Source organism: Labeo rohita, chromosome 22 (genome assembly GCF_022985175.1).
Source record: "Labeo rohita strain BAU-BD-2019 chromosome 22, IGBB_LRoh.1.0, whole genome shotgun sequence".
In the NCBI taxonomy this organism is placed as follows: domain Eukaryota; kingdom Metazoa; phylum Chordata; class Actinopteri; order Cypriniformes; family Cyprinidae; genus Labeo; species Labeo rohita.
Genome location: NC_066890.1, coordinates 16772444 through 16912099, shown reverse-complemented (window position 1 = coordinate 16912099; position 139656 = coordinate 16772444). Strand labels below are relative to the sequence as shown.

The window sequence follows — 139656 nt, the reverse complement described above, 5'->3', positions numbered from 1 at the left end:
TCACATTCTGACTTTAGTCTATGAGGCTTTACTATGGAAGACAGTTTCTGCCACTGAATAAAAAATAAAAAGATTTTGCAACTTTTTATCTCACAATTCTAACTTTTTTTATCGGAATTGTGAAATATAAACTCGCAACTGCTAGAAAAAAGTCAGAATTGTGAGATTTACCTGTTTATTTTTTATGAAGTGGCAGAAACCGGCTTCCATCCCATACTGAACTGTCCAACACTTGAATAAATAAATAAATAAAAATGGCACATGCAATTCAGATACTAGGTTTCACAGAGTTCTGTTCGTTCTGTTCCTCAAATCAGCTAATAATCTTGAAAAATGCTGTTAATTTTACACTTCCATGATTCTGTGATGTTTTATCCATTACATAAAAAGACTACAAATAAAGCATGCGATAATGAAGTGTATAAAACATAATTTTGCATGCATCCTTTATCTTAAAAACAAAACAATTACCCTTGTTTGCAACTGCAAAGTGTCTATTATATATTTGTCCTGTGTGTTAATAGAAATGTTTATGTCAACTATTTGACTTTTCTCCTTTCTTCTGTTATGCTTAGTTTTTCATCCAAAATCATCCCAAAATCATCAGGCACAGCACAGAGTGAGCTGACTTGCATTGTCATTTCGTTTGATGAACAGGTTGGAGGTTGTGATTAAGTAACCACTGTTGTAAGCTCAATTTTGTTATTTTTGATTCCTTAAAATTTGGAGGCAGGACTATCTATTTGCCCTTCCAGTGGAAACAAGTTTTATGACGGCAATGGTTTAGAAATGACACACTTCACCTTTAACGGTGTACGAATTCAGAGCGCGCAGCAGCTTGTAAGCCGAGTTCGTCTCTGAATGCCACACTGACAATGAAGTTTGAGGAACTCCAAGGTCAGGCTTCAGCTGTAGACAAAAGAGCGATGTGTTTGTGTGTGTATGTGTGAGTGAGATAGAGAAGTACATGCCACTTCAGCCCGTGACGATTGCGCTCAAATTAAGAAGGCCTGACAACAAGCCATTCATCTTGAAACATGTAAAATTCACTCATTTAAAGTTCACTGTTTTCCTCTGTTTCTCACTAGACCATCAAAGCTGCAACAATTTATCACAATCTGGTTGATCCTCCACCAATTAGCTTGTTGCGAAAGGTTCTGTGCGAAAATGGAAATCAATTAGTCCCTTTATTTGCGCCTAATTCCAAACAGCTGGTTAGTGAGCCACGGGTGACAGTTCTCCCCTTTGCTGTAATATCCTGACTATTTGCTCGGCTAAGTGGAGCGAAGCTACCTCTGTTTATCTTGCTCTCTCAGGTCGTGTGCACTCGTTCCCTCCCTTCCCTCCCAATGACCTTCCTACAGGTAGAGACTCTGGGCTCCAGTCAAAGCAAACACAGCAGGCTCCAGCTGTACCTGAAGAAAGACAAGACTATTCATCCAGAAGTTTCAGCTTTGACAGGATCTGCTGTTGCAGATTAGGCTTTTTTATGCCTAGCAGATGAAACATTGATTAACACTGTCCTGTCCATAATCAAACGTAATCAGTTACATTACTTTAATAAAGTACTTGAAGTTAAACTACTTATTACATTTTAAATAGGGTAACTTGTAATCTAACCAATTATATGTCAAAAATAAATGATAGATTGATCTAAATTGTAGTCAGTAATGTAATCTGTTGGATTACACATATAAAGTAATGTACTGTGACAACTTTTGATTACTTTGAGATTACTTTTGATTAACGCCTAGGAAAATATATTACAGTAAGAGTAAAAAATAAAAGACCAAAAATGACAACATACAATTATGTGACACTGAAGACTGAAGTAATGATGTCGAAAATTCAGCTTTGCATCACAGAAATAATTTTATTTTGAAATATGCTAATGTAGAGGTTATTTTAAATTGTAAAAAGAAGAAGAAGATTATTTTTGTAGTATTTTTATCACATAAATGCTTGGTGTGCAGAACATAAATAAATCTGGATATTATTAATTTTATGTTTTTTTTTTTTTGTTTGTTTGTTTGTTTGTTTTGTTTTGTTTTTAATAAATGCTTGGTGAGAAGAATAGTAAGTAAGTAAGTAAATAAATAAGATTGCGTGTTAAAATATGTTAATGTGGAGGTTGTAAAAAAATCTGAATATTATTTTTTACTGTATTTTTTAATCAAATAAATGTTTGGAGAGCAGAATAAATATGAATGAATGAATGAATGAATGAATAAATAAATAAATAAATACATAAATAACATGATATTTTAGAGTTTATGTAGAGTTAGTAAAAAAAAAAAAAAAACGGAATAATATTATTATTATTTACTGTACTTTTTGTATCAAATATATGCTTGGTGAGCAGAAAAAAGTAGATAAATAAATAAATAAACAAGATTACATTTTAAAATATGCTAATGTAGAGGTTGTACAAAAATCTGAATATTATATTATTAGTAGTAGTAGTAGTATTATGATTATTAGTATTATTATTATTTACTGTAATTTTTGTATCAAATAAATGTTTAAAATAAATAAATAAATAAATAATTATTTTTAAGGTATGTTAACGTACAGGTTGTAAAAAAATCTGAATATTATTTTTTTATTTACTGTGTTTTATCAAATAAATGCTTGATGAGCATAAATAAATAAATAAATAAGATTACATTTTAAAGTAATTATTAAAATCTGAATATTATTATTTACTGTAATTTTTGTATCAAATAAATGCTTAGTGATAAACAAATAAATAAATACATAAAATGATTTTGTAAGGTATGTTAATGCACAGGTTTTTTTAATATATTTTATTTTGTTTTATATATTTTTTTTTTTTTTTTTAATTTTAATCAAATAAATGCTTGGTGAGCAATCCATAAGTATGTACCTAAGTAAGTAAGTAAGTAAGTAAATAGATAGATAAATAAATAAATAAATAAATAAGTAAATAGATAAATAAGTAAATAAATAAATAATCTTTTTTTTTTTTTATATATATATATAAAAAAATATATATATTAAACAAAAAATTAAAATAGAAAATCTACATGATATGCAAATTATTTTAATATATAACCATTAATTTCGTTAGCATTTGCTGAAAAAAAGCCCCCAGATGAAGGTATTTCCAAAACCTTTGTTTCAAACATTTATTTCATTATTATTAAACAACCAATTAGTTTCAACCCGAGGAACATTCAGCAGTCATTTACATAGAATGCTTTCTTCTATCCCACCTGTGATATATTTTAATTCTTTGTCTAGTACGCTCTAGTCATATAATTAGTATGCTAAACTCTATACTTCTGAACCTGAAAGTAAATTGATTAATATTTGTCAGGTAAATTGAAGCAGAGCGAAATTTGCTCTTCTTACTTTATTTCTTATCAATCCGTGCTTCTGATAATTGCACTGAATGTAGCCATCCTGATAGCGTGGAGTCGTGGGAGTCTCAGGGCGATATCATTGGTTAGCCGTATTAACACTATGCAATTGGCTCTTTGCATCTAGAGCCCCGGCGCCTAAATACTTGATAATCTTTCCCCTTTGGACTCCCGTGTCTCACGTTATCAGCTGTAATTTGCATGTGATGATGTATTTTCGGCCGCACAGAGACCTGTTTTCTCCTTCTAAATTTGTCTTTTGTGAGGCATAGTACAGATAGCTTCAGTTGACAGGAGCACTAACTAAGGATAAAACTGTTAGTGTTTGTGTGAGGAATATAAATAGACCTTGTTAGAGAGATGTGGAGCTACACACAGCTACGCTAATAGCATGCACTCCAGGCCAAGGCTCAGTTGGGTTTTTCCAAAGGAAAAATGCTACAATTGCACATTTAAAAATGACAATCCAACACACTGTAATAAAAATGACTGTGATTTCATATTTGTGATTGCTGAATTGCAAAAGCAAATGCCATTTAATGTTCGCTAACAAGGAAACCAGTGCAAAGACGGCTTACAATTCAGCAATTTGAGATGCAGTTGCAATGCTTGCAACATTTGATTGGTTATTATATATTGTTCCCAGTGCGGACAGTCCTTCATTCGACTGCTATGAATTGACCTACACCCTAGATCAATGGTTTTCAGCTGGTTTTGATTTATTATTAGCTTTTAGCATTACTTTTTGTTTCTCTTCTCCATCACCAAATCTGAACAGTTCTGTGTACCAATTTACAGTCGCAACTCATCAGTTGGGAACTTAAAAATACACGTATGTTGAGGGAAAGTAATGTGATATCCCAAAATATATGGATGGAAACACAGCTGCTGAGAATTTATGACAGTAGAGAGGTGACAGGAAAGTACTGGGTGGAGAGAGGGGAGCGGGATCGACAAAGGACCTCAAGACGGGAATCGAACTTGGGTTGCACCGACCACAAGGCTACCGGCGGCGACAGAATTTATGATGTTTTACGCATGTTCAGGTTTAACCGTTTTCATGTCTTTGTTTCTTCAGTCAAAAAGAAAATAAGTTTTTGAGGAAAACGTTCCAGTATTTTTCTCCTTATACTGGACTCCAATGGGTTGAAGGTCCAAATTGCAGTTTTAATGCAGCTTCAAAGGGCTCTACACGATCCCAGCTTATCTAGCGAAACATTCAGTCAATTTCTAAAAAAAATATATATATATATACACTTTTTAACCACAAATGCTTGTCTTGCACTAGCTGGACTTCACGCATTATGTAATCATATTAGAAAAGTTAGTTCTTCTTCTGTGTACTTTGGTTAAAAATGTAGGGTAAGGCGGAAAACTCCATCTCATTTTCTCCTCCAACTTCAAAATCGTCCGACATCATTGTCGAGCGTTTTACTTTATTTGCATGTTCACTTTGTAAACACTCGGTCGGTACCTCCGCCTACATTACGCATGACCTTTCCAACGTAATTACGTAATGTGTGATTAAGGTTTTGAGGAAAACATTCCAGGATTTTTCTCTATATAGTAGACTTCAATGGAAATCAGCGGGTTGAAGGTCCAAATTGTAGATTCAGTGCAGCTTCAAAAGGCTTTACACGATCCCACCCGAGGAATAAGAGTTTTATCTAGCGAAACAGTTGGTCATTTTCTTTAAAAAATAAAATAAAAATAAATGTATATACTTTTTAGCCATAAATGCTAAAAACTAGAGATGCATGATATTGGATTTTTGCCCATATACGATATACCAATATTTTTCAACTCATTTTGGCCGATAGTGAATGCCAATACTGATATATATCCTTTTGTTTGGAAACAACACTAAGTTTCTCCTGTGCAGAAATTAAAATTGTTTTTAATTTTGGTTAGTTTTAGAACAAACACTTATTTGTTAGAACTAAAAAAAAAAAACAAAAAACAAAAAAAAAACAATAATGTTCTTTTATAATGACAGTACGTTGAAGCTGAAGGGTCCTATTATGCTCTTGTACAAAGTCTTGGTTTTGTTTTGGGGTATACTAGAACATGCTCTCAAGCTAGGTGGATCAAAAAACACAATATTATGTAATAATTTACATTATTACAATACATTTCTCTGAGCCTGGCACAAATGACTCGATTAGTTCCAGGTTTAATGAAGGCCTGCCTTCCGAAAAACAAAGTGTGTTGTGATTGGTTAGCTATCCCCCTGCATTGTGATTGGCGAACAGCTTAGACGATGTTTCCATCCTGCTACGCCCCTTGTCAAAGCAGTTAGCGCAAGCTAGATTAAAGTGATTCTTACAAAAATGCATCGATTCGCTACAGGAGGCTGTGTGAGGGACTTTTTATTATGGATGGATGCACTTTATTGACTTGTTTTGGACTGATGAAGAGAAACACCCATCTATGCTGTTCTAAAGCTTGGGAGTGCCAAGATAATTTTTAATATAACTCCGATTGCATTTGTCTGAAAGTAGGAAGTCATATACACCTAGGATGCATGGAGGGTGAGTAAATAATACACTACAGTAGTGTTGGGTCCTATCCTCAGCCTGCAAGTTCGCCAATACATGATATTATTGTGCTAGTTTATTTAATTCTTTTACATACTTAGTTGTATTGCCCGAAACCAGCTCCAGCATAAGGCTAAACGCAGCCTAACATTAACATTATCAAAAAACATCATCACATAAATCATTATATATAAAATCATTTAATTTTCATAACAAATGAAATATCATAAAATAAAGTATCATATTTGTATTTTTATTTATGTAAGTTATAGCTTCTGACCTTTAAATCAAAACATACTCATGATTTCATGACATCAAGTACTGCTTTGTTTTAAGCAGAAACACAGTCCAAATGTTATTTTACTTTAATTTTATTAGAAGTAGGCCAACAGCGCCCCCTACGGAATTAAAACTCCTTACCGATGGGCATTAGGACCTGGGGGATGATGCCGCTGCTGTGACTGCAGGTGCTATTATTGTTTACTCTATCAGACACCGAATGCGTCATTCTGTACGTGCATTATCAGATTAAACGCAGTGATCCAAAACTGTGAATCTAATCATCATTCAGGCAAAACTTTGCTTCAAGAATGAGCCACACTGTTGACATGATCTAATCGCTAGCACACCCTGAGCGCGAGTTAACATATTCCTCTTATCGGCAAGACATACCAGCATAATTTTTCATGATTTGGCCAATGCTGATATTTATATTTAAAGCCATTATCGGCCCATTCCGATATCGGTCCAGTAATATTGTGCGTCTTTGACATTACAAAGTCACATTAGAAAAGTAACACGTGGTTAGTTTTACTTTGTAAACACTGGGTCGGTGCTTCTGCCTACGTCATGTGTGACCTTTCCTACATGATTACTTACTGCATGAAGTCCAGCTGGTGCAAGATGTGCATTTGTGCTTAAAAAGTATATGAAAAAATATTTTTTGTTTTGTTTTTTTTTCAGAAAATGATCAATCGTTTCACTAGATAAGACCCTTAATCCTCGGCTGGGATCATGTAGAGCCCTTTGAAGCTTCATTGAAACTGCATTTTGGACCTTCAACCCACTGGCTCCCATTGAAGTCCACTATATGGAGAAAAATCCAGAAATGTTTTCCTCAAAAACCTTCATTTATTTTCAGGTGAAGAAAGAAAGACATCAATATCTAGGATGACATGGGGGTGAGTAAATTATCAGGAAATTTACTGGAAGTGAACTAATGTATAATGTTACGAAACCTCTGAGAGAAATGCAGGAAATTGTACAACCTCAAAACTGTTTCTTGACTAATTGCACAGATTAACATCTGGGAGAATAAATAAATCCATGTTTTTCGGATTTTTAGATTAGAAAGACAGGAATAAGGGAGAAAGCTTTGGGACTCTTTCATGTTACAGCGCTTCTTATCAAGCAGTAGGCGGTTTATAGTTATTTCATGAAGATTGCTGTGGTGGGCTCAGCAGGGCTTAACCTGAAATCACCTGTGAGGTAAGCTGGATTTCAGCCATGCATTCCTGAAATGGCCCACCTATACCTCAGTATTATCAAAACATATTTTGATTTCTCGCTTCCAGAGAACTCATGTGACAGTTACATGTGCATGCTTGTTGAAGATAAAGATTTGGGGTTTTGTTTCATTTTGTTTCATTCGTTTCAATGGACAACTTCAGAGCTATTGTGGTATTTCTTTTTCCATAGAAATTTTATAACCTGGGTGAAAATCACTTGTGAGATCTTGAGTAAATCGACACAGAGCCCATTAAAGACCACCAGACATTGTGTTTATTTTGTTTTATTTTTTCCCATTGGCCACTCGCTGAAGCTAAAATCAATCGCCTTGTAGGGAATGCCAACCCAGAGATGCAAAGTTCAATAGTGTGCTCAAAGAAACTTCCCAACGTATTGACATCTTGGAGGAAGATGTAACCCCGTATGAAAAGACAAAAGCAAAAGTGTTTCTTGAAACAGAGATAAATGAAAGACCTGCCCTCTGAAACAAGATACAGGATTACTGGAAACAACAGATTCAGATTCTGGAAAAACAGATATTCAACTTGATGTCTGCATGGCTGTCAGCAAGCTTGAAAAACGGCATGGCATTGGCTTAACATTGTATTTCCTAGTGTTCATACCCATAAATGTCATACAAAACAGCTTGCAACTGTCCACAGTTTCTGTTTGCGAGGTGTCTGTGTAAGGAGATTCTCCTCAGCCATTGATTACAGTGTATTGAGTACACAGAGCTTTAAAATCTGCAATAATTAACTAAATATCTAATTAATTTAATTTGTTTTGGGTTTAAAATCGTACAAAAGTTTCTGCTGATCAAGTATACCCTATGTTATGGGGACAAAATGTCCCTACAAATTGTCAAAACTCTTCTCCTTGTGGGGACATTTTTTGGTCCACAAGATGAAAACAGCTTACAAATCATACAGAATCAAGTTGTTTTTGGGGAAATCTAAAAATGCAGAACATTTTGTGTGAGGGTAGGTTTAATTTGCGTTTAGTAATGCTAATTTGGACAAATTTGGGTTATTTTGGCAACCCACATTTAGTCAAATATAAACAAACACAGAGTTGGGTTGTTTTAACCCAGCTGATTGGATTAAATCTGTGAGTTGTTTTATTTAAATCAGCTATTGATTAAAAATTACCACATTTTTGTTTAAAAAGAAACCCAAAATGGGTTTGAAATAATAATAATAAATCACACAGAGAATTACTAGAGGCTGGGTTGTTTTCATTAACTCACTATTGATTGAAAATTACTCCTGCTGGCTTAAAAGGAACCAAAAATAGATTGGGAATTAAAAAGCAGACACTGAATTACTAGTGGCAACAGTAATAATCAAAAGGTTAACATTTTATGAATAAGTTAAAACACCCATGGTCAAAAATACAAGACAAATTGAAGTATACAGTGTAGTTTTCAATACTGCATATTTAAACTCTTTTAACAAGCACTTTAGTAATAAAAATATAACATTTAAAAGTAACATTTGTATTAAACCATCCTCTGTTATGCTTTTTAGCCAAAATAGTGTTGATTCTGGTACCAGTGAGTTGCTGAAATCTGAGCTGCTGTTCAACGGGGTACTGCGAGAACATGTTTTAACATCCAAATTAATTAGTATTAGTATCACAATGAATAAAAGGCCAGTTTTACTGAACAGTGCAAATCAGTGTGAGAGTGCAATTCAAAAACAGAGCTGCTGGGATTTCGGTGGGTGATTTACTAACAATGCGCAAATTAGAACACAGATGCAACATCTCATTTACATTTCAACCAGCGCAATATACCAAGAGGAGCACAAATTAGCATAGTCGCAATAAAAAGAATAAAAAAATAAATAAAGAAGCTACAGTATGTTGAAAAAAAACAATGGCCAAACAATGAAAGTTTGCTAGACGTTTTAATAGAGCTGGTTTTGCATGACTCCTACTGGAGGGTTCCAAGTCGACTTTTTAATTCCTGAAGCAAATTAAAAATAATATGGCTTTTCAAACAATATGCTTGAAAAATTTGTCCTTCTGGCATTCCACACGTGGAAAAAAATCCTCTGCCTTCTACCACTCACTCTCTGTCCTCTGCGGTGCCTCCTCCTAGCACCCAATTTCAAGCGCAAAATGTTTAAGACATGCTCTTTTTGTTTTGCTGTTAAATAATGGCGCAAATACCAGTAATTTGACGAGAGTAAACGTTAGTAAAATGTGTTGCGTGATTCATTTGAATACTCTCCTCCCATAAATTTTGCGTCTGAAAGGGACGCCTACAAATGCACATTCAAAAAGGTCAGGCGCAAAAATAACTGTCCACACACACTTTCATCGCTAATTCTTCACTGCGCGACTTTAGTAAAACCTGACGGTACATTTTTCACCCCAAAAGATGGTTTGCACTGGCGCAAGTTGTTAGTAAAACTGGCCGAAAATCAGTTATGCTAGGCAAGGCGTTTCCATCATGCGAAACGACCGTTGCTGACTCATTTTGCCAAATGACATCTTGTCCCTGTATTGCGTTGCGTTGCATAAAATAAAATCACTTATAGAACAGTAAAGACTTTATAGATGCAGATTTGTCTGTTTGATTACGTCATTAATTGATCTTTACCATACATCTCTGCCATATATACATCAACTTGACATAGTCAGCACTAGTAGTAAATAGGGTTGTCAAAAGGTACCGGGTTCAGTGCTTTTGGTACAGAAATTTTAAAAACATCCATTTCTCGCTGACATTTGAGCGCTGTTGAGACGATTTTTAAACATCGCTGATTTTAGCGCTCACACATAAGCACAACGGACATGCTATGGATGAAAACTGCTATTATTACTCTACTTTTGAAGGATAAATTTGATTTGATTTAAAACAATAGGTCTACACAATATTCACACATGCTGTTCATAGTGGACGTATTGTATTGCCTCTACAGTTACAGCATGAAATATTATTTAAACCTATTAACATTTTACATAGCATTTCACGAGTTCACCTGCCCATCCAGTCCTGATGGGCAGTGGTAAACAAACTTGGCTTGCTGTCCTTAATGGAGGCTCGAACCCGAGGCTTGGCTTGAGCACAGAGTTCGAGACTTCATTTATTTATTTATCTCACAATTCTGGCTTTTTTTCTCGCAAATGCATATTTATATCTGCTAATTCTGAATTTATAACTCAAAACTAGCAAATTCTGAGGAGGGAAAAAGCCAGAAGTGTGGGATATAAACTCCGAGCCGAGGGGAAAGAGAGAATGACGAGTTGTTTTTCCTTATAGAATTGTGAGATATAATCTCAGAATCCCTATTTCAGATCTGTCAGACTATCCCACTATTTAACGTCGATTTCGTTGAATAACAGCGCTTATCGCTGGGTGACAAGCTCTTGTAATATGCGGAGAACTTTTTGAAAATGACATCTAATCAATATAATCTATAATTGTTTCAAATGTAACTTTTTTTGTATCGTGTCCGTGTAGTTCTCTAACTGTAAAGGCGAGCTCTCGGGTTTTCTGCATGCATCCCGAATGTTTACAAACCTATAATTGGTTTATACAAACCTTAATTTCACTCTTTGGGGCAAATATGGACTAACCAAACTGTTGGGTTACATTTTTTAAATTAATTTTTTAACCCAAAAATCATTGATATTAGACCCAAGTTTGGGTTAAAACAACCCAGCATTTTTTTAGGGTGTTCACTGAAGAGGTCTACCAAATCATTGGCGCCAAGAACTCACTTTCTCTGGAATAGAAAGAAAAGCCCAACCTCTGAATGTAACTCAACAGCTGAGTTGAGCCCACGCTTGGTTGTTTTATCGGAGGGAGGGGAAGGTATATAATTTCAGCGGTCAGTGAAATTGACCCAGCCAGTAACCCAATGACTGAGTTACACAAAAACTACCCAGCACTGAAAAAAAATAACCCAACAGGCATGACCCAGCGACTGGATTAAACATAAACCCAGCATTTTTTTGAGCGTAGGGTAAGGGGTAGAAATAATAATTTCTACAGTATGTAAAAAAAAATAATAATAAAACATGGAAACCCAATGTAAGTGCGTGCATGTGCCAAGCATGACAAAAATGTGACACTGAGCTTGGTGAGAATAGTTACATTTTTATACTTTCTAGCATTTTACTTGCGTCTGATGTGACCAGGCTGTAAATAATGATAGTGTTATACATAAACAGTGAACAAACTCAACAGCACAGGTGAGAACAAATGAAAGGATCAGTAAGCATAGATGATTCATAAGAAAATAATATATTCCCCCGAGAACGTTTTGGTTATAGTGTTCACAGTCCTCCTTTCCGCAAGAAATTCTTTGCAAAGTTGAACAACTCTAGCCTGTAATAAGGCGGGAAAATGAGAGCAGATCACACAGTGAGATATACATCATCTCCACAACCTTGTCACCGAACACCCCCAAGGGTCAGTGCATCTGGCGCTACACGCTGAAGCCTCGATAATGAGACCGTGTCATCACTACTGAAGGGCTCGAATTTACTTAATGGTGGAAGTTCAAAGACTTATTTTACAGCAGAGATGACAATGGGACTCGGGAGATGACCTTAACAATGCTGCCGTGGGAGCAATAGCAGGGCTAGCTGCTGACAAATGTTTCCTTGTTTCCAGTACAGATGTTCTCAGAAGCGAGAATAATGGAACAAATAGCCGAGAATAGCACAAATCATTAGGTAGGGGGAGTTACATTGGTTTACTGTCGAGTCAGAGTTCTTTTTCATTCAGATTCATAAGAGCATCTGTCCTACTGACATTGAAAGTTGTCCCTGCACGCATCAGCGGCTCAGCACCTTCTTCTGTTAACACACTCGCGTCCGTTGAATGAGTTGTTTAAATCTAAACATTTGAGTATTTAACACGGACAGGAACGCGGAATCCAGTCATAAGAGTGCAATTTACTGTATAGAGGGCTACTATGATGCGCGGCCATATTGGTGATACTCGGATGTAAACAACAGCATGGATTGCATGGTTAATGTACTACTGAATATGTTGTTCTGCTAATTTATGCTGTCTAAACTATGGAAAAATTGTGTGGAAGTTGCTAAATGATATAGAGAAGGGCTTAGTAAGCAGAAAAGTGCGCAAAATTTTGACAAACTAAAGTTAACAGTTGGTAAAGATACGTACGAGCAGTCTAATTAAGATAATATTTCACCTACCTGACTGGAAATGATGAGAACAAACATGAATTCTGTCAAGATTCTTGCTCTGGAAATCCTGGTTCAGTTTGGCCAACCTCATACATTTTCTGCACTCTTCTCCTTGATTTGTTATAACATTTGGTAGTCTGTAGTACTTCAAGTGTTTTTCCCAATCCGACCGATTAATACAGCCCAAAACATGGCAGTAATTGACCATTTTCAGCAGCAATAATCAGCAAAAGTTTCGTTCATTCAGTGGCATTGTTTACAGTCAGTGCCGCCAATATGGCCAATTGATGACACGGCGTGAAAACACAGAATGTCACAGAATTTGCCAAATTTGGGGTGAATAAATCAAAGGTAGGGCAGTACACTTAAATCAAAATGCGATATGGACTAGTGTCTGTGAATATTAACCCATAAAATACTATTTAAATATGAATCCCACATGTTCTGCGGGTCTCTGTGTGAATGAATGGCGCAGACACGCAGTATCGTTGACTACACACATACTGAAACACGCATGACGCTAGCGGTGTAATCAGCCTCTGCCGCCTCAGTATATGATAGGGATGTCACAATACTCAATATAATATCGAACCGTTTGGTACGACATCCATGGTTCAATACGTGCTTGTGAATTACGGTTTTTCGGTTTTGCATTTAAATTTCCTTGTTTTATTTCTCTCAAAATTTGCTGTGTGTGCCCGTGATTTCACGTGCTGAGATGAGGAAACGCTTCCCCACTTGTATTTGAAAAAGCAAAACACGTAGAGCATCTTCAATTCTAATGAAATGCAATGATAAGCCTTTCTAAACCTGTTGTCCAACAAAAGAGAACATTATAACTTATTTTTACCTCACAGCATCAGTCGAGTGTTTGAAATAACTTCCTTTCGTGATCTGATGTGGCTTCTTATCATAGAATGAGGCAGACGATATATTCTACACTGTATGTTGATTATGGCTTACAAATATCATTATGAAAATACGTGAGATGGCTTGAAGAACACAAATAAACCATATATTATTGCAGACGAGTGTTTATTGTCCTTACATTTCATCATTCAAAACGTTTAACGTTATGCCTTTATCCATATTAGAGAAGCTGGAATGGAATGTAATCAGTGCTACTTCTTTGACTCATATGTGAATTTTCTGCTCGAGGGCGCCCCCTGGCGTCCAGTATGAATGAAACCCATCCTATTTTGCATAAAAATCGAAAAAATAATACCTCTCTCAAAAGAAAAATTAAGCAGACATTTAATAATCCACGCTTTTTCCAGTGTAAAGACATTTACAGAAGTATTTTGTTGTTAATTAGACGCAAAAAAACACTCTGATGTGGCAAGCTATCAAAACCGAACCGAAAACCGTGGTTAAAAACCGAGGTACGTATTGAACCGTGGACTAACTGTATTGTTGCATCCCTAGTACATGAACATATAAATAATCTCATGAGCATTTACCGTTTCTTGTGAGAAAAAAACGGTCTAATTGGATTCAATGATCTATGCTAAGTTATGCTAAAAGTCCTACTGCCAGACCGGAGACTGGCTGAATGGAATCGAAAACGGTAAAACTCAACTGTTTAACTCTAGGGGAGTTGGAAAATTAGCCTATTTTCAAAAAAAAGTGGAGTGTTCCTTTAATAATGTCATTTTTGTTAAATAATAAAATTTAGAATCGAATAAAAAAAACAGAGACTAGTAAAAAAATAAAAAACAGAACAACGGAATTTGAAAAAAAATAAAAATAAAACAGAATTCACAGGGCCCTAGTATTTAATACTCCAGATTTGGAACTGGGATCATTAGAATGTTCCGCAGTGAAAAAAAATCAGAGTATACCAAAGTGAAAATGCATAAAACCAAGGACCTTTCCCTCAAGGATTGCCAGGAATTTGATCCGAGTGGTGCTCGTGACAGATCAGACCCTTCAACAGGTGCTTACGCCACTTGTTTTATTAAATTCATATCGCATGATAGCATGTACCATATGCCTATCTAATCTAGTCAACCTCTCCAGGCACGCCACAGCTACAAGCAATCATTCCGTACAGATTGAGCGTTGATTTATCAGAGGTCCGGTCCACTTCCGCGCCATTTAGGACGCCAGGTGAGATGAGCAAATGTCTTCTTCAGCGGTAATTAATACGTGCCGCCGTCCCTGCTTTGGGCGCCAAGTCTCGGCCAAGCCAGAGAGTGGAGAAAAAGCACAAGGGGTGTCTTGACTAATGCCTCTCACTAGTAAAAAAGGTACTGCCGGTGTGGTTCCAGCTTCTCGGTGCGAATCCAGACTTTGCTTCCAAGTCAAATTTGGCATCGGACCTGCTTGCTCAATTTTAACCAGTGCCAATAAAGTATATTCAGTTAGCAAAGGAAATTAACGAAATTCTGAGGCAATTCTCTGCTGATATACTGAAGAACTGTTGTAGGCCTATTGTTCTGTACTTTGAGAATTAGAACCAGCATCCACAATTGTATAGGAGTCAGTGTACACAGGTTGTTTTCATGTTTTACACATTCCAAGATTTCCACGGACAGATTGCTGATTTGTGGGTATAACAGGAACGTAACACGCTCAGCCTGACAAACCCTACATTTATGATTGATGGGCAGGGATCCGTGTTTTCTCATTGTGAACTGTGGGAGAATCAAAACAGACAGCGAACTCTGGTTAAATTGTTCTTTCTCTTGCAGATGTTTTCAAAGCCCCATGCGAGTTGTTCTAGATCGAAATAATACCTCAGTGTTTAGCTTACATCACGAATTAGTGTATACGTTCACCAGATGGATCCAACCTTGGTCTTATTGGTCCCACTGGTTCTCCAAACAAAACCTGCCCAGCAACACCAGAATAGACTTGCCAGTCTCACGGAGTTTAGCACAAACTCCAATTCACGTGAAAATTTACTGTTGGTAGTTAAAAGAAGGCTGAGATTTGTGAGCCTCGGTTAGCCGAGAAAGGGTCGAAGGCATTGTTCTGAGAAAAAATTAACTGCTGCTCAGGCGCATCTGTTTGGTCACAGCAACACAATCGGGACTGTGGCATGAAAGGGCGGGGGAGTGCAAACCTGTCAGCACATCTAAATAACAATGACCACCCAATAACAGTCTGGAACAGAGGCGGCCTGGTGGCGAAGGGCCAATCTCTTCTCACTTTGCAATTACAAAGAGCAGAAGGTTTCGAGTAATCACCATTGATCTACTTCAGAAGGTCCAAATTTCATTGATCTGGTTCTGGGAGATTCTAAAACAACACTTCGTTTATTATTCTGCTTCTTTGTGTCTGATATGGAGGTCTGCAGTCTGTTCAAGGCCTCGCTCCCACACTTGTAGGAGTATGTGGAATTCGTTGGGTGGGATGGTAGGCGAGGTTTTAGCGGGGGTTGACCTTTCCTCCACGGTTCAATAAGTTTTAAGCAGCCGTGACTTAGTTACTTAGGCCTCGGCGGCGTGGAGGGGGTGAACAGGTGGTCAATGGATTACCACAAGCATGAGAATGCGCATGTGAAATCAATGAATTTTGATCTTGAGCAGAAAATTGCCCAAAAGCAAGTCATGCAAACGGATTAATTTCTGAGAAATAGGTTCCTGTCTTTGCTTTTAAACCCACATGGCTGATGGGAAGCAAGAAAGGAATTGCCTTCTTGAGTGCTTTTAGAGACAGTATACCGTATTTGTCTGTAATTCCCAATTACACAGGTGTTTATATTGCACTGGCTTCTTTCTTCACCGGCCATGTGTGAAATGGGAATTAAGTACAACAATATTAGCACGCTGAGTGTTTCTGAATGATTTGTTTTGTAGATGTGCAAATGCATTTTTTAATAACTTAAGGACTTCCACCTTAGCTGGCCCTTAAAATGTACTTTCAGTGTCATAATCCAGTGCAGTTATTAATTTATTTAGATTATTTTAAATTTGTTTGAATAAAATCAGTTAACTGTTTCAAACTGGAATCTTTCGATTTATTTTTTTTTCTCATTGTGAACAAGTAGTAAAATGTAAATTAATTTCAGTTAGTTGCCAAGTTTTAAGTTATGTTTTCACCTAATATTTATATTTATATTTTATTTATTTATTTATTTTATCATTGTGAACAAGTAGTAGTGTACGCATTTGTTTTTACCAGTTTTATTTCAGCATTATATATGAACTATTTATTAATATTTTGAATTTGATTGTATTTGCGTTTTCAGTTTTAATTTTAGTCATTTTGGTATGCACTATTGTAATTATTTTTATTTATTTTTTTAACTTTTACATGTATAGTTTTAATTGTGCAGTTTTGATTTTAGTAATCTAAGTACTTAGTTTTAAGTGGGTTTTTCCATCTAGTATTTATTTATTTATTTATTTTATCGCTGTGAACAAGTAGTAGTGCACACATTTGTGTGTGTGTATGTATATATGTATATATGTATATATATATATATATATATATATATATATATATATATTAGCATTATATAAGAACTATTTATTAATATTTTGAATTTGATTGTATGTGAATTTTCAGTTTTAATTTTAGTAATTTTGGTATGTGCTATTGTAATTTCATTTTTAAATTGATTATTTTTATTAATATTTATTATTATTTATTTATTTATTTATTTATTTTATCACTGTGAACAAGTAGTAGTGCACACATTTGTGTGTGTGTGTGTATATATATATATATATATATATTAGCATTATATATGAACTATTTATTAATATTTTGAATTTGATTGTATGTGAATTTTCAGTTTTAATTTTAGTAATTTTGGTATGCGCTATTGTAATTTTATTTTTATATTTATTATTTTTGTTTGTTTGTTTGTTTGTCTTCAAGTGTTAAGTATGTAATTTAAGTATGTAGTTTTAAGTAGGTTTTTCCATCTAGTATTTATTTATTTGGATTATTTATTTATTTATTTATTTATTTATTTATTTGACTGTTGTGAACAAGCAGTAGTGCACAGATTTGTTAGTAGCAGTTTTGCTACTATTTGATTGTATTTATGTTTCCAGTTTTAATTTTAGTTTAATAATTTTGGTATGTACTACTAGAATTTTATTTATTTATTTATTTATTTATTTTAAATTTAAATATGTAGTCTTAACTGTTCAATTTTAATTTTAGTCATTTAAGTACTACATCTAAAAAAATGTAATTAATTTCAGTTACTTGCAAAGTTTTAAGTAGGTTTTTCATTTAATATTTATATTTTATTTCAGCTTTTTTTATCATTGTGAACAAGCAGTAGTACTCGCATTTGTCAGTATCAGTTTTATTTTAGTATTATTTATATACGTTTTAATAATATTTTGAATTTGACTCTATTTACATTTTCAGCTTTCATTTTAGTTTTAGTAATTTTGGTATGTGTTATTGTAATTGTATTATTATTGGGCTTTTTTAGCATTTACATATATAGTTGTAACTCTTCAATTTTCATTTGAGTAATTTTAGTACTACAACTAAAAAATTTCAGTTAGTTGCAAAAACTGAGTTTTAGGTAAAAACAAAAATACTGAAAGCATTGTTTTTTTGGTAAAAAAAAAAAAAAAAGTTTTTTATTCATAAAAAAAAGAGCTGACAGCAGATTTAGTTTGACAATTTTGATGGTTGGTTATGCATTTCAGCCAATAAATAAAATGTTTTAAAGAAAGACCCTTGCCCGCTCTTCTCCATGCAACAGTATTATTGTACTGTCTCTGGCCGCTATCCTCCGTGACCCTCTTCATAAAACATGCACTTTTGCCCTCACGTGATTCCGCGTCCACATGCACCAATTAAACATATAATTAGAATGTGGAGCCATCATTTTGGGTAATGACATGCATGCGAGATAACAGAGCCAAATTATACGTTGCCTAGCAACATTCCATCGTTTTAACCTCTAATGTTCACTCTTGGTCCTTTCCTCACCCTAGAGCAGCGCCGCTATCCCACAAGATTTGCATTGCAAATTAATTCCGGATATATTCAATTGAATTAAACTCAATCGGATCCCTCAAGTACAGCACCAGTCTTGTATCCTACAAGGGGTGTGGTGGCAACATCCTAAAGCTCTTGAATAGGCATTTGGGAATCTTTAATAATAAGGTTAAAAACTGTTATACAAGTGTATGACAAGAAACACCCTGGATTTAATATCAGCAAAACCATCTCGTAATGCGATTCACCTCATTCATTTCAATTATCGCCATCTAATGTAATTACTGTACTACAAAATCATCACCATAGAAACAGAGACGTTACTCTCGGGCTTGTTTACGGACTGTAAGTCTTGACATTCCCAGACAGCCGGTTTCAGCACTTTGCGTCATCCGTAGCGCTCCGGTGCATCGAGAGCCCGGGCTTTATTGTGGTCTCAGGCAAGTAATAAGTCCCTTCCTATTGAGTGGAACCACGATTTGGGAATTGATCAGAAGCTTGATACGCACAAACAGCCGCGGGCTTCACAGAAATGTCATCGAGAGATGGGATCTAAAGCAACTGATTTTGGTCTGGAGCGCTTGCGCAAATGTTGGTTTAACAAAATGCAAATTACGGATCCGAGATGCACTTGTTTACTCTCCAATCGACGGATCGTTCGCTTGCATTCAAAGAACGGTATCTGCACCGCTCCTCTCGCAATCTGGTTGAAAAACGCATTTACGGCCGAGAATTCCCATGAAGGATTCAAAAAGAGCCAATTACTTACTATTTACTTTATGGCTCATTGAATACGCCTAACACCCAGAGAGTCCCCCGAGTGTCTTTTTTCTGCTTTACAAAGATAGTGACATCATGTAACGCAGAACAGAGTTAAGGACTCCGCTTTTGCAACCCACTCCAGCGCACAATGACAGTAATTTCCAGGCTGAATAATGAGATGCGTGGCTACGACAACTCTAACCCCTTTCAGATGTGACTCAGGGAGGCGACTGTATTTTGCAACACCGTCTGGGAGTTGAAATTACAGCGGAATGCCTCTGCGGCCCAGAGGCCTCAGGGTGCTGTTTTTGAGGGATCTCCTGGCGCTAAACAAGCATTCCCTTGGTCTCTACTAAACGCAGGGGAATGTTTGGGGATAAACAAGCTTCTTAATGAAAGGACGGCTGATAAGCAAGGTGAGACGCTTCTAGTTTGGGCGCCCTGCGGACGTACATGCTTCCCACAAAAGAACAGGCCTCAGGTGAGTACAAAAGGCTGGAATTCTTCAGATTGCCTGAATGTCAGGTTAGGGCTTTTGAAAGGAATCTCCGAGACAAAAGATCAATGGCTCGGCTCCACATGTCACCCCACTCCCCAGAAATTTTAGTGACCTGTCCTTACGCCCCAAGGGAACGAAAAGGAGAAGATTGAGGGGTGTTACTTGTAGGATCAAATCAGGTTCTTACCAACTTTCCCATTGCTGAAGGTACGCAATTAAGGGCGGATCCTGTTACCCCCAGGTAGTTATTTACAGGTACAGGTACAGATGCATTTCAATAGGAACTAACAGTGTTAAGAAGGACTGAACGAAATAGATCCCATTGGAAAGAAGGATCACGAATAAGATCTCTTTGATAGCTCATTTGTTTCTTCTACACCTCCGGATTCTCAGACCCTTCACTCTTACCAATTAAAGGATTAGTTCACTTCCAGAATAAAAAGTTTCTGATCATTTACTCACCCCCATGTCATCCAAGATGTTCATGTCTTTCTTTCTTCAACCGAAAAGAAATTAAGGTTTTGAAGAAAACATTCCAGGATTTTTCTCCATATAAACTTTTTTTTTTCTCCATATAGACTTTAGTGGTGTTTCAATGCAGCTTCAAAGGGCTCTACACGATCCCAGCCAAGGAATACGGGTCTTATCTAGCGAAACGATTGGCAATTCACATACTTTTTAACCACAAATGCTCATCTTGCACTAGCTGGACTTCACGCATTACGTAATCACATTGGAAAACTCACACACCGTTAGTTCATCATCTGTGTACTTCGGTTAAAAAACATTGCATATGGTGAAAAACTCATCTCATTTTCTCCTCCAACTTCAAAATTGTCCGACATCGTTGTTTTACCTTTTTAGTAAACACTGTTTGACTTTCTTTGCATGTTCGCTTTGTAAACACTGGGTCGCTACTTTCGCTTACATCATGCGTGACCTTTCCAGCGTGATTGCGTAGTGCGTGAAGTTGAGCTAGTGCAAAACGAGCATTTGTAGTTAAAAAGTACAGACATTTTAGGTTTTTTTTTTTTTTTTTTTTTTTTGGAAAAAGGACGATTTTTTCGCTCCCTTGTCATCCAAGATGTTCATGTCTTTCTTTCTTTAGTCAATAAGAAATTGTTTTTTGAGGCAAAAATTTCAGAATTTCTCTTCATAAAGTGGACTTCAATGGTGCCTGCGAGTTTGAACTTCCAAAATGCAGTTTAAATGCAGCTTCAAATGGCTCTAAATGATCCCAGCTGAAGACGAAGGGTCTTGTCTAGCGAAATGATCTGTCATTTTCTAAACAAATTGACAATTTCTATACTTTTTAACCTCAAATGCTCATCTTGTCTAGCTCTGTGTGAACTCACTACAAGACAGTTAGGGTATGTCAAAAAACTCCCATCTCATTTTCTCCTCCAACATCATAATCGTCCTACATTGCTGCAGAAGTACCGACCAGTGTTTACAAAGTGAACATGCAAAAAGCGATGTAGGACAATTTTGAAGTTGGGGAAGAAAATGAGATGGGAGTTTTTCGACATACCCTAACTGTATTGACCCGGAATACACAGAGTTCCCGCAGAGCTAGGCAGGATGAGCATTTAAGGTTAAAAAGTATATAAATTGTAATTTTTTTTTAGAAAATGACTGATCGTTTTGCTAGATAAGTCCCTTCTTCCTTGGCTGGGATTGTTAAGAGCCCTTTGAAGCTGCATTTAAACTACATTTTGGAAGTTCAAACTCGAGGGTCACCATTGAAGTCCACTATATGGAGAGAAATCCTCAAACAACATAATTTCTTTTCGACAGAAGAAAGAAAGACATGAACATCTTGGATGACAAGGAGGTGAGTAAATTATCTGTAAATTTTGAAACCCGAATTTCTCCTAAAGGATGAACATCTTGAAAAAAGTATTTAACTTTTTGGTCATTATTTACTCGCACATATTTTTGCATATACAAAGAAAAAGCCAACAGTGTCCAGAACACTGAACATTGGACACCACTGATTTTAATCGTATGGACAAAAAACACTAAAACATTTCAAATATATTTGCAAAAAAATATGTAGATTTGTGTGTGAGTTCCACAGAAGAAAGATTTGGAACAACATGACGTCCCATCAACTGAGTTTCCAGAGCAATAAAAATGTCCTGAAACCCACAAGTCTTTAATTTTCCAAGTAGACAGGTGCTGTCCCTTTAAAGCCTGCCTCCAAACCTCCATCTCTTTTACGAGTCAGCATACCCTCTCTCAGATGTTTATCTTGGCCCTGTGTCATATGATATCAGAGCCTTCCAGCTACCTGAGGGTGACCCTCCCATTCGATGTCGTCTTTTGTGCACTCAGGTTGCGTTGTGAAGAGAGACGTGAGGAACGTGGGTGTGAAAGTGGGTTTTTGTGCGCGAGCGTCTGCTTCACAGCCATAATCAGAGTGATTAGTTCTCATTGTTCCCTTGTTGTTTGCTCAGCTGCTCAAATGTATGTCTGCCGATGCAGTTTCTGAACCCAACTGCTGATGTCTACAACTTGCTGAATGATATTAACACCTTTTAAGAACAAGAAAACAGCTAATTAAGTCGAAGGCAAATTTGTCTGGAGATTGTAAAAGGAAGGCAATGTTTAAAAAGTTGTGTTAGTGTTTCTCTTTATAAATGAATAGTCTTTAATGACATTTCAAAGACAAAGTTTTATGAGCTAGGTTTAACTAAAATTGAAATTGAAGACCAATTGCTTTTCTAGTGCTAAATACTTACACAATGTTTAGTTCTGGTCCTCTAATCTGGACAAGTTGGACATTCTGACAATCTTGTCTAAAATGAAAATTACTCAATATTAACTTAAAATTGATTCATTTATTTCAGTGCAATTGTGCAGTTATTGCACATTTTATTTTATAATATATTTAGCTTGTGTACTTTCTGTATCTAGAAAAACACCCGACCTCATGTGTAAAACGGTTATGTTGTTTTGCTGTTTTGTTTTACTTAGATTTGTTTTTGCTGTTTTGATTTGTTTTTTGTCTTTTGTTTTGTTCTGATTTGCTGACTTTTGCTTTGATTATTATTATTTTTTTTTTTTTGCTTTTGATTTTTTCTGTTGTTTTGTTTTGCGTAGTTTTGGTTTTTGTTGTTTTTCTTAGATTTTTTTATCCCTTGGTTTTGCTGTGATGTAGTTTTGTTTTGCCTTTTAAAATCAGATTTGCTTTGATTTTGTTTTGTTTTTGTTTTTTTGTACTGTTTTGCTTGATTTTGCTTTGACTTTATTGTAATAACCAATTTAAAATTGGTTTTGCTATGATTTAGTTTTTTGTTTTGTTTGGTTTTTGTTTATTTGATTTTTTTTAAACTGGTTTTGTTTTTTTGTTTTTTTTTTTTTTTTTTTTTTCTTTGTTTTTTTATTTCTTTGTTTTTTTATTTATTTTTTATTATTATTTTTTGTACTGTTTTGCTGTTTTTTCTTTGACTTTGTTGTTTGTTTGTTTTTTTCCTTGGGCTTGATTTTTTTGTTTTGCTTTGTTTTGCTTGGTTTTGGTTTAATTTTATTTAGCTTGATTTTGCTTTGTTTTTGTTTCATTTTGCTTTGATTTTTCCCCCCTTGGGTTTGCAATGATGTAGTTTTGTTTAGCTTTTTAAAACCGGTTTTGCTTTAATTTTGTTTTATTTATTTATTTGTTTGTTTGTTTGTTTGTTTTTTAAAAATTGGTTTATTTTTTAAAAAATGGTTTTGCTTTTTTTCTTGGTTTTGTTTTCATTTCACTTCAATTATTTTGTATTGTTTTGTTTTTCTTGGTTTTAGTTTGATTTTGTTTGAATTGATTTTGCTTTGTTTTAGTTTTGTTTTGCTTCTATTGTTTTGTTTTGCTTAGATTATTTTTGTCGCTTGGTTTTGCTGTAATGTAGGTCTGTTTTGCTTTAAAAAAATTTGCTTTGATTTTGTTTTTTGTTTGGTTCTATTTGATATGTTAAATTGGTTTTATGTATTTATTGTGCTGTTTTGCTTGGTTTTTGTTTCCATTTTTTTATTGTTTTGATTTGCTTGGTTTTAGTTTGATTTTGTGTCATTTTGCTTTGATATTTTCCATTGGTTTTGCTGTGATGTTGCTTGGTTTTGCTTTTTTCTTGGTTTAGTGTTTTTTGTTTATTTATTTGTTTGCTTTTTGGTATTTGGTTTTGCTTTGCGTTGTTGTTTACTTTGCTTTGATTTAGTTTTATTTAGCCTTGATTTTGTATTTTGTTTCATTGTGTTTTGATGAAATATAACCTATATTTCACCTATATTTTTGAATCAAATTCATGTAATGGATTGTGATATTACATTGTGATTATTTTAATTCCTCAATGCTCCTCTTATGCATGTTTAGATAAATAATGGAGTTGCTAAAACTAATTCAACTCATTTTGGTTTAAAAATTGTGATCCTTTTATGATTTTGCTTGGTTTTGATAAGGCAAAAAGGTAAAACGTCACATTTGTGATATTTTTTATTTTATTTTTTATTTTTTATTCCTCAGGATTTCAGCTTGTTTGATCAGATCAAACCATTTCTGTGTTCATAAATGCTCTTCTGAGTCATACTTAATTCCCAGCATTAAATTTGATGAAACAGTTTTAGCAACACAACTTTTTATCTTTAACATAAATAAAAGGAATTAAAAAATAATAATAATAATAAAATAACATTATACTGGCTTTGAGAAAATTAGGACATAATCATGTAAAAGTTAAACAGGCCTGCTGTGATGGAGATTTTAGATGGAGAATAAAATGTCTTCTTTAAAAGACTGGTAATGAAAGTGTTTTAAGGAATATGTAAATTCTTATGATTATTAGTTTAATCAATTCAGCAATGGGGAATTGTATCTGCTCAGAAACAGAGTCATGTCTGGTACCGCAGCACAGCAGGTTAGCTGGACACTAGAGATGTTTAATTCCCAATTGATAACGTCCATAGAGGGGTGGGCGCTGTTCGACTCAGTGGGGGTATATTAGATTGGGTCGACCAATCTTAGGTGTCTAGGGCAGATACCATTTTTGAGAATGTGTGAGAACTATTAATGTTAAAGGTTGGACTTTTTTAACTTGCTTTTTATTTTATTATTTTGTTTTTCATTTTGCGATTTCTTGGAAATTAGGGCCAATTTGGCCAACCTTCCCCAGATTTTTCACCTCAAGTGAAGGGGTTTGACTTTTTTGAAATTTATTCCCATTTGTATTCATCAAGGTCACCCACTGTTATTATTTCACACAACACCACATTCTGACTCCTGTAAGCAGTAACAAGCACAGTCTTTTTAACTAGGTGAGTGATGGATTATGACAGCCTTTGTCTTTATATACGAGTTAATGATGCAGAATCTCTAACAGTAGGATGCGTGCGGTCTAATAGGATATATAACACGCTATAGATTACATATTTATGTGATTTCTCACCCTCTGACACGCCATTTAGATGCTAATGTGATTCAGTCTCTCATTTCTAACTGAATGTTTTTGCGTGCGTTAAAAGCACAAGAGCCAGGTCAGTTGCTCAAAATATCAAAGTAGGCATTCAGAATCATTTCAATGAGTTACAAATGTAATATAATAATATTTATTTATTTAATATGATTTTTCTTTTCTTTAATATAAATCATTACATAAATATGGAAACATACAAATAAATTCAATTATGCATAATTAAATGAATAAATTAATAAATAAACAGTGTTGATGTAACGCATTACAAGTAACGCGAGTTACATAATCATTACTTTTTCAAGTAACTAGTAATGCATTACTTTTACATTTACAATGAAATATTTGAGTTACTTTTCCAAAAATGCATTTATTTATTTATTTACCACAAGCTGTTGAAATAACATTTTTACAATACAGTGTTAATGTTTAAAAAGTATAGTCTGATATGAAATAAACAGTGTTGGTGTAATGCATTGCAAGTAACACAAATTATGTAATATTAGATTACTTTTTTCAAGTAACTAGTAAAGTAATGCATTACTTTTTAATTTACAATGAAATATCTGTGCTACTTTTTAAAAAAAAATTGGTTTGTTATTAAAAACAAATAAGCAAGCCCAGCTCAGGCAACAAAAAGTAACATGTAACACATGTAACGCATTACTTTCCATAAAAAGTAACTAAGTTACACAGTTAGTTACTTTTTCATTGAGTAACACAATATTGTAAAACATCACTTTAAAAGTAACTTTCCCCAGCACTTAAATATATGATCAGTGGTTTAAGAAATAACAATATTTGGTGTTAATCATTTCAATAAATAGCAATTATTGCTTATTTATTTATTTATTTATTTACTTATTGTTCATTTTTTTTTAAAGTATAGCTCAATATGAAATATGTTTTGGGAAACACATTACAAGTAACATGAGTTTTTTTTTTTTTTTTTTGTTTGTTTGTTTTTTTTTTTTTTTTTTTCAAATAACTAGTAAAATATGCATTACTTTTAAATTTACAATGACCAATAATTTAATTTTAAAATTTACCAATAAATTTACAAAAATATCTTGAGTTACTTTTTTAAATTTTTTTTTACTTTTTTCCAAATAATAATAATAAGAACAGCTTTTGGGGGTTTTGGTATTAAAATCAATTAAGCAAGCCCACTCCAGGTGACAAAAAGTAATGCAAAAGTAATGTAATCACTTTCCATAAAAAGTAACTAAGTAACACAATTAGTTACTTTTTCATTGAGTAACGCAATATTGTTATTTTTTCAAAAATATAACTTCCTTTCTAAAAATCTAACCTTTTTTTTTTTTGTTGTTGTTGTTTAAATCAAATAAGAATGTCCAGCCCTGGGGACGAATGTAACACACAAGTAACATAATGCATTTTTTTTTCCCATAAAAATTAAATAACACAGTGAGTTACTTTTAAATTGGGTAACACAATATGAATTACTTTTAAAAGCAACTTTCCCCTAACAATGGACATATGTGATCATTGGTTTAAGAAACAGTAATATTTGGTGTTAATCATTTCAATAAACATCTACTGCAAAAGTAATGTAACGCATCACTTTCCATAAAAAGTAACTAGGTAACACAATTAGTTACTTTTTCACTGAGTAACACAATATTGTTACTTTTTCAAAAATACAGTTTTCTTTCTGAAAATCTAACTTTTGGGTTTTTTGTTATTAAAATTAAATAAGAAAGCCCAGCCCAGGTGACAAATGTAACACACAAGTAACATAACGCATGTTTTTTTTTTTTTTTTTTTTTTTTTTCATAAAAAGTAACTATTTTTAATTGAGTAACATAAAAGCAACTTTCCCCAACAATGGACATATGTGATCATTGGTTTAAGAAACAGTAATATTTGGTGTTAATCATTTCAGTAAATATCAATTGTTTTTATTTATTTATTTATTTACCACAAGCTGATGAAAATATGATGTTATGTCATATATGGTGTTCATTTTTTATGTAGTTCAATATTAAATATATCATGTTTAGGATAACACATTAAGTTACACGTTATGTAATAATAATAATAATAATAATGTTTGGGGGTTTTGTTATTAAAATCAATTAAGCAATCCCAATCCAGGTGACAAAAAGTAGCGTAAAAGTAATGTAAAACATCACTTTCCATAAAAAGTAACTAAGTAATGTAATTAGTTACTTTTTAATTAAGTAATGCGATATTGTTACTTTTCCAAAAATATAACTTGCTTTCTAAAAATCTAACTTTTGGGTTTTTTATTACTAAAATCAAATAAGAAAGCCCAGCCCAGGTGACAAAAAGTTATGCAAAACTCATGTAACCTTACTTTTAGTAACATTCCCCACCACTGGACTGGATCACTGGGTTAATAAATGATATTTGATGCTAATCATTTCAATATAGGACAACTGTGACCTATTTACTTACCACGAGCTGCTGAACGAACGTTTTTCCAGTGCAGTTTTAGTGCCTACAAACAATAATTCAATATGAAACATATATGATTGCTGGGTTAAGACATAACATTCGCCACCACATTGTTTATATTCACATAACTGATCTTATCGAGTTCACAGGCTAATTGACGCCTAGCTATGCAGTTTCGCAACTGCATGTTGAAAATACTGCATGTCAGGACGAGCCACCCACAAAGATATGAGAATTTCATTTATGAATCTGGATGTGTTTTGTTTCTGTATGTGTGTCTGTGAAATATTCTAGGAGAGGCGAGCCGCAGAGATTGACGCTATGCATTATGGGCATGCCACATCGCATATGTCAGCGTTCATATTGCAGCTGTTTTTATTTTTCAGACACGGATGAACAAAGCCACGTCCTCGCATGCTCCGCTGAACTCGTTTAACCTAGTAATTGAGACGTTTTTGGCCACTTTACAAATAAATTGACCAACAGAGCCGCCTTTTTTAAAATAACAGATGCCTTCGTGATGACCGTAAAAGATGCGCAAATGTCCTAATTGGAACAGTTGCTACAGAGCAAAGATGCCAAGTTTTTGGGCGTTCAGCTGTCCTCTTTGTCTGTCTGCTTGCTCCCCTCATGCAGTCCATTTGTGGAGACAATAAATTATTAATCAGAAAGACACCGTGTTCACCGAGATGTCCTGGTGTGACTGGGTTAATCGCCTCTGGAGCGGAAAACAAAACGGCCCGGCGCAGGTAGGCATGCGCAAAATCGGCGCCGACTCCTTGCTCGTCTGCATCTCGGTGTTTGCTGGACTGTAGAGGCGAAACTAAAGCAGACACGCGCGTTATGAGCGAGCGGTCGTGCATCAAAGCATGTAGATGTCATTTTCTAGCCGACGCACTTTAACACAACCTGAGCAGTAAACATAACCTCTGTATTAAATATTCATGACGCTCTATAACCCGGGTAAGCAGATGCTTAATGCTGAGTGCTGGCACTTGCTCATTCAAGAACTGATGTGAACAAACTCGGTCCTTGCAAACGCTCACAATCCCAGAAGAACGAGTTTTATGTTACTAAGTCACAATATTTTGATTGCTTGTTATAAAAACATATGAGCTACAGTTGCAGTGTTTTTCTATTTAACATTAATGAAATTAAGCGGGTGAATCTCTTGGTCATATTTCAGACAATCAAAGCAAAATGATCAAAGAAATTATATATTTGTTTTTTGTTTTTGTTTTTTTTACACAAAACAGGAGATTTCAGGAGGATTTCTTGAAGATTATATAGAGATGTCACATAATTATTTTCATAAAACATAATTGTTTTGACAATTAAGCCCATTTTCTTCAACACTTCTTATTACTGTAGTGTTTCCGGATGATTTGCTTTTGAGTTTGCTTGTAATGTAATTATTTGCTTTGATGATTCTCATTGGGGTCTCATCACTGTAATACAATTAAAAATATTTTTTTGCAATATTACATTCAGCATAAAATTAAAGGCAGGCAAAACATACTGTGCTACCATACATACATACATACATACATACATACATACATACATATATATATATATATATATATATATATATATATATATAATTGTTGTTGTTTTCTTAAAATGTATTTTTAAAACCACGCCCAAATAAAACATTATTTTATATTATATTATATTATATTATATTATATTATGTTGTATTATATTATACTATATTATAATAATACCTATTTTGATTAAATAACAATATAAAATATTGTAAATAATTTAAATAATAATAAATAAATAATAATATACAAATGTAATGATCAAATCATATATATATATATATATATATATATATATATATATATATATATATATATATACGTAATTTAGCCAATATCATAAGTATTGTATTATATTATATTATATTATATTATATTATATTATATATTTTGATTATATTTAACTAATAATATAAAAATATGAATTAAAATCATATATAAAATATACATTTGTATGTAATTTATATTTTTAAGATATGCTTTGAGAATGTCAGTAATATTATATTACATTACATTATACATTTTAATTAAATAATAATACAAAAATACAATAATCAGATCATGTAAAATATAAATTTATATATACATGTAATTTAGGGTATATCATTGGTATCTCATTATATTATATTATATTATATTATATTATATTATGTTATATGATATGATATGATATTATATTATATTAAATTATATTTATTATATTATATTATATTATATATTTAAATATAAATGTATATATAAATGTAATTGATATTTTAAGATATGCTTTGAGAATGCCAGTTATGATTAAAATGATTATATTATATTATATTATTCAATTTTGATTATATAATTCTTCTTTATTGATTCTGTAAAATTAAAATAATAATAATAATAATAATAATTATTATTATTATTATTATTATTATTATTATTATTATTATTATTATTATTATTATTATTATTATTATTGTTGTTGTTGTTGTTGTTGTTGTTGTTGCTGCTGTTTTTCAAAGTATATTTTAAAACAAGGTCCTGATTAAAATATTAATTAAATATATATGTATGTGTGTGTGTGTGTGTGTGTGTGTGTGATTTATATCATAGGTATATTATATTATATTATATTAAAAATGAATTATAAGATCATACATAAAATATAAATTTATATAAATGTGATTTATATAATAGGTTTTAAGATATGCAATGTCAATTAATTATATTATATTATATTATATTATATTATATTATATTATATATTTTGATTATATAATTTTCCTTTATTGATTGTATAATATTACAATACAAAATCTGGTTTTGAGATTTGAGAATTGTGTAAACATGCTTAATACTAATTATGTAAAATAAATAATAAAGTAATAAAATGTCAAATGAGGCTTCAAGTGTCTTTATGCAACATCTATTTATTTAGTAGCGAAATACGAACTGGGCATGTTCTTGACAAGCTTTGGGGCGATTTGTTCTGGTACATAATGTCCTGACATAATTCTTCTGGTAGACTAAGGCAGGCTTTCATGATCTAGTATTTCATATTCGTTCCCTTGTGACTCTGTAAAATGTTCTGAGGAGGTTGCTGGGACATGCGTACAGTATAGCGGTACAGTATTAGTTATCATTACCTCAGAAAGCTGCATCTAAAAGAGCCAAGAACACTATTGTTTCTGGCTTGTCGTTCCTTTTTAATACCCTAAGTGAAAAAGCAAATAGGATTTGAAGCCCTGCAAACATGGCTGCTCTCAGGGACATTGCTTTGTCACTTTACATTAGACACACTCAAATGGATTTCCTCTGACTAACCTATAACAGTGTCCTGCTGGAGTTTGTGCACCACCATTCGACATTTGCAATATATGATTAGTTTTTTTGTGAAGATGTTAACAATATATAAGCATGAATTTTACAGCTGATTGTGGTATTAAATTATAATTGTTTTCTGAAATGCTTACCATTTCTTAAGAAGATTATCTTACATGAGAAAACTGAGAATCCCAAACCGACTTGGTGCATCTGAAATGATTTAAAGGGATAGTTCACCCAAAAAATGAAAATTCTGTCATTAATTACTCACCTTCATGTCATTCCAAACCTGTAAGACCTCTGTTCATCTTCATACTTTTTGATGAAGTCCAAGAGCTTTCAGACCCTGCATAGACAAAAGTTATTAAGGACATCATTAAAATGTGACATCTACACTGTAAAAAAACACAATTTGTTGAGTCAGCTTAAAATAATTTGTTACCCTGCTGCCTTAAAATTTTAAGTTCAGTTAAATAAAATAAGTTTAGTCAACTTGAAATATTAAGTTGTACTAACAACTTAGATATTTGTGTTTGCTAAACTTAAAACTTAAAACTAAATTTTTAAGTTGATTCAACTCAAATATCTAAGTTGTCACTTGGTATAATTTAACATTTCAAGTTGAACAAACTTTTTTAAAATTTCAAGGCAGCCAGGTTACAAATTATTTTAAGTTGATTCAACAAATAGTTTTTTACAGTGTATGTGACATCAGTGATTCGACCATAATGTTATGAAGCAACAAGAATACTTTTTGTGCACAAAGAACACAAAAATGACTTTATTCCCAAAAATGTAAATTTTGTTGTCATTTTATTCACCTTCATGCTGTTCCAAACTCATAATGGGTCATTCACACTTTGTTATGCAAGATGCTGCAGGTTTATGTAGAAAAACAAAATTTTTTGCAAGATTCAAGGCAGTAATTTAAAAAAAAACAAACAAAAAATGTCTGGAGCAGGATGTCTCAAACTTTTTGGGGCCAGGAGCCCCATTCAAGCTCAGGAAGTGACTCTTGGAGTATCTCTGGAGAAGTTTACGCATTCATGTCCTCATATAGTGAGGTGGCAGACACTGCAAACACTGTGAGCATCACCTGTGTTTGAGGTTGAGTGGTAAATAAAACATTCATTCACATAATATTTGGATATGGCAAAAATTTTAAATCTTGATTTTTTTTTTAAGAACGTTTGTCCAATTCTCGATTTTTTGCTATTTTTAACTAGAAAGTGAAAGTTGAAAGTGTATCTACAGCATGATTCAAGTAGCTTTTTCTTTATTAAATATGTTAACATGGCATAAATGTTTAACAAATCACTTTTTAAATATCTTTGCAGAAAAGATGCATGAACTACAACTACATACAAATTTGTCTCATACATATTATATTATGAAAAGAAACAAGGAAAATGCTTTTTAAAAAAAAAAAAAAAAAAAAAAAGGTCAATGTAATTCAAATTCAAAATGATTGAAGGTCAAACAGCAGTAGACTATTATTAATTATAAATGTTCTGTAAAAGCAATGAACAGCAGCTTTCAGTCTGTCACCATGATGCAAACATGAAATATCAGACATACAGCAGTTCTTCACAGGTTCTTTATTCGATTACGCTGCTTTTGCATTGTTTTTTCTATGTAAACATGGACTTTTGATTGGCATTTGATTGTTACACTCGCGTCTCATGAATGAAACGGCATTATAGAAACGCGCCGCTCAAGTTAAAAGAAGTACACTCCCATCTTCTTCCATGTTTTACCTGTTCCACTGCCCGCGTCGCATCTTTTTCAACACGAAAGCGCGTTCTGTGTGAATGGCACCTACATTGTAACATTTGTAACAACGTTTTGACTCAACAAAACAATTTGTTGAGTCAACTTAAAATAATTTTTTAATGTGGCTGCCCTAAAATTTTAAGTTCAGTCAACTCAAAAAAAGTTCATTCAACTTGAAATGTTAAATTACACTAAGTGACAACTTAGATATTTGAGTTGAATCAACTTAAAATTTTAAGGCAGCTGGGTTACTTACCTATCTGTTAACTTTAGCAAACACAAATATCTAAGTTGTTACTTAGTACAACTTAACATTTCAAGTTGTCTAAACTTATTTTAGTTTGACTGAACTTAAATTTTTAAGGCAGCAGGGTAACAAATTATTTTAAGCTGACTCAACAAATTGGGTTTTTTATTTTTTACAGTGTAGCGATATGAGCATGTCACACGTGAGCGGTTAATCACGTGCGCCAACATGCGATTGGATCGTTCTTTTCTCCTGTTTTCACTGAAGCTGGAGTTTTCCGCCAAAATAAAAGCTCGACTGCAGTTTCTGCCAAAATAAAAGTTCATAGGTTTATCTCTTGCAAGCACTATTATCACTGTTGTTCCATAAGCGCCACCTGCTGTCGAAAACTGAAACTCAGCCTGTCTGCTGTTTTTGTTTTATGCAGTTTATAGCATAATTTAACAAAGCTAAGGTCAGACCATTCTGATTTTGTTTTTAAAATGTTGAAATGATACAATCAAATCTAAAAAAAAAAAAAAAAAAAAAAAAAACCTGCTCATGCTACATGTGTGTAACATCTTTGTTTGTACTGTGATTAAAAGGCACTGGTTGGTTCTAATTTTGTATTTTTTTTTTTTGTTTGTTTGTTTTTTGTATTTTTTTGTTTTTTAATTAACTATGTTTAGTTGTTGTAGTAGCAGCAACTGCAAAAACAGTTTAATGGCCTGAAAAAAAAAATATATATATATATGGTTGGTTAATGTCCTCAAGTCACCAGATGTTAGTTTTAGGTCCTGCTTGCAAGTGTAGAAATTAGGATCAAAGTATTGTAATTTCCCTACTGTAGAATAAGATAAAATAATATACCTGTGAAATATTCATTTTCATTTATTTTACTGTGCAGTTGTTTTACAGTATATGGCTATTACTCTTATAGGAATAATAATATAAATGTATTATTACTTTTATATTCTAATATGTTCGGCTTCTAAATTCACCAGTGTGAGTGTAATTTAGACTATATCACAACTAAAAAGAGGTTTGAGTCCACTTTAAACCTCAAGCACAAGTCAATTCACCAGCCTTTTCTTTTAGTTTGCACATTTAACCTGTGTTGGAGCTCTTCATTTTACAAACCTAAAGTGCACCAGATAAATGAATTTAACTTTAAAATGTACAAAATTTTCTAGTCTCATAAAATCCTGTGGGAAACACTGAGACTGCAAGGTCTCAAGACCTTTTTTAAAGGGGAGCATTGGATACCTATTTTCCACAAGCTGGTATGATTCTTTAGGGCAGGGTTGCCCAGACTCGGTCCTGGAGGTCCTGTGTCCTGCAGAGTTTAGCTCCAACCCCAACACACCTGAACCAGCTAATCAAGCTCTTACTAGGCATAGTAAAAACTTCACGGCAGGTGTGTTGAGGCAAGCTGGATCTAAAATCTGCAGTACACCAGCCCTCCAAGACCAAGTTTGGGCACCTCTGCTTTAGGGTGAGTTCACACTTGTCATGTTTGGTTTGATTAAAACAAACTCTAGTGCGACTGTTCTGATAGTGCAGTTCATTTGAGCAACTGTGAACGCTACCATCCAAACCATGATGCGCATCAAACAAACCGACTGAGACCACTAAAAAGATTTAACATTTTAATGTCAAAATCGGAATGCAAATGATTTTTATATAATAGTGTCATCAGAGACCCCATTTGAAGCTAAACGCAGATGTTTAAATGTTTACATGTTGTTTGAACATTAATGTGTGTTGGCAGTGTATGTACACATCTACCCTATAATGATAAAAATCCATTTTTAATTAATCTGTAAAAATAATATCCCCTTTTTCAAATAAAGCCATTCTCAGATCCCGCTCCCACGATAGTTGATGGACATGAGCGTCTTACCTCAGATCAGCTGTAACAGTCCACCTCCATTGTTTTGATGCCAGAGCAGGGATGTAAGTTAGACAAGAATATCTCCGATTGAGCGATTGAGGTGTTGTGTTGCTGGATGTAACAATGAATATAGTGGTCGTCATTTACTCCCAACATCTGAGCCACTGAAGAGGGAATGCGCCTCCTGATCTACATAAATGTGTCTATGTTCATGCAAATCATTTGTGATCCAGCTTCACTTACAGCAGAAGTGAGTATAAAGCAAGTTTTGCGGCTAAAGTAACCAATCTCTCAGAGCAGCAGAGAGAAGAGAGGGGCGGGGCGAGCAGAGCTCATTTGCATTTAAAGGAACAACCCCTCAGAATGAGATGATTTTTGCAGAGCTCATTTTGACAAGGTAAAAAGGGTGTTGTTTTACATAACCATTGATAATTTTTAACCAAAGTATATTATAGACTTTTCATTAAGACCCTAAAAAATCATATCAACTTGTGGAAAATGAGCATCCGATGACCCCTATAAAACCCATTACTATTAACATTTTACATAACATTTATTTATTGTATCTCACAATTCTGACTTTTTTCCTTGCAAATGCAAGTATATATCTGCTAATTTGGACTTTATAACTCGACTGAACTCAAAAATAGTGAGTTAGTCAATTCTGAGGGGAAAAAAAGCCAGAAGTGTTGGATATAAACTCATATTCTGAGCCGAGGGGAATAGAGAGAATGACGAGTTGTTTTCCTTATTAGAATTGTGAGATATAATCTCAGGAATTGCAAGAATAAAGTCAGAATTTTAAAAATATAAAATCAAATTTACCATTTTATTTATTTTTTTTTATTCTATTATTCCATGTCTCTATAGACTACCACTTGAAAACTGTCATCAGGTAGGCTCCGCCCACAAAAACATCCCAATCTATAATCTTTTTAAAACGTAACTATTTTGTACCATATCTGTGTAATTCTCTAGCCGTAAAGGCTATTTGCCCGGGGTTTTCTGCAACCATGCACGCGCATCCCGAATGTTGACAAACCTATAATTGGTCTATTCGGTGGAGTGTTACAATCAGAAACAAAACTAATTCACTGGGTCTTCAGCAGCTCTGATGTTAGGAGAAAAAAGACTCTTATGTTCACTTTTAGATCCAAATACAAAACACATGCATTGCTTATGAGAGACTATTGCCGCTACAGCATCTCGCGGACGGTGTACAACTGGCTGAGACTGGGAATATGCTAATACAAGTGCGCCAATGGTCGTGGGTGGGGCCTCAGCAATATGACATCATACTGCTCAGAAAAATAAAACAGCTTGATAACTGAGACTGTTTAGGTGTTTTGGGGGACTAAAGGAGCATAATGCAAAAATGCATTGTTTTATGGACATAAAAGCAGATGATTAGCAGAATATAAAAGCTGCTCGTTTGTAGTACCACTAATGACCTGTTGCTGGAGCAATGTTAGTTAAAAAAAAATTTATTTAAAAAAAATGGTCTAAAAATGCAAAAATAAGGCATGACTTCTAAAATACTTGAATTGTGACAAATGTTGGTTTCTTTATACTTGTTTCTTATCTGCACTTCTTCTTTTTGTATAGTTTCTGGCACAAAATATCCAGGTATTATGAACTACACAATATGGTTTGCCCACCATCCAGCTTTATATTTCCAATCAAGCTTTCTGGAAGCTTCCAGGCATTACCCCATCAATCAAACGTCTGGACGTTTCTGGACTATTTCCTTTAAATGTGATCTCAGGTACTGCTGGGGACATTCGCCCTTATTAAAGATGGCCTTTATTGATCTGTGATAGCCACCCCAGGTTGTCTCTCAGATGGGCCCCCTTTATATCTAGAAATGGCTGGATATTGATTGCAGAATGAGAAACTGTGGAGATGTTGATAATCTTATCCTCTGCAGAAACACAGAGAAACACCAGGGACCAAAGGTCTCCTCGTTTCCCTTCAAATCTGGGTATTCAGCATCCAACTTAACCGTCGGCTGATACAGTATAAGTTGTGCTGCTGATGATATCTGAGCTGGTATTGAGACAAACATTTGTGCACAGCTGCATCTCTGTGTCTAAGGGGATTATGTGACCTGTTTGAGACATACAGGGGCCTGGAGACCTCATGAGGAATGAGAAACCTTATCTTACTCCGTCCTAGTAAGACATGTAGCGTCAAAGTCAGGGAAGACGTAAGGTTAAGCCTTAACATGGGTGGAGAGGTTAAGAATGTGTGGAAACAATATATAGAACCGCGATATCATACGTCATATGTCATTGGTGGTATAAGGCACGGTCGTAACCACCAAGTCCCCCTAATAATAAGAAATGGACAAACTGTCCCCACCAGCATTTGAATTCTTGCACTGATTTGCTGCACTCTATTACACAGCGCTCTTCTTAGAAAGACAAAACGCTTTAAAAGTAACATTTTCAGAATGGTCTGCCTCAGTGGTGCAACATGATTGGTCAATGTCAAAGTAATTGAGACGGCCAATCTAAACAAAGTAGGCTGGGTTTACTGTTCACAGAAACAGGTCACGAATTCCATCTATTATTCGATCTATTATTATTACTACTACTACTACTACTACTATTATTATTATTATTATTATTATTATTATTATAATTTTTAAAAATATGTTATATATTAATTATGTTATATGAAATATTTTAATAGCAATATTAAATAAGCATGTTAAATATATGTATATTGCAATATTGGTTAATGTGAATAATAATATTAATAGTCATTTGGTTTTTAAACATAATTATAGTTTAGATAATATAATTAATATGCATATTTTATATATTATAACATGTTTTACATGTAGTAATAATTTCTTTATTAATAATTTAAGTTTATTGTAGTATATAAAATGTAATATAATTATTATGTTACACAAGTATTTCAATAATAATAACAATAATAATAATAATAATAATAATAATAATAATATTCAAAAATGTTATATATTAATTATTTTATTTTAAATATTCCAATAATAATATTAAATAAGCATGTTAAATATTTGTATAATGTAATACTGGTTAATATGAATAAAAATGTAAGAGTAATTTGGTTTTTAAATAATTATAGTTTATATAATATAATTAATATACATATTTTGTATATTATAAAATGTTTTACACATAGACATAATTTAAATTTCAATTTTAAATTTATAATTTAAAATGTTATTGTATTATATCAAATGTAATATATTCATTGTTACACAAGTATTTCAATAATAATAAAAATAATAATAATAAATAATAATAATAACGTTAAGTATTTTTATGTAATATTTTAATGTTGTAATCAAATGTTTAAATAGCATTTATATATAATAAAAAATTTGTAAACATTTTATATAATATAAATAAACATATGCAATAAACATAATTGTTATAAATTTAAAAAGTATATTATATAAAACAGTATAAAGTGTGTTATTACATGAAATATTTATATTTGCTAATGTTGTCATTCAAACTTTTTAAATATAATTTCATATAAAACATCATTATATAATTGTTGCAGAAAATATTTGAGTAATAACAACAACAACTATTATTATTATAAGTTAATATTATATAATGTTTATTTTATATTACATATTTATTTATTGTTTTATTTATTTACGTATAATACTTCAGTAATATCAATAATAAATATGCCAAGCGTTTTTATCATGTTGGACTTTCAAATGTTATTAAGTAAAGTTTTAAGTTGTAATAGAGTTTAAAATAAAGAGTTGTATGTAACAAAAAAAAAAAAAAAAAAAAAAAAAAAAAAAAAAAAAAAAAAATGTTACATTTATATTCATAATAAACTGTAATAATCGTAATTTTATATTCTAAAACTTTTTAACATTACTGTATATTACATATACTGTTACAGAAAATATTTGAACTATCTATCTATCACTGTCTGTCTGTCGTGTGTTTTGTCACGTCAGGGCAGTTGTTGAGCAGTAGTGTGAGGACAGTAGCAGTGAGGTGGAGTCGTGTCGTGTAAGGGGAGGAGTGTGAAGGTACATGCCCGCTCCTCCTGCTCCTCCTGCTCCTCCCGCTCCTCCTCCATGTGAAGGGGCAGATATTCCTCAAAGCTCAGTCAGTGAGTTACACAGCAAGTGCAGAGCAGCTCACACTGCGATAAAACACGCCGGACAGACTCCGTTTCCTCAACAACCAGCTTCACCGAGGAGCGAGGCTGGAGAAACCCTCGACATGTGACCGCTGCTGACTGTCGACATGTAGTTTCATTTTATCTTTCTTTTTTAATTTGATTTTCTTCGTCATAAAGACTCAAAACAGGACTTGCAATCAAGCGCCGCGCAGTCGTCCTGTGGATTTGCCAGGAATATTTCATCCTCATTTTCCGAATCTTTCTTGTTCCTGCTAAGGACGACGAGCGACTGAATAAACGAGCGACTGAAAACATCGCACTGACCCCCAGCAATAACCAGCAACGACCGACGGCAAGACCTTTGGTTTTAACATCAGTGTTTTTTCGATTTTAGTTTTTTTGCCATTGGAGAAGCGTTGAAAGGAATTTAATCACTTTCGGAATCGAGTCGGTTCATCTTCACCAGTGTGATACGGTAAATATCTGCTTGTTTTGTTGCGGTGTGGGAAATTGATTCATGAATCATCTTGATTTTAACGGTCTCTGGGATCGAGTGGACAGACTCTGCTGGTCGAGTCTTGAAACTGGACAGTGAAAGTTTTTTAGCGGTACAAATCACGTCTCACAACTGTAATTTTACTATAGAAAAGACGCTGTAGCTGCAGTAAGAACTAATAATAACAACAACAACAACAACAACAACAATAATAATAATAATAATAATAATAATAATAATAATAATAATAGTAATCATAATAATAATTTAATTGTTAATTGTATTAAATTATGTAAAAATGAAAACGGTACAAGTCTAATAAATGGGAAGCAGACAATTAATGTTTATAGGCCTACATGAAAACAAAAATATAAATACATAAATACATAAATAAATACATATCGTAAAAGTTTTCTATTTTTGTTTTTATTCATTTTTATTCTAGATTTTATTTTATAAATACAATAAAATCATTTATCAATTATGGTAACAGTTCATCCGTTGGAGAAGTTGAAGCGAGCAGCTAAATAAATAAATAAATAAATAAATAAATATGTATAAAACCATATATAATGAAAGTTTGATATAAATATATAAATATGTATGTGTGTGTGTGTGTGTGTGTGTGTGTGTATATATATATATATATATATATATATATATATATATTATTCTTTATTTATATTCTATATATTTATTTTATTTTATTTTATTCAAGTATAGTAATGGTTTATCTGCTCAAGAAGTTGAAGCAGATAATAAATAAATAAATAAATAAATAAATAAATAAATAAATAAATAAATAAATACAGTATGCATAAAACTACTTAAAGTGAAAGTTTTCTGTTTTTTATTTTTATTCATATTTACTATATATTTATTTTATTTTATTCTAATATAGTAGCAGTTCATCGGTTCAATAAGTTGAAGCAAGCAGCAAAAATAAATAAATAGATAAATATGCATAAAACTATGTATAGTGAAAGTTTTCTGTTTTTTTATTCATTTTTATTAAATATTCATTTTATTTTATTCACATATAGTAACAGTTATTCGGTTTTAGAAGTTGAAGCAAGCAGCAAAAATAAATAAATATGCATAAAACTATGTATAGTGAAAGTTTTCTGTTTTTGTTTTTTTTTTTATTCATTTTTATTGAATATTCATTTTATTTTATTCACATATAGTAACAGTTATTCGGTTTTAGAAGTTGAAGCAAGCAAATAAATAAATAAATATAAATAAATAAATACATAAATAAAGCTGTACAGTTCAGAATAGGCTATGTGTAAATAAATAAATAAATAGGAAGAACAATGACAAAATATTAAGTTAATATATTTAAAATAAATAAGCACTATATGAAATTTTGGCAGTTACATACATTTGAAAAACTTTAAAATGGTTATCGTTTTTATAAGTTTATTGTGTTGTATTCTGATGTTGTTTTTTTTTTTTTTTTTTTTTTTTTTTTGCTTTTTAGATCAGTATTACGAGTAAGGTAAAACATTGTCTTGTGAATATAAAACCAAAATAGGGTTTTGATGTAATTTTATTTTTCAGAAAAAAACAAAACAAAAAAAACAAACAAACAAAAAAACATGGGTTTTGTAAATGAAGCAAAATAAAACAAGACTCTTTTTTTATTGATGTATTGATGTATTTATTCATTTATTGTAGACAGTAAAAACTGCAGATTGGTGTGTATGAATCTGGGCTCGGCTGATCGCGTCTCGTGGTTGCTCAGTGAATTGTTCAATCGATGTAGGCGACTCGAGACTCGGCTGATCGGGTCTCGAGGCTGGACAGTGAAAGTGTGTGTGTGCAGATTGATTCGTGTAGATGGAGAGAGAAGAGAGGTAGAAGGGCGAGATTTCTTCTCCTCCTTGCGCTCGGATGCGTTTATAAGCTTGACATCCAGACATTATAATAGCTGCGATGTGACGCCGATCCATTTCGACCGAGGTAAGACACCGCGTAGAGGGCACCGGAGACAGTCGGGCTGAATTCTAGCGATATTTTTAGGCTCGGCTGTGTTTGTGCTGCAGAGAGACTGACGCTTCTAATGCAAACCAAATGCAAACAGGTGTAAGACCCCCATGCACACTGTACGCCGACGCGACGCGACAAACCGCAACGCTTCATTTGTAATCGAATGAGCTTCGTACGCCGTTTAGGCTTTCGCGTCGCGTCAGACGCGTCACGTCGTGCAGTGGGCTTCTATAAAGCTGTAACGTTCTTGAATCACAGCATTCGAATGTTTAGATTAGATTCGAATCAACATCGCTTTTGTTCGCGAACCGTACAGCGAGCTCAGTTTCATTGTAACGTTAGTTGTCCATTGGTAACGACCCTCCGTTTATTTTTGGAGGTTTAAATGAAGGTCTCCGGCGACTGACTGATTAATGAATCTGTCAAGTTGGTTATCATTTAATATCAATGACCTGACTTTTTAATTTATGTGGTGGAAAAGCGATATAGGTGACTCGTTTCCGGTGTAACATTCTCGTTGTTGTCATTATCTGGTAATTTATTCCGCTTATGCTGTTTTAAACGACATTATTGGGTCGTTTTAGATGTTATCGATCACCAACATATAATCAATAACCTTAGTCCAAGCACAAAAAAGGTTTATTGTACATGTTGTGGTAAATACGCTGCAGGCGAATTTAATTTCCGCGTTGAATTTGTTTTCCGACGGTTCTTTCGTTTGAGTTCATAACCTTTTAGACTTTTGAAGATTGTGTTGTTTTGATACACTGTCTCATTCGTCGTGTTTAAACGTCAGGTTTGGCTTTGATCTGTCGTTGTGCGATGTAAATAATGTAGTATTGTTTTGTCTGACGTTTTAGCAACGAAATGTGGATGAAACGCGTTTATATTTGGGCTTAAATCAAACAGTGGGTCTCTCACGGGTTTTGTGAATTTGTTTTTGTCTCTTCAACCTTATATAGACATAACAAAGTAACCTCAGTGTGTAGCACTAATGAACCAGGAGGATTTTTTTTTTCTTACTTATTGGCTTGTTTGGCTTTTTAGCATGTTCATCACGTCTGCCTCTCCATGGAGACGTTTTTAAACCTTTCAGCTGTGTGAGGGGTTTTTTCCCTTCTTGTCAAGGGACATGAAGACCTCCATGAGCATGCCAGACATTGGGTTTCCACGCTATCCTTCAACATTTGACTTTTTCATCTTATGGTCTTCAAATGCAGTCGGTTTTAGCTAAACACAAGATTGACTCCAAAACAAGGCAGTGGTGAAATCGTGGACTGGTTTGAGAAGGAAAAACCTTATGCGGAGTTTATATTGTATAAATATTTAGTTTATAATGTCATTTATGTGTTTACAATGATTATTAATAGAGGAATCAGGAATGTGGAAACACTATTGAACTGATCTTGAAGATCGATTAATATTGTTTTGGATGCAGTTGCTTGCATGTACGCTACTTTTCAAAGGAGATTTTTAATTTTTTTAAGAAGTCTTTTCTGCTCACCAAGCCTGCATTTATTTGATACAAAATACAGCAAAAGCAGTAATATTGTGAAATAGTTTTACTATTTAAAATAACTGCTTTCTATTTCAATATATTTTAAAATGCAGTTTATTCCTGTGATCAAAGCTACATTTTCAGCATCATTACTTCAGTCTTCAGTGTCACATGATCCTTTAGAAATCATTCTAATATGCTGATTTTGCTGTTCAAGAAACTACTTCTTCTTCTTCTTCTTCTTCTTCTTCTTCTTCTTATTATCATTATCATTATTATCAATATTTAAAACAGCTGAACATGTTTTTTTTCAGGATTCATTGATGAATAGAAAAATCCAAAGCATTTATCTGAAATATAAATAGTTTGTAACATTATACATTATACCATTAAAAAAAATATAGAAATTAATTCTTTTATTTAGCAAGGATGCTGTAAAATGATCAGAAGTAATAGACATTTATAATGTTAAAAAAGATTTCTATTTCAGATAAATGCTGTTCTTCTGAACTTTCTATTCATCAAAGAAACCTGAAAAATCCTACTCAGCTGTTTTCAACTTAATACTTTTTTTTTTTTTTTTTTTTTTTTTTCGAATCAGCATATTACACTGATTTCTGAAGGGTCATGTGACTGGAGTAATGATGCAAAAAAATTCAGCCTTGAAATAGCAGAAATTGCATTTTGAAATATATTCAAATAGAAAACAGTTATTCTAAGTAGTAAAAATATTTCAAAATTTTACTGCTTTTGCTGTACTTTGAATCAAATAAATGCAAGGTTGGTGAGCAGAAAAGACTTGCTTAAAAAAAAAAAAAACGCATTAAAAATCTTACTGTTCATTTTTCACTGGTAGTCTTTAAACTTTTTTTTTTTCTGTTTTTTTTTTTTTTAACCAATAGCGTCTAAATAATCATACGTTTCCAACACTAAAAACATGACACGAATTATGAATGTCATGTAATTACGTTTAACATGTAAATAAGCTATTTAACCTTTCTGTGGTCAGTATCAGTAGACGTGATAATGAAACTGAACTTGATCTGCTGTACTCCAGCTTTTAGCCATGTTCAGTTCAGTTTTAGACAAACAAAACGACACCCACATTACTTTCTCGGTGTTGAGTCGGTTGGTCGTTTAGTCACCGAATGTCTCATCTAAACGAGGTTTGAAGTGAGTTGTTCTGGAATAAGGCCATATCTCTGTCTTGGCATGTAGTTGAGTCTATTTTCTGCAACCCCCTCATTCCTTCCCAAGGGAAAATCCAGTGAGTAAAGGGGGATAAAATTAGAGGACAGGTATAAGATTCCTTCCTGCCTTCCTTTTTTTCATGTGCAAGTTCTCCAACGTGTTGTGTTTCACGTTCTTTTGCGAGTTTCAGTTTCGTACTCATACTAGTTCGCACCAGGATGTCTGTCGAAAGTCTGTGGTGGGAGAACTAATTTAGTCCAATTTTTTCTCAGGTGCCCTTAATTTAATTGCGATTGCAGGTATTGCAATACCCTTTGGGCTGATCATCTTGCAGAAGATGTTCCGGCCTGTTGTACTGTTGCACTTGTCAAGTGTTATTGATTCACTTGCCCCTGAGAAGAACTCTCTTGGCTCTGTAATTGCATGTTCATTTATGCCTTAATTTGTTTGAGCTAACCAGTCCACAGAGAAATTTATTCCTGGTGCACCTTGTAAAGCGTCCTTTACGGTGCAGTCCTTCTGCGCTGAGAAAACGTTAGCAGAGGGTGACGGTATTGATTTATTTCGTGCACACGTGACTCCGTTGTTGTCGGGTTTTAAAAATAGACAAAGTATGAGGCCCCACCCCCCCCAGAAAGTTTATTGTGGATGATTGCACGGTCGAGTCCGTGAAGTGCCTATTTGGGCTTTGCACAAATCTCTCCGCACAAATAAAGACTTAAACTTGGATTACTGCACGCCGGTGCTGACCGTGAGGCGAGGCCGTGTGGAAAAGGCACACCCGGGAGAAAATTCCCAGCGTGCAGCTCGTGTGGAGACGTGCACCGGACCTCTCATAACTCGTGTGCTTTCATAGTCAGACACGTAATCTTGCAGGCTGATTGGATTTGAGATGACGCCGCAGCCCGAGTCGGTGGCTGGCACGTCTTTTTTTTTGTACACATGCAGATCTCTTGTTTATTTTCCAGTAAGCTGCTTCAGTCTTTGGAGGCACTGTCTGCTGCAGTGTGCAATAGTTCACACTTCAATTGCAGCCTAACCTAGATTTCTGTAGCACTGCTTGTAAATAACCCTGGGGCTCTGTTCTGAGGGAGGGGGCTTTAAAGGCAGCGGGAAACGGCTCTAATGCAAGGCTGCGTACTATCGCTACTGTGATAAGACTTGCATCATCAGCAGAGGTGTGGAGCCGAGAAGAAGAAAGCCGGAGAAATATCCGTGTTCCTGACTGGCACCGAGCAAATAGATTTTCCGTCGAAAATACTGTGCTCTTCTGTAATATGCAACAACATGTGGTCCCGCCGAGGAGACGTGCGTTTGCTTAATGAGTTAATGTTCTGCCACAACGCTTTACCCGTGTGGCCCGAGCTTAGTTTGCAATCTCCTAGTGTGCCATAATGCCAGAATTGACCAGTTGTTTCACTGAGGTTTAAAGTCGACAGGAAATCAAACGTGACCCTGTTTGCTTTCTTAATACATGCTCTCGGTCTTATTGTCAGCGATTTAGCGGCGCACGTTAATATCTTTCTGCTGACGTCAGTAAACTGTCATGTTTTTCATTTTTAATGTTTTTTTAAAATCAGTTTGCATTCAATTTAGCATTTTTTACATTTAGTATCTTGGTAGATCATCCAAAATTGACAAAACATCATCATTTGCTCACCCTCGTGTCATATTACGTAGGCTACTACTAAGTGCAAAAGAAGATATTTTGACCAAAAAAAAAAAAAAAAAACCCTACCAAAAAATACATTTATCAAGTAGGCAGGGGATATGACCAAAATTTTATCACAATATGTGGTGTTTTTCAAAATAACCATTTTTGAAGCATTAAGCAGTTTTGAAGTCTAAACAAGTACATTCATACCTTTAAAAAAAACCTACGTTCTGTGACACAAAAGCTGTATTATTTATAAAACAGTAGTAGATTTGGGTGTCTGCCATGACACTTGCTTTAAGAGATGCTGCAAGCGGAGTAATACAAACAGTGAAATGTTTGGAGTTTTGTTATTACTAGAATATTGCACTGCTGGGAAAGGCTCCCAGCCAATCAGATTTGAAGACCAGAGAGAACAAATGTGTACATTTATGTAATTGTTACTTTTAGTATCTTGGTAGTTTATCACATTATGTGTAATTATTTTTCAAAATATTTGCATATTTGAAGTCTAAACGACTCACACATTCTCGCCTAAAAAGCTCTTAAAATTGCATTCAGTAAAATGATTTTGTATATTTATATATGTTTTACTTTTAGTATCTTGGTAGTTTATTTATTTGCTCACCCTCATGTCATATTTCTTACTGATACAAATGGTGAAATGGTTGGAGTGCAGTTATCACTAGAATATCGCACCACTGATTGGCTGAAAGCCTTTTCCAGATTTGAGGACCAGAATGAACAATTGTGTGTGCGTGTGTGTGTATATGAAGTGCTAAAGAAGATATTTTGAAGAACAACAATGGACCCCATTGACTTATATGAATAAAAAATAAAAAATAAAACAAAGTATCTATTATCACTAGAATATCACACCACTAGAAAAGACTTTCAGCCAATCAGATTCGAGCACCAGAATTGTAATTTAGGTACATATTTTGTCTGTTGTCTTTTACCGTGCCAAAATTTTAGATGACTCTGAAATTTTACAGTTCATGGTGTGACCAACAGGACATACACTTTTGCGTTTGGTGTAAAATAGCTTGAAACTTTAAAGTGACAAAGTTTAAAAACGTATGAACTGGATAAACTGTCATAACTCTTACTTGACGATAATTTTGTTTGGCAAGTTTTTGCCAGTTTATTATGTCCATCTATATATCAGCCATCCCAATTCATCAGTGTGTTATCTTTCAATCACCCTCATGATACTGTGGACCTATTTCAATAACACACCAAACTAAAGATTAGAAGGCATTTGCATGCCAAGTAAACTTATTTTCTTTATCATTGCTTAGATGGTTTTTGGGTCAAGCTCTGTATGTTATCCTGCAGAACTTTATAATTGGCAAGGTTCAGCTGCATAATTCGTAATTGGCAAAACTAGTAGCAACAGCTTTATACTTCGTTTTTAGGAGATACTGGAGCGAAAACGCAAAAATTGTACAGTGCTATGAAGGGGAAAAAAACAACCCAACATGTTGTTTCATGTAGCTGTGATGCTGTTGAGCTGCTCAGGTCAGGACTTTCCGTGGTGTCGAGGCCTTTAGACCAAAGCTGCACTTTGACATTTTGGGCTTTGAGTACATCGTGCAACCTTTTCCTCCGTGCACCTCGAACACAAAGCGGCGACTAAAAAATAGCAGCTTTTCATCGGCGCTCGACATGCCGAGTTCTCGCAACGGTGTTTTTCAGGTGGATTTCTATGGGCTCAATGGAGACATCCTGGCCTGTGGTCTCAGCAGAGGGAAAACAGGAGGGAAGATCTGTCTTACAGGGAAGACGGCGTGATTCACTAGCTCGACGCGCTGTCGAAATGCGAGTTTAATGTAGCATAGGATGTTAACGCGATGGCCTGGAGACTGAGACATGTTGTCAGCTCTGGATGGGAGAAACTGGGCAGATAAAGGCCACCTCGCGCAGACACACTTAAATTACCTGCTTGCAAATGCAATAATATTGATTTCTAAAGATGTTGTTTACATATTACCATGCCTGATGTTGTGTCTGGCTGATCGATAACAGTTGGGGGTTGCGTTTAAGGATTTGAGAGGAAAATGAAACATTGGGCCTGTTTAATGTTTGCAAGCACCAATTTGTGTCCAGCAGCCTTTTGGATGAAGGGAGGCTCTCTGTTTACCCCTACTGAGCCGCTGCTTTGAGTTGATCTTTGACTCCCACACAAATTGCCTGCTGTTTACCGAAGTGCGACTCTGTCTGTCGTGATCTTGCGAGAATGCTTTAGGAGGGTAATTGTGGAGTTGTCTTGAGTGAGCTTAGAGCTGCTGCTACCTTCAGAACTACACCAAGAGGACGGGGGGGAAAACAGTCACCGTTTGTTAACAGATTAGCCCGGTAAACCGTAAAGAGCGAGTTAGAGTGCCAGTTGTACTCTGGCCACCTGCACGTTCACAAAAGTACGAGTCACGTGAGCGCCTTCGGCCCTTGAAAACATCTACTTGGAGTTAGTGATTTACAGTGTGCTGTTTAAACAATGATGTATTAACCTTTTATGATTTGGCGGGGACGTTTTCTTTCCATCTTCGGCTACTTATTGCAGTGGAAAGCATAAGCATAGGGTGAAACATAAATCTTGGCCTTGGTTAAAGCATGTTCTTGTTTCTGGTCTTCATGGTCATATGTATTATAGGTCTGTTTATTGTCCTGTAGAGTAGCGGTTGTCAACCTGAGGGTGTCAAGATGACTTGAAACAAGACTAAAAATCAAGATGTTTCTTGTTTTAATTCACATGCTTAATGACTGTTTTTTTATTTCTTTGAAGAACCAGGATTCACATGGTCTTGGAAACTAAAATCTACAAACTAAAATGTTTAACCAAATTATTAACATCTGAGAGTCACTTCACAAGCATGTCACTGTTTTGACTTGGATAAATTGTGACAGAAATATATTACTTAATGTAATGATAGCACTACTGTAAATAATAATTAAATTATTATTAAAACATTATTTTTAAGGAATATTTATCAGGAAAAAAATGATTTACCAGAATTTACCACAAAAATTTAAACACACAACACAGTATTTCTGAATAATAATAATAATAGTAATTAATTAACAATACATTTTTGATTATTATAATCAAATGAAACCGTTTAAAAAATAATGGAAAACCCATAATTTGGTAAAAAATAAACTGAATAAAAATAAACAATTTGGGATTTATGACAGTATTTATTAATGTTGAAAATACAGTTAAAATGTTGAAAATACAGTTGTTCATTGTTAGTTAATGTTAGTTCACAGTGCACTAACTAATGTTAACAAGCACTTTTTTTTATTTTAATAATACATTATAAAGTGCTGAAAAAAAATTAAAGATTAATAAATGCTATACAGGTATTGTTCATTTTTGGTTCATTTTACCTGAAGTAGTTAACTAATGTTAATTAACGAACCTTTTTGTAAAGTGTTACCAAAATTATTTACCGTAACTTAAAATTAAACAAAATAAATAAAATAATTATGAATATTTTTTTTAATATATTAAATCAATTCATTTAGAGTTACGTTTGATTATTAAGATTTAATGAAGCCATTAAAATGCAATCCAAAAAATTAATGGAGAACACATAATTTGTTAAAAATAAAACCGAATTTCATAGAAACACACAGGGCCTTAATGTGATTTTTGGTAATATTGTAATAAATTGCTGTTAAATTGTTAAATGGATAGATTTCAATTCATCAGACATGGTTTTTTATTAATATTCTTTAATTTGGCCATTAAAACAGTCTAGAAAAAGGGGAAAAAAAAAAAAAAAACAATAATGGAAAAATTTAATTCATTGTTGTTTTTTTCACTTTTTTATTTTTACTTTTGAAGTGGAAAAATGGAATCTGGTGGAGAGAAAAAAAAACTATTTGGTGGGAAAAACTGGTTTCACAGAAACTGTATTTCATGGGGCCTTAATGTAATTTTTGTTAAACTTTTAATAAATTACTGTTAAATTGTATCATTTTAATGATTTCTAATATATATATATATATATATATATATATATATATATATATATATATATATATATGTGTATATATGTATATATGTATGTATGTGTATGTGTGTGTATTTATTTATTTATTTATTATTATATATATTTTTTAACCGTTAAAACAGAGTCTAGAAAAAAATAAACTGACAAAATAGAATCCATTTTTCTGAATTCCTTTTCTGTTTTAAGTTTTATATACTTTCTATACAAAATAAAACAAAATACTGGGGGAAAAAAAAAATATCTGATTTCATAGGGCCTAAGAAATTGATTAAAAAAATGTTTCAATTCTCATCCAGTAAATGACAAACAACAAGAAAAGTCATGAAACATTAAAGTTTTTTGGTGGGCAATAGGCAGCCCCGGAGTCAAAGCGCAACCACTGCAATAGAGTGGAAACCCTTAACCCACCATTTTTTCAGGTGGGTTGTCTTTATGACGTGCAAAAATAGCACCCTTTACCGCCCTTGTGCAATCCCGACCCTCTTTCAACAGGGCCTGCTCTGGAATATTCCTTTTTTTAACGCTTATTATCGATCACTGTTTTAACATTCATACGTCCTTGGTCTAGGTCGTCCGCTCTTTCTTCTCACACTTAGAGATGTTTCCTTTATCTGTCCACTTATTATAAACCTCAGAAGAATGCGACACCATAAAATGGACATTTCTAAGAAAAATCCCTGAGTCCCTCTCTTCAGCTACGCCATTTCCACCGCCAATTGAAATCAGTGCGGGCAATAAGCAGGGGGTCTGATTAGAGTTTAAAATTCAGGGCATGTGCCAGGCCGCGCTCCGTCCACTCCTTGTGAATCTTAAATCCGTCAATTTAATTTTCTTTGAATGGCACTGGTGTAGAGGAAGAGGAGGGGGTGTCCTCGTGCTGCACCACTTGTCAATTTGTGGGATATCGCTTGAAGGGATCGTACCGAGTACCTAGTGGATTTTACAGTAATAATTGTGCAATCTTCTTCTTTTCTATGGCTCATTAAGGATGTTTGTTAGGATAAACATTGCTATTATTGCTTGTTATTATACCTAACCCAAAGTCTTACATTTTGAGCGCACAGGCTAGGCTGTATCATAATAATTAGCTAGGCCTCATCTAACCCAGCAGTCCTTAAATCATTAAACAACTTGGACAACATGCTTTTCACACTGGCTTTGGTGTCGAGATCTTAGCCTCTGATAGTGTGTGCTTTAAAGAGACACACGGAGGTGGGAAAAACAGGCCAGACCAGGTGTGTTTGACGCTGACAAACAGACTAACCTTCCAGCTGGTTCATAACTTGCAGTGCTGACCTAGTAAACACAGCAGAAGCGCTGAGGAACGGCTGTGGAACCTGTTATTTCTTACAAGTCAACGCCACTGTGTGTCTTCACACTTTCTGGTGTCTGTTGAGACATTTTCCACATGTGAGACCACCAGGTTGCACGTTTTCCCTCACATTGTGTAAACTAAAACAGAATGCAATCCCGGTAGCCTCCATTTTGTCACATGGAGAGCCTGCGGTGGGAAAGGGTGTAGCTGCATTGTTGAGATTTTCGAGTGTGTGGGAAGGCAGTTACCTTTTCAAGGTAAGGCTGCTTCAGGAATGCATGTCCACGAGGAGAAAGACGACTGTATTTCTTTGAGAGCATTATCTTGTTTATGAATGAAATGCAGGAAGTGAGTGGTTGGAGCGGCATTGAAATGTATGGTGGGAAAGGATGGGACTGAAATAATGATGTTCTGTAGTCATATATAACGAAGATAAAGAACTTTTCTCATATGCATCATTTTTTTTTTTTTTTTTAAGTCACGGATCTAGTTCAAGGTTTTAAGGTTTTTAAACATTAGTCATGTTGAGTTTTTCTACCAACGGACTACTTACATTGGCGTTTTTATTTATTCATTTATTTTATATTCTGTCCATTTATTTTTAGATAAAACACAATATTTATTTATTTACCAGTATTTTTGTACTTGCCCTGCTAACATCTTCAATGCCCACACAACAGATGATAATGTTATTTTATTTTATTTTAGTTTACTTTTTCATTTTTTTTTTCTAATTTATTCTGTCCATTTATTTGTAGATAAAACACATTGTTTGTTTGTTTTAATTTGATTTGATTGATTTATTTGTATTTGTATTTTATTTATTTTATTTTTAATCGTTTTTTTTTTTTTTTTTTTTTTTTTTCTATTCTGTTTTGTCCTTTTTATGTTTAGTTAAAACACTTTATTTATTTATTTATTTTACCAGTCAGGCCAGTAGTTCATTTTGTTTTTTGTTTTTATTCTGCTGTGCTCAGGCCAGGATGTTTTTTTTTTTTTTTTTTTTTTTTTTTTCTTTTTTTCATTTTATTTTATTTTATTTTATTTTATTTTATTTTATTTTATTTTATTTTATTTTATTTTATTTTTTTTTTTAATTTAATTTAATTTTATTGTTTTATTTTATTTCTGTCCATTTATTTTTAGATAAAACATTTATTTATTTATTTATTTATTTATTTATTTATTTATTTATTTATTTATAAAGCCAGTATTTTTTTTCTTGCCCTGCCAACATTTTTAATTTGCCACACAGCAACAGATAATAAAATTAGCACATTTAATTTTAGATTTGTCAGGGGAGAGAAGAGAATTAAAAAACCTTTTTGGTAAAACATTATTTGGAAAAACAAATAGTGTAGGCTGTCAGGTCCTGGTTATCAAATTTCTCACCATTTTAATCATCACTAGGTCATTTTAAACGGTTCTGCAGTGTGACAGATGAATTTTTATAACAAATAGGCTATTCAGTGTAGGCTCTCAATTAGTATTAGGCTATTAAAGCTGCATGAATAATAATTTTAAAAGAACCATTGCAAAAAAAAAAAGATGGTCTGCATTTTTTTTTTTTTTTTTTTTTTTTTTTTTTTTTTTTATATAACAGTGCATTATATTAAATATTGCACTGGATGTTTACTTGCTAGTTTCATATCAGTTAGTGCACCTTATTGTAAAGTGTTACCGACAAAAACTTGTTGAATCCTGAGAACTGGCAATTCTTTTTCAATGCTTAAATATTTTATCAGTGCAAGCCAACAGAACATTCTCAAATTTTAATGTTAAATTTATGTAATAAAATATAAAATTTATAAAATGAATACACCTAAGACTGAAAGTATTGACACAGTGAATGAATGAATGAGTCTGCAAGCGGATTGGACTGAATTCACAGGAGAAATTGTGGGAAAAGGCCTCACTGTGAAGAAAAAAGGTCTTTTGGTACAGTGTATTAGTTATTTTCAACACATTTCTAACCTCTTTCAGGTCGAAATTGCAGCTTTAAGCAAACCACAAAAAGAATAGGTTCACCTTAGGTTGTCATCCAAAAAGAGTCTCTGAATGTGATTATTTTTGGTTTGCGCTCACACTCAGCTTCTTCTTGTTTTTCTAATATCTCAGTGCGTTTGATTTATGTGACTTATATTTCAGGAAATGTTTTCTCGAACAAAAAAACCTATGAGCTCTTCGACTGGCGTAGGCTCCTGAAGTATCACCGATATCTCAGCACAGCGTTATCAGTGATTTGCACCGTTTTGTGTCCGCGGGGTACAGTTCGAGCTTTTCTGGTTTCATAACAAACAGAAGATATCCTTGAGAGATGGTGTTATTGTCTAACCCGAACCCACGTGTATCGCCGCATCAACGTTAAATACACAGTTGGGTTGTTGACGTCTACTGCGAGGTGTTTATTGACACGGGCCATTGATCTAGGACAGACTCAGCAGTTGTGTTTCTGTTAAACAAGTCAGTGGTTATGTCTCTCAGGCCATCTGTTGCCACCCCTGTTTTGGGTTAAGAGCTGTACCTACCGTTCGTGCCACATTGAGTGCGTTTACTGTTTGTAAAAATGTTGGCTTTGATCAAAGCTTTGTTTGTTCTGAACAAACGTTGATCTTCTTTGAAGCGCTCTGCTTTGGTCGTATCTTATTTGTAGGCACCGAATGCCATTACTGCCTTCGTTAGCAAACTCCAGCACCCTTCCTTGTGTCCGCCATCCCTCCTGCCCTCCCTGGCCATCCGTATCCGTGTGGCAAATGTGACAGTCTCAGCATCGCACTGCTTCAGCCCAGCACCTCGAGACCTTGCAGATCATTCACAGATATTGCGGATTCACTCCCTCCCTTCGCTGCCAAGCGGCATCAGGGCCGGCGTGTGTGAAGGAGGGCCATCTGGCCATCTTACGGCTTTGGACGTGATATTCTGAAACCTGAATGATATTTTCAACGCTGATAAATTCATAGGCCAGGATATGTGTGTGTTTTGGGTTTGCCTCTGCCAGAGCCGTATCATTTACTCTTCCTTATGTCCTTGAACGGGTTTTATTGCTGTATCTAATTTAATCTTTTCCTTTTTTTGGTCAGTTTAGCATAGCGCCGTTTTCTATTCATTAGGGCAGGTGATTTGGTTCTCCTACCTTGTGGTTCATCATTCACATAGCGGCTCTATCTGTTTTGTGTTGTCGTGCTGATAAGGTTTTTCTGGCACCTTGTGCTTTTTTTTTCAATTTTTTATTGTTTTGACCTTGTAGGAAGTATTTCTGTATGTGTGTTTGTTGTTTACAGATGCCTTGGTGATAAAAATGAAGATTTGTAGCACCACTTTTGTCTGGGTGGCCGAAGACTATGCTTTGTTTTTATCCACTGTATATCAATATTCCAAAACATTCCCAGAATGCATTGCGTGTCTGCAAACTCTTGGGGAACCGGGATGTCAGTTTGCCTTACAGTCAGCGTGAATTAAAAATGGACCCTTTTTAATTTCATAATACACATTACTGGTCATACTGAGAATGATTCGTTAGCGCACCTTATTACGTCTTCGTGATATTTCCTTCAACCTTAGGAAGGAATTTATGTATTTATATTCATATATAGTTTATATTTGATATAACTATAAAAATGTATATATACATTTTTCTTAAATGTGTACATGCATGCATGTTTATAATAAATAAACACAATACGTACACACATTATGTAAACAAACTTTTATTTTGGATGTGATTAATCATTTGACGGCACTAAATAATAACAGCAAAAGTTGTTTTTGTAATACAATCAAATCAAGGGTTGCAAAGGGATGGAAAATTTCTTCAAACCTTCCAAAAAAATTCCTGAAACTTAATGAAAGTTACCAATAAATAAATAAATAAATGAAGCAGAAGAAAAGTCCAGAATGTTTCCAAAAATCATTGCAAACCTAGGGCCCTAACGCTTTTATTTTTTCTACCTATATTCTGTTTTTTTTTTTTTCTTTTTAATTTTTCTAGACACTGTTTTAATGGTTAAAAATGTTAGTCGCGCGCTTAAGTTTATGTGTAGTAGACGAAACTGCATGCCTTTGCCGTTCATTCACACAGAGACATGCAGAACATGCAGGATTTATATTTAAACAGCATTTTTTTTTCAGCTTAATGGTCACAGACAGTAGTCCATATGACGTTTTGGTTGAAGTGTACTGACCTACTTTTGATTTATTCGTCCAAAATTCCATGTTAATACAGTAAATTCCATTTTTATGAGTGGATTCTGTGATTCTACAAACCTAAACAATTCACAATAGATAAAATCAATGCTCACTGCACCTATTTGTTGCTTTTATAGAATTTAGTTTTACTCAAAAATGCCGCATTACTGAAGAAAATGAGTGAAATGGTTTGCAAACACTGTTTCATGTTGACTTTTTAAAGATTAGCTGGTCGTCATTGTATATCTACCATTGTATGTCCCCAAGAGGGGGACATGAAATCCATCCCTGCAATCACAAATTGTTCCAGGAATTGGGGGGGGCTCTAGCAGTTGGGGTGTATCTCTGGAGTGTTTTTGGGTCAGGACGGTGTCCTGGTACATGTTAGAAGCCTGGGGGTTCCCAGCTGTCACTGGTATCCTCTACCAACTGGCCTCAATTGTCTATCTGCTCCCAGATTGTGATTTTTACTGGTGGTCTTTAACAAGAATCTGATCCGCCCCTTAAAAGCACCTGCCAGAGAAGCAGCCCCTCACAGATCCCAGAGTGCCCTCTATGGTTTGCTCTTTTCTTTGCGAGAAGAGTGGTTATTCTCTCAAGATGGTTGTTTTGGGTGATCTAAGCTCATCAGACATGATTGCAAAGGTGTTTCTACAGAGGCCCCACTTGCCCCGTTTGATTTTTATTTGAAGAATCAAGTGTCATTTATTTACCAAATTCAAAGGCAGACTTCAAGTTGCATCATGTCCCAGAGACGATTTAAGGATAGTGTGTGAAGTTCTGCTCCGTGCTGCCCCAGGACAATCATTTCGGCAATATAATCAATCAGTCGGACGACTAACTTTTGAGACTGCACTCTGTAGCCTGGATGTAGGCTATTGCCGTTCATCTGAGGAAATCGCATCTTGAAGTACAGGGCTTTCTATTTCTCATTTATTTATAGTCTCTTAAACTAGACAAGGTGTTTTGGTGTTTGAAAGAAGGTTTGTAAGTAGTGCTTTATGCTGAAAAGCATTATCCCGCTACCTACAAAATGGGAGGATTTAACGAGTATGACCTTTTTCGTAATCTCGTAATCGTTTTGTTGCTGTCGCATAATTACAGGCAACCAAGGAAGCTCTAAAACAGAGTGCAGTCAGACTCTTCACAAGCCGTCTGAGAGAAAGAGCTGACGTCTGACTTTACCGAGTTTTAATCAAAGCGAACATGCGTTCCTTCTCGTTTGGGAAAGCGGCGCAATTCCCTAAATTGTTTCTCACGATTCATTTTAACTCGTCATCAAATTAAAAACACATTAGAGAGGTGTACAGCACCGCTACCCTGGCTTTTTATGTATCTTAAAGCACAGAGGCATCAAATGCTGCTTTCCATGCAAGATACGAGGCTGAAAAATCAAGTTACGTCATTCCTGCATTATCCGATAGCTTTGTTTTCAATGCTTCTAATGCATTCATTGCTTATTAACGCGATAAGGGAAAGCGGGGGCGTACATAATTGCGACATAATCCATTTAAGAGCCTGGTTTTTAAAAACAGATTTTGCAGTGCCCTACAGGTGGGCGTCGAAACTCGAGATGGAGTCACTGTAATAAGCCGGAGGGGTTGAAGACTCCCATTGTTGTAGGCATGCATGTGGGGTCAATATGTCTTCCACACCCCATTCTCAAGTATCGGGATGCTGACAGGTCCTTTGGTTCATGTTTGCTCGACAAGCACGCTTGGACCTGTGTGTTTGTGAGGGCACTTTCTTTTAAAAAAGGACCCTGGGTGTGATGGTACACCCCCAGCTGCACTAGGGTTTTGTTTTACTCTGTTGTTTTAATATGGATTTACCCCATGCTGTTCTTTCCTGTTGTGGACCACAAAGGCTCACCCAGATTCACTCATGCATCTCATAAATTGAATTGTTAAGGGACATAACATGGTGGCTGTTCTTGGCATGCCTGCACACTGGAGTTTACTCTGCGTCAGAGAGCAAATTCGATTTCAGGGGATAGTGAGTCAGAAGGACATAGAAGAAAGACGCAATATGACATAATGCAACTGGAAGTTGTGAATTTTAACTATGCAGTGTGACATAAACAGCCAATGTCAATGAAAATTGCTATTTAATTTCATACAGGCTCTGTCTTTCCACAACTTTAATTTACATTCCTGTGATGTTTTCTCAGCAGAGCAACTTTTTCCAATGATAAAAGATGTTAATGTCAGAGCCATGCTGTAAGGGTTAGCCCACATGCTCCAAACACTTCAGGCAGTGACGCTCAAGTCAGAAAAACAGGTTTTGGGTCAGTGATGCTTCCTGGCCCAGTGCTCCTTCTCTTCCAATGATTTCTCTTCTGTCAAAGGATCAAACCTTGAAATGTCATGGAATTTTAACACTGTAGTTTTTCAGACCCTGAAATGAATCATGGAAATGATAAAAAAGAAAATCTAGAACTGCTCTGACTTTTGCCTCAAAAAACTAAATTGCTGCTTGTTAATAGTTAGTAAGTTGTTGTAAAGGGTGGTTTACCCAAAAATGAGAATTCTGTCAGTAATTACAAACCCTCATGGTGTTCCAAACCCGTAAGACCTTTGTTTGTCTTCAGAACACAAATTAAGATATTTTTGATCAAATCCGAGATCTTTCTGATCCTGCATAGCCAGCAACCACCACAGAAAGGTAGTAGAAGGCCCGGAAAGGTAGTAAAGACATCATTAAAATAGTCCATTTGACATCAGTTTCAATTCAACATTTTCTTCCATTTTAGTCACAAGAATGCACTGACACAGAAGAAAAAAAACAGTTTAATAAAGTCATTATTGTAGTTTTCTTTTGCGCACAAAAAGTATTCTCATAGCTACGTAAGATTACGGTTGAAGCACATGGACTACTTTAACGATGTCCTTACTACCTTTCTGGGCCTTCAGTGTGTCTATTACATTGTTGTCTATGCAGGGTCAGAAAGCTCTCGAATTTCAGCAAAAATCTCTTGATGAATGTTCCGAAGATGAACGTAGATCTTACGGGTTTGGACCGACATGAGGGTGAGTAATTAATGACAGAACTTGCATTTTTGGGTAAACTGTTCCTTTAAGTTTGGGTATGGGGTAAAATTGAAGATTTAAATGGTCATGCAGAATAAGGCATTAATATGTGTTTTATAAGTACTGCCAAAGAACCAATATGCTACTTGTATGCATGCTAATAAGCAACTAGTTAATAGATTGAGATCCTTGACTGTTTTAAATGAAAACCTTTCATTAATCATTTCAGCCGCTGTCAAATGAGAGGATAAATTCTTTCTATTTATATCTTTCACTGTCTTTGCTCAAGTAAACTCTGGCCAGAGTCTGGGCTGCATTGGCGACTTTCATCCTGTTGCCAGGGCCGGCTTGGTTTTCCAGTCATGAATGACTTCTTTAGCCAGCCTCTATCTTCTTTTGCTCATGCCCTGCAGTTGCCATTAATAGACGGCTCAGCTATGTCAGAGCAGGGTGGGGAAGGAGTACAGTGCGAAGTGGAGAAGGTCAGCTTTGAGCTGACCGGGGCTTAGGCAAAAGCGAGCGTTCTGATTGGCTCCTGGAGGATTTCCAGGGGCTGCGGACATCCAGGCTGACTGCTCACGCGTACAGCGTGCTATTGATGGCATCGTATCGGAGTCATTAATCACCGCAGTCAGTCTCTTCGGGGAGAGGCCCGCTCTCCGTTACTCACTCGCCAAATGAGGAGTGTGGTTATAACCTCTGACCCTGCTGAGGGTGCATACCACACTATAATGGGAAGGACTTCAGGCTACTGCTGAGGGACTCTCTGAACTAATACTATGACAGTGAGAGCATCGCAGGGTTTTACTGTTTTGGCAGTACTTTCAGATGGTAGCTATTTAAAGTCGTGGCGTCAAGTGGCTTGCCAACACCAGTGAGGGGAAATACAGACATGGAGTATGAATTGACCTAAGCGAGCTGTTGCCGGTGGCTTCTGATGAAATTTGGGATCTTTTCAGTTTAGTATTTCATAAACACTTCCTACTCGAATCAGAAGTTAATAACTCAAAGAACAGGAAGGGTGTCTGGTGTACACGCGAATATAGCATAACTGCGTTTTCGCACAAACAAGAAACAACGTTTACTCCAAGCCAGTTTACTCTCCATGCTTGTTTAAAAAAATCAAGTTTGTTTAGCTCGAATAAAACTCCTGTTTGAGATCACCTTGCCTGCGGTCATATTCTCAGTTCTCAGCTTGAAGCATTTTAATAGCAGAATATTGCTTGAGTTTTGTGTTTTGCCAGGCTCCAGTTTCAAAATCCTGAAAAATAAACTTGATATCACCTTGCGTACGACGGGTTACTGGGTTTTCAGTAGCTGATGTTTATTTATATCATATTCTTCAGATCTCTCTTGCGGCACACTTATAGTTCAGCTGGGAGCTTTGGTAAATGTGTTTTTTATGGCATCAACAGTGAATCCTGTTCTTGCTCCGAGGGTTGGGAAAGGTAGGTGTACAGGACTAGTCTATCCAGTTAAAGATGAGCGAAATATTTGTTATAAGAATCATCAACCATTTTGTCTCCTCTTTTGGCATTTTGAACAGAGCCAAAATTCATTTTTTTTATTTTTTTATTTTTTAAACTGGATCTATCCAGTAAGACACCTTGGCTCGTTATTGGACCTGTCCAGTAAGGCACCTCAGCTTTTGTTTTTCCAAAGTTAGAGGCTGAGAGTAAACATCGGTCACTCGCTCCAGCTGGAAGCTTGTCCAATAGCTTGAGCCCCTGGGGGTGATGGACAAGGGGTGTCACCATGGTACCAGGGCAAAGGGCACTCTTCCCCCTTTGCCAAGTGCACTGTTGTCGGCAAACCTATTACGGCTTGCCCTCTCCCCCAACCGACATACATCCCTGTCAATTCCTAATCTCCCGGAGCGTCCACTGGTCTGTTTCAGGCCTCCAACACAATGGCCCTCTGTAGTTGTTCTGGCATGTGGAGACTAGCCTCGAAGATCCCCATTTTTTTTTCCCACGCATGAAATGATTTCCATTTTGTCGTTAAAGCAGAAAGGTCCATTTCAAAGACTCCTTGGGTCACGTTTGACTGCTGAAAAGGTCCGAGGCTACTGCCGGTGAGGATTCTTGCGACCAATGACGCTTCTTGTGCCGGGCTGATCAAGGGAGGAATGCTGTGATAGGCCCCTTTTTCCACCTTTTTGAGAGCAGCCCGCCATTCCTGAGAGCTGAAAGGGCGTCTTTATCCGTAACCGGAGATGAGGTTTAAGTTCTTTCATGTACCTGCCAATTCCATCAGGCTCTTTGTGAATGCTCAATGGTGGGACTGTAGTGGAAAAGTGCGGAAAGCTGAAGAGGGTCATGCTGCCGACTGTACCTCCAGCCATACTTGTTAGTGTCGATGATGTGCGATAAGACTTCAGGCATTTCTTTAAAAAAAAAATACGCACCTTGTAAAAAGGCGACAGGGTTTTTAGCAGGAGGTGGAGTTCTAGTCTTTAGTCCACAGTTTGTGTCATAAAAGATTGACTTAACAAGTTTAAAACAGTAGAACTGGCAGTGTTTAAAGCATGTGTTTGGCAAGTATTACAAACCAGCATAAATAATCTGCTGTCTGAGGTGTGGAATATTTAAAGAGTGTTTTTTTCTGATAGAGCCTCGCTGAAGGAAGTCGTGGGTGCGTGTGTCTCAATAGTAGCATATTCATGAACAACAGTTCTGTAATCTTTTTGTGTGAACATAAAAACGTGTTCACGTCCCGTTTGTACTTGCATGGCTTTTCTAACTATCCAACAAGACCAAAGGCTGTGGAGGATTGATTGAAGGGGAGGGGTTGCACAACAACAGGGCTTACTGGAAAGTAAAATAGATTCAGAAGCAAGTTGCTATGTATTTCTGATTAAACAGCATGAGTAGTTTTTAGTATTAGGAAATTAGGAATTGAAGTAGTGTGTGTGTATATATATATTTTATTTTTTTTTTTTGTAGCATTTCAAACACTTTGTTTGGTATGTGAAAATTGAAAAATGAGACTGTCTTCACTCCTTGCATAATCTGAATAACACATTTCTGGCAGATTTATTTGTTGGCCTGTGAGGTACGTCAGCAGTTATACATTCTCCACTTGCATAAAAAAATTCCTGTTGGAAACAAAAAAAAAAGTCAGAGACTTTGGACTTCAGTGACTCTTTCCAAATGTCTCTAAACCTGAGAGCCAGCACAGATTACGGTCAGACACTAAATCCCAATGATTCAGTCAGTGGTGACTTGAAATGAATGGCTCATTGAACTGAGCAAATCTGATTTAAATTTATTTTTATTTGAAAATCTATGGAGGAAGCTTCCCAGCAGTTTGTCGGCCGTTGATGATTCTTGGCTCGCACACTGTTGCGTAAATAACAAAACATTCCCTGAAATTCCTACTCGTAACCCGCAAACACACCTTATGTACTATCCTAATATTATTGCTCTCAATAGTATTCGTGTTTTTCCCATCCACCATATGTCTTCGAAAGACACCAAATGATAATCTAAACATTCTCAGACTGTGTTTTGTCGGTGTCTGGGTGCGACCCCAAAATAAACATGACTTTGAAAACGATTGGTGATTATTTGGACTTTGTTATAGGAGTAACTTTCCTGCTGGCTTTCAGAATGAATCTCTGAAGGATAGCAGGTTGAGTTGGACCTACTGTGTTGTTGTTTGGGAGTCTTCTGAAGAAGCTCCCCTCCGAACGCAGGGAGCGTGAGAGTCTGCCTCACCCCTCTCGTATCCGCTTCCCTCGTTCATAGGTTGGACACGAGGACTCGAGAGCAGTTCTCAGGGGAAATCAGCTGTATTGTACGGAGCAGCTCCCTCTTCAAATGCATAAAATCTGCAGCCCACCCTGCACTAAACCCATCCCTCTTTTCACCGCAGGCTTTTTCGTCTTCCTCTCTGAATGAAAGACCTGCATGAATAACAAACCTCTAGAGTGTAGAGCTCTCCCCCCATGAGACAATTCAGATGGTGTGCATTCCTCTGAAGTGTTTGAACCAGTCGGTCGCTATGGACTGACCCCCTGTCTCCGTCCATTTCTTTCGACACTCATGGAGCGGGTTACTCTTCCAGTGCAGGGTTTTTTTTTTTTTTTTTTTTTTCTTCCAGGGACATGTTCGGTGACGAATGAGGCAGAGAGCGAATGAAAGGCACAGTGTGAGAGGAGAAAAGGGAGAGAAAGCTGTGAATGGTAATCAGATTAGTCTTGATCCACCTGTGTATGTGTGCGTGTGGGTAAGCAAGCAGTGCGAAACATCAGCGCTGGCAGAGACCGAAGATCTGGCTTATACCATTAACCTAAAGTGATTTACGGCACCGTAATCATACGTCACTTATTTGATACCTTGGATGGTATTTGAATTCGGTCGTGATCTAATTGACTAATGTAATTGTCATGTAACAAACAAATAGTAAAGCCAACAAGTTTACCATTGCGTTGAGATTTTAAAGGGAAGCCTAGGTATTAAGACCTGTATGGCTTAACGTAGAAAACCCATTAAGATTTATGTTATTTTTAAAAAATCCATGTTTTATACATATTTTGGACACTGTGTATACACAACTCGGAATACACAACTCTAAAAATGTAATACTGATACGATGCCAAATTTTGCCGCTTTTGGTTGAAATTTTTAGTCGAAAGCCAACGAGAAGCGACGTAAGTCTTCACTGCTTTCCTAGCGATAAGAAGAGGTGAACAGAATGGGAAGATGACTGTGGATGATTAAAACCTTCTAAAGATGCACATCTTTGTTCTCTCCACTTTAACCTTGACACCTTTGAGGCTTTTAGTATACTACAGCTACTGAAAGAGCTTGCAAGAAACAGCAGAGACAAGAAATGCTAGATGCCATCCTGGCAAGATGTAAACATGCTGACGCTTGAAGGAGTTTCTTAGCGTGGATTTCACTCAACATCTGAGGGTGTTTAGACTCCTTGTGGGGAAAAAAAGATTTTGGCATTTGGTTTAAGCCTACGCTTATATACATCGCCACCTGTAGGCTCTTTCAGTAGCTTTGGTCATCGTATTTTCAGAATTGTATTGCTGTCAAAATTGCAACCAGTCACTCACCGAGAAGATAATAGTGCCCCCTATAGTCCAAAGTATAAAACAATGTGGATTTTTTTAAACTAACGTAAGTATTTCATGGGTTTTCTACTACATATTTCAGTAAGAGAAATCATTAAAAGCCATACAAGTCTTAATACCCAGGGTGCCCTTTAAATGTTTAACTACAAAGTATCACTTGCTACAAAAATAGCTTTGATAATGCATCTCAAGGCCTCAGATTTTGTCTCTTGCAGCTAGTTGTTTTTGAATGCGATGATGTATCTTATGTAAATGCCCACTTCCAAACCTCTGAACCTGTTGATGGTTGGGTAAACCTGGACAAATACGTAGCTTTTCCCCCATCTCAGGCCTTTTACGGCGCCAACGTGACACTCTGAAGATGCATTGGTCAGACATGTCAGTGTCGTCTTTTGCTATTGAAATGCTTGTTAATTAATTCCTCTCTTTTTCTTTCTCAATGCAGGTCTTAGAGGCAGCCCTTAACTATGGGATTTCAGAACTACTGAGGGCACTTTCACAAAAGGAGGGAAAAGGGGCCGGCATCGAGAACAAAAGGGGAGGATTGAGCTTTTGAAAAGAGGATCAGTTCTTTCGGACTCAGCGGGGTGCATGCTGCCCCCTCAACTGGACGTCCTCTTTTGTGCGAGCGAGAGAAAATAAAAGCAGGCATGCGCAATAAACTGAGAGAGTTCCGGGATGGGGGACGCCCCATGCTGGGGCACAGGGACAGGACTCTTCTGGTGCTGCTGATCGCAATGGTGCTGACAGTAACGGAAGTGCGGGCTTCCTGGGATCAGAACCCGATGGAAGTTCTAGGCGACGTAAGGCAGCTGGAGGCGTCTATGCATTCGGCGGTGCTGTCGGACATACGCGAGGCGGAAGCGGCGGTTGCAGCCGTGTCGCAGCCTAGCGGCTTTCCAGACTCCTCGGCGGTGGTGGGGAGGGTGTTCCAAATGCGGGTGCCCATCAAAGCAAAGAACTCCAGGAGCACACTAAAGGTGAGACGCTGTTCTTTCGCAGCACATGGCATCCTTCAAAATGCGTTGCAAATGCATGCAAACAAATTTGTCCTCTGGTGCTCAGCGGATCGTCCCTGGTATATCAGATCGACACTTCCCAGCCAGTGTACTCAGTCGGTGCAAAAGACGTGACTTTGCCCCAAGCACTGCTCAAATCTTATTCTACGCTTTCCTTATGACTGATGGACCATAAAATGTGTTGGTCCCTGTAATAACGCAATACTACTTGCAAACACGTGGTCCGCATGCTTGATGGCATAGGGCTCTCGGGAAACTGCAGGCTGATGCATGGGGGGCGCTTTACATTTAGATCAACGGCGTAAACAAATCTGTTTGTTTACTGAAATTTCTGTGAAGGCATGGAATTTATTTTCTGCTGTTGTGTGGTTGATGCTACAATTGGTTATTTGTATAAAGGTGTGTGCTTCTATCATCTTGTCAGTTTGCATTCTGTTTCTTTCTGAGAAGATGGTACAAACACAATGCGGCCCTGACCAGGCATCTTTTGTTGACCACCCAGCAGTTTATGAGACATTTTTAACCAACCCGTCCATGTCAACTGTTGTTAAAAGCGTGACCCCTGTCCGTATCTGTTCATTGTGTTTCTCTGTCCCGTCTGAATGTTGGGCGGCTCTCCCAGGCCTTCTGTGTAATCCTACATTCACTGGATCATTTCTGCCCTGTCAAGCGCATTTTTAAGTTGAAACCACAAGCCCCTTTGTGCACTTTCGGAAAATCTGTCTTGACAGCTGTGCCAAAGAATCTAACGCCCAACAGTTAAAGCTGCCTACAGCTGTTCCCTTGCATAGCCATTCAGACCTGTCCAGACCATTAGCCCACAATGAACTTCCCCTCTCATTCCTTAACAGCATTTAGAATCAGCTTTGCTGAAACTATAAATAATTTTCTAGTGTTAGGAAGAAGTAGCAGGTCAGGCATGGGACAAAAAGAGATTAAAACTACACCTGCAGTGTTTCAAAACTTGGAGTGGGTGTAGAAATTGCACAAAAACATGCACCGTGTTGAAGGTGATTATTGGGGACTAGCTATGAGGTTGTGTATCAGTCCAAAAACGACAGAGGTTTTGATCACTTTGACAGATTTTGCCACAGGAAACGTCAATTTTCTAAGTATAAAAGCATCTAAATATAGATATAGATGTTAATTTTATGTAGGGGGCGTTTCCTCTGAAGAAGCAAGGGAGGCAGTGCCTTCTCAAAATATTGAATGAAAAATAAATTTGTAGTACAAAACCAAAACATCAATATTACAAAATACAATGTTTAAAAAGTTTATAAATCACTTGTTTTTCTAAAGAAATATTGTCCAACAGCGACGCCAGCAGGTGAAGTTGCAACAGCTGTCCACATCTCTCTTGCCTCCCCTGAGCCCGTTGAGTTTTAACAGATACCCTAAAGTGTGCGGTGGTTTGTTGGTGGGTAATTGAGAATGAATTGGGGGAAGTCATCTGAGAGGAGGCGAAGCCTCCATCGCGATATGACTGGTTATGATCGGCTGTAATTGGTTCATGCGATAAATCCGCCTCGTGTGTTTGTGAAACGAATCTGATTGAACAATATAATGGTGTTAATGCAAAGAGTAGCTTTAAAAAGTGAGTAAACTACTCACACACTTAGATACAGGGCTGTCACTAACAATTATTTTGGTAACTGAGTAATCGAGTAGTCGGATAATTATATATTTTTTGTAGTAATAAAAATAGATCTAAGTGAACAATAGCCTTTAAAATGACTTTAAAGTACATATATAATAGCAATGAGGCAATAATAATTAGTTTAAATAAAGTATTAAAAGCAAGTAATCGGTGTTAATGTACATTACGCATTACAACAAATGCCTGCAGAGGGCACCAACTGCCTGACGATTGTTTTTACACTTTACTGTGTGATCTAATTCATTTTTAATATTGACTCAACAACATGTAATTCAAATGTCCACTTAATCTTTAATATTTTACCATTTCTTTAGGATAGAAAAGCTACAGCCACTGTAATTTCTTGAATGTGTGGACATCAAAACGTGTAAATTGTTTACCTTAAAAATCTGATGAAACGGCGTGCATTGCGTTCCCAGATGAACGTTATAGTAAACCCAAATTCACAACAACATGCAAAGACAGAGTTTGAGAAACATGTAAATGATAACAGTTTGGGGAGCATCATTTATTGAAAACGGAGCCGCTCTGACTCGCACGTACTTAACCTACATGCATGTAAATAAAGTAAGCCTGCATTACATATATTTAAGTGAATTTCCACGTTAGCGCATTCTTAATAGCATTATGCTTTACTATGATTTTTAAATGGGTTTAATATGTGGAATGCACCACTTCTGGTGTTTTGCCGATTACTCGACACAGGCAAAAATGCAAACAAGGAAAAATCTAAATACCCAAATAGAATCAATGAATCGCCCTACTTAGATACATCAAAATAAGACTTAAAGGAGAAGTCCACTTCCAAAACAAAGATTCACATATAATGTACTCACCTCCTTGTCATCCAAGATATTCATGTCTTTCTTTCTTCAGTCATAAAGAGGAAAACATTTCTGCATTTTTCTCCATATAATGGACTAATATGGTGCCCAGATTTTGAACATCCAAAAAGCAGTTTAAATGCGGCTTCAAATGATTCCAAATGTGGTTGTAAGCGATCCCAGCCGAGAAAAGGGTCTTATCTAGTGAGACGATCGATTATTTTCATTAAAATAATACAATTTAAATGCTTTTTAATCTCAAACGCTTGTCTTGCCTTTCTCTTCATGAACTCTGTGTATTCTGACTCAAGACAGTTAGGGTATGTCGAAAAACTCCAATCGTATTTTCTCCCTCAACTTCAAAAATCATTTCAAAATCATCCTACATCACTGCAGAAGTACCGACCCAGTCTTTGCAAAGTGAACATGCAAAAAAAGATCAAACACCCTTAAAAAGGTAAAACAGCGATATAGGATGATTTTGAAGTTGAGGGAGAACATGTGATGGGAGTTTTTTGACATACCCTAACTGTCACGAACCGGAACAAAAACAGTCCAAGCAGAGTAAGACAAGATGAGCTTTAGGCATGGAAAAGTACATAAAGTGTTTTTTTTTTTTTTTTTTAAATGAAAATAACAGATCGTTTCGCTACATAAGACCCTTCTACCTTGGCTGGGATCGTTTGAAGCCGCATTTAAACTGCATTTTGGAAGTTCAAAATCGGGGGCGCCATATCAGTCTATGCTGAAATGTTTTCCTCAAAAAACATACGACTGTGTCGAGTAATCGGCAAAATACCGGAAGTGGTGATTCCACATATTAAACCCATTTAAAAATCATAATAAAGCATAATGCTATTAAGAATGCATTCCAACACAATCCGTGGGAGTTTTTAGTGAGTAATCAGCTTGGTGAATTTTAAAGTAGGCCAAATTGCGCATCCGTGACCAGTATTAACCGAGGTTTGATGACTGATGATCTGAACTTTTCACTATTTTTGGAATTTTTTAACTATTAAAAAGAATAGCTAAATGCAAGTTCACAAACAAAATATATTGTTAAAATTGTTACTGCTGTGAGTTATTATTTTGCAACTTGATGAGATTCATACTTGGCTTTAATAAATAGAATGTTGATTAGATTGTTAATAAAACTATTATTATTACTATTATTACTATTATTTTTCTTTTTCAAATAGTGTAAGTAATGCTTATTTAACCAACAAAATGTGACTGGGACATGATTTTCCATTTTATAAAAATAAAAATATTTTTTTCTTCAGAAATATAAAGCAAAAAAAACACCCTTTGTGGCCCCTTTGGAGTCCCTGAACCATGGTTCAAGAACCTGTTTTAAAGTCTTGGGAGATTTTGTTTACCTTTCACACTTTGTATTGGCAACTGTAATACTATGCATGCCTTAGCAAATGAGAATAATGCATTTACAGGTTATAATCTCTCATTCGCACCTAATATTTCAGTTGGTTATATATATGTTTTTTTTTAATTCTTCTTGTAGCATAATTGACGTAAAGTATTGCAGTTGGTCTTTAGCACTTATTCTATAGTATATCTTGTCGAGTCAGTCAAGTCCAAAGCCCTCTGTTCACAACGGACCCATCAGTATGATTTCCACGAAATGCTCGGACCCTCGGATATTCATAAATAACCTACTGTGCAAAAGATCCTTTTGAAGTCACTGACCTACTTCATGCTTTTACATTTCTTGCCTCCATTTTATCAAAAGGAACCAAGGGGATACGCTTAAGAGAGAAAAGCTAAGCTCATCTTAACATCCCCTTGTCCTGTTTTGAACATAAAGGAAAAAAGCACAAAGCTCTAGTCTTAAATGTCAAAGCCAATTGACGAGCGCTCAATCATTTCGAGTTGCTGCTAATGTCGTTGCTGTTTAAACGACTCGGTGAGCTCGTCCTTTCATTTCTCTGAATTCCTCTCCTCCTGCTCCTTCACACTCGTCCGTGACGGCAGGATTCTTCGTCTTCTCCCCAGCCCCTCCCTTTTTCAGCACAAAGACTGGCACTGAAACCTAATTAGCCTCAGCAGTGAGCCAGTGGAAAAGTTGTATTCCTGCAGCTGATAATAAAATGGCTTTGGAAATATGAGTCACTGTATGTTGGAGGGGCGACGCATGTAACTCAAGATCGCTCCGGTTGGGTCTCGTGGATGCATATTCGCCTGTATTTGTTATGATATTGTCTGCATAGCAACCAGCTTTTGCGGTGCCAGTGTCATCGCAGGCTAGAATTACTCTGCCGCACCACTGCCCTTTCAGCCGTTTAGACAAGCCTTTCGTTTTCAGAAACAAGGTCTTGTAATGGCTCATTTTCGGTGGGTTTGGAAACAAAGGGAACAGAACACAGCCCTTGGCTCGTGTGAATGAATCAACTTTGCGCTTCCCGCTGTGTCCACTAGAGGGCAGCTCGGGGTTGACTAGTTAAGTGTCCTTGACTGTTCTCCTTGTGATTGTTTCAGGAAATGGAGCTCTGTGGATTTACACCATAAATAAGCCCCTCTTTTAGTATTTATCCCTTTTTCCTCAGGCTCCTTATGTTGAATTCAAATGTCGAGGTACTGCATATTCCCATCTCCACCTGTCCGCCACCAACGACAAGGCCAGGAGAGCTGTAATTTTCCCTCTTTCGTAACACGGCCGTGTTTCGATACCAGTCTGTGATAAAGAATGCTACTTGCCATTCATGAGTTTTATCTTTTTTTTTTTTTTTTTTTTTTTTTTTTTTCCTCTGCACGTTTACGGTTTTCTCCTTTGTTCATGCTTGTTCCGCAGCATGGATCAAAAGCTGACATTCCCTCCTCACCGAATAGCAATTTAAAGTTTTATTATAAACAAACAGCAGCTCTCCCGGTGAGCCTTTATTGTGTTTCCTTTTCAAAAAATGTCAGCAAACAGAATCGGCGTTCATTTGATAACTTTCATTTGTCTAGATGGACTGCCATTGGCCACTTGAAGCCTGTTTTGGTTTCTGCTAGATGGGACATTTTGTAAATCCCTCTCTCAAGTGACCTGAACACACACCCCACATTTCGTTTGTAATTTTCAGCACAAAAATGGGTCATGTTCCACAGTCCGCTGAAAAAGGCCTGCCGTTTTCCCTAGGTGAGGTTATTTTCAAAGATCACTCTGTCGTCATTCCGTCTCGAAAATTAGAAGTGCAAATACTCGGCTCCTCAGAATGTGATGGGCCTTTATTTAAAGAAGCGTGTGCAAATGTATTCAGAGATGAGTAGAGTTGCATGAATTTTTAACCAAAGAAAATGGGTTAGTCTTTTCTCGTAAACATCTGCTTGGCCAAACTGAAGGGTTCTCCCTCTTCACATTTTCCGAGCTGGTTACCCCACCGCCTCCTTTGTCTCCGTTTCTCTCTCTAATATCACAAAGACATGCCTGAGCCAACTCCTTCAGAACTATGAATCTTATCTTTTCAGCTGTCTTCATATCCCAACAATGGGATCTTTTCTTCCCGCGGACTCCCCCACAAGCGTGCCCTAACAATGGGCGGCTTTATTCGACCCACAACGAAGGGAGTTTCGATTCATCCGTGTAATTCCTTCATTTCAGTGGGGAAAAGTTTATTCTTCTCATCAGGCCTTTTTAGATTTTGCTATTACAGCCCTATCGCAGAAGTCCTAAGGGTTGTTGAAGGGAGGAAAATTCTGTCATCAGTTGCTTGCTTTTATGTTGCCCCACACCTGACTTTATCACCTGTGGAGCACAAGACTGACATTCGCCATTCACATTCCCTTATCAGGGTGAGTAAATGATGACAGAATTTAGATTTTTAGGTCCCGTGTTGGTCCCTTGGTTTTGTGACTTTGGGATCTGCAGTGGAATGTTTTTGGAAACCAAATTTTTCTGTCCCCTTCCGCATGTGCCATTCAAAAGCATCCCGACAGGCTTGCCGCAGCGACTGAAATATGAAAGAAAAAACGACTCGCTAATATTCTTGTTGTTGACATTCTCTCTGCACCCATTTCTGCCTTTCCTTGCTTTCTTCGCTTAAGTCAAGAGAAACATGCCTTTGGCAGAAGTTATACTGTCTTTAGTGTGGGTTGCATGAATCATCACTATGGAAACTATGTGGTTCCCTGAATGTCAGTGTGTGTGGCTGTGTGTGTGTGTGTGTGTGTGTGTGTTCTGCCACTGATGCTCTAGTTTCAGAAGGCAGCATTGAAGACTTGCCTTAACCTTCCGATTTGTTCTAAAGCAAGGTCTGAAAAGGCACCCGAAAGTAGACACATGCCATCTGTGCCATATGTTTCATTGCAGGGATGGTATCAGTTTGACTATAAACAGAATGCGTTTTTGCCAACGCTGTATATCTATTAGATGTTGCTGTGGTTTTTACAGATAATGAGCCGAAATGTAAGTATAGATTCAGTGGCGGTGCAGAATCAATTCTCTAATTGAAGGATGATTCCAGAATTGATCGTAGTTTGACACATTCTGTAATTGATAGCTGTGGCCCATTTCTGTGATTTTAAAGAAATGGTTCACCCCAAAATGTAACGTGTCATTCTAGATTGGTTTGATTTGTATTTTATTTGTGGAACACAAAAAGAGATGTTTAGCTGCATGTTCATGCTGCACTTTTCCATACAATATAAATGAATGGAGATGGACATCAGGACAGGAAAATAAATGAATGCATAAATGAACTACAGTGTCCTACACCCACTAGTAAAAAAAAAAAAAATATCAAAAATTGTATTTGTTGACTGAATAATTTTTGGTTTGACTGTATATTCCAGCTTTACCTAAATAAAAAAAAAAAAAAAAAAAAAAAAAAAAACTGAGGAAGTAACTAAGCTTCCATTTTGCCAAGGTGCCATATTGAAATATGTGAATGCAAATAAGATTTGAGAGCTGCGGCTATGTAAATGTGACCGTGGACCACAAAACCAGTCTTAAGTAGCAATGGTCAAAAATACATTGTATTGGTCAGAATGATCAATTTCTCTTTTATGCCAAAAATCATTAGGATATTAAGTTAAGACAATGTTCCATGAAGATATTTTGTAAATTTCCTACTGTAAAATGGGTAGTTGGCAAATAGCCAGTGAAAATGTTTTTTTGGCCAAAGACCATTTTTGAAGAAAAATGCATATATTTATGTAGTCTGATATTTAATAAAATATAAAGGGTCACTAACTTTTTTTTTGTTTTGTTTTGTTTTTTACTGAACTGGACCATAAATTTGTTATAAAAAAAAAAAAAAAAAAAAAAAAAACTCAAATATTGTCTTATTTTCATATAGCGTTATTTATTTGATATAAAAAATTAACATAATTTTTTTTTCCCCGTGATTTGTTGTACAATTTCAAGACAATATTTGACAACAAGACAAACTTTGCTGTCATCCATTCAAAACTGCTGAAAATTATACATTTTTAAGATGAGTGATGTTTATATTTCCCCTATTTGCAATAGTCAGCTGTTTTTTTTTTTTTTTTTTTTTTTTTTTTTTGTTTTGTTTGTTTGTTTGTTTGTTTGTTTTAGATATTTTGAGATAAAAACAAATCTGTGGTTATTTTATGTGTGTTACACCATAGGACATTATGTCACACTAAAAGACAGTGCTAGATATTAAAGTATTTCTATTTAATTTTTAACATGTCAAAGGACAAAGTTATTTTTGATACAAACAATATCTACATGTTTTTTTTTAAAAAAAAATAATAATAATTTTTATCAATAAATTTCTCGTAGTCAATCAGTATGTTACTTAAACTCTTTTATACTTATTTTCATGACACTTTATAACAGTACAAGTTTTCTGCAAAAACACCAGAAACTAGTTTACATTTAAGAACACTGAAAATTATTTTAAAAAAGTGTTTTTTAACCCTTTTTTTTTTTTTTTTTTTCAGTGGTTCCAAAAAAAGTTACTTGAACAATTCTGAGACAAAAATTGACCATGTGCACAGGTTATGGGCTTCACAGGGGGCTTCAGTAACATGATCATGAATGGGGTCCTTCAACTAATTAAAGTTTTTTTTTTTTTTTTTTTTTTTTTTTTTTTCTCCTGGAAATGGCCGATTTAAAATCAGTATATGGCGTCACACAATAGGACATGGTTTTCAGAGACAAAATGTATCAAGTTCCTACGCTTTCAGAAATATATGGATGAAAAAAATGATTGCCATTTACTAAAATAGACACTAGAATTATGCCAGAGGTATTTATTAATATGTGTATGCTTTTCTTTTTAATTTATGAAAGTTGTAATTTATTTAACCATGGTTAAGACAGTCACACCATAGGACACTGCAGCTTTTTTTAACAACAGGTCCATGTAGAACAAATAAATGTTTAACGATTTGCTGCATTTTAAATAACAACAATATTAATTATAATGATTTTTACCTTGTGGGACCATGAAAACGCCATGTCACATCAACAACCCATATATCAGAAATTAATTTTAATTTTAATTTATTTTAATTAATTTTAATTAATTAATTTTTAATTAGTAATATGCATTGCTAAGAAGTTTATTTGGAAAACTTCTCAATACTTTTTTTTTTTTTTTTTTTTTTGCACCCTTAAATTCCTGATTTTCACATAGTTGTATCTCAGCCAAATATTGTCCTATCCTAACAAACCATGCATCAGATGCTTTCAGATAATGTATAAATCTCAATTTCAAAAAACTGTTCCGTGCAAGCCGCGTACCATTTGAAGTGCAACAGTGTTGATGTTTCAAGCACACGATCAATCAACAAGACTATAGATCAGCCTATAATTAGACTCCCACCTGAATTATTAATGTCCTTCTAAGCGATCAAATAGTTTCACAATCAAACTCGCACACATGTTCTGACTGGTTGATGGGAACATTCAAAAGCAAGATTGCGAAAGGGGTGTGGTGCTGGTGGATTTTTGTGTCTGAACCTTCGAAGCCTGTCAATTGAAATAAAAAGCCCAGCTGCTGATGCCCCGACTCCCTTAGAGACTGTTGTGCACTGGTTTGTGTTTTAACGACCCGACCCATGAGCACTCGCTCTACATAATGTATGAACCAGGATTTATTAACAATCAAATTAAGGGGCTGGAAGCAAAGGATGTATTTTTGTATTTGCAAAGAGGCTTGTTTGTGGTAATGGATCATCTCAGTGCCATTGATTTATTATTGGTTATTTTTGACTGAGCACTCATTGAATGGCTCTCCAGCTGGTGGAGTATCTCATGCCGCAGGGAGCTCTATGCCACTCTGAGAGTACTCATTCATTATAGTCTTACTGAATTTCAAGATACTGATTTTGTGCTCGCAACCAGGAAAGATTGAATACGAAAACTAAAAATGATGCATCATAGACAACTCTGATTCATGTGGTTGGATATTAGTCACATTATAAAGTGGGATTTACTTTCAGGTTCTAAGTGTTTGACTTGGCAGTGCATATCTGGCATCACACTAAGCTCATTTGTCTTGTTGCATTTCAGACGCGAGTCATTCAGTTGCAGTAATCTTTATTTCTCCTCCCATTTTACAGATCACAGAAGCAAGCAAGGATGTGCTCCCAGCGTGGTTGCATTGGGATGCAGAGAGTGGCACACTTCAAGGCCTTCCTCTAGAGACAGACAAGGGCGTTCACTACATATCTGTTTCGGTTTCCAATGAGAGCCAAGTCTCCCAAAGCCCAGATGTGTTCTCCATTGAGGTGCACCCAGAGGAGCATGCTGATACGGACCCTTTTCAGCTAGCGATTCAACAGTCAACCAGCAATGACGCCCAACCTTTCATCTGTGGCAATGAGGAGCCTGTTACTGTGCTTACCGTCATTCTGGATGCTGACCTTACAAAGATGAGCTCGAAGCAGAGGGTGGAACTACTCGGCAACATGAAAAAGTTTTCCGGCATGGGCCTTCAGCACATGAAGATTTTGCCTGTGGTCAACAATCGTTTGTTTGACATGTCCGCTTTCATGGCAGGACCAGGAAATGCCAAGAAGGTGGTTGAAAACGGAGCCCTTTTGTCCTGGAAACTTGGCTGCAGTCTGGATCAAAGCAGCATTCCTGATATCAGCAGTGTTCAGGTTCCAGCAAAAGAGGGAACCATGTCCGCACAGTTGGGATATCCAGTCGTCGGATGGCATATCGCTAACAAAAAGCCCCATGTGCCCAAAAGGGTGCGAAGGCAGCTCAACAACACCCCCACTCCCATTCCCTCATTACTGCCCCCAACAACTTACCCTGAGCCCCCCATCCGTATTGTTCCCACACCGACTTCTCCTTCTATCGCTCCTACCTCAGACACTTCTGCCCCACCTGTTCGCGGTCCGGTGCCACTTCCTGTGAAACCTACCATCAGAAACAGTTATCCCACTGCCTACACTCCAACCCTAGGCCCCCCTCAACCAACACGAGTAATGGAATCCACCAGCACTATCGCCATCCAGCCCACCGTGACAAGGCCTGTGTATGTTGGACCCTCCGTGACCCCAGCAACACCAACCACCAGGAAACCAACAAAGAAACCTGGAAAGAAACCCAAGACAACTCCGATATCAAAAGAACCCAAGACCACCACAACAAAGCCACCGAGGCGCACAACACCCCCTGTTATTCCAGTAGATGGCAATATAAAACCCCAACTGCGAAACCCAATCGATCAGGTAAATGCCTATGTTGGCACCTACTTCGAGGTGAAGGTTCCATCCGATACGTTCTTTGACAAAGAGGATGGAACTACCGATAAGTTGAGACTCACCTTGCGGAAGGGCAACGATGTGGTCGGAGACGATTCCTGGATACAGTTCAATAGCACAAGCCAGTTGCTCTATGGATTACCAGACCAGGAGCATGAAGGAAAGCATGAGTATTTCATGCAGGCAACTGACAAAGGAGGCCTCTACGCAGTAGATGCCTTCGAGGTCCGTGTCAATCGATGGGGAAACAACGTCAAGCCACCGGTGCTGTTTACCGCTGTGTTTGAAGGGGATGCACGTACCGTCACCAATGACATTCACAAGAAGATCCTTCTCGTCAAGAAACTGGCTCAATCATTCGGAGATCGCAACAGCAGCACCGTTACTCTGAAGAACATCATGAAGGGCTCTATCATAGTGGAATGGACCAACAACAGCCTTCAGCAAAGCCCCTGCCCAAAAGACCAAATACAGCAGTTGAGCCGAAAAATCTCTAATAACGAGGGTAAACCCTCACCGCAATTCATGCATGTTATGGAACCAGACTTCAAGGCCTTAAATATCACCGTCAGAGGCACGGCAAGTTGTCGCAGCTACATGTTTGTCCCGTTCGGTGAGGTCCTAGAGCCAACAACCTCTCCTGTTACTCCTGCTGTGGGTCCAGGAAGGCAGAGCAACGATGATGTGTATCTTCACACCGTCATACCGGCAGTGGTGGTGGCAGCTATTTTGCTGATAGCCGGAATAATTGCCATGATCTGCTACCGCAAGAAGCGCAAGGGCAAGCTGACTATCGAAGACCAAGCGACTTTCATCAAGAAAGGAGTGCCCATTATTTTTGCGGATGAGCTCGATGACTCTAAGCCGCCCCCATCTTCCAGCATGCCCCTTATCCTTCAAGAGGAAAAGCCTCCGCTTCCTCCACCAGAGTACCCTAACATGGCTAGTCCAGAGACAACACCTCTCAACCAGGACCTTTTGGGAGAGTACACACCTTTACACGATGATGATCCCAATGCCCCTCCCTACCAGCCGCCTCCGCCCTTCTCTGCCCCTATGGAGGGCAAAGGATCCCGCCCTAAGAACATGACCCCGTACAGATCTCCACCCCCTTACGTGCCACCCTAATGTTTGCCGAAACCTCCGGAGCAGGAGGATGGGGAACTTTTGTAGTTCCACACCAGTGTGTTGTTTCTTTGCATTATGGGATTTTTAGAAGGGGGGGAGGGGGTGCTGTTTGGGGTTTGAATGTGATGGGATGATTTTGTTAAACTGGACTCTTATGGAGATGTGGGAGGGCGGGGCAAGTGGATAGTCTGCAAAGGACAGCAAAAACAACCTCAGCCTCTGACTACTCTGGTTATTGCTAAACTGTTGGGGATGTACCCTCCAGTCCTGGCGCTTTTGTGTCTAGATGGGCTTTTTGACTAATTATTGGTTTTGTTTTGATTTTTTTGGTTTGTTTTTGTTTCACGTTTTTTCAGAATCAAAACTCCTTGCCTAACAGCACTCTTTCTATCTTCTGAATTCGTTAATCTTGAATAATATAAGCGGACAATAAAGCTGACTGCAGGTGCGAAAGGTTTCAGAGAAATTCAATAACAGAAGGGGAATAAAAGAATGGCCTTGAGGGACTTGGACAGCCATGCAGACAGTTTTGTGGGATGTCGATTCATTATGGTTTTGCCTTTTAACACGAAATTAAACTGTTTTTATTGTTATTCACATGTCTAGTTAAATCACTACAAGAAGAGGTAGCCAAAACGAAAGATTTGTTTAATCCACTGTATATTTGAACGTTATGTTAGATCATCTTTCATTTTTATTATATATATTTTTATTTTTTTTTTTTTTTTTTTTTTTTTTTTAAGTTTTACACTGAGATAAAAACACTATTTTCCACCCCTCAGTTATGAAAAACTTATTAAATCACTGAGTGAACATCACGCGGTGTGCGTTCTGACTTGAGACGTGTGCTATATGGTTTCTTGCCAGCCATGTGAAACTTCCGGAGGAGGTAATCTCACGAGTGAGTCGTCTATGCAGATTCTGCCTTTGACCTGACAGGCCGGAGCCCGGTATTGATCTCACTTAATCATATTTCCCACAGGCCATGAAGAAATCTTGTGATTTAATTGGTCGTACAGGTTGACGGGGTCTTTGCATTCGTAATTCTCTCATAAAACAGCAGGAACAGTTCAGCACCCTCAAGTCAAAACCACCAATATACTGTTTCACCAGTTAGACACAAGCTACTGACAGTCATTGAGACAGATTGCTCAATTTCAAAGACTTGATTTAATCAGAACAAGCTCGGTTTTGGATGATTTGTAGTTTCTTTGTTTCTTCCGTTTTCTTTTATTTTTATGTTATGTTTCTTTTTTCTTTTTCTTTTTTTTTAATATATAAATATATATATATTTCAGTGATGATTATGGAGTATATGCCTTGGATCCACTCAAAATAATTCAAAATAAAGACTGAAGTTTTTGATAATGGTGACCCATCCTCTACACAACGGTATTGTTTATTAAATGTCATGTCATAATTATATATTTGCAGTTGAATGCCATATTTTGCCTTGGTGGTATCGCAGCAAGTGTCTTCTGTACATAATATTCTGCCTGTGGATATAACTGTATTTATAGTCCAAACGTGTGTAAATCGGATATGGTAAAAAAAGAAATAGAGAAAAAAAATATTACAGTTTGTTTTAGATGAGGGGTGATTATTTTTTATATATAGTGATGGTTATAAAAAAAATCTTTGAGCAAGGCCTGGAATGGAAGGAGTATAAAGTACTGGTTTAATTTTAAAAAAAGCATCAGAAAACTCCAAAAAAATAAAAGAAAAGAGTAAGATTGATAAAATCACAATCTAATTTTTTACAAAGTTTTTGATACAGCCTCAAATTGTTTATTAAGAACAATAAATATATAGTGTACTGCAATTTGTAAAACTTTAGTCTTGGTAATTGATTCATAGCTTTTCCTCATGAGTCTTTTTTTCTTAAGTGGTTATCTTTAAGTTTGCTTTCGGCTTATTGAACAAAATAGAAAAAGCTATGTTGTCGGGGGAAAATGTCTTATGTTATACTTTATTTTTTTCTGATTTGTCTTTTACGCTCATTTGTTTTGAGGTTTGAATTCAAAAGTGACATTTGCAATAATAAAGGTGTGGCGTAGTCACGGCTGGTCGGTACGAGTAGCGTTCGAGATCTGTGTGATACCTCCTCAAGTCTGACAACCCCTGACTGAATTGTTCTGCCACGTAGGAGGTTAAGTATGGATGTATTTTTCGGCGTGATCGTAACTCGTTTTTTAATGCTTCCATTTAGCCTTTATAGATTTATTAGTCAACCAAAATCCATGGCGGTTTGATTTGATGTTTCATTTGTACGTACAGTACCAGCGTGTTGGTCTTGCAAAGATACAGTAGGATTGAGGTATGAATACATTGCAAAATGCACTTCATCATGGTACGGCATTTTAATATTTTTTTCACAAAAGCAAAGTTGTGTATTATTCATTTTAAACCTTAAATTTGACTGAATTTAGTAGGTTTATACTAGAAACGACTAGTGGTGTGCCAATGGGGTAAGAAAAATGGCTATTATCATACGCAATTTTTCTTCACGAGTAAATTTATGTTTTTACAGGAATACATTTTTTGCAGTGTACGGCAAAATCACCAACAGAATGCATAATGTTGTCTATTTTGTGGCCTTTTCTAATGGTTTCTTTTGTTTTGGTGTTATTTATACATCATTTATGTAGCAATGAGTCTGTCGCAGTAAAGCTACTGCTTTCTCATCAGCACAACTTTGAATAAATATTTTAGGTGGAAAAACCAAAGATGCAGATTACAAAATGGCTGTTGTTTGCTAGCGTCGAGTCTGCTGCTTTAGTTCATGTTGATTATTCTTTTATTCCTTCTTACAGTTTTAAATAAAAGCAATGATGAACGAGTAAAAATATGATACGTTTCTCCTCCGTCCCTTTTAAGATTTTTTTCCTAAGTCTGTGTAGAATATTAACACATATATTCAATCTATATGGTTATTTTCACAAACCCTAAGCTAAGTATGAGTTTAATCCATCTTAAAATATATTTTTATTTTTCTGCACAGCCATGATGTTTTATTTGTCAAATCACTCAGCCTTACGTACATTTTCAGCCTTTAGAAAACAATTTGATTACTGTATGAATATAACTAATTCTTAAAACTGGACTATCAGGCTTTTAAGATTGATTAAAGATCATTAAATGGGGGAAACGGTCAGTATGTTTTCTTTCTGTATGTATATGAGTTTTTCTCTTTTTTATGTTTTTAACATGTCCAACTTTTTTCAATGTTACAAAGTGTGCAACCTCAACCTGTATTGCGAAGACAAGCCGAGTTGGCAAAAGATTGAACATTTAAGCAATGCATTTCTAAAGGTGCTGAGGTCGACCTTGGGTCCAGGTGTTGGAAATGACAGTGATGTGTTGAGCGAGACACCTTTGAGGTCAGATGCTGCGAAGAAGTGCGACCTAGTATAGAATCCGACGCCAACGTAATGATGAAAAACACTATTCATTCTCTTTCATGTTCAACAGCGTTGGTTAATTTATGCCACCAAACACTGTATGTTTCAATCTTGTATTAAAAAGTGTTCTCACCGGGAATGTGTGTGGGTTCTTTGATAATTCACGATTGAGAGTTTTACGCAAACAGATTGCCATCTGACCTGGTAATTATGATATTCATGATTTGGGAGTTAAAGAACGTTCTTGGTTCAAACAACTAAGATACTGTATACTGACAGGTTCTGTGACGTACTGTGGATTAACACTGAAACTAATTAGACGTGTTTCCAAGTTTTCTAACACATACTTTTCCAGATGAATTTCCAATCAATGTTAAACAACTGGTCTCATTCCCTAACAGTGCATACTCAAACACTGGTCATAATTCATCTATAACTTTAGTACTAAAATTATACATTTATACATATCTGTACAGTAAGACAAAGTGCATTATAGCTTGAGTTGTGAGGTTCCTCTGCATAAAAATGCAACTATGCAGTGGCTATGAACAATAAAAGATCAAATTTTAGGGTGCTTTCACACCTGGCACGCGTTACCCCCTTAGCTCGGTTCGTTTGGGCATATGTGAACACGACAATTGCGTCAAAACAATCGGTCAGAGATGGCCTGAGCGAGCTGGTCTCAGCTCGATTGAAAATAAACTCTGGAGCGGCTCGGTTGTGAGCAAGGAATCCAATCCAACGAACCAACGAACCAGGCTATATCACAATGTATAATGGGTAAATACAGTTCCGTAAAAAGCAGTATCTTTGTTGATTTGCTTATACCTCTTAAAATGAACCTGTGAATGTCGGTGTTTGGGCACGTCTTCGCCTTTGCAAAGCTGTTGTTCCATCCTGACCGATGACAGCTGAGCGGAATCCCGGAAAATAAACCGTGGAACTTTGACCAGTGAGAGGACAGTTTACTCGCGCGTGACTTGTATTAATACATTTGGTCCGTTTAGAAACTGTACTGTGTAAAAGCAAACCGCACCAAGAATAAAAAGCAACATTTTAAAGGAGAGCTCCACTTCCAGAACAACAATTTACAAATAATTTACTCACCCCATTGTTATCCACGATGTTCATGTCTTTCTTTCTTCAGTGATAAAGAAATTATGTTTTTGAGGAAAACATTTCAGCATTTTTCCCCATATAATGGACTGATATGGTGCCCCGATTTTGAACTTCCAAAATGCAGTTTGAATGCGGCTTCAAACGATCCCAAATGCGGTTGTAAACGATCCCAGCAGAGGAAAAAGGGTCTTATCTATCGAAACGATCGGTTATTTACTTAAAAAAAAAAATAGTATTTAAATTATTTTTATTCTCGAATGCTCATCTTGCCTTGCAGTCCTTAAACTCTGTGTACTCTGGCTCAAGACAGTTAGGGTATGTCGAAAAACTCCTGCCGTATTTTCTCCATCAACTTCAAAAATCATTTCAAAATCATCCTACATCATTGCAGAAGTTTCGACCCAGTCTTTGCAAAGTAAACATGCAAAAAAGATCAAACACCCTTAACAAAAAAGGTAAAACAGCGATATAGGATGATTTTAAAGTTGAGGGAGAACATGAGATGGGAGGTTTTTTTGACATACCTTAACTGTCATGAACAGGAACAAAAACAGTCCAGGCAGAGTAAGACAAGACGAGCGTTTGGTGTTAAAAAGTATATAAATTGTATTATTTTTATGAAAATAATTGATTGTTATGCTAGATAAGACCCTTCTACCTCAGCGGGATCGTTTGAAGCTGCATTTAAACTGCATTTTGGAAGTTCAAAATCGGGGCACCATAGCAGTCCATTATATGGAGAAAAATGCTGAAATGTTTTCCTCAAAAAACATAATTTCTGAAGAAAGAAAGACATAAACATTTTGGATGACAAGGGGGTGAGTAAATTATTTGTAAATTGTTGTTCTGGAAGTGGAGTTCTCCTTTAATAGCAGGTGTTTCGGAACAAAGCAATCAATCCACAGATGTGAAAGCACCCTTAAAGGAGAAGTCCACTTCCAAAACTAAAATGTACAGATAATGTACTCTTCCCCTTTTCATCCAAGATGTTCATTACTTTCTTTTTTTTAGCTGTAAAGAAATTATATTTTTTGAGGAAACATTTCAGGATTTTTCTCTATATAATGGATTGATATGGTGCCCCGAGTTTGAACTTCCAAAATGCAGTTTAAATGCAGCTTCAAGCGATCTCAAACGTGGTTGTAAACAATCCCAGACGAAGAAGAAGTTACTTATCTAACAAAACAATTGGTTATTTTCATCTTAAAAAATACAGTTTACATAGTTTTTAATCTCAAATGCCTGTCTTGTCTTGCTCTGCCTGAACTCTGTGTATTCTGGATCAAGAAGGTTAGGGTATGTCGAAAAACTCCAATCGTATTTAAAATCATCCAAAGTACTTACGCAGTCTTTGCAAAGTGAACATGCAAAGAAGATCAAACACCCTTTACAAAAAATGTAAAACAGCAATATAGGATGGTTTTGAAGTTGAGGGAGAACATGAGATGGGAGTTTTTCGACATACTCTAACTGTCATGAACCGTAAAAAAACAGAGTTCAGGCAGAGCAAGACAAGATGCGTTTTTATAAATAAATAGTTTATTTTTATAAAAATAACTGATAGTTTCGGAATCGGTTAATACCATATTTGGGATTGTTTGAAGCCGCATTTAAACTACATTTTGGAACTTTAAACTCGGGGCACCATATCAGTCCATTATATGGAGAAAAATGCAGAAATGTTTTCCTCAAAAACATAATTTATTTACGGCTGAAGAAAGAAAGACATGAACATCTTGGATGACAAGGGGGTAAGTACATTATATATACATTTTTGTTCTGGAAGTGGACTTCTCCTTTAATCTACATAAAACTGTCTTTTTTGAGGATGGTACACTTGGAATTAAAGGATTAGTTCACTTCCAGAATAAAAATTTCCTGGTAATTTACTCACCCCCATGTCCAAGATGTTCATGTCTTTCCTTCTTCAGTCGAAAAGAAATTAAGTTTTTGAGGATAACTTTCTCCATATAGTGGACATTAATGGGAACCAACTGGTTGAAGGTCTAAATCGCAGTTTCAATGCAGCTTCAAAGGGATCTACACAATCTCCCCCCAAAAATTATAATAATAATAATTACAAATTCCTATACTTTTTAGCCACAAATGCTTGTCTTGCACTAGCTTGACTTCACGCATTATGTAGTCACGTTGGAAAGGTCACGCCGACCCAGTGTTTACAAAAGAAAAAGGTAAAACAACAATGCTGGACGATTTCGAAGTTGGAGGAGAAAATGAGTTTGAGTTTTTCACCCTTCCCTAGCTTTTTGAACCAGAGTACACAGATGAAGAACTGCATCACAGAACTAGTGCAAGACAAGCATTTGTGGTTAAAAAGTATATACATTTTTACCTTTTTAGAAAATGACAGAACGTTTTGCTAGATAAGACCCTTCTTTCTCGGCTGGGATTTTGTAGAGCCCTTTGAAGCTGCATTAAAACTGCAATTTGGACCTTCAACTCATTGGTCCCCATTGAAGTTCACTATACGGAGAAAAATCATGGAATGTTTTCCTCAAAAACTTTAATTTCTTTGCGACTGAAGAAAGAAAGACAAGAAAATCTTGGATGACATGGGGGTGAGTAAATTATCATTAAATTTGTATTCTGGAAGTGAACTAATCCTGTAAGAATATGGTGTGCTCTCAGGCAAGAAGAAGCGTTGGTTTTGTATGCAAGATGTGGAATATTTAGAATATTCCAAATTCATTAACATAAGAGTAAGGTTAACAGCAAATTTATTTTTCAGGTTGTTGTTTTTTAAATGAACTTATTTATTTATATTTTTTGCTAAGAAAATATCTTGTGTGTATACAAATAAACCACGCAATTATTAGTGAATAAGACCATTTCACAGGTAAAATCAAAATTTGAAGGAATAAAGATTTCCCTCAGCCAGCCACAATTCACAGCTTGGGTTGTACTGAACAATTCTTTAATTAAATCTGGCTTTTTTATTTTATTTTTTTTTTATATTTACAGCATTTTTTTCAAAGGATCCTCCTCAGTGCGACCCCTCATTACCATCAAAGAACGTGAACCCTCCAGCAAGTGACCTTTCGGGTAGAGCACCCTTCATAAAACCCTTTCGTTTTTGAGGATCTGAAGCACCATCGCGGCCTTTAAAACCCCCTGACAGCTGGAGATCAAGAAGAGAGGCCACGGTTTTCTTTTCATTTACTGCTCGTCTGTCACAAACAAGATTCATCTGTTCTTCGAGATAAATTATACACGCCATACCTGTTACGTTCCCTTTGTCTTAATTTAGAATAAGGAACAAAGTAGACAGGGTGTCTTTCTTGTCAGACAAATTGCGAAGGCAAAGATGAAAGACAGTAGATGTGTTTCCATCGCGAGTCTAGCGCTTGATGAATGTGTCTTTATTTAGCTGTTTTCCCTCGCAACCTTGTGTGAGAAACTTTACATATCCCGGACGAGCCCCCGATGTCAATTACTTCATTAATTTCAAGATAAACAAGAGGATTCACATCAATGCCACTGCGTTGATGAAGCTTTCCTAGAAATGTGTATCTCTCACTATTGATGCTTTTAAAACGTGAACTAGCTCTTCTAGTCACGTTGTTTTTCTCAATGGTTCAGAGCTTGAAAATATCAAGTTTTAGCATGTTCAGTAATTGTGGGCATTCAGTGTTCTTTCAGTTCTCCGAATTGTTCAGGTCACCTCAAGAAGATGTTTTCTCATCTTCACATAAAGTGCGACGCTAAGTCCTTGAAGTTTCTAATGGGATGCAATGTTGCAGTTTACAGATTGTAGTTTTAGTGCAGGCTACATATGAAGATTAAAGGCGTTTTGCCTCTAAGGACGCCTCCTGTTAAAACGTACAGATGGTTGTGTCTCCAAACTCTTGTGTTTACTTAACCATGGGCATTAGGATGGATGAGCCTCTTACTTTCTCCAGACACTGCAATGATATCCTACAAAACAAACTGGAGATAATCGGGGTTTTATTTCACTGCAGTGTTGAAGTTCTTTCTTTTGCTATCTGGTTGAGTCACATCATTCTGAAGGCATTACTACAGCAATTTTGGGTATTTAAGATAAAAAATGATGTTTTTTTGTTTATCGTGGATCAGTTTTTCCTCCTCAGATCTCTTAAAATGCATCAAGAATATGTCTGGCTTATATTTCTCCCTGAAATCTAAAGAAATAAATCAAATATATTGCACTTAATGAAAATGAAGCCTTAATGAGTGTTAAGATTTGCATGACATTTAAGCACTTTTACCCCCAATTCTCATTAGCGTAATGAAAAAACATAAACTTTATTATTTAAACATCATGGCAGTAGTTGTAATGCTGTTTTATGCAGATTTACTTATATAAAACAAAGATTTGCACAAAAAATATTCACATTAAATGAATAATTGGAGGGGAAATGTCTGAACACATTATGGTAATTACAATTTTGTGAGAAAATGTGCTTAATTGCCATGAAAATAATGTAAAATAATGGTCTGGAAAGAGATTTTCTTTTTTATGAAGAATATAGTTAATTTATTTATTGTTATTCGTTTTAAAAATTGTGTTTTAGGGTGAAATAGCCTGTGAGATTCAGCAAATACCAACAAACAATATTAAAATTACTTCGATTTTTGTTTTTGTAAAATAACAAAAAAGTTTGTGTTTAGCTCAAGAAATCCATGATTGTTTTCTGCAGTGAGACTGTTCTCATTTTCAAACCAGTCTATAAATGTAGAACATATTAACAAATGCACAAGAAATGTTTGTTTTTCCTTCCATTGTTCTCTCTTCTTCATTTGAGAATATGCAGGCGCCACACGGTAGACAGTGGCAATTCATCATCTCATATGCGTTTGATGCAGCATCGAAAGGCATGCGGCTGCGAACATCAAGCGGAGCATCTAGGACTCCACGTGGCAACGCAGGCAGGATTTATTCCCAAGATCTGCTTACAACGTGCAGAAAATCTGGACTGGAGTTCCACTGGGTCTCAGTTCGACATCTGCACTGAGTGCATCAGAAATACTGTATATATAATGTAGGAGAAGAGGAAGAGTTTTACTTTACTATGGAAAGATGCGTTGGGTACAGCTGAATATGTGTGTATTCCAATGGATTTGTCGAAATGTTGGATGTGCAAATCTTTATTAATAAATTACTGAGGTAGAATGCTACTTATCATCTGAGCTCTTCAAGTCCTATGATAATACCACCAAATTTGACTGTACTATAGAATTTTGTGGATCCCTTTTTTTATATTTACCATGGTAATACCATGGTATTCTTAGAATTACCTTGTTAAAAATTCCCTTGTTATTTTATATAATTATTTACCATGGTAAGATCATGTTTTTGGACTAAAATATTACCGTGTTTTTGTGCATGTACCATGGTAATCCCATAGTATTCAATGTACCATATAAAAACATGAATTACCATAGTTTATGTACCAAAAAGTACATGATATTGCCATGTAGGCATACACTACTTTTATATAGCATATTTTTAGTATTCAAATATTACCATATTTGAAGTAACATTTAAAAACCATTGTGTGTGTGTGTGTGTATATATATATATATATATATATATATGGTAATCATTGAGTACCATATATCAAACTCCTGTGGTAACATGTAACATGGTAACATGGTAATACCATGGTATTTGTTGACATACTATGTAAAATAATTCATTACCATAATATGTGTACCAAAAGTACATGGTATCAACATGATTATTGAACGTTCAGTACCATAATGTAGTTTTTGTAAAGTACCATTAAACTCCTGTGGTATTATCATGTGTTTTTTTTTTTTTTTTTTTTCAACATGTTTTTGATGTTTTTGTACAAGTAACATGGTAATACCATGGCACATTTTGACATTGGAAAAATGTAAATGTAAATGACATGTAAAATCATTCATTACTATAATATATTTACCAAATGTACATGGTAAAAGTACATGGTATCAACATGTTTTTTGAACATACAGTACCATAATGTGGTTTTTGTAAAGTACCATTGAACTATGGTATTATCATGTTTTTTGACATGTTTTTGATGTTTTTAGTACAAGTAACATGGTAATTCCATGGTATTTGTAAAAGAACTATGTGAAATCATTCATTACCATAATATATGTACCAGAAGTCCACGGTATTTCTTTTTTTTTTTTTTTTTTGAACATACAGTACCACAATGTAGTTTTTGTGAAGTACGATTAAACTTCTATGGTATTATCATGTTTTTAACGTTTTTGATGTGTGTGTGTGTGTGTGTGTGTGTGTGTTGTAACATGTAACATGTAACATGGTAATACCATGGTATTTCTTGATGAACTATTTAAAATCATTTATTGCCGTAATATATGTACCAAAAGTACATGGTATCAACATATTTTTTAACATCCAGTACCATAATGTAGTTTTTGTACCATTAAACTCCTATGGTATTATCATTTTTTTAACATGTTTTTTTATATTTTTTTTTTTTTTTTTTGTAATGCCATGGTATTTGTTGATGTACAATGTAAAATAATTAATTACCATAATATAAAGTACCAAAAATACATGGTATCGATATGTTTTTTGAACATACAGTACCATAACATAGTTTTTGTGAGGTGATGTCCTATGGTATTATCGTGTTTTTTAACATGTTTTTGATGTTTTTGTACAAATAACATGGTGATACCATGGCATTTTTTGATGTACTATGTTATTATCGTAACATTACTATGATATATGTATCAAAAGTACATGGTATTAACAATTTTCACCAGTTTCAACTTTAAAACTTACGCTCAGCAGCTGCCTTAAAAATTTAAGTTTAAAGTTTAAACAACTTAAAAGTACTTAAAAGTCATTTCAACTCATAAGTTAAAAAAAAGTTAAACTTTATTGTAGTGAGTTGAAATGACTTGTAGTTTCAAGTTGAATTAACTTAAAATTTTAGGGCAGCTGTTGAATTTAAGTTTTTTAAGTTGAAAGTTGAAACTGGTAAAAAACACTTTTTACAGTGCATGCTTTTTGAACATACATAGTATGGTATTATCACGGTTTTAACCTTTTTTTTTTTTTTTTTTTTTTTTTTTTTTGGTACAAGTAACGTGGTAACACCATGGTCATTCATTATATATGTACCAAAAGTAGCTTTTGTGAAGTATCATTATACTCCTATGATATTATCATATTTTAACGTTTTGATGTTTTTGTACAGGTAACATGGTACTACCATGGTATTTGTTGATAAACTATGTAAAATCATTCATTACCATAATATATGTACCAAATGGTATCAACATGTTTTTTTCACCATACAGTTCCACAATGTAGTTTTTGTGAAGTACCATTGAACTCCTATGGTATTATCATGTTTTTAACATGTTTTTGATGTTTTTTGAACAAGTAATATGGTAATATCCTGGTATTTGTGGATGTACTATGTAAAATCATTTATTACCATGATATATTTACCCAAAGTACATGGTAGCAACATGTTTTTTTTTTTTTTTTTAAACAAACAGTACAATAATGTAGTTTTGTGAAGTACCTTTGATCTCCTATGGTATTATCATGTTTTTTAACATGTTTTTGATGTTTTTGTACAAATATTGTGCTAATACCGTGATATTCTTTGAACTACCTTAACATTACCATGTAAATACTATAGTTAATTAATATGCTGAATATGAATTTTTCATGGTATTACCATTAGATACTATCATTAGCTGTCGCCGCACATAAATGCAACTTTGCATTTTTTGCCTGATTAATTTTTTAGATTCACTGCTAAAAAACAGGATTGCTAGACCTAAAGGGACAAATCATTATGAGTCGGAAATATTCATGAAGTAAATCTATGCAAATTCTAATCAGACATGCACTGTGATGGAGAGCTTATCTCAAGGACCACGTAGACAGAAATTACCCAAGTCTGTTGTCAATTTCAAGCAGACGTGTGAATCAAACCCACATGCGCCGCTTCAAGTCAAGGCTGTTTGCTTGCCGAACACATTTTCTGTTCGGGACTTCGCCATATGAGCAGGGAACGCCAGTGGTACTGGAGTTAACAGGTTCAGAGTTATATTCTGAGTTATATTCTCTTCTATTTATCCCTCTAATATGTGAATTCTGAAAGACGACTGCTGCCTTTAATCAGTGGGAAATGCTTTACACTTTCCTTTGCCACTGTCACTTAAGAGATTTTTCCAGAGAATTAAGAATGACAAGTAATTTGTCAGCATCTAAGGAGAAACCTCCACTGACGTCATCTCTCAGACTAAAAATCCTAAAACGACAGGCTTGCTAGGCCAGAGGACACCTGACATTTTTTTATGAGGCCATGTATTCTGTGGAGGGACTCATTAAAGGAGTAGTTCAGAATTATGTTTTCTTACAACGAAAATGCTGCCAAGCTCCAAAAAACCACCATAAAAGTAGCTCTCATCATTTGGACACTATATTCCAAAGCCATAAAATAGCTTTATGTGAGAATAACAACATTTAGGTAAGTATTCTCTGAATAACATCCCAAAGGTTTCACGTTTTATTCACGTTTATTCATGCATTTAACTTCCAGTACTCTCATGGGAATTTGTAAGTATTTCACTTTTTTGGCACATTGGGGTCGAATTTGTATGAAATTATATCATCTCATTTAAGAGTTTTGTTTACTGTTTACGCTCCACTAAGGATTATATTTTGGAGTTTTTTTGTTTTTTTTTCTAAAAATTACATTTGAGGTCAAAAGTTTACATACACCAAAATGTTAATTATTTTACCAAAACAGGATGGATATTTCAGGATCTATATTTCACATAAAAGACATTTCCAAAAAATAATAGTTATTTATAAATTTATAAAAATTATCCTGTTCAAAAGTTTGCATACACATGATTCTTAATACTGTGTTGTTGCCTGAATGATCCACAGCAGGTCCTGCAAATTCTTTGTTTTTTTTCAGCACTTCTGTGTATTTGAACCCTTTCCAACAATGACTGTATGATTTTGAGATCCATCTTTTCACACCAAGAACAACTGAAGGACTCATATGCAACTATTACAGAAGATTAAAACGCTCACTGATGCTTCAGAAGGAAACACAATACCTTAATAGCTGGGGGGGTGAAAACTTTTTGAATTTTAAGATCAATTTAACTAGTCTTCTGGGAAACATGTAAGTATCTTATGTAGCTTCTGAAAGGCAGTACTAAATGAAAAAAAAAGATATTTAAACAAAATAAGAAAAATGTACACATCTTTATTCTGTTCAAAAGTTTACACCCCTTGTTCTTAATGTATCGTTTTTACTTCTGGAGCATCAGTGAGCGTTTGAACCCTCTGTAATAGTTGCATATGAGTCCCTCAGTTGTCTTCAGTGTGAAAAGATGGATTTCAAAATCATACAGTCATTGTTGGAAATGGATCACCTACACAAAAATGCTGAAAAACCAAAGAATGTGTGGGACCTGAAGGATTTTTCTGAAGAACAGCAAGCAGTTTAACTATTTTATAATTAACCAAAAAATATAATTAACCAAAAAAAAAAAAAACAAACAAAAAACAAACAAACAAAAAAAAAAGAACCAACACAGCTGTGGGTTATTCAGGTAACAACACAGTATTAAGAATCAAGCGTATGTAAACTTTCGAAAGGGATAATTTTTATAAATTCAACTATTATGTTCTTTTGTGGACTATATGTAAATGTCTTTTATGTTAAATATCTTATTCAGGTCAGCACTAAATAAAAAATAACATGTATTTTGTATGATCCCTCTTATTTTTGTTAAAATAATTAACATTTTGCAGATTTAGAAACTTTTGACCTCAACCCTATATGTTTTTGTACAAATTAAACCACACAAATTCTTCCAAAGTCACGAGTTTGTAATATACTAAAATATACCACATGGTGATGCAGCCAGGATTTATTCCCAAAATCTGGCAAAATTGGAGGCAACAAAGCCAATTCATTAAATGCTTGTGTAAATTTGTTGTTGTCTGTTGTTGTTGCAGTCTCTGGTATTTTGTTGTTGTTGTTCTTTTTGTTGTCACGTTAGTTTTTACATATTTTGGACTATGGGGGAGCCATTATTTCGATGACGTGAAATGGTTACACTTAATGAATTACTGCTGCTACCTGTTGCTATTTTTTACCGCAAAACAACTTGGAAAATAAAATACTGATATAATGACCACAACTACTGAAAGCTTACAAAAGCTAAAAGGTGGCGACGGACATAAGTGTAGGCTTAATCCAAATGCTGTACCATTGATTTTTTTCCCCACAAGGAGTCCAAAAGTCCTCAGATATCGAGATAAATCTGTGCTGAGAAACTCCTTCAGTGGCTGTGCTGAGAAACGCACTGCCAGGATGGCATCTAGTGTTTCTTGTCTCTGCCATTTGTAAGCTCTTTCAGTAGCTGTGGTCTACTAAAAGCCTCAAAGACATCAGGGCTGAAGTGGAGAGAACAAAGACGCAATTCTTTAGGAAGTTTTATTTGTCTGCAGGCATCTTCCCATCATTTTCTTCTCTTCTTATCGCTAGGAAAGCAGTGAAGACTTACATCGCTTCTTTTGTTACCCTTCGACTGAAAATTACAATCAAAAGCCGCACAATGTGGCATCGTATCAGTATTATATTTTTCAAGTTGTGCTGCGGCAAAAATAGGAACAGGTAGCGCCAGTAGCTCACAGAGTGCAACCATTTCACATCACCGAAATAATGGTGCCCCCCATAGTCCAAAATATGTATAAAACAATGTGGATTTTTTAAATAAAGTAAATCATGGGTTTTTTACTACTGTACATATTTCAGTAAAAAATCTCTGACATTCTACTAAAACTCCTTTTATGTTTCGCAAAGGAGAAAAGGTGAGTAAGGAGAGTAAACTTCAACAAAACCTTACTTTGCACAGAACTATCCCTTTAAGAACACTATTTTTAACGCAGATCAGATGTTGTCGTTATACCAGAGCGAAAAAAAAAAAGGTCAGCTTGGATGGACTTGAAGATAAAAGAGCAGAGGACATCAGATGAGTATGTTCCTCTCCGCTCCCGCTCTCACAAGCTCATTCAGATTCGTCCTCAGTAACCCAGGTGTCCCCTCTCGTTGCGCCGTTCCAGGAATGATGAAGCACTGGGCCTCAAGAGCTCCACGCAGGCTGTTGGCACAATCTATTATGCATGATGAGATTTGGCCTCTCTCGATCTCTCTCCCTCCCTTCCTCTCTTGTTGGCCAGCTAGCTAGAACTCATTACTTTGTACTTGTTGAGTGGAAGCCGTTATTTCAGGCCCATTAGTTAGCCATAAGGGATTGTTATGTGACCACAGATGCACATTTGCTACATGCTAGCATGGAATCATTTTTTAATCTTCAGAAGCAAATGGAGGTTTGGGGCAAAGCGCCCCGTTTTGTTACTAGCGTGCGCTTCCATGTGTGCATGGCGAGTGATTGAAATCTGTTCCTATCCAAGAAATCCAATGCAGATACTGAAATTGCAAGATTTTTAAAGGGATAGTTCACCCTGCATTATAAAAGCCATTATTTACTACTTGACCTTCATGTCATTCCAAACCCATTTATTTTTATAATTCACCAGCTGGCCAAATGGCCAGAAATATAGTTACTTTTTCTCCTAAGATCTGGCTAAATACAATACCTTTAAGACATTACAGAGAGAGAGAGAGAGAAGTGCAGTCTCACTGTCAAGACTAGAACCCAAAATTAACAGCCCATAAAAGCAATCCATTTCCTGCCATTGTTCCTTTAATTAAAAGAGTCTAGCAAATCCAGCAAACATGCAAATCGGCTTCAGCCTCTATTGTGGATTTCACAGAAATCCTCTCTGACTGGTTGGAATGGTAACGTAAATCTTGTCAGTGGTGGGGAGAATTAATGCAGGCCTGATAACTGCATGATGGCCCTTCAGTCTGATCATTGCCGTTAATGCCAGCTTTCTTGCTGGGACTTCTTGACGCATATTATTGGATCATTGCAGTAGCGGACTGGATGACACTTCAGCAATCTTTTTCATTACCAGGTCACATAAATCCTTACGTCCTCTTGTCACTCTCTCGTAAAGCCCTCTAAATGTTATTTCCCCTCTAATGAGCTCTTTAGTGTAAATACCGACTTTTTGGGGTTGTCGTGTAGTGGCGATTGAGACGGAAATTAGCATAAGTGGGATATGAGAAAGTGGAAAGAAGGAAAATGACAGAAATAATCAGCATAACAATATATGTTAACTTAAGATGTTGCTCATCATCCCTTATCAAATCACAAAATAAACATGCTAAGCATGTGTTCATGCAAAATTGAATTTCAATAGGCAAATCAAGTGGCAAGAAAGCACACACTATAGTAAGCTGCCTGTTAGAGAAACGTCTTAAAGCTAACTCATTTTTTTTTTTTTTTTTTTTTTTTTTTTTTTTTTGAAAATGTCTTTCAAAGAAATCATATATAGGGTAAAAAGCAAATGTCCTAATACTGAGCCTTGTGGCACTCCATACTTAACGTGTGTTTGATATGTGGTTGCTAATAGCAAAACAGTTCTCTTAAAAGAGAGAAGCAAGTATCTGAACACTAAATTAAAATTTACTAACAAAGTCTTTCAAAGAAATCATATATAGGGTAAAAAAGCAATGGTCCTAGTATGGAGCCTTGTGGCACTCCATACTTAACGTGTGTTTGATATGTGGTTGCTAAGAGCAAAACATTTATTTTAAAAGAGAGAAGCAAGTATCTGAAAGCTAACTCAAAATTGACTGACAAAGTCTTTCAAAGAAATCATATAGGTTAAAGCAAAGGTCCTAGCAAAGGTCCTAGTACTGAGCCCTGTGCCACTCCATACTTCACTTGTGTTTGATATGTGGTTGCTGAGAGCAAAACACTTCTCTTGAAAGAGAGAAGCAAGATCTTTCCAAGATTCATAGCTTAAAACGACCTCTTCATTTTATATATATATATATATATATATAGATAGATAGATAGATATTTAATCAAGCTCCAAATGGCTTGTTTGGATCTGAGGTGTAACATGACATCACCCTGGCACAAACATTTGCATAAACATGACATAACATAACATGACATAAGTGCAAGGCATTGACGAATAATCATCTTCTCACCATAGGCCCTGTCCACTGGGTTTTGTGAAGTTATGAGTTTTCCTTTAGGCTTTCTAGGATTTTGGGTACATTTGCCCTTTTCTAAACGACCAGGTTATAGCCTCCCTAAGGGTAAACTTCAACATTTTTTTTGATAATTATTGATCTAGAGAGCCCAGAGAAATGTACTGCAGTGTTTTCCAGTGATTACAATCACTGCTGCTATCTTGTCTACACTGGATACAGTATACAGATGCACGTTCGTCAATAGGACAAATGGAGTGAAAGAATGTTCGCTTTGATGTGTTTGGTTTAAACAGCTCGTTCACATCTTTGTACAGATATTAGAATGATTCCCAGCGTAAGATAAGAAGTAGACAGATCATGTCAGAGGATTGTTTGGAGTATTTTGTTTTGTAAATGAGGCACAGCGTCATTGAGAGTTCACAAAGAAACATTTGTTGAAAGATGAAGCAGTACTAGATCTGACTGCAGCTGCATCACAAATGGTAAGTAAATTGTTTCATAATGCTTTGTTGGGAAAGGACCCTTGTGTATATAATATATATATATATATATATATATATATATACACACACACACACACACACACATCTTAATTCTGTCTTTCACAGAACTATTTTTGTTTTAGTAAACACATCTCTACCAAAAGTTTAGTATGGAGTGCCACAAGGCTCAGTACTAGGACCTTTGCTTTTTACCCTGTAGATATATACTTTTCCCATTTAATATCAGAATGCATACAATCTTTGAAATGTCCTGATTTTCTTATCTTTATATAACTTTTCATTTAAAATTTGTTTTGATTTTAGGCCTAGATATGTTCTCGACTTCTTTTTCGAGATTCACTCAGTTTGTACATTTTCATTACATGGATTCATTCAGCATACAAATGGCTCAATTATTTTATGTGGTAACTCCGCATAGAGTCAATTAGCAGTTGAACACGCTTTATCTGACTGCCTGAAATGCATTTCTTGAAACGCGCATACTTGTAAACGCTGTACACATCTGCAAGTTGTTTGTAGCTCTATGTATGATTAAATATCTAATTGTCAGCGGGTGATGATGTATTGTTTTCTCTCACTCTTGTCGCCATACAAGAATGATCAACTTCCACATCCTCTCTACAGTGCAATAAAAGAAAAACTCTAATTCCACATCATCTTTTACGACTTTATTATCCGAGCTATTGATTCAATTCGTGTGAAATGGGGTGCCGAAGTCTTACATTTTCACCATATGCTGGTAGCAAGCCTCGTGAACGATGCGTGCTTGAATTACGACTGATAATGGATGGCTTGACATTTTGTTTTTCTAATGAAATCCTCCAAGCCTAATTTTGCTCTTTCGCTGATGAAAACATGAGCCATTATAGAGTGATTTGCAGTATAATCATTTGGGAGCTATTTCTGCAATGTTTTTTTTTTCCAGGTAAGGCATAATGGGATGTTTGTTTGTCAGTGATCGATGCACGTGTATCTGATTTGCGGTGTGTTGTGGGATGGGCTGCCAGATGGATTGTGGGACTGTAAAATCACAAGTGGTTTCGCTATCAAACAAACGCTGATGTAATTGGACACATGGACGGCAGAACACAACAAAATCATTCAGCTGCATACTGCTGCAATCCAGTTCTTCTGGGATGTTCCTACATGCAAATTTGCAATTACAAAAGCATATGCGTTCCAGTCGTCTTGGCTGAAAGCACCAGGAAACTTTATATTCTTTTCATGATTTCATCATTTTTTCTACCTGACAGGTTATTAGCATGCATTAGGATGTGCAATTAAAATCTTATCTATGTATTTTATCAATTTCAAGCTGCCACAGAGAATTGTGGGAAATGTAGTTTTATCTATCTATCTATAAGGAAAATATACAAATCTAAATATCTTAAAGACAAGAACAAATTTACTTAAGTAGTTTTACGAAGGATTTTTTACCCCATTTTTTGTTTCATAAATCAAGTAAATGAGTAGCATTTCAAACAATATGGCTGTAAATAAAAAGTGTGCACTATTTATTTATTTATTTATTTGCTTTTTTTTTGTTTGTTTGTTTTAGCAACTGACTTTAATACATTAAGAGTGCAAAAAATATCTACTATAAATAAAAATATATAAAAATATTCTGTTTCATAAATCAGATCATATATATAAAGATTTGGCCGTTAGCATTTTTTTCATTAGCAGTGCATAAATAAATAAATAAATAAATAAATAAATAAATAAATAGTGACTGTACATTTTATTTATTTGTTTGTTTGTTTGTTTACTAAATACAACTGGCTACTAAATACAACTTATATGTATATATATATATATATATATATATATATATATATATACATATAATATCCTGAAACAAACCAAAATGTACTTGTGAACTGAATGAATGAATATTTATTTATTTATTTATTTTCATTCATTCATTTTTTTTTTAACTGTTAAATGCATTTGTTTTGGCAAATGATTTTAATTCTATGTTAACAGATGTTATGTTAAATGTTATTTATTTATTTAATTATGTAAATTCTAAATACATTTGTTTTAGCAACTGACTTTAATTCTACATTAATAGTGCACAGAATATGTACTAAATAAAAATAAATAAATAAATAATAATAATAATAATAATAATAATAATAATAAAATAAAAAATCTGAATTAATATATACATTTCGTAAAACCAACCTAAATTAAACCTAAGATTTGAATCAATATTTAAATTGTATTTATTTATGTATTTATCTATTTAGTTATTTATTTATTTATTTATTTATTTACTTATAATAAATAAATAGAAAGATTAAACAGTAAGAATTTAATGTTGTTTTGCAAAGAATTAAATTAAATCAAGTCTTATGTTGTCTTGTTTTAAACATAAATCTCAAAATGTTCTATGAGTCTTATGCTTAAAACAAGACACATATGAACGGCTGAAAGATTCATGCATGTTTATGACAGGAAGGTGGCAGATACTGCAGGGTGAAAGAGCCATAAGAGCCCTGACACATATTCAGCACTGACAGCCATTGTCATCTCCTTTCCTCTTCTTTCCACACTTTCTCCTCCTTTCTCAGTTTCTCGCTCACACATCTTTTCTCTCGCACCTATTGGCTCTTTCTCACACTCACACTTTCTTCCCGGCGTTCTTTCTCTCTGGAAGTCTCAAAGTCATTACATCTCTTCGGCCCGTGTGAAGGGCAAGCCGTCACACGACTCGCCATCAGTCACTCCTCATTCCCTCGCCCAGCCAGCTAATTTGGAGGGATGGTTTCTCCGACGGGACCATCCATGCAGGGAAAGGTACATTTCTCTCAGTGTTTGTGTTTCCTGCAGCTGGTTTGGGAGGATCTGTCTGAGGAGAGCGTGATTGCCGTAGCGGTGGGCATCAGGGAGCTGCCAGTCCTTCTGCGTTTTTGACAGACTCCGTTTTTTGTGTCTTGACATCTGGCGGCAATCGAGCTGCACTTTTTCCTCAACCTCCTTGTTCCACAGGAATAAGTTGCTGTAGAGTACAGTGAGGCCTGGACTGGAGAAAAACTTAGATAATGAAGTTATATAGCTTCAGAATGGATCTTTTTATTTTGTGTGGTCCTTAACATGATTTACTGTAGAACCAGGGATCTACAGTAATTAAATCCATAACTTTAAGCAATAAATAAAACAAATAAAATATAATAAAGAACATATAAAATATTCTCATTGATTAACCTATATTAATTTCTCAAAATTTTCATACTAAAAGATTCTCCTATTTATTTCATATGTATTTATAATGTAACTGATAAATAAATAATCATTGTTCAAATGTTTGGGGTTTAATGTTTTTAAAAATAACCCTTATAATCATCAAGGCTGTGTTTATTTGTTTAAAAATACAGTAAAACAGCAATATTGTGAAATATTACATTTTAAAATAATCCTTTCTATTTGAGTATGTTTTACAATGTAATTTCTTCCTGTGATGGAAAGCTGAATTTTAGAGTTGCTTTTAATTATGTGAATTTAGCAAGATTTTATTTTGTATTTTAAAAGAAATGAATCCTTTTCAGCAAGGACACATAGTTGCAAAATATGAATCTATAGAAAGTCCAAAAGAGCATTTATTTTATTTTTTTATTTTTATTTTTAAATATAAGTGCATTTATTTTAGCAGCTGACTAAAATTGTTCATTAATGGGGCACAAATATCTAATATAAATGTAATAATAATAATAATAATAACAATAATAATAATAATAACAAATGATATAATATAATAATAAATAATATATTCTACATTTTGTGTTCTGAACAAAATGTATTTATTTATTTTTGTTTGTCCCATTTTTCTTTATATATCAGGGTCAGAAATTAATGAGGGCTTGTGGCGAAAATGCCATTAAAATGAACTAAAATGGCCCATGAAGTCAAGACAATGAGGCAAAAAATGCCTCTGCACAATTATTACGGCTGTCACGATTAAAATGAAATATGAAAATGAATGAAAAGTGTCAATTCATGGAATTACATTTAGATTCACTCACACTGCAAAAGATCACTTTTACGCTCTGTTTTGGGCAGTGTTAAGCCTTATAACAAATCACACATGTTTCTGTTGAACTTAGGAACGCATGGGCCAATCAGGGGTGCTTTATTGCTTGATTAATCTGAAAACGCACCAATCAGAGGCACTTAGATTAGTCAACACTAAAAATGCACCAATCAGAGGTGCTTTGACTAATCTAAGTGCCTCTGATTGGCACATTTTTAGCGCCGACTACTCTAAGTGCCTCTGACTGGTGCATTTTTAACACTTAGATTAGTCAGTGTGAAAAACCCACTATTTAGAAGCGCTGTAAATGCACCAATCAGAGGCACGTAAATTAGACAGCGCTAAAAAAGAGCCAATCAGACGTGCTTAGATTAATCAGCACTAAAACCGAGCCAATCAGAGGCACTTTTGACTAATCTAAGGACTTCTGATTGGCACTTTTTAGCGCCGACTACTTAGATTAGTCAGTGCGAAAAACCCACTAATGAGAAGTGTTGTAAACACACCAATCAGAGGCACTTAAATTAATCAGTGTTAAAAATGATCCAATCAGAGGCACTTAAATTAGTCAGCACTAAAAACACGCCAATCAGAGGCGCTTAGACTAGTCAGCAAAGACAACGTGCCAATCAGGCATTTAGATTAGTCAGCACTAAAAACGCACCCGTCAGATACGCTTAAATTAGTCAGCATTAAAGGGGTCATCAGATGCCCATTTTCCACAAGTTGATATGATTCTTTAGAGTCTTAATGAAAAGTCTATAATATACTTTGGTTAAAAATTCTCAATGGTTGTGTAAAACAACACCCTTTTTATCTTGTCAAAATCAGCTCTGCAAAAATCATCTCATTCTGGTCGTAGCTGCTTAAAATGCAAATGAGCTCTGCTCGCCCCGCCCCTCTCTTCTCTCTGTGGAGTGACGAGCCGGTTTACTTTAGGTGCATTTAGCCGCATTCAGCCACTAAACTTGCTAACTGGCACTTTAGTAGGAAAGGCGATCGCAAAGATTCATAAAAAACACTTATACTCACTTCTGCTGTAAGTGAAGCTGGATCACGAATGATTTGCGCGAATATAGACAGATATATGTAGATCGGGAGCCGCATTCCCTTCACAAACAAACGTAATCCACTGCATCTTCAGCGGCTCAGATGTCGGGAGTAAATGATGACCACTATGTTCATTATTACATCCAGCAAAACAACACCTCAATTACTCAATCGGAGATATTCTTGTCTAACTTACATCCCTGCTCTGGCATCGAAACAAAGAGGGCGGACTGTTACAGCTGATCTGAGGTAAGACGCTCATGTCAATCAACTATCGTGGGAGTGGCCTCTGTGGGTGTGACGCAACAACGACAGGCATCTATGAATGGCTCGATTTGAAAAAGGGAATATTATTTTTATTGATTAATTAAAAACCACTGCATGAATTGTTATCATTATAGGGTAGATTTGTACATGCACTGCCAACACACATTAATGTTCAAACAACATGTAAAAGTGAACTTAGCATCCGATGACCCCTTTAAAAATGACCCCATAAATTAAAAAAAAAAATTAAAAATGTATTACGGCTGTCGCGGTTAAAATTAAATGTCACATGAATAAAAAGTGTAAATTACATTTAGATTTTACTCACGCTGCAACAGATTGCTTTGTTTTGTGCAGCGCCAAACTTTATAACCAATCACACGCGTATCTGTTGAACTTAGGAATGCATTGGCCAATCAGCTTAGATTAGTCATGAAAACGGAGCTGCTTGCTCGTAAATTCCCTTATCATAAACAACAGTGCTGATAAGATGCAAGTAAATATTAATTTCGAAGCTTCAGTGATTATAAAGAGAGTTTTTGCATAACTTGTGCTAGAGTGTGAACGTGGCCAAAACGAAGCAAAAACGTTTGATATTGTTTCCTATATCGATATCAGTAATTATTATTACAATATAAAGAGCAAGAATCTACGATAATGATTTCTATCATTATATCGCAGCTCTATGAGCTCCAGTTTTCATATGTGTAATTTAAATTCACTTTTAAACAGACAGCAGTTTCGTAAATGATAACAAACCGATAGTGTACACTATATAGACTACACTATTTCTTTATTATATAAGGGAGTAAGATGGATGGAAACAGAAGGGAATGAAATGAGGACGCTGGTAAGAATGAAACCCGTTTACCATGCATTGCTATGACAGGGTTTACCTTCTGAAAGTGACATGATTAATGATTTATGTATTCGGGTCTGTTTTAACTGCTATCAACAAGTCGTTCGTGGCGGGAGAGAGCCGGTCGTTACATAAGTTGCTGCAACCTCAAAAAATTTGTGGCCCACTGCTTTATGGGTAATAAAGCGTATGTACACACCGCAGCGTGCGCACAATTCACTTTTATGTCGGCTCGGGTCGCGAGTTGCACAATTATCCATTTCACTTTGTTTACGACGCCCACCTGGTCTTGTAATGAGGGGATGTGGCAAAGAGAAATGCCTTTTTAAGTATAAAGACTATTAGTTTAAAGCAGAAACCCTCTCAGTCCAATTTAAATCTTCATATGTCAGACTGTGTTTGTGCATTAAGTGTTATCAAGTTTAATTTGATTCTGATTGTAGAGTAATTGGTGCCACACATTCCCTACAAAATCAAAGTGCTTGTGCAACAGGAGATTTGACATGTGGAACAGCTTGACCTCAGACTGGGTCAAAATAAAGGACTAGCTGTGCAACAAGTAAATGTGTCAACAGTGTATTTTTTTGCTTATTAATTTGCTTAATTTGTATTTGAATGTTTTAATATATTTATTAAAAAATTTGATTCGATTTAAAATATGTATACATGTATGCATTTTTAGTATGCATGTATGCATTTTTAGCAGCAGTTCATATATATATATATATATATATATATATATATTAAATATTAACACCTCCATTAGTTAAATGTTTTATTTTTAATGTTATTTTTTTTTTTTATAAATAATTTGTTTACATTTAAATTATTATATTTTAATATTCCAGCAGCAGAGCTTTACTGATATGCTTTTATAACAAACTGACCACCATAAAACACATTTCAAAACAATTACTATTATATCACAAACCACAACCCTAAATCACCTTAATTATGCAAGACTTCTGGTCAATGAAAATATGTAGTTTTTCACATCCCTTGCTAAGTAGCTTTCAGGTGGCAGTTATCTGCAAATCTGTCATTCATCTCCCAGACTCTTGTTTTCTCTTCCGATTTGCCTCTTTTCTCTTATCATTCATGACAGAGCGGCTTCATTGATTAAGCAGAAACTCCCCAGCACGTCTGGCTTAGTATTCGAGGCTGAAGCTGAATGTTGCATGAAAATATCACAGGCTGTTCATTTGTATGTTGATAAAATGCAATCTCTCGGTACCTGACCGAATTTGTAAATGCGATCCTTTTGACATTTCCGAATGCCAAGCAACAATTACTCTACGCTGAACTCCTATGCGTCTAGGCCGGTGAATATATCCGTAGGGATTTGACGGTGTTTACACCTGGCTGTCGATAAGATTTTAATACCCAGCCAGATGTGAAATATAAAGATAATGCTTAGAGCAGTTAATCATTCCACCTTTAATAATCTTCATCTGGGCACGAGCACGTGTGCAATTACACAATCGTCTGACTGTACGTGTAGAGCACGGTTTGATGTTCAAATTATAGGAGTAACGTATGCTTGATTAAAGGCTGTTTCATCCAGCCCTTCATTAGCTACCACTTGTCATTTGTTTCTTTAAAATGACTCATTTGATTCCATCTGGAAATCAAAGTCGGAATGGGGAGCCTTTAATACATCAGTCCGTTTCTGACTAAATGTGCTTAATGGGTAATATTTATCTTCGGCAAATACGCACAGCGGAGACCAAAAGTCTCAGAGATTCAGAGATTCTAAATCTAATTTAAACCATAACAAACGGAACGTTTTCGAATTTTTAAACATTCAAAGTTCAAGACGTGTAACGTAAAAATTATCGATGTTTATTTAAGATTAAGAGCTATTTCTAATCAAATAAGAAAATATTTAAAAACACTGAAGCACTCAAGATATATTCTCAAATCTTGTTCAGTAACGTGGATCATCAAGTTTAAAGTCTGCTCGGATCAGTACCTTGGCTAGTGGTTTCATACTTTTTGACCCCACTTTATATCTGTACGTTAACATACCTTTCTTCCTGTCTGTTTCGGTGTCGTAAAACATTTCACTCGATTCTTTATCAAGCTGCTTCATCTTGATTGTCAGCTTCCAGAAAGGGAGGGAGTAATTGCTATCTGTGCTCCCAGTCAGAGCAGAACTAATTGGCACTGATGAGTTCGCCGAGTATCGTCAAAACATGACGTCAACGCACACATGTCTTTTTGGCTGTCAATGTGTCCACGCAGGCAGTGAAGAAAGTGAGAGGGAAGTTTTATGGGCTTGATCAAGTCAAACGGCTGTTATGGTTTTCCATCTCCGGCTAGCTACTGATACATTGTGGTCTGTAATATCTGGAAAAAGCTATACATTAGCACTTCCATTCATCTCAGTAACAGCTGGCGCAGGTACAATGTGAAAACATTGTATTTGTGCATTCAGGGTTTTTTTTAACCATCCAAAGTTGTGAATTTAACTTAAGTGCAAAATTGGAATGTCGCAAAAAACTTTTGAAAAAAGTTTTTTTTTTTTTCATCAAAGCATCTGCTGTGTACAAAACGTCTGGCAGATGTCTGTAAGATTTCAGTTTTACATACAATCTAAATCATTAACATCTTGAAGACATCTAATAGACGTCTACTTGACATCTGATAGGAAACGTCCAATAGACGCATTGCATATGAGCAAACTATGTAAATAAAATAAGTCTTGCAGATGTAAATGCAGACATCAAATAGACGTCTCCAAGATGTATCTGTGCTATCGGGGTAAACTGCCACTAAATATCACTAAAAAAGTAGAAGAAGCCACTGAATATAATCATTTTCATATATAATAAATTACTTGCAACTCGGATGTGGATGCCTGTTGTTTGGGAATGCAGTCGTGGCAATTATACTGAAATACTTTGACGACGGACTTTGCTCGGGCATTTGAATGAGCATAAAAATGTTTCAGATCAGTCTGCTGGTTAGTCAGATTAAGCCACCCCATTGCACAAAGTCACATGACTTTTTTGATTTACATGGAGGAACTGATTCAGCAAATGCGTTCCCATTACTCGCATTAACCCTTTGTCGCACAAGACAAAAAACACATAAGCAAGCGTAAAAACTTTTTTGCGAAATTGCCGATTTTTCCCCCTGAAATTAGACGTTTCAGTAAAGTTTCTTGTTTCCGCCCCTGAATAAAAAAATGTAAAAGGTTATTGCAACTTTTTATCTCACAATTCTGACTTTTTTTCCCCTCAACATTGCATGATATAAACTAATGATCGCAGGTTATAAGATACAAACTCACAATTCAGACTTTTTTTTCTCGCAATTCTAACTTTATTCTCAAATTGCATGATACAAACTTGCAATTCTGACTTTTTTCTTGCAAATGTGAGTTTATATCACGCAATTCTGAATTTTTTCTCAGAATTGCATAATATAAACTAACAATTGTGAGTTATAAAGTCGGAATTGCAAGATAACTCGCAATTCTGACTTTTTTCTTGCAAATTTGAGTTTATATCTCACAGTTCTGAGTTTTTTTCTCAGAATTGCATGATACAAACTCACAGTTGTGAGTTACAAAGTAAAAACTGCATGATAAACTCGAAAAATAAAAAAGGTTATTGTGACTTTTTATTTCACAATTCTGACCTTTTTTCTCAAAATTGTCTGATGTAAACTGACAATCGCAAGTTATATTGTCAGAATTGTGAGATAAAAACGTACAGTTCTGACTTTTATTCTCAGAATTGCGTGATAGAAACTTGCAATTATATTTTTTCTTGCAAATGTGAGTTTATATCACGCAATTCTGACTTTTTTCTCAGAATTGCATGATATAGACTAACAATTGTGAATTATAAAGTCAAAATTGCAAGATGACTCGCAATTCTGACTTTTTTTCCCTGCAAATTTGAGTTTATATCTCAAAGTTCTGACTTTTTTTTCTCAGAACTGCGTGATACAAACACACAGTTGTAAGTTATAAAGTAAGAATTGCATGATAAACTCGAAAAATAAAAAAACTTTTTATCTCACAAAGAGATAATTACATGATACAAACTTGCAATTCTGACTTTTTTCTGGCAAATGTAAGTTTATATTGCGCAGTTCTGACTTTGTTTCTCAAGAAACGTTAGAAAACTCATACATATAAAGCTGTATATGTGATGCTAGTAAGTTTTCAAATTTCGCAGCATGTTAAAATTGTTTTGAAATCATAACATAATGCTGTGCAAGGAATTGTGTGAACGTTAGGCATTCTTAATTGAAAGTCTAGCCTGTAATCATACTTTCTGTGAAAAAAGAATAAAAGTTGTCTGTTTTCTGCCTCTAGTGTTCATTTCAAGTAGAATCTGCAGCAATTCATACTTATAAAAATGTTTTTTTGAGTTTTGCAGAAATGTAGGTAGAGGCACGTATTTCCAATAAGCCTGGGTAGGAAAATCCATCACCTAATTTAGTGTTTGCAGTCGCCAAACACTTTTAAAAATTGCTTGTAAATCTCCCATTATGCTGTATTATTACTAAATCTTGGATTCGAGCACAGGTATTTCTTTTCGGAAGTGTTTGGTCGTAGGCCCTATTGTTCAGAGCTTATGCATATCGTTTTTTGAATGAAAACAAGCAAAAAATCATTATTTGTGGATCATTTTGGCAATGTTAAATCAAAAAACGAGGTGCATATTCCCAGATCAATAAAGCCTACGATCAATCAGTTCCAAACAGAAACACAAAACCTGTGCTAATTTAAAGAAAACAAGATTGAATCCAATATTTGGTAATAATGTAGCATAACAAAAAATTTACAGCCAGTTTTTTGTAGAGCGGTCATTTTGAACCATTAAGTGTAATAAACTTACGTAAATTTGTACAAAAAGTACAAAAATAATCATAGATGTCTTGGGAAGTTGTTATACTTTTCAAGCAGAGTGATAACATTAACTAGCATTTCTGAGAAAAAGAATACATTCAATTGGTCAAAATGACCGGAGCAAAAAAAGAAGTAATAAATCAGAATATATGACTACATTTAAATAGCTGAAAATGGAGAAAGATGTAGCACCAGATGGTGCAGATACAGTATCTATAAGAGGGGTTAAAAGGATCATGCTAAGGACCCAAACCTTGATGCCTTGATTAGCAAATCAAAATGTTCTGTTAGAAACGTCATCATACTAATGACATGCTAATCAACAAGCTTTGATGAAATCAGCTTTTCTGAGAGGAAATATGTTGAATTCAGAAATGTGGTGGAGAATGCGGGCACAGTTGGTAGCACTGTTACCTTACAATAAAACACAATAAAACGGTACCTGGTTTGAGTCCCGGCAGATCTTTTTAACATGAAGTTTACGTGTCCTCTCCATGTTGGTGCTTCTAATTACCTCCCAGTGCTTCTATTGATAGCTGAAAGCACAATCAAATTAGCCGAAACAAAACTGAACACTCAGGTGTTTTAGAATGTGCAGAACATTGTAAATAATGAGTGTTCCAAAGTGGAACTGAGGGTACAGATTCCTTGTGTGTCTGTAAAACAAGTTGAGAAATAAGATACAACAGCTAAATTATATAATAATATTTTAGGTGCATAGAAAATAAGTTACATTGTGTTTCTAAGCAGTCTGACTGAATTATGCCTGGAGATACGAAGAGGGAAGATGAAAAGATTTCATCATCTTTTCCCAAAGATGTTGACGTGACTTGAGGCCCAACTCCATACTTGCCCCAGCGTGGCATCCTCATGGGAAGTGTGTCAAACAAAGCGTGCAGAATATGAAAGAACCTGGATCCCCTGATCTATCTAGCTACTCGCGAGAGGGTCAAGATGAGTGGAATTCATTAGAAAACACATGCTGTGCTGTGCCGATGCTCTCCTGATGGATTCTGCATCCAAAAAAAAAAAACTCCCGACTGCGTCACTTGCATTCTCTCGCTAGTGACAGTGTCTTTTGTCATGTACAACATAAGTGCGACCCATCAATCAAAATGCTGCGGGTGCAAAGAGGGTCACTGTAAAATGAATGCTCTGACAAAAATGCTGAAGCAGTGCTTTGGACTACCTGCCCTGTTATGCAATCCCATGTGTGTTGCAAAGAAAAGCAGATGAGCGAAAGGTTAATCTGTTATATGCAGCGCAACAAATATTAAAAATTATTGTGGCAGAGGTGTCGGCGTAACGCTCATTAGCGTGATGCAATAAGGTGCAGGGCAGTATGGCAATTGTTTCACAGCAAATTAGAACTGATAAATATGGCAGAAAATGACCCCCTTCTCCTTTTCGAAGCAGTGCTGGACGTGTTCGGCTAATTAGCAAATTGGTATTTGCGGAGTCAGCCTCCATTTCCACAATTTGGTGGGAGTTCAAGTGATCATTTGCTCTGGAAATTAGGCCCAGAGGAAAGGGTAAACATCAGCAATTAATGGCTGGAAGATACGGCTACTCCTGGACGCTGCAGTTGGACTGGCTGTTAGGAGCTACCGGGCAGCCAAGGGAAGTCTATCAACTGATGAAAGACCCCATCTTCCCCTCTTCCTGTCAGACTATTGAACAGCGCAAGTGCATTTTAGCATTGGTTACTGTTGCCAATTTAGATGACGTCACGGCTGTCTGAGCGTGAATCATTGGAGTATTGATTTATCCAAATCCTCTTGGTTTATGTCGTCCAGACAAATGAAGACAGAGCACCAAAAGTAGGGGGGTTTATTGATGCCGGTCTTCCCATTGCTTGCCCTTCAGTTGCTCTCGTGGAACTTTAAACGCTGCTAGATTTCTGAGCAACCCGAGAGAATAACCGGCAGTGTTCCATTCCGTCTTACATAAATTCATGAGCTGAACACAATGAATTTATGAATCCTTGATACCCAGTGTACAACGGCTAACTTTGTCCCGCAAATGCACGCTCAATGAATGTTCTCATTGCTGAATGGATTTTGCTTAGCTCAGACTTTGACAGCTGAATGGTTCCTGTCGGAGTTTCCACACGCTCTTCCACGTGAGCCAAAATATCCCCCTTCTCAAGGACAAAGGCGTGATGCGCTTGCAGACCATGCAAAGTAAACAGATAAATGGGAATATAGCTGAAATCATCGAAAACATTTGGCAAACCTGTGCAAGGCTTAAAATGCAATCTTATCAAAAAAATGGATTGTCTATATCAGAATGACACAGATAGGAAAGGACTCTTAAGGTTCTTCTCAATTTGTTCCACTCTCAGCGATCAAACAGCATGATGGATGATAGCTGAGAGGGATGGATGACTGTTTTGTTTTGTTTTTGCTTTTTTTTTCCTGATCTAGGATACAAAGTCATCCTAAAATTTTGGCGTGAGAGATGAGGCAGTCATTGTCAACTTGTCAATAACAATCTATATTAAATCTCTGGGGAAAGAAAACAAACAAAAACAACCAACACTGGCAAAAAAAAAAAGTACCAAGAACTGCCATGGTGTTCTTTGAAGTATCTCGGAAAATGAATGTGGTGTGAATATGATAATCATTCAGCAACATAGTAGTGGCTATGAATATGCCAAATGATAATTATCTATTGTTGGTCTTGAAACAAAATTTTCGATCAGACATCTACATACCTTCTCTGTCTGTGGTTGAATGGAAGCCTGTTTCCGCCACTGAATAAAAAAATAAAATAATTGCACCTTTTTATCTTACAGTTATTATTATTATTTTTTCTTGGAATTGCTAGTTTATATCTTGCAATTTAGAGAAAAGGAAGTCGGAGTTGGAATTTATATCTCGCAATTCTGATGATATAAACTCGCAGTTGCAAATAAAGTCAGAATTGCAGGGTATGAATGGGAAATTCAGACTTTTTTTCTCAGAATTGTGTGATATTAACTTGCAATTGCGTGAAATAAAATCAGAATTGCAACATATAAAAACACCAATTCTGGCTTTTTTTCTCAGATTTGTGTGATATTAACTTGCAGTTGCGTGTTGTAAAGTAAGAATTGTGAGATATAAACTCCAATTCTGGCTTTTTTTTTTTTTTTTCTCAGAATTATGAGATATAAACTTGCAATTGCAATTAAAGTCAGAATTGCAGGATATAAATGGGAAATTCTGTCTTTTTTCTTTGAATTGTGTGATATTAACTTGCAATTGCAAGAAATACTCAGAATTCCAATCACAAGTTTAAAATGTTTAATATTTTGCAATTCTGACTTTTTTCTCGAAATTGTGATATAAACTCGCAAATGTGAGTTCTAAAGTCAGAATTGCGGGGTGTAAACTCACAATTGCAATAAATAAAGTCAGAATTACAAGATATAATTCCAACTCTGACTTCCTTATCTCAGTATTGTGAAATATAAACTTGCAAAAAATTGAATTGCAGGTTATAATTGGGAAATTCTGACTTTTTTCTCAAAATTGTGTGATATAAACTTGCAATTGGGAGTTATAAAGTTAGAATTGTGAGATATAAATGGGAAATTCTGTCTTTTTTTCTCAGAATTGTGTGTTTTTATTTTGCAGTTCTGACATTTGTCTTGCAATCACACATTTAAATTTTGCAATTCTGACTTTTTTCACGAAATTGTGAAACATAAACTCGCAAATGTGAGTTATAAAGTCAGAATTGTGAGATATAAACTTGCAATTCAAAATAAAGTCAGAATTGCAGGATATATATGGGAAATTCAGAATTGCATGATATAACTTGGAATTGTGAGAAATAAAGTCGGAATTGTGAAAAAAACTCAAATTCTGACTTTTTCCATAGAATTGTGCATTTCTATCTTGCAATTCTTCGTTTTCCTCGTAACTGAAAGTTTAAATCTCACAATTCTGTCTTTTTTTCTCAAAATACCGAGATATAAACTCGCAATTATGAGTTGTAAAGTCAGAATTATGAGATATAACAATAACATTTTAGCATAACAGATGTAATGGCTATTTTTGATGCACATAGTTAATTTATCAATTTATAAAACCATGCAAATAATTTGGCTAAATATTAGCCTGAATAGGTAAAATTGCAGCTATGGAGTAAAGTGAGCCAAATGGTGTGGGTTAAGTTGAGCCAGCGTTTAAATGCACACCACCATAAAGCACTAAAGTTAAGTTTAATCTCTGAATTATAAACTGGTATTTTAATATGATATTACAATGGTTTATTTTATCATATACATATTATTTGTAGTTTATTAGATAGGGATAGTGTACGAGTACACCAAATTATTCTCCGATAACAACCAAAAGACCACCTGTAGTCCCTAATGGCCTGATCAACATTGCAGAAAAGCTACTATGCCAAGAACCTTTGACTATATATTTGTAAAAGGAAATTTGATTAATATTAGTTTTCACATATCAGTTTTAGACATATGATAAGTTTACACCCAAATGGTGCATCTTACCCACTGACTTGGGTCAACTTATCCCTAACCTGGAGCAAATTGAGCCACTGTAACACTTTTTTTTAAAGAAGCCATAGTTTTAGAACTCTTGAAAAATGAAAAAATGATAGGAAACATCCTTAAAGTACTGATGACATAAAGGATTACATAAACCCCACTCTCCCTTACGCCTAATATGAGAGATAAATGGCGAATGATGAATATTTGTTCAAACCCCAACCACAACTATGTTGAATGCTGTACAAAAAGTACCATGGTCTTAATATCCAATATCATCACAGTCCCATTGCAGCACCACAGTACTTTCTGTGAGAGCAATATTCTAATAAAGGCATCAAACACATGCTGTTCAGTTTCTAAGTTTATATTTAAAACTAACTTCAACTTACTAATTTGCTTTTAAAAAGAGTTCAGCCATTAGCTTTGCCCCTTTGGGGCCTCTGCAAACAAACATTAGCTTTAGCGTTAGCATGCAGTGTGTGCATAAAGACGAGACGAGTCAAGAGCACTGTCTGCTAGAACGAAACTAATTATTTATACCGCTACCAAATTTAGTGTGCCCTCTCAGGGATGGCTGCCTCTATCTTAACGTCATTTTTGCTATACATCATTTTTGAGATTGATTGGGCAGGATGAAGTGCTCTTGAACAGTAGTCTGTCATTCCGTAACAGTCCATAACCTGTCTTCTCCATCCTGCCTTTTTCATTATTTAATTGGTTTTAAAAGGTGATGTCAACGATGCCAGGAGTAATTTGACTGTCAGCGGGATATGCCCTTTGTCTTGGCTAATGAGTGCAGGCAGCAGGGAGGAGTAATTAGCCATAATTTGCACAATACTAACTTGCCGAAGGTTCCTAAAGCTCGCCTCGACTTTTCCCCTTCCTCCGCCCCGAGAAATGTCAGTGGCCGTTGTGTTAAACGATGGTGGCGTCTAATCAGCCCTGGTTGGCATGTGCCTGTGTGAATGCTCATCATTAGCTACCCGCTTCCTTAATGCACCCCAGTTTTGGGAAGGGCACTACCTTCATTGTGACCTTGAGTTAGCACAACTTTGTACAAGCCCACTGGGTACCCTCTGGATTTAAACTAGTATCCATTAGAATGTTTTCCGACCAGCAGAGACTGGATCTGTCATTTATGTGAATATGATCTTTTGGTCACTCCATCCTGAATAGCATAGCCTTAGGCTTTTTCGATATTATCATGTTGATATTGCACCACCGTAGCCTTCTTCCCAGATGAAACCAAATCAGATACATCTGTGAAACAATTGCATTCCAGATAGTGAATCCAGAACAATTTCAATCCCCGTCTTCTATTCCTCGTACCCTGTAGTGTCTAGTGTGCGGGCGAAGTGCGCACTTCAGACACTAGCGCACTTGACAAGATAACAATCATCTCCTTCAGCTGTTTACGTCGAGATTTTCAGCACCGAAAGCCAGAAATGTCATTTGATGTTCTGTTCAAAACGCTTGGCCACTTAAGCCACGGCGCTGCAGTTGAGGAGGGAGCCCACAGTCTAAAAAGTTGTTTAGTATGCTCGCCATTATGATAACAGGATGAGAAATGACTGGAGAGTCGTGGTTGGGGGATTTTGAGAGCCTTATAGTGAGTGCCTGACTTAAGAGGGTTGAAGTCTCTGTTTGGGAGCTATAAGTCAGACCGAAATCACCCGCTGCCTTCTTCCTGGCTCTCGAAGAAAATAGGCCAGTCTGGGAGCGGCGTCTCGCCTCGCAGCTGAGTAGCTGAGAATAATAAAACCGGCAGTGATCCGTATGGAAATATGTACTCTCCTTATAATCTGAGTTATTCATGAACCCGGCGGCCCAGGAAAGCTGTGACTTTCTCTCAGATGTGTATGTTTATTTATATACGTGCGTGTTAATGGAAGGTCAGATAGCGAGATAAGCAGGGACTCGTTCTGTGGGAGATTTTCTCGTGTATTTCTTATCCGATTTGATCTACTTCTGCTGACACATCAATTCTGATTTGTCGCACTTCTGCGAAGATATGATAGTGGAGTAATTTGTTTAGACTCCGGAATGAGACCTGTTGTATTTGACTAATGACGTTAAGCCGCTATCTCCAGCTTGCCACACATCTTCCCTCTTCCCTGCTGTCATTTCTTACCATCCCTCTCCAACTTTCCTGTCCTGTTTGCCCCTCCTTATCTTTTCGGGCACGTCGCCCACCCGTTTTTATCCCCAGCTTGCTCATCACCAGAATTTAGCTGTGAAATCTTTAATTAAAGTTTTACGACTCATGAGATTTCTCACCCACTCACATTTCCCCTCCGAGGAGTCATCGCATTCTTCTTCCCAGCCTTCTTTCGTACTACCGTTTCCTTCCGGAGTTCAGGATTGGCGAATGACATATGCTGCCCAGCTGTTTGGAAAGATTGGCGGCCTTCTTGTGAACCAGGCGGCTTACAGCTTGGGCTCTGTCTTCACGTCTTCTTAGCTGCTTAAGTGTTGCCTTCTTCCCATGAAGCGTCCCTGGGGCTGGATCCAACTGATACCATCTTGCTAGATCTGAAAACGCGGATGCATAAAACTGCTTTTTTGTCTCTGCTTGGGATTTTCTGGCTCCTTCATGTCATTCCCTACAATGGGAGCTGTAATGGGTGGTTTGAAACCATGTAATCCTATTTCCCTCTTACATTCCAGACTGTGGAGGAGGATATCACTGCAGCTCAGACTTGGACAGTTCTACACATTTTCTAACTCTACAGCTGTGCTGTGGATGGTAATCATATACCCACATAATGTGCAAAGACTGTTAGCACCTAACCGAGCATGAACTATTAAGCTAACTCAGCAAAATAACGTATTCTGACTTGTAGTTAACCACTCGGTGCTTGCATTATCTCAGTAATATCCTTGTTCTTTAACAGTGTATCTTAAGCCTGACTACAAATCTATTTCTAAAATGTCTGTTTCCGCCACTGAACTTTTTTTCTCAGAACTGTGTGATATAAACTCACAATTGTGAGTTATAAAGTCGGGATTGCAAGACATAAACTCACAATTCTGAGAAATAAAGTAATAAGATACAAACTCGCAATTGTGAGAAAAAAGTCAGAACTGATTAGTTTATATCTCAATTCTAAGAATGAAAGTCAGAATTGCGAGACAACTGTGAGAAAAAAAGGTCAGAATTCTTGCGAGTTTATATCTCACAATTCTGAGTTTAAAACGCAATTGCGACTTTATTTCTCAGGATTGCAAGCTTTTATCTCACAATTTTCACTTTATTTTTCAGAATTGCGACTTTATTTCTTAGAATTGTAAGTTTATATCTCAAAATTCTCACTTTCTAAAGCAATTGCAAGCTTATATATCGCAATTCTAACTTTATTTCTCAGATTTGCTATACTTTATTTCTCATAATTGTGAGTTTATATCTCACAATTCTGACTTTATAACATGCAGTTGCAAATGTATATATCGCAATTCTGACTTTATAACTCACAAGAGAATTGCGAGTTTATATTTCACAATTCTAACTTTATTTCTCATAATTGCGAGTTTATATCTCACAATTCTGACTTTATAACTCACAATTGAATTGTGAGTCTCAGTTTTTACTTTGTCTTAGAATTGTAAGTTTATATCTCACAATTCTTACTTTATTTCTTAGAATTGTAAGTTTATATCTCACAATTCTCACTTTATAAAGCAATTGCAAGTTTATATATCGCAATTCTAACTTTATTTCTCAGAATTGCTATACTTTATTTCTCATAATTGTGAGTTTATATCTCACAATTCTGACTTTATAACATGCAATTGCAAATGTATATATCGCAATTCTGACTTTATAACTCACAATAGAATTGCGAGTTTATATTTCACACTTCTAACTTTATTTCTCATAATTGCAAGTTTATGTCTCACAATTCTGACTTCATAACTCACAATTGAATTGCAAATTTATATATCACAGTTTTTACTTTATTTCTTAGAATTGTGAGTTTATATCTCACAATTCTGACTTTATAACATGCAATTGCGAATTTATATATTGCAATTCTGACTTTATTTCTCAGACTTGTGGGTTTATATCTCACAATTCTTACTTTATTTCTCAGAATTGTGAGCTTATATCTCACAATTTTGACTTTATTTCTCAGAATTGCGAGTTTATATCTCACAGTTTTCACTTAATTTCTAAGAATTGCAACTTTATTTCTTAGAATTGTAAGTTTATATCTCACAATTTTCACTTAATTTCTACGAACTGCGACTTTATTTCTTAGAATTGTAAGTTTATATCTCACAATTCTCACTTTATAAAGCAATTGCAAGTTTATATATCACAATTCTAACTTTATTTCTCAGAATTGTGAGTTTATATCTCACAATTCTGACTTTTTACACAAGTTATATTGTGATTATATATTGTGATTCTGACTTTATTTCTCAGAATTGTGACTTTAGTTTTTAGAATTGTCAGTTTATAACATGCAATCGTAAGTACATATATTGCAATTATGACAGAATTGCGAGATGTAAACTCGAGGTTGTGAGAAAAAAGTCAGAATTGTGAGATAAAAAGTTGCAATTAACTTTTTTTTTCTTCTTTTTTCAGTTTTTTATTCAATGGCAAAGACGGCTTCCATAGGTACCTTTATTTATAATTTGCATTCCGCATAAATCAGCAGTTTTGGAAAGACTTTTTAGACTACTGTTCCACAGCATTACGGTTGCCAGCTTCAACATTTAAAATGAATTGTTCTTCAAATGCACATTCCTCATTTTAAGCCGTAGAACACACTGGCCTCTGAAAGCAGTTCTTTTGGAACTTTTGTTTGTTTGGACCTTTGCCAGAAATGAAATTTAGAGACTGAACCTCTTGGAACTTTAATTAAATACCACTGTGCCAGACCTTTTCTTCCAACTAATGTCACTTTTCTGAGCCATTTTTGCAATGACCTTTAATAAGCTAGTCCCAAGGTGATGTTTTAGTGGATGAATGAAGTCACTTCCACAGGTGTCCTAGCAGAGTAACCGCGGGTGTAATTCATCACATAAGGAGATTTTGCTAATTTAAAAAAATGCCACTTGGCTTGAATTTGCAAAAACATTCACTCAGGCATTTTAAGGTTGTTGCCTAAGTGCCTGAATAATTTTAGAAAGGGTTAGAAAGCTCTCAGATTTCATTAAAAAAAAAAAAAAAATCTTAATCTGTTTTCTGACGATGAACAAACGTCTTACGGGTTTGGAACAACATGAGGGTGATTTTTGGGTGAACTATCCCTTTAAGCATTTAATTCTGCTTAAAAATCAATCATGGATAGCTTTCAAACTAATTGTTAGAAACACACAATGTCTTATATTTATGAATGCAAATATTTTGAACAATAACAGATGCAAACATCTGTGTTTTTTGGCACATGGCGCTTTATAATGTTGTTAAAAACATATTTTTGTATTCATTTCCAAATATATATTTTTATAGAACCATCCAGAGATGGAGATAAGAATAGAAACTGTGTTATCTCAATGGGTACAGCATTCTGTAATAGGGTCAAGAGTTCAGGTATACATTTAATGCACTGTAATTCACTTTGGATAAAAGTTCTTGCCAAATAAATGCATGAGAATGTGTCTTTGATTTAGTTTATGCTTTAAACAATGGCATAATTCCCTATGAAATCACACCAAATGGAAATAAAGCTTATGAATGAGAATTCCCACTTGATGGATCGTCTCCGACAAGCGTTCCCTGCCTCCCTCCATTGCGGCTCTCCACACGAAACCATCTGGACACTTGTGACAAAACAGCTCTCAGGTTCTGAGAGAAGACAAAGCTGAAAGACTCCAGATCTGTGAGTTTCTTTCATGGCTGGCTACCAAGGGATTTGGTTTGGTGCATTACCAACTGCTTGCACATTATATCACGTCTCATTTGGTCTTCATATAAGTCAATGCTCACAAATGCTCATGCTCCCCGCTCCGCATCTCTGAGTGCCTAAGCCTGTGCGTTTGAATTAGGAGATTTACCAGCTGATCCTTTGAAGGTTTTTGATCCTGCCGACAGAGGAACGCTCGTGTCCCACGAGACCATGAAAACATTTAACAGCTCCATGGGCACTGAAATGCACAAATGCTATCTAAACAAGGATTTTGTGAGATAATGGCACCAATAAGTGTGTAAAAGAGATTTGAAACTGTTTACTCCAAAAAAGTGGAACACACTTCAAGGTGGAGGTTTTGTCTGTTCATGCATTCCCTGGAAATCATGGTGCTGCTGGCGCCAAGCTTTACAGTTCTATAGGGAAACCTTACAAAAGAGGATACTTTGCAGAATATCCAGAGTGTTCTTTTCCATAACCGAGATTTAAAAAAAAAAAAACTTTAAAGTGGAGAACCAATGATGTTTATGGTGGTAAAAAAAGTCAAGTTTGGGCGGTCGGATTTCATAGAAATTTATGTAGTGTATGATGGGACTTTTTTTTTAGCTTCAGATTCTGATTCCATCCTGTCAGAGGACATCAAACATGTTTAATATTTTGAGACGATTTTAAAACAAATATTCTTTTCATGTTATGCGTCTTCTACCAATGACGTGTGTGTCCTGTGTGTCCTTGCTTTGTTCACTTGAAAGTTTGGTAGTGTGGGATCCGTTTTTCTCTGTAACCAAGTCTGTAAATACACTGACCAAAATTATAAACGCAGCACTTTTGTTTTTGCCCCCATTTTTCATGAGCTAAACTCAAATATCTAAGACTTTTTCTATGTACACAAAAGGCCTATTTCTCTCAAATATTGTCAACAAATCTGTCTAAATCTGTGTTAGTGAGCACTTCTCTTTTGCTGAGATAATCCATCCACCTCACAGGTGTGCCTTAGGCTGGGCACAATAAAAGGCCACTCTAAAATGTGAAGTTTTACTGTATTGGGGGCTCCGGGCGGGTCTGAAAACCAGTCAGTATCTGGTGTAACCACCATTTGCCTCACGCAGTGCAACACATGTCCTTCGCATAGAGTTGATCAGGTTGTTCATTGTGGCCTGTGGAATGTTGGTCCACTCCTTTTCAATAGCTGTGCAAAGTTGCTGGATATTGGCAGGAACTGGAACATGCTGTCGTATACGCCGATCCAGAGCATCCCAAACATGCTCAATGGGTGACATGTCTGGTGAGTATTCTAGCCATACAATAACTGGGAGGTTTTCAGCTTCCAGGAATTGTGTACAGATCCTTGCAACATGTGGCTGTGCATTATCATGCTGCAACATGAGGTGATGGTTGTGGATGAATGGCACAACAATGGCCCTCAGGATCTCGTCACCGTATCTCTGTGCATTCAAAATGCCATCAATAAAATGCACCTGTGTTCGCTGTCCATAACATACACCTGCCCGTACCATAACTCCACTGCCATCATGGGCCACTCGACATGGGCCACAACGCTGACATCAGCAAACCGCTCACCCACACGACGCCATACACGCTGTCTGCCATCTGCCCTGTACAGTGAAAACCGGGATTCATCCGTGAAGAGAACACCTCTCCAAAGTGCCAGATGCCATCGAATGTGAGCATTTGCCCACTCAAGTCAGTTACGACAACGAACTGCAGTCAGGTCGAGACCCGATGAGGATGACGAGCATGCAGATAAGCTTTCCTGAGATGGTTTCTGACAGTTTGTGCAGAAATTCTTTGGTTATGTAAACTGATTGTTGCAGCAGCTGTCCGGGTGGCTGGTCTCAGACGATCTTGGAGGTGAAGATGCTGGATGTGGAGGTCCTGGGCTGGTGGGGTTACACGTGGTCTGCGGTCGTGAGGCCGGTTGGATGTACTGCCAAATTCTCTGAAGCACCTTTGGAGACGGCTTATAGTAGAGAAATGAATATTCAATTCACTGGCAACAGCTCTGGTGGACATTCCTGCAGTCAGCATGCCAATTGCACACTCCCTCAAAACCTGCGACATCTGTGGCATTGTGCTGCATGATAAAAGCATCTTGATATGCCACACCTGTGAGGTGGATGGATTATCTCGGCAAAGGAGAAGTGCTCACTAACACAGATTTGGACAGATTTGTGAACAATATTTAAGAGAAAAAGGTACTTTTGAGTACATAGAAAAAGTCTTAGATCTTTGAGTTCAGCTCATGAAAAATGGGGGCAAAAACAAAAGTGTTGTGTTTGTAATTTTGGTCAGTGTATATTGCTAGGGTTTGATAATTTGTTTTGAATGAAGTCATGAATGTATTCCAGCCATACCATTTACTTTTACGCATACCTTGCACAGCATGAATGAGTACACCCCCTCTGAATAAATATAAAATATGTATTTTCCTAATAATCACTAATATAATTCATGGAAAGATGGCCAAATTGAAATGTATTAACCCTCTGGTTGTGTTCAGATTCACCACACACAAGTGTGACTAGGTGAAATAAAACCCTTTCAGAAAATTCAAAATTCAAAAAATTCGATATATATACATATATATATATATATATATATATATATATAAAAAAAAAAAAAAAAACAAAAAAAAAAAACAAATCTGAGAAGTACTTATACCCTGTGTGAACAAAGTCAGTAAGTTTGAGTCCAGTGCGATGACGTTAACTAGTATTTTCTGGAAAAATTTGACCCGGACACAACCAGAGGGTTAAACATATACTTAATAAAAACAACAAATTATATCAATCAATCAATCAAATTTTATTTATATAGCGCCTTACAACAACCAAAAAGGTGCCCAGGGCGCTATCCAGGAGAAAACAAGACTCACAGTAGACAACAATAAATAAAAACACAAATGTACATAAAACAGCAGTCGAGTCAGTGACTACGTATAGAAAGCTTGTCTAAAAAGATGTGTCTTCAACTGTGATTTAAAAACACACAACTCAGTGTTGTTTCGAAGCTGTTCCGGAAGTGCGTTCCACAGCTTTGGACCCAGAACGGCAAATGACCGGCCTCCAAACTTTTTGTAATTAAACTTCGGCATAACCAGCACGGTGTGTTCAGAGGAGCGGAGAGTTCTGGCTGGTTGATAGACCACTACCAACTCCGCGAGGTAGACAGGGGCCAGACCATTAATGGCCTTGAACACAAACATCAGGATCTTAAACTCCACCCTGAACCGCACTGGGAGCCTATATGCCAATATTTTCTGTAAGATAAGTAAATTAGCCAATTTTGTTTCAAGGAAGGATTGCAGAAATGTGTACACCCTAAATTTAATTCAGCAAATGTATAATATTCTAGTACTTTATGTATAGAACTTTAAGTACACTGCTCTGACCCTTCTTGGCATTGATTGTACAAGGTCATGACAAATTTTCCCATCTGTCCTGTTTAACTCCTGGAGAACGACCTCCTTAAATGCCCTGGTCTTTAATGGGGAGTTTTGCTCAGCTTGTCTCTACAGAATCCCCCACAGCTGCTCAAGAGTGTAAAATACATGTCCACTGAATGATTTTCTCCTTAGGAGAACAAATATTTTCATTGACATGCTAAAAAAATGCCCAATAATGCAGGGAATGAGGGGAGGGTAGCATCTTCTGTTTCAAGTTTTTGTATTACATCACACAGTGGTGTGTGAATTCATGAAAGCACTGATAAAGCACAACTTCCTTATACCTTAAGCACTCATACATCCCTATAGAAGAGAGCTTTACTACCACTGAACATCACTGTGGGAACCAGGCACTTCTCACTGTACTCCTCCTCTAGCAACACCAGAACATATTGGATGCTGCCAGACCCAAAATGATTGACTTGGTCTCTTGAGACCAGAGTATGGAAGAACTTAATGAGATTATCGTGCTTTGGCTACAGTAGGTAGTTCTGGTGTGGATAAACAACCGTGCATGTCACTTCTGCAGGCTGTGTCGTACTCTGTGAGATAAAGTGTCACTCTTCAGTAATTTGGTATTCCTTTTGTAACATTGTCCTCTTTTATGCTAAGAAATAAGTCACCTGGCAGTTCTCTCCCAAGTGGTTCCATTGCTGCCAGCATTAAGTTTGAGTTTGATTCAGTAGGTTATAGAACACTTTTAATTGCCAGGAAATTACTTGTTTTTAAAAGTTTTCGTTCAATATACCTGTTAAACAAAAATTGCTTAAACCTATACACATTTTTTTATTTTATTTTTAATTTTTTTTAGTTTTATTTAATAACTATAAAAAGTCCAGAAATCACACAGATTTACCGATTGAAATGGTAAAATGTGAAATTATGTACAGTACATTTTCTGTGAACTTAAAATGACTCAAAAGCATTTCATGGCTCTTCTTGCTGTTCATGTGTAAAATACTTACATTTTACTTTTTAGCTAACATTAGGTAAATGCATAGTTTACCCAAAAATGAAAATTACCCCATGATTTACTCACCCTCAAGCCATCCTAGGTGTATATGACTTTCTTCTTTCAGACAAATACAATCAGAGTTATATTAAAAATGTCCTGGCTCATTGAACATTTATAATGGCAGTGAATGGCTGTTGAAATTTTGAACCCCAAAAAGTGCATCCATCCATCATAAAAAGTACTCAACATGGCTCCAGGGGGCTAATAAAGGCCTTCTGAAATGAACCGATGCATCTGTGTAAAAAAATATGCATATTTGAAACTTTATAAACCGCAATCTCAAGCTTCCGCTAACTGTCGTACACACTTACACGAAAGAGTTCGAGATTATAGTTTATAAAGTTTTAAATATAGACAATTTCTTACACAAACACATCGATTTGCATCAGAAGGCTTTTATTAACCATGTGGAGCTGTGTGGAGTACTTTTTATGATGGATGGATGCACTTTATTTTGCTTCCAATTCTTAGCAGCCATTCACTGCCATTATAAAGCTTGGAAGAGCTGACATTGCTTGTTCACAAAGAATGGTTTGAGCGCTCAGGGAAATTTCTCCTTATTCCACTGGGGTTTGAAATAAACATGTATCCTTGGTCTTTACACAATTTGACTGTGATAGTCATACATGATGTGTTCCCCATTATTCAGTCTGTCATCTTCCCTACCAAAGCTCCATGTGCCGCTTTTTCCATTTTCAGTGATCTTGCACCCGGCCACGGCCGACCCACAGGATTAATGTTCTGGATTACGAGTCAAAAAGGGCACCTGTACTTTGTCACCTGTTGGAATTGTATCGTAAAGCCCACAGGGGACAAATCTGATTGAAGCTTTCTCACCACTGGAGACATTTCCCTACCGTCACCTTCAGGTACACACACACTTACACACAGACAGCTGGGAAAATGTAATGAGGTCTCGGGTGAAGCCCTGCGCTCTCTCCTTTTCTTTTTCTGTCCTCCTCTTATCGCTCCTGGAGTCCTTGTGGGTCTCGGCGGCGAACAAACCGGTCATGAGTTATTTAGCCGGTTTTGCTTTCCCGCCTGCCAAATTTCCCTCTCAACGTCGCCACAGATGGAGGAGGGAATGGCAGTGGTTAAACTTGGCTTTTCCGTTTTAACCCGCTCAGATTGAACAACATCACTCAAGTTGAAAGTGAGCAAGCGAATGCGAAGAAAACAGATGGTAAACACTTTGCCAATTGCGACCGATAGCAAACCGGCTGCTGATTTCGAGACTGTGATTAACACCTATGACAAAATTCGTAGTCTGGACACCCTGAGATATACTGAAATATATGCTTTTCTGGTTTGTGTGGGCGCATGGCGGAGAAAAAAAAAAAAAAACTGTTTGTGTGTGATTCTGAGCCCTGAGGGAAGGTACATGCCCGCATGCTTTTAAGACTGAGTAAACCAAGACATGGCCTTTGGCGAAACTCTGACTGGTCAAAGGGGGTGAAAATAGACAGAACCCGATTAATTATTTAGCAAAGGAGGTGAAGCAGATATGAAGAGTGCATCTAATTTAAATAATATTATGTTGTTCGTTGGCAAATGACGTCAATTAAAATTTAATTTTATGTATTTCCTTAGCTTGCTTATGCAAACATAACCTTATAAACTTGCATGTGGGTAGTTTCAGAATTATTGTTAGACTCAAGGGGGAATCTGGCCTTGTGAAACAGAAGTGGACTTAATTGCATTTAATGTGCACTTGAAGTGTAAAACTGTATTTTCAGATAATATAATATTAATGAAATAAAATGGCACTTAAATGTGCTTGATGAGAGACACTTTCAGGACAGTATTTTTAACACACTTTATAATTTTATATATAAATAAATAAGTGTTCTTAAATTTAGCAAATAATTACAAAGAAAAGCAAATAAAGTGGTTACTGTCACAAATACACACACACATACACGGAGGAGACAGGAGGTGAGTAGCAATCCAATCCAGAGATTTATTGACAAGCTTGTAAGTACAGCAAATGGAATGAAACAGTATGAATGAGTTCTTAACTGACTGTCCTTGTAACGTTGAGTAGATGTGAGCTCCAGAGAGTGAGCCACACCAACACCAGAGAACAATGGAGAGATCCACGTGGATAGACGCATGGAGTCAGGAATAGTGTTAGCATGTGAACAGCAGACCAGACAAAGGGGGAATGGTGAGAATGTCTCGTATATAGGGTGTGGCTCAATGAGGATCAGGTGCAGGTGATTAGAATTCGGGTGATGATGAACGAGTGGGCGGTGCAACTGGAGGTGGCTGTGGTGAATGCCTGACAGTCACGTGTGGTTACATAACAGGGTTGTTATAGTTACCTAAACATGAAACTTAAAAAAAATAAGTGAATAAAATCTTGACATAAAATAAATGTTGACTGAAATAAAATATATTTTGCCAGCTAGTTGCCATACAACATTTTTAATGCCATATACAATTTTTAATTTTCATTTAGTTTGATGTGCTTGTATAATTACAATAAATTATTGGAATTAAAAATCGAAATAACACCGAAAAATAAATGTAAAAAAGAAGGCAAAAGGTGCACAGATGACTTACTACTTCCAGTGAGATTCTGAAGTGTGCATTTGATGGACACTTTACTATCCCATGAGGCCACAGGGGAGAAACTTTGTGAATGGCAGTGAAGTGACACAACTGACGTAGGTCGTGTGACCATATCAGAATGTGGAATGTACTGTAGTACACCTGAAGTTCGTTCATACTACCAATGTTCATGCTATACAAAAACTTACTCATTATGCAATTTTGGATGAAAATCTGGAAATCTTATCTCTTGTCAGGTCATACTCAGTTTGAACAGCTTAAGCTATTTCGATCTAAACCTTCTTATTTTACTACTGGTGTTCTGCAGGGCTCTGTCCTTGGCCCTCTTTTATTTATTTTATTTATCTTCTACTGTTCGTAGGGGTGTAACGGTACTCAGATGTCACGGTTCGGTACATACCTTGGTTTGAGGGTCACGGTTCGATACAATTTCGGTACAACAGAAAAAAACAAAACAAAAAACAAACCTACTAGGCTAGGTTTATTTTAATTTATTTTAAACAGACAGTAGTACAAATTATTATTTTTTTTTCACCTACATGTGAAAATACTAAGTATTATATCAAATGAATGTCATACATAGGCTATAAAATCTTCAGTGCACATATACATACAAGGAATAAATACTTTAAATATATGTATATATATATATATATATATATATATATATATATATATATATATATATATATATATATATATATATATATAAACTGTGCGACACGTAACGTAGCCAATTTGTATCAAAATCTACTTATGTTACTACTGGTGTTCTGCAGGGTTCTGTATTGGACCCTTTTTTATTTTATTTTTTTTATTTATCTTCCACCCTTCTATTATTTATTACGGAAATTTGGGTTTCAGTTTTATTGTTATGGCAAAGACACGCAACTCTATCTGTGCTCCAAACCTACTTCTACTTTCTTCAGTCCTCCCTCTTTGGTAATATGAGCTTCAAATGAAAATACTATCAGTGTCACTGTATCTACACATTTTCACATACATAACTAATATTTGATTTCATCCTGCCCTCACAATGTAGTGCACTGTTATTCTTATTCATGCTTTAGTGACATCACTGAGGGTCTTTTGTTAATGTTAATTGTTTTATTGGTCTTGTAAGGTGTCATGAAAGACACCTAAAAATAAAATGAATAATAATAATTACATATAAGCACACATCTGCTCATTTCTTTTTCAATGGGAGGACGACGACCATCAGTTCATGTATAATTGAGTGGCCATCAACCCCCTTCAGCTGAGCTGGGATCTGAAGTCCTGTCTCAAGTCCACACCCAAGACCACCAGAGCACGAGCAGGTGGAGGGTCCCAACAGATGGTGACTCTCTTTGTGATTTCACAGGACGAAGCCACCCACATTGAGAGCGACATCCTCACCCTTGATCACTTCAGCCCATGAAGGCTGCTGCCACTTTCCTGTATTTAGATGGGCATCTCTCTTCAAAGACGTCTGAAGAAACTCTAACTGGGCTTTGAGAAGCTGCATGCTTCTGAGTGCTGTTTTGGTTCCACAACTCTCTGTTATTAAAATGAGTTATTCCAGGTTGGGCTGCGTCGGCAGGGGCTAATTGTGGATGCGTGCTAAATTAAGTACTGTTATTTTAACCCTTCTGGTGGTTCATGAAAATAATTATTTCATACAGGGGCTCATATACATAAAGTACACTAATGAGCCTCTTGCGCTAGTTTTCAAATAAGCCTGTGCATCATTTGGCCGTGTTAAGTGTGCTAAATATTGTTGTGGTGTATATTTAGATTTAGCTGTGAAGAGGTTGTAGATAGTAATACAATTTTCTTTTACAATTCCAACCTTTATTTAATTTTATGTCAACTAAAATGTATTAATTAATTAATTTGTTCATTTAATGATTTAATGATGTCACTGTAATCAGCACAAACTGGGCTACAATAATATGTAAGCAGCATATATGTACATGTTTGTGTTTTTGAGAAAACAACATCTGTTGACCTGGAAATATTATCTATTGTTGGGTCATACTCAATTTGTACTTCTTAAAGGGGTCATCGGATGCCCATTTTCCCCAAGTTGATATGATTCTTTAGGGTCTTAATGAAAAGTTTATAATATACTTTGGTTAAAAATTCTCAGTAGTTGTGTAAAACCTTTTTTTACCTTGTTAAAATGAGCTCTGCAAAAATCAACCCATTCTGAGGGATTGTTCCTTTAAATGCAAATGAGCTCTGCTCACCCCACCCCTCTCTTCTCTCTGCTGCTCTGAGAGATTGTTTACTTTAGCCACATTTAGCCGCGTTTAGCTGCAAAACTCGCTAACTAGCACATTATTAGGAAAGGTGATTGCAGAGATTCATAAAAAAAACCCTTATACTCACTTCTGCTGTAAGTGAAGCTGGATCATGAATGATTTGCGTGAACATAGACGGATATATGTAGATCAGGAGGTGCATTCCCTTCACAAACAAACGTAATCTACTGCATCTTCAACGGCTCCGATGTCGGGAGTAAATGACGACCACTATGTTCATTATTACATCCAGCAATACAACATCTCAATCGCTCAGTCAGAGATATTCTTGTCTAACTTACATCCCTGCTCCGGCATCGAAACAATGGAGGTCGGACTGTTACAGCTGATCTGAAGTAAGACGCTCATGTCAGTCAACTATCATGGGAGCAGCCTCTGTGGGTGTGACGGCACACCGATCTGAGAATTATTCGCTTTGAAAAAGGTGATATTATTTTTTTCAGATTAATTAAAGACCACTGCATGGATTTTTATCATTATAGGGTAGATTTGTACATACACTGCCACACACATTAATGTTCAAACAACATGAAAAAGTGAAGTTTGCATCCAATGACCTATTTTAGCCATTTCAGTCAAAACCTTCTTATGTTACTACTGGTGTTCCACAGGGCTCTATCCTGGAACCTCTTTTGTTTATTTATTTTCTACCCTTTGGTAGTATTTTTAGAAAATTTGTGTCTCAGTTTCATTGTAGCAACAGCATCCAACTCTATCCGTTGTCCAAACCTTCTTCTGTCTTTCTTTAGTCCACCCTCTCTGATTGCTTACCTGAGATTTACCCTTGAAAAACATGATAATTTACTTGGAAACTGTTTTCTCTCAGAATTTCTTAGTAAATGCAACAAATAATTACAAAGAAAGGCAAGTAATAGGTCAAATACTGTATGGTTGCATAACATGGCTATTATAGTTAAATAAAACTATAATGTCTAAATAAATAAATAAAGTTTCAACAATTATTATTACAACATATTCAGGTCTTTAGCGATCTGGGCATATATATCTTCTTATGTTATTACTGGTGTTCCACAGGGCTCTGTTTTGAGCCCTCTTTTATCTATCTATCTATCTATCTATCTATCTATCTATCTATCTATCTATCTATCTATCTAGCTAACAATTAACAAACAATTACAGAGAATGGCAAGTAACATGGTTACATGTGGTTACATAGAAGGGTTGTTATAGTTAACTAAAACGGATCTAAATAAATAAATAAATTTTCATTTAGTTTTATGTACTAAAATACTTTAAATAAATCGCTAAAATAAAAATAAAAGAATTAAAAATATAACTGCAATAAAATGAATAAAACCTATATAGACATATTTAAAAAAGAAAATAATCAATCAAAATATAAATCAATATATTAAATGACAAATATAATTTACAAAATATATACATATCGTTTTAGGGAAGTCAGCCTATGAATGGCTTATTTATAGTTGTCTCAGCACATTAAAGTGGAATAGAGGAGTATTTTAACATCAGAAAACGACACACTTCACCTTTAATCAAACTGTGCGTGACTTTGTAAAGCAAAAATTAAAAGATCACAGAGATCGAGAGATCACATCATTTTGAAGGCAATGCCGCAGCTCTTTGAGAGTGAGAATTCTATTAAAGAGACTAAAGAGAAGCGAAACTGTACTCTTTGAATCCTATTACATCATGTCATGTCTAGATTTCATGATATTCACTTTGACAAAATAAATCAGTTTGCCTCATCTTGCTCCTTTGAGCTCTTCAATGTCAGAAACCACTAATTGCACAATATATATTTTTTCTCTTTTTCTTTTTCTCTATCACATTCATTCATAATATATCCATGTACTCCTGTTATTAAAGATTAAACGTAAAATGAAACTCTTTTATGTAATATAGAATCATCTTTTATGCACCAAGGGATTCTTGGTCTAATAAAGGTTGTTGACCCATAGACTACCATCTGAGCATTCACTAATGAATAATTCAGATAATCACATCAAATTATTTAATACGCTTCTTGTACATGATAATAATTCTGATCCATCTGTCAAAACATTAAATGAGCTTCATAAATATAAAGGAACACTGAACGAACACGAAACGGGGAAATCTTTGATATTAACATAGCAGATTCTGAAATTCCTCCTAATGATGTTCAATATTATGACTGACTGAGTCTCGTAAAATTCCTCCAATAAATGAAATTGCTCCGTAATAAATGTTTAATTAGGCTCTGCATAATAAAACAATCACTCCTGTCAATTAATGCATTTGCATGTAAATATTTCACACTTGCCAGAAGCCACTGAACTGCAAAACACAACAACAAAGTTTGTTTTCTGACTAAATAAAGGGTGTTTGCCCTTTCAAAATTTGAAAGTGTTGTGAGTGGTTTCTAAGATTTCCCTGAGAGAGTTAGCGCATTAGCTGTTAGCGTTTACATCCTCTTTCGGTAGCTCCTGATTTGACACTGCACTCGTGGATTATTGATCTGAAAGTGCATTAATAGTTAATGACTACAGACAGATGGCCTTTTCTCCACGTTGAGCGTGTGATTCAGGCTGGATAACTGAAGAGAGGTCTAAGATCCGCAAGGATGAACATCTGCAAATAGTGAAGCAAACGCAGCGGGTGGGAGGCTAAAGGGACAAAGGAACGTGGAAAGAGATGCGCAAACATATAAATTATGGATAAAACTATATGTATGTGTAATGAGGGTGAGAGTTATGATGACATGGTTGAATGTATTTAGATAGTAAGGCTTTTAATAGCTTGAGGCGGGTAACTGGAAGGTTGCTCGTTTGAGACATGAGATATGACCCAACACGGTGTTCCTGTAACACACAATTTGGTTTCATGAGGAAAACAAGACTTATATAGATTATATTTATGCAAAACATGTTATTGCGCTATATTCCAAGTCTTTGAAGCAATAAGCTAGTTTTAAAATTGAAGTGTGGATTTTTTTTTTTTTTTCATTAGCTTTCAAATTACGTTCGCTTCAAATATGGAGCATGAAGATGCATTGTTAGTAACAGCTACCATTGCAGTTCTCAACTTGCCAGCATTTGATGCCAACTTTTGCATTCGGTGAGACCCATAAGAACCAATAGACCAATTATAAGTTTGTAAACATTCGGGATGCACGGGCATCATGGTTGCAGAAAACGCCGGAGAGATAGCCTTTAGGACTAGAGAATTACACGGATACGGTACAAAATAGTTACATTTTAAAAGATTATAGATTATATTATTACATTTAATTTTCAAAATGTTCTCCGCGTATAACAAGAGCTTGTCACTCAGTGTTATTTAACTAAATTGAGGTTAGATAGTGGGATAGTGGGATGACATTTTTCATCATCTGGTGACAGAAAATGACGTTTTCAAGTGGCAGTCTATAAAGCCATGGAATAAAATAATAATAATAAAAAAGGTAAACTGATTTTATATTTCAAAATTCTGACTTTATTCTTGCAATTCTGAGATTATATCTCACAGTTCTAATAAGGAAAAACTTGTCATTCTCTCTTTTCCCCTCGGCTCAGAATAGGAGTTTATATTCCCCACTTTTTTGGGGGAGAAAAAAGTCAGAATTGCGAGATTAAATAAATAAATGTTATGTAAAAATGTTAACAGTAATAGGTTTAAATAATATTTCATGGTGTAACTGTAGGGCTAATACAATACCTCCCCTATGAACAGCATATGTGAATATTATGCAGACCTATTGTTTAAATCAAATTTTTGCTTTAGTACCAGTTTTCCTCCATAGTATGTATGTTTAAACATATGCATTTAGCTTCAAATGGCATCTTTGACGACAGTATTCTATTAAAATTATTAGCATTCCTGATTTCGACATCAAATGGCACAAAATTGTTTTTTTTTTCTCTTATTCTATGGATTTTACTAGTTTACTTGTCACCAGTGTTTTTCTGCAAACACTATGCACAAACAGCTGCAAGTGACCTAACTGTGACGTCTACTCCAAATTGGTCTAGGACAAAAATTTTAAAGAAAAAGTTACAAATTTCTGTCTATTTTTCACTTAAAGAGTATTGTATGACTTCATAAGACTTCATACTTTTATGGTGCTTTTTGGTCACTTTTGGAGATTGAGAGCTCAAGCTGAGGACTGTTCACACACACACATGCACACAGGTTTGTTTTTTTGAATTGTGGGGACATTCCATAGACGTAATGGTTTTTATACTGTACAAACCGAATTTTCTATCGCTCTACACAATTGTCCACCAAAAAACCATGACGTTATGTTTATTATAAGTGTAATTATAAGCACTCCAGTTGTGTCATTAGCCACTTTAAAGTCTGTTCACACTAAGAAAAAAATAACTATACAATTACGTATAACGGTCAGTGTTTGGTGTTACACAATACAAGTAACGCAAGTTACGTAATCTAGTAAAGTAATGCATTACTTTGAAATTTATAATGAAATATCTTACTTTTCTTTTCAAATAAGTAATGCAAGTTACTTTGTTCTCCCATTTATTTACTGACTCCTCTCCTGTCCCCATATTGAGAGAAATACTCAGTGTTGGGGGTGACGCGTTACAAGTAACACGAGTTACATAATCAGATTACTTTATATTTATATTTAATTTACAGATTACTTTACAAGTAACTAGTAAAGTAACATTACTTTTTAATATACTAGAAAATATAGTTATTAATAATTATAAATATAGTTATTTTTTCATCAAGTAATGCCGGTTACTTTGTTTTACCACTGACTGATCTCTCCTGTCCCCATGTTGAGAGTAAGTGCAGAGGAAAACTTAAAATATGCCGCAAATCTGCAATAACTAAAGGGGGCCTATTATGTTCTTTTACAAAGTTGTTTTGGGGGTGTACTAGAACATGCTCTCATTCTTGGTGGTTCGAAAAACACATTATTTTTTACATTATTACAATACCTTTCTCCCCAGCCTGGCACAAATGGTTCGATTAGTTCCGGGTTTGATGAAAAACGAAATGAGTTTCCAATAAACGAAATGTGTTGTGATTAGCTGTCCCAGTGCGTTGCGATTGGTGAACAGCTTAGACAGTGTTTCAGTACTGCCACGCCCCTTTTCAAAGAAGCAAGTTCTGTCTGCTCCATTATAATTAAGGATATATTAAGATATAATTGATGCTACAGTAGTGTTGGGTCCTATCATCAGCCTGTGAGATCACTGATACATACACGATATTATGGTGTTAATTTATTTATTTACATACTTATTTTCATTGCCCGAAACCAGCAGCATTAGGCTAAAAGCAGCCTAATGTTTTAATAGGACTTCATTTGTATTTAACATGACAACAGTTGAATAAAAACATTGTAAGTTACTAATTATAATGTGTGCATTTCCTTAGTTTTTCAAAAAGCAGCTACAGAAAAAGAGCAAAGAACATTAACATTATCAAAGAACAACATCACTGATTAGCCTAGTCTAGTCTAGTGCAAGTTTATGCATTAAAAAAAAAAAAAAAATAAAAAAAAAAACAACCACTTGCGTTATAAGTGAAGCTTATCATATACACTGTATGATCAATAAATCTCTTACCACACACTGCACACGTCTGCAGTGCTTTGCAGCTCCGACGCAGCCACCAAAGCTGATCACGGCCACTCTAGTCAATGCTTGTGTTTAATTATACGAGCCATGCTGCATCACTAAAGTTAGGCTAATCCCCACCTCGTCCCTACCCACCCCCCAACCATTTGAATTTCCATAGCCGGGATTTATTTTAATGATATTCTAATGGGCCACATTGTGTCATCATAACACCCATAAAACAATGCTGTAGTCCAAACGAGTCGTTCGTTGTAGTTCTTGAAAAGGGATTTTTTAAAAACAAAATATCTCCCTTTGGAGTGGACTTTGAGATTTGTAACTTTGTAGATCTTTTTTTTTTTTTTTTTTTTATGCCCAAACAAACACACCACACACTGACTAAAATTTGAAAAGTGAAAAAAGCGTGAAAAATGAATGTTGTCCGTTTTAAATGTAATGAGAACTACATTAGCGCTCACACCAATGGACAGTAGTATTCTGCTTATTATAAGCACATATAGTCTGACATTTGAAATGCTTGAGTAGGGGTGATTCTGATTGGCTGTCGATGAAAAGGGGAGGATCTATTTTTACCACTTTTAACCCTTAAATGCATGACTGATTCACCAATCACTATTACATATTCGGGTCTTTAGCGACCCAGACCTATATATCCAGCATGGATGGATCGCTAACTTCTTGATAATTTAAGAACAATTACTGAAGAATAAAATAAATGAAATGAAATGAATGAAACTTAGAAGGGTTCAATTTGAGCAGATGACTTTACCATCACTGTCATAGTCAGAGCACACTTCCACAGTAAGTATCAATAGTAAGTATTTCTACATTAAGTATCAAATAACAAACGACATTAAGTATTAAATAACAGTGGCATTTATAGTTTGTTATACAGTAATTGTGCTGCAGTAAAGCCATTCAAACCAGTTCAATTTTTGCTGATGATATTCTTTTGTTTTATGCCTGCGATAATTCTGAGTGAAACATCACCTCATTACTGTCTATCAAACAGTGCCACCCCGAGGAATAAAGGCGAATTGCACACATTGAGTCATCAGATATTTACACTGTTGCACACGGGAAATATGCTTACACTATTACACACCTCGGGTCTATTATTTATTTATTTTTTGCTATTATATTGTTTAGAACGAAGAGATTGAGGAATACTAAAAAAATGTATGGAGGGAGAGGGTAGTGAATGACGTCCAAGACGCTAAAGGCATTTAAGGGTTAATGCTGCTAGTGGACATTTTATCTGGAAACTGCTGTGATATTCTGTAAGAATGCATGTCAAATGCTGTGGAAATGTAGACGGAGTCACATTTTCCCCATTAGATCAGATTGGTAAGAAAAATGAAAGTCGCTCTGAATGTATAAGTGTCAAATAAATGACTACCGACTTACAAATGCTGTAATCAAACTTCATTCATCCAATATCCAGTGCGCAGCTAGACAATGAAAAAGACCAAATCACAATCACAATCCCTCAGTTCATCCTATAGAAACCCATCAATTTCAGTTAAAGTGGCTATTAATACTCCTTTGTAAAACTGGAATGATCCAGTGAAGATGAATCAATTCAAGATATAAATGTGCATCTACATGTGTTGCGATTGGGCCGCGGGAACACCCACATGCTATTTTCCAGCCTAAAACCCCCAACAAACAGCACAAATCTCCATACAAGGCAAACTAAATGAATAGCACAAGCGGATTAGGGAGGTTTTCAGTGAAAGTCACTGGTCTATTGTGGCTTTTTGGTGAGCGGCTGATATTTCTTCGCGGTTCGTCCGCTTTTTAGGGGTCGTGAACTATCATTCCTTTGTATCCCAGCACAAACTCCTTTCTTTCAAGAGTCCGACTTCATTTCCTGTGGCTTTTCAGGGTCAGCGGTTTTGTTCTCCTTGTGGATCACTGGGTCTATTAAGAGCGAAGCAACAGAAGCTGATTAGGTGGACCTTAATTACTCCGCCGGTACCCTATTACTCTACCACTGACTGTTTTCACTCATCCCTGTATTTTCATCTATCGTATCTCCTTTCCTCCAAAATGAGCTTCGCTCTTGACGGTTCAGTGTGCTGTTTGCTATTGTGTCATGTTAATGTGAAGACTGAAAGCTGGGGATCTGTAGACTAGCGGAATTTTTAAACCTGAATGTGAGTATGCATGATAAAAGACGCGAGCTAAAGTTAGCAGCTTTATGTCGTCCAGGTGCGGATGGTTATTTGTTGAGTTCGTTCAAGCTTTGGTTGACCTGCTCCACTTTCTTATTCTTTCCTTCCTAAAGTTCACAGTCTACTTCCTATATACATTGACTCGGACGTACATCTTCCAGGATGATTCTGAATTTAAATTCATTTTGTCAGTTTTTGGGGCGCATGCACTAAACGACAAATATAAAAGAGCTACCATACTAAAGAAAAATTCATTCAATCATTAAAATCATTAAAATTATACAATTCTTGAAAGAATTAGGTAATTTGGCATGTTTTCTAGTGCTCAGGGCTATTATAGTTAAATAAAACTATTTTTTTATTACTTGACATGAAATAATCTAAACTTTAATAATTAATAATAATAATGAGAATAATAATAAGAATAATAATAATAATAATTAGCTAAATAAATAACTAATTAAAATGTAAAAATAAAACGGAAACCATTTAAAAATAAATTTTAAATTAAAATATGAATAACTGATACCAAAACAACACTATTATTTATATCTACTCATTCAAAGCTTATACATAAATGAACAAATAAACAAATAAATAGTTTTATTTTAATTAATTCAAGGTAAAAGGAAAATGTTTTAAATTACTTATTTACACTTTTTTTGATGTTTTTAAGTTCATTTAAACTTTTTTTTTAATTTTTAATTTTAATTTTAGTTTGTCGGCCAACTTATTTAACTTATTTACACTTTATGATGTTTTTAAGTTCATTAAAATTTTCTTAAAACTTTATTTTTAAGCCATATGAACAAACATGAAATTATATTAAACTAAAATTAAAATAAAAAATAGAAAAGTATAAATAAAAAAAAAAAACTAATTCAAAATTATACATAATAGCATATATATGCGAAAAACTATAATAGATTTATTTATATCCACTGCTTCACCACTTATTAACAAAATAATAAATAAAATAAAATAAAATAAAATAAAATAAAATAAAATAAAATAAAATAAAATAAAATAAAATAATATAAAATAAAATAAAATAAATAGTTTAATTAATTCAAGGTAAAAGGAAAATTTTTTAAACTACTTTTATTTATTTACACTATATGATGTATTTGGAGTTAATTTAAACTTTTCTTTAAAAATGTATTTTTCTAAACTATATGAACAAACATGAAATTATATTAAACTAAACTAAACTAAAAAAAACAAACAAACAAAAAAAAACTGACTGAAGGCTAAAAAAAAAAACTGTGATGTTTTTGAGTTCATTTAAACTTTTCTTAAAAATGTATTTTTAAACCATATGAACAAATATGAAATTATTATTAAACTAAAATAAAAAAAACCCCAGAAAAGTCTAAAATAAAAAAAAAACTAATTCAAAATAATATATAACATAATATATTAGTAATATATAACATATACGCTAAGAACTACAATAGATTTATTTATATCCACCGCTTCACCACTTATTAACATAAACAAACAAACAAACAAACAAACAAATAAATAAATAAACTGTTTGCTACAGAAACATTTCTCATTTTCATTTATCATAACTTGATATAACAAAATAAAACTGAAATAAAAATTATTAAACTATATGGAAATTTAAAATAAATAATAAAATAAATAAATAAATAAATAAATAATTAAATACCTTACAATATATATTGAATTGTTTTATTTTAATTAATTTATGGTAAAAGGAAAATGTTTTAATTTACTTTTAACGTAATTATGATGTTTTCAAAATTATTTAGTCTTTCCTTAACATTTAAACATGGGTAAATAGCATGAAGTTATATTAAACTATAATTAAAATCAAAACTAAAAATATAATTATATAATTCAATGACATATTCAATTAATTTCAATTAAGTTAAACTCAACTAATTCAATAATAATAATAATAATAATAATAATTGAAAATATAAAAATTTAATTAAACTTAAATATTAATAAATGATACCAAATTAACACTATTATTTATATCCACCCTTTCATCGCATAATAATATGTGTATAAATGTATAAATGAATGAATAAATAAATAAATTAATTAATTAATTAATTATTATTCGAGGTAAAAATAAAATGTTATGCATTACTTTTTATTTGATTACAATATGTAGTCTTTTAAATTAAAGCTTTTCTTTAAAAAATGGTACAAAAGTTACAATTAAATAACTAAATAAATAAATAAAACATGAAGAAATAGCATGAGATTATAAGAGAGAATTTTTTTTTTTTTTCACTTCTCCAAGCCTGAGATTCATGCTTTTATTTAATATTTATTTGTTTATTGAATTTTTAGGTTCTACTACTGCAGTTACTACAGTTACTTTTTATCATGCTGAAGCAGTTTTTCTTCTTCTTCTTTGTAGGCCGCACACCTCAGTTTTTTCCATTTATTTACTCTGAAATTTCAGTTGAAGGTAATACAGTGTTTACCTTCTAGTGCACAATATGCAACACATCCACATAGTTAAATCATCTCCCGTCTCAGATAAACACAAATGTTTTCTTTGCATCAAACGTCTACATTATCCTCAGAACAAGCACACAGTGACATTTCATTCGCAGTTCAATTCATTCTTTAAAACATCAAAAATTTTCTCGCCTACTCTGACAATAATAGTTATTTTCACAGGGGGAAAACAATCGTTTTTTTCTCAGTCTGCGCAATTAAATCAACCTGTATTTGTAGCTGATTATTTCGACTTAATTAAGTTGTTGTTCAGTGTCATGAAAGCCAAATGTCAGTATGAAGCTAAAAATATCAGTGACCTTAAAAACCTAGGCCCGAGCTCTTAGAGCGGCGGTTAGCGGCTAATTAAAAGCAGCTTGTGTTGTTATAGCAATTGGCAGGAGTGTCGGCTCTTCGCCTCAGCTGGCTGTCGTTTGTGAAGGAAGTTACTGTTAAGCACTGATCAAAGTCTACACTAGTGCTACTCCTAACAAATCTGGGTAGCAGTTTGATTTGGGACCGCTGGACTTAGCCTAGCTCAAGAGGGCAAGTTTCGCTTGAAGCTAACTTTAGCAACACCGTCCCAGTGGATTAGCTTGTGGTGCTTCCAAACATCTTGGAAAAAGCAGGTCATCTTTTTTTTTTTTTTTTTTTTACATCTGATCAGTATAATTAAAAATAATAAAATAAAATCTGTATAAATTAAGCACATGCACAAATACCATCCCGTCCAAAGCTTTCATAATTGTGTTATTTTTTATTTTTTTTTTTTTTTTTAAATGTCTATACAGTTTTTATTAACTTCTTAAGTTTCACCATTTTGAAATAAAGACTTGGTCTCATGTTAAAGAATACAGTTAAAAGCAATAAAAGCATTTCAAAAACTTAAAGTGTAATAAAGTTTACTGTAAAGAAAATGTCCTGTACTCTTTTTATTAATTATGATTTTTATTTATTTATTATGATTTTTTTTTTTAAATAAATATTCAAAAAACATTCTGATATCTAAAATTGGTATCAAATCAAAGCTATATGTCTAACTAAGTTATGTTCCAAATTTGAAGTTGATATCACAAAAATTGAGGTTTTGATTGAGTGTGAGATTTTGTTTAGATTTTGTTTAGGCGTTATGCCAAAATTAGCCACCGTGGATATTTTTGGTGTAACTCATTTTTTTAAAATGCATTTTCCTGTCACAAATATACACATTTCTGTCACAATATTATTTCTATCACAAAACAGTCACCAAATATGGAACATTTAGACTCAGACCTTTCTGTCAGAATCAGAAGTTTTAATTATAAAACACTGTAGTAAGTCTTGTAATATCACACTTGGCACCTCCCACTAGGGGGAGGAGCCTAATAAACAGATCTGAAGTACTGATTCTGTGGTAACACAACATCTGATTTCAAAACAGTTTTTGCAGAATCATTTTTTTGAGTGTTTAATACTTCAGCACTACTAGTTAAACTAAATGAGTAAACTTTGATGACAAACTTTAAATTTGGCTTAAAAAAAAACAGGCCAAAAAATGTTAAAGTGTTTCTGTAAAAGCTTGAACTAGTTTGAATGTTTTGAAGACAATAGTCTGTCAGGAAGAAAAAAAAAACAGCTAGCTAGCTAGCTAGATGGCTAGATAGATAGATAGATACCTTGTTGCTAACATGATTAACATGTTGCTAACATGAGTTAACTTGTTAGCAACTTGTTATAAACTTGTTAAACACTGTTAACATGCTGTTAGCATGATTTAATATGTGGTTAGCATGGTGCTAGCATTTTTAAACATGTTGCAAGCATGATTGATCCCATTGCTAGCATATTTTTAGTATGATTAGCACGTTGCTAGCATTTTTAAACATGATTAGCATGCTGATAACATGTTCCTAGTGTGATTATCACATTGTCAACGTTTTAGTTGTTAGCATTACTTAACATGTTGCTAGCATGATACTAACATGATTTAACATGTGAACATGAGCACAATGCTAGAATTATTAGCTTGTTGCTTGCATGTTTCACGCATGATTAACAGGTTATCATGTTGTTAACATGTTGCTAGCATGATTTAGCATGTTAGCATGACTGACATGACATGATTGACATGTTTCTAACACGATTAGCATATAGTTAACATGTTTTTAACATAATGCTTCCATGACTGATCATGACTAATATGATTTAACATGTTGCAAACATGACTGAGCGCATTGTTAGCATGTTTCTAACATAATTACCATGTTATTAGTATGATTTAAAACATTGTTAACATGTTGTTAACATGATTTAATATGTTCTTAGCATGGTGCTAGCATGATTTAACATGATTAGCATGCTGATAACATGTTCCTAATGTGATTATCACGTTGTCAACGTTTTAGCAAGATCTGCATGTTGTTAGCATTACTTAACATGTTGCTAGCATGATACTAACATGATTTAATATGTGAACATAAGCACAATGCTAGCATATTTCTAGCATGATTAGCTTGTTGCTTGCATTAACAGGTTGTTATCATGTTGTTAACATGTTGCTAGCATGACTGGGAACATTGTTAACATTTTTAACATGATTAACATATAGTTAGCATGTTTCTAGCATGATTAACCTGTTGTTAACATGTTTCTAACATGATGCTACCATGACTGAGCATGACTAACATGATTTAACATGTTGCAAGCATGATTGAGCACATTGCTAGCATGTTTATAGCATGATTAGCATGTTGCTAGCATTTTTCAACATGATTACCATGCTGATAACATGTTCCTAGTGTGATTATCACATTGTCAACATGTTTTAGCAAGATCTGCATGTTGTTAGCATTACTTAACATGTTGCTAGCATGATACTAACATGATTTAATATGTGAACATAAGCACAATGCTAGCATATTTCTAGCATGATTAACCTGTTGTTAACATGTTTCTAACATGATGCTACCATGACTGAGCATGACTAACATGATTTAACATGTTGCAAGCATGATTGAGCACATTGCTAGCATGTTTATAGCATGTTTATAGGATTATTAGCATGTTGTTAGTATGTTAGCCTGCTGCTAGCATGATTTAGCATGTTGTTAACATGATATAACAACATGTTGCAAGCATAATTGAGGACATTGCGAAAATGTTTCTAGCATGATTAACCTGTTGCATGTTTCTAACAAGATTAGCATGTTAGCAAGTTTCCAACGTGTTTAACATGTTGTTAACATGATATAACGTGAACATAAGCACATTGCTAAAATGTTTTTATCATGATTGAGCACATTTCTAGCGTGTTATAGCATGATTAGCATGTAGTTGCCATGTTTCTAGCATTATTAAACTGTTGTATGTTTCTAACATGATTAGCACGTAGTTAGCATTTTTTAGTGAGCATATTTTAACAAGATTAAAATGTTAGCATGTTTTCAACATGATTAACATGTTGCTAGCATGTTTAAGGGATTACTAGCATGTTGTTAGCAAGTTAGCATGCTGCTGGCATGATTTAGACGGTTGCTAACATGATATAACATGATGCAAGCACAACTGAGGACATTGCTTACATGTTTTTTACATGTTTAACACATTGCTAGCATATTGTAGCATCATTAGCATATAGATAACATGTTTCTAGCATGATTATCC

At 35.4% G+C, this 139656-nt stretch overlaps 1 protein-coding gene across 2 annotated transcripts; it reads left to right on the top strand.

Annotated features, from left to right (window-relative positions):
• Positions 1–39025: 39025 nt before the first annotated feature.
• On the top strand, positions 39026–80368 carry dag1 (dystroglycan 1). Of its 2 annotated transcripts, none has more exons than XM_051094421.1 (3): positions 39026–39522; positions 63958–64492; positions 74546–80368. In XM_051094421.1, exons 2-3 carry the CDS (start codon positions 64163–64165, stop codon positions 76826–76828), a joined length of 2613 nt encoding a protein of 870 aa, XP_050950378.1. In that variant the 5' UTR covers positions 39026–39522; positions 63958–64162; the 3' UTR covers positions 76829–80368. The 2 variants fall into 2 exon arrangements, with proteins under 2 accessions (XP_050950378.1, XP_050950377.1); XM_051094420.1 differs by lacking the exon at positions 39026–39522 and adding an exon at positions 41300–41508.
• Positions 80369–139656: the final 59288 nt, after the last annotated feature.

Coding starts and splice junctions, on each gene's coding strand:
- dag1 (XM_051094421.1), top strand. CDS start 64,163: ATGCGCAATAAACTGAGAGAGTTCCGGGATGGGGGACGCCCCATGCTG. Junction 64,493..74,545: donor ACTCCAGGAGCACACTAAAG/GTGAGACGCTGT, acceptor CCCATTTTACAG/ATCACAGAAGCAAGCAAGGA.